The sequence below is a fragment of the Papaver somniferum genome, chromosome 8 (assembly GCF_003573695.1).
Source record: "Papaver somniferum cultivar HN1 chromosome 8, ASM357369v1, whole genome shotgun sequence".
NCBI classification, from domain to species: domain Eukaryota; kingdom Viridiplantae; phylum Streptophyta; class Magnoliopsida; order Ranunculales; family Papaveraceae; genus Papaver; species Papaver somniferum.
In genome coordinates, this window is record NC_039365.1 from 81,770,400 (window position 1) to 81,914,578 (window position 144,179).

The window sequence follows — 144,179 nt, forward strand, 5'->3', positions numbered from 1 at the left end:
ATTGCAAACTGTTGGGCGATGAAGAAGATTCCTAATGGCATTAACTCTAGTTTTATTGTTCTCATCCCAAAAGCTAATAAGTCTGATGCTATTAAAGACTATAGGCCAATTGGTTTAAGCAACTTCTTCTTCAAAATCATTACAAAAATTATGGCTACCAGACTTGGCACGGTGTTGAACAAATTGATTTCTGAAGAGCAAGTGGCGTTTATGAAAGGAAGAAACATTCATGAGAACATAGCTTTGGCATCTGAACTGATCAATGAGATTATTGTTGAACGAAAGCATGGTAATGTTGGCCTTAAATTGGATATAGCCCAAGCCTTTGACACGGTTAGTTGGGAGTTTGTTGTTGAAGTTTTTCGTCAATATGGCTTTTCTGATGCATGGTGTTCGTGGCTTCTTAGTATTCTTAACTCTTCCCGTATATCTATTATGATTAATGGTAGCCCTGAAGGTTTTTTCAGTATCACAAGAGGCCTTCGTCAAGGTGATCCTCTTTCACCTCTGATCTTTGTTCTTATTGAGGATGTTTTGAGCCGCAATCTCTCTAAGCTGTTTGCTGCTAGAAGTATGCACCACATGGTGAATAAGAAAGGTGTGGCTCCAACCCATTTACTCTTTACGGATGATATTCTTATTTTCTGTAAAGGCAACCTTCATAGTCTGCGGAATTTGAAGGAGATGCTTGGCATGTATCAACGTGCTTCCGGGCAGTATGTTAGTTACGCCAAAAGCAAATTCTATTTTGGTGGAGATAGACAGTCTCGTGCTGTTGCTATTGCAAACTTTATGGGCATGGAGAGGGCGCATTTCCCGGATAAATATTTGGGAATCCAATTGAAACCTGGTATTGTGCGTCATATTCATGTTCGTCAGGTAATGGAGAAGATTATGGACAAGCTGGCAGGTTGGAAGGGTAAACTCTTGTCTTTTCAGGCCAGGTTAGTTTTGATTAAATCAATAATTTCTAGCTATTTGCTTCATTCAATGGCTGTATATAAATGGCCGTGCACAGCCATCAAGACGGTCGAGAGGGCCATTCGCAATTTTTTGTGGTCTGGAGATGCTGAGAAGCGCAAACATTTCACGGTTCTTTATGATGACTTATGTCGTCCTCTGTGGCTACTGTTAGTCAAGTTCAAACTCGAGGTGGAAAATCTTCTAGACAGGGTTCGGCAAGCCCTTCAAAAAGTAGAGTTAATTAATGCGTGTCTTCTATTGGAATGCTCAAGGCTTGGCCAAAGATGGTGCAAGGGCCAAGTTGAATGAGCTTTACTACTTGCACAAACCTGATGTTATTTGTATTGCGGAGCCTCAGGTTCGTTGCACTACACATTTTGTTAGGAAGCTTAATTTGCTTGATTTTTGTGATGATGTTATTACTAATGAGGTGCATGGCCAGAAAGGTAATATTTGGGTCTTTTGGAGGAATACTCTAGCAAGGCCGATTGTTTTATCTTCGTCTAAGCAGGCTATCACTTTGGATTTTGCTGGGAATTTTATCACGGCTGTGCATGCTTCTTTTGATGCGGTCGAAATGAGATCTCTTTGGCGGCAATTAGGTCTGGGATATATTTCCATTCCTTGGTTGGTGTTGGGTGATTTCAATTGTGTTTTGCGTCTTGATGAGAAGAAGGGTGGCAGGCCGCTCAAAGAAATTTATATAAATGAGTTTCGAAGTTGGATCTCTGACAATGGTTTGGTTGAGGCCGATGCTATTGGGAAGAAGTATACTTGGTCTAATTGTCGGAGTGGTATGCATAGAATTGTTTCTAAACATGATAGGGATGTTATTAATGGTGCGTGGCATGATAAGTTTGATAACTGGAGGTGCAAAGCTTTGCCGAGAATCTGCTCGGACCATTCTCCTCTTTTTGGTTTTGCTTTTGATAGTCCTATGCCGAAGAGAGCTCCTTTTAGATTCCAGAAGATGTGGCTTTCTCATCCATCTTTTTTGGATTTCGTCAAGGATAATTGGAGTGTTAGGTTGGATGGTGCTCCTCCTTTTGTTTTTACTTCAAAGTTGAAGCGATTGAGGGATGCTTTGAAGATTTGGAATAGAATGGTGTTCAGAGATGTTCAGTTTCGCTTAAAGCAAGCGGAATTGAATCTTGATAAGGAGAATGATATTCTGGACCATAATGTTAGCTGTGAAGTCCAATTTTTGAAGGTTGCAGACGCTAGGAAGGTTGTTGATGATGTGCGGTCTGAGTTGGCCACTATGCTTAAGCAAAAATCGAGAACGAATTGGTTGGAGGATGGTGATCAGAACACTCGTTTTTTTCACAATTCAATTAGAATGAGGAGGAGCCAAAACACAATTTCCGAACTGAAGATTTCTACTAACTCTACTTTGTTTTTGCAGGATGAAATAAAAGATTACATTGTTGATCATTATCGTGCAAAGTTCAACGGTGGAGCTGTGCATATTGATCCGAGATTATTTGATTATGAGCATTAGAGCATATCAGCTGCTGAAAGTGCCTGTATGGATGCTATCCCGACCTTGGATGAAGTTAAAGAGGCTGTTTTTGATCTGGGAGCGGATTCTGCACCTGGCCCTGATGGATTTACATGTTCTTTCTTTCGAACCTGTTGGAACATTATTTCTAGAGATCTTTTTAATGCTATTGCAAACTGTTGGGCGATGAAGAAGATTCCTAATGGCATTAACTCTAGTTTTATTGTTCTCATCCCAAAAGCTAATAAGTCTGATGCTATTAAAGACTATAGGCCAATTGGTTTAAACAACTTCTTCTTCAAAATCATTACAAAAATCATGGCTACCAGACTTGGCACGGTGTTGAACAAATTGATTTCTGAAGAACAAGTGGCGTTTATGAAAGGAAGAAACATTCATGAGAACATAGCTTTGGCCTCTGAATTGATCAATGAGATTAGTGTTGAACGAAAGCATGGTAATGTTGGCCTTAAATTGGATATAGCCCAAGCCTTTGACACGGTTAGTTGGGAGTTTGTTGTTGAAGTTTTTCGTCAATATGACTTTTCTGATGCATGGTGTTCGTGGCTTCTTAGTATTCTTAACTCTGCCCGTATATCTATTATGATTAATGGTAGCCCTGAAGGTTTTTTCAGTATCACAAGTGGCCTTCGTCAAGGTGATCCTCTTTCACCTCTGATCTTTGTTCTTATTGAGGATGTTTTGAGCCGCAATCTCTCTAAGCTGTTTGCTGCTAGAAGTATGCACCACATGGTGAATAAGAAAGGTGTGGCTCCATCCCATTTACTCTTTGCGGATGATATTCTTATTTTCTGTAAAGGCAACCTTCATAGTCTGCAGAATTTGAAGGAGATGCTTGGCATGTATCAACGTGCTTCCGGGCAGTATGTTAGTTACGCCAAAAGCAAATTCTATTTTGGTGCAGATAGACAGTCTCGTGCTGTTGCTATTGCAAACTTTATGGGCATGGAGAGGGCGCATTTCCCGGATAAATATTTGGGAATCCAATTGAAACCTGGTATTGTGCGTCATATTCATGTTCGTCAGGTAATGGAGAAGATTATGGACAAGCTGGCAGGTTGGAAGGGTAAACTCTTGTCTTTTCAGGCCAGGTTAGTTTTGATTAAATCAGTAATTTCTAGCTATTTGCTTCATTCAATGGCTGTATATAAATGGCCGTGCACAGCCATCAAGACGGTCGAGAGGGCCATTCGCAATTTTTTGTGGTCTGGAGATGCTGAGAAGCGCAAACATTTCACGGTTCTTTATGATGACTTATGTCGTCCTAGGCGTGAAGGTGGGCTTGGGCTCAAAAAGTTGAATGATGTTAATAGGGCCATGCTTATGAAGTTGTGGGTCTCGATTCGTGACTCTAATAAGACTTGGGCAAGATTTTTGAAGGAAAAATATTTCAAGGTTAGTGGCAACTTGATTGATTACAAGTTGGGTTCCTCGTTTTTTCCTGGCATTAGATTGGTGCATAACTTTGTTCAACAGCACACGCGCTCAATTATAGGTAACGGTGCTAATACTTCCTTATTTTTTGATAATTGGTGTGCTGATTTTTCAATTGCACAACGTCTTGGCATCAAAACAAAGGGCCCTAATGATTTTAAGGCCAAGGTGAGTGATATTATTGTTGATGGATCTTGGGCTATTCCTCCAAAGACTAAACAATTGATGTTACGATGCAATATTGATGTTGATAATTTGCCTCTTATTGGTGGTGGAGATGATTATAAAATTTGGGACTTGGACAATAAGGGTGTTTTCTCTGTCAAGTCGGCCAAGGCTGCTATCCGTGGACCAGCTGAAATTTTGCCAGCTGCGGCTCTTTTTTCTAGAAGTGTTGTACATCCTACTTTGGGTGTGCAGTACTGGAAGCTTTTTTATAAACAATGTTGTGCTACTGATGATAATGTTATGAGGAAGACAGGTAGGGAGATGCCTTCTATGTGTCGTTTATGCAGAGAAGATTGTGAAGATGTTATCCATATTACTTGGCATTGCAAAATTGCCAAGAGGATTTGGAATTGGGCAGCTGAAATTTTAAATCTGAAGCCGAATGAGGACCTCGTGGCCTCCTACAAGGTGGAAAAGGGGCAGAGTCGAATGATTAAGGATCTGTGGCTTGTTGCAAATCTTGCAATAGTTACGGAATTATGGAAGTTGCGTAACAAAGCTTATTTTGAGAACATGCGGGTTCGTTGGCTGGAGTTTAAAGGCAGAGTTCATATGGTAATTCGTGATAACTCTATTAGAATGAAGGGACATATGCATAATACTTTGGATGATTTGCGTATTGTTAAATTCTTTAGAGTGAAGCATAGATCTTGCGATCACTCTGATCCAATTGAAGTTACTTGGACTCCACCAAATCCTGGTGAAATTATGATCTGTTGTGATGGTGCATCACTTGGTAACCCGGGACAGGCTGGTTCTGGTGTTGTCTTCCGTGATTCTAACTCGGTAGTCTTGGGAGTTTTGTGCGTTGGTCTGGGCTGGCAGACTAACTTTTATGCTGAAGTTTGTGCGGTTATATATGGTGCTGTTGTTGCTCAAAGATGGAATGTGAAGAACCTAAGTGTCAGATCTGATTCGATGAGTTGTTTATTTGCTCTTCAAAAAGGCGACTTGCCATGGCAGCTAATGCAGGCGTGAAGGTGGGCTTGGTCTCAAACAGTTGAATGATGTTAATAGGGCCATGCTTATGAAGTTGTGGGTCTCGATTCGTGAATCTAATAAGACTTGGGCAAGATTTTTGAAGGCAAAATATTTCAAGGTTAGTGGCAACTTGATTGATTACAAGTTGGGTTCCTCGGTTTTTCCTGGCATTAGATTGGTGCATAACTTTGTTCAACAGCACACGCGCTCAATTATAGGTAACGGTGCTAATACTTCCTTATTTTTTGATAATTGGTGTGCTGATTTTTCAATTGCACAACGTCTTGGCATCAAAACAAAGGGCCCTAATGATTTTAAGGCCAAGGTGAGTGATATTATTGTTGATGGCTCTTGGGCTATTCCTCCAAAGACTAAACAATTGATGTTACGATGCAATATTGATGTTGATAATTTGCCTCTTATTGGTGGTGGAGATGATTATAAAATTTGGGACTTGGACAATAAGGGTGTTTTCTCTGTCAAGTCGGCCAAGGCTGCTATCCGTGGACCAGCTGAAATTTTGCCAGCTGCGGCTCTTTTTTCTAGGAGTGTTGTACATCCTACTTTGGGTGTGCAGTACTGGAAGCTATTTTATAAACAATGTTGTGCTACTGATGATAATGTTATGAGGAAGACAGGTAGGGAGATGCCTTCTATGTGTCGTTTATGCAGAGAAGAATGTGAAGATGTTAGCCATATTACTTGGCATTGCAAAATTGCCAAGAGGATTTGGAATTGGGCAGCTGAAATTTTCAATCTGAAGCCGAATGAGGACCTCGTGGCCTCCTACAAGGTGGCAAAGGGGCAGAGTCGAATGATTAAGGATCTGTGGCTTGTTGCAAATCTTGCAATAGTTACGGAATTATGGAAGTTGCGTAACAAAGCTTATTTTGAGAACATGCGGGTTCGTTGGCTGGAGTTTAAAGGCAGAGTTCATCAGGTAATTCGTGATAACTCTATTAGAATGAAGGGTCATATGCATAATACTTTGGATGATTTGCGAATTGTTAATTTCTTTAGAGTGAAGCATAGATCTTGCGATCACTCTGATCCAATTGAAGTTACTTGGACTCCACCAAATCCTGGTGAACTTATGATCTGTTGTGATGGTGCATCACTTGGTAACCCGGGACAGGCTGGTTCTGGTGTTGTCTTCCGTGATTCTAACTCGGTAGTCTTGGGAGTTTTGTGCGCTGGTCTGGGCTGACAGACTAACTTCTATGCTGAAGTTTTGTGCGGTTATATATGGTGCTGTCGTTGCTCAAAGATGGAATGTGACGAACCTAAGTGTCAGATCTGATTCGATGAGTTGTTTATTTGCTCTTCAAAAAGGCGACTTGCCATGGAAGCTAATGCAGAAGTGGAGAATAGCGAAGGCTTTTTATAACAATATTAGCTATATTCATAGCTACAGAGAAGCTAATTTTTCAGCTGATGTCTCGGCCAAACAAGCATGTTTGTTGGCTGAGGAACATTATGAGTTTTATGAGGGTAGGCCAGGTTTTATTCAATCTGTTGAATGGCCTGGAGAGGTTTACTATCGTTTTTAGGTTTTTTTGGCGAGCAGCCTTTTGGCTTAGCGCTAACTTAGCCTGATCCCTGTACATTTTCGCTTTTTTATTCTATTTTATTGACCGAGTAAAAAAAAAAATAGCATAAAATATGAACAAAAAAAATTAGGATAATTAAAAAAAAAAGCTATAAAAAAATACTCCGTAAAAAAATATACGCTCATATACATTTGAAAAATGATAGTTACCTTAACTGCACATAATTCTCCATCCATAATGCTTCCGTAAGAAGAACCTGTTGTATATAAAGGGAGTAGAAAGTACGTAAATTTAGAAAACGGAAGAACAATACCGTCTACACCAAGAAAGGGAAAGAAAGGAAAAGAAATCGGAAGACAAAATACAGTTCATGTGACTCAATCCTTGCCTCTTTTCTATAGCTTCCAGGGACTATCTAACACACTCAAACATACACATTCATTTATCCCCATTTACATCCACAATGCTTTCAAATTAAATTATACTCGAACAATACGTCGGGAACCTGTCATGTGGTTTTCTTTAATTTCAGAAAACGTTTCCGATTTTTGACATTGCAATGAAAAAGAGAAATTATTACAGGACCGTGTACATATAAATAATTTCGGTTTTCAATCAAGAATTTTAACAGATACAAAAAAGTCAATGATTCAAATTGTTACGAACAAAAGAGAACATAGAAAAATCATTAATAAAAGCCACTCTAGATAATTCGTAAAGATAGTAAATGTTTGAAAGAACTAATTATATAAGTATGTTAACTGAAGCTGAAATTTGTATACCGTTTCGTTCTTGATCGAACGGAGTAGTCAACAATCTTTGGTAGGGATATAAGAAAAATCGATCTCTGATTGTGAGTTATCCATCATTTGTTGACGATGCAATAATACGGTAATGATATGTAAAATTCCGACCAAATGGTTTAATCGCAGATGAGGGTGACATCTATATGTGATTTTTACATTGCTGAACAACGGATTTGGTCGTCAATACTAAGTTGTGATACCATTTTCATTGAGGAGATAAAGTATTTCGCTAAGAGTCGTATCTGCTGATGAAATCCATTAGACGAAAGATCTTGTAATTATTTTGAGTAATCACATGGTTCCTAGTCGCATCTGCTTTCAAAAGACGTAAAATAAACCAAAAATGTGTCTAGTCGTATAACCTAGACCAAACGATAAAATGAGTCACCGACAGTAGTAGGTAGACACATTTTTCTACCAATTTCGATATGTTTGGAACGTTGTATGACTTTCAAGTGATTCATCATAAAGTGAGAATAAACACAAACTCGTTGAAAAACCAATGTCATTCACAAAATTCAAACATTTTGCAAGCAACATAAAACATTTCATACCTGTGAGAGATGGTACTTCAGTGTATCGTTTGACATTTCAAATCTAGGTTAAACACTAATGACCTAGATTTGACGAAGTTACCTAAACCAAAAAAACTCTTAAGTGATGCTTCCATGGATGATATAGATCCTCTGAAAACAACTTTTATATGATCACTCTCTTTTTCAAATAAAATCAGACCTGATTTATCCACTTTCGAAATTTTTACCCACGCATACATTAAAAGTTTAATCTTCATCCTTAAAAGAAAACCTCAACATAAACTATTCGATAGAAAATAACATTAACATTAGATTTTCTTGGAGCAGCATAAATAGGCAATTTTTTTGGGCAGAAAAGTTGCAAACGTTAGTGAAGAGACGCATCTTTTCAGTCTCAAGTTAAATGCACCACGTGGGATGTATCTTTGATGAAGGGATTTATTTGGAAACTGAAGTTACCACCAATTGATATGTATGTTGTCAAAAGTTCTGTGAGATGACATGGCATGGATTTGGTGGTGACGTGCAAAACATATTATGACGTGGATCCACCACAAATCAGACTAAATCTGGTTACGACACATCAGTCTAAGGATTCTTTTTTATATAAAGAAGTATTGATATAAAAAGGCTTTTCTTAGACAGGAAAACGATTAACTAACAAATCCGTTACCTCATATTTTGCAGCCTCTTCTCCCCAGAAAGATATATCATTAAGCGCAAGTTCAAGTAAGAACTCTTCCTCAGTATGTTGTCATCCTCTCGAAAGAACAAAAGAACAACAACAAAAGCAACCTTTACCAGAGAAAGGTTGAATCGGTTTTAACTAATGCGTGCCAATAGCAAAAGTTGAAAACCCGAAACACATATGTTATGTTAAACACAACTCATGTAAACATAAATTGATTCAACATATTGTGAATTTCACATACGAGTTTCAATCGGAACACCTTATTATCCTTTGATTAAGCCTACCAACATGGGCTAGAACTTAATCCTGCTAAATCAAAAGCCACACAAACCATAATGGTTACATCATAGGAAATTGAATATTAAGGTTAATGAAAACCAAAATCAGACATCCCATAAACCAAATACACATAACAAAAATATAGACATTCATTCACAGACTATGTAATCGGTAACTATCACAAGAAAAATTATAAATAAATAATTTATTCATAAATATGATAGTTTTATTCAAAAATAGACCTTATACAATAATTGAAGCAGATCAAACATTAATGTATATTTTTCTGATTAGGTATTACAGCATATAACTTAATCCCTAAAAGTGCTCTGATTATTCACTGAGGTTTCTTCAGTGTTCAAGTTCTTGAGTCTTCTCTTTTCTTTTAGAAGATTGAGTCTCCTTTTTAAAAAATTTGACTCGAGCCACTTCTCATTATTTTCAGACGCTTCCAATTGTTCACGAGCAATTTCAAAATCTCACATTAGGAAAAGCATTAGCTCCAAAGATATTTGATTTTCTTTATGTTCCTTTGAGAAGTAGCACTTAATCTTTGCAAGAAGACAAGTTTCAAGCATCTGTAATTGAGAACCAATATGAATAGTATTTTCACCCATCTTGAACCGCAGACAAATCGTGGAGGAAGGAATCGATTCACAAGATGTTTTTTATATATATATATCAAATAAAACTTGGTTTCCAAGTTTTAAAACACCTAGCAAGGTATTTTTATTTGATTAAAATAGTCGTGAAAATACACACATCCAGAAATAAAATCAAGAACGATTTTCCGAAATATTATTGTCAAGAGAGTCTGAATATATCTTGCACAATTTTATCATGAACTTTCCTCAGATCGAAAGTAATTTTCTAAAACATAAAAGAATTATAAATTTAGAAAGATACTTTAGATGCTCATGATACAGGTAGGTCAAGTATAGTTTTTATACTTTTCTCATCCCACATTCCTAGTGCTCTTTTAAGAACTTCCCATTTATTTAAATCGAGCACAAAAATTGGGAAATTCCGTTCAACACATTTAATTGTTGAGGTGAGCACTTGGTGGATCAGCATCAGTGGAACAAGACCTATCTTGATGTTTTCAGACATCTTCCTTTTTGGAAGAATTCCAGGGATAAGTTTCACACATCTATATGTCACAATCTGAATCCTGATTCAACAGATAAGTCTATCCGAGTAAGAATAGGATTATAAGTGTGACTAGAGACCTTTTGAGTCATGAGTTGATCAGACTTCTTATACAGACCCGGATATTCCTTGGAATATGACAACATCTTTTTTGATGAGATTGTCTTTTAGATTTTGATTTGGACATAGATCATCAACAAAATAGCATGATCTGAAACTATTTGTTAGAGTGCATTTAAGCTGACCTTTGTCCTTTTCAGAAAGATAATCCTTGTCACAATAAATGACAGTTTTTCTTAACTGGATATTAGTCACATGACTATCCTTTTAAACCCATCTTTTCCGATTCTTGCAAGTGGTTAAACTATTAGAATCCAGATGTTGTTTATTAGTTAAGATATTATGATAGATAGAATCACATATCCTTGTCTTAACTAATAAATCTTTTCCGATTTTAGGATCATTGTCAGAATTTTCAGATTCAGTTTCAAGAGAAAAAGTTACTGTATTTTCATCTTGACATAGTTTAGATGTGATTATCATCATGTCAGGAGGTTCATGAATTTTAAGATTTTCTTGAGACACAACTTATTCATGAGACCCGATTTTTATCAAAGAGTCTTTGATAATCCTCTTGACAGATGGATAATATATATTATCTTTTAGATTATACTTTTCAGCAAGCTTTATGAAAAATTTAATCTCATCACTATCATCTGAATCTGACTTGTGTGTCACAAGTGTTTGTTTTCTTATTAACACATTATGGTTAATATTTCCTGAGTTGTGTTCAACCAGTGAACTAGCAGTATTGAGATGTTTATCAGGATCTGAAAAGTTGGCTTTCTGAAGTATATCATCTTCTTGCTCTACGTTAACTGAATCAGACATATATTCAATTCTTATAGGTTGGATCACACCAAACACAGATTGTTGGATCTTTTCCTGTTTGCCTGCTCTGATACCAATTGAAAATACGAGGGTACCCAAATACACCACAATCTTTTATTTATCCACCTATAATAGGTTCTGAGCAGTCGAGACAATTTTTTATTTACCGAAAGTGATCGTCTATGGACAAAGTCGAGACAATGCAACAAATATGTATTCACACTTTGTGTGATTGTCTATGGATACGAGATCGAGACAATACGACTAGCAAAGTGTGATACTTGATAATAGGTTCTGAATTAACCAAACTCTATCGGATCACTATCAACTATATCGGAGTTAACGTTTGTGTATTTTACTTTTAATTATAATAAACAATTATAATTGCGGACATAAAAAAGTAAAAGACGCATCAAGATTTTGTTAACGAGTAAACTGCAAATGCATAAAAACCCCGGGACCTAGTCCAAAATTGAATATTCTCAGAATTAAGCCGCTATACAAAATCTAAGCCAACTTCGTATAGTTGAGACCAAGCAACTACCCTTAGTTCACTTTGTTTCCTCGGTATCCTTGCGCTTCCGAATTCGACGAGTGCACGCACTGGAAAAATTCCTTTGGATCGTATTCCAAACAGTAAAGGAACAACACATCTGTTTGGTAACAACTCTTTCGATTCTTTCAAGATAAAGATATCCCAAGTCATATGCAATGGCTCTTCCGTATAATCTAATGAACTCCTTTGTCTGGTTAGATCAATCTATCCAATAACTACAAAAGTAGTCAAGTTTAGATTCGCACTCAATCCAAATAAATCTCAAAGAGATATATTGAGAATGCCGATCTCGCGCAACTAATCAATCGAATAAATTTAATTCTAGTTGGTCCCCGCCGATCAAGGTTTGCACACCAAATATACGAGAACTAAATCTTTTTCATCTTCAAATCTTCTTTGATCTTCAATAAACACATGCACAACACCACTTGAATATCTTCTAATAAATCACACACGAAATAGAGTCTATTAACAATGGATTATCACAAGATGTCTGTAGATCTACAAACAGTTTTAAAGATCCTTTCGATATTTCGATCTAGTTTGAGTGAATCTTATATCAGAAGAGAAAATTCTCAAGAATAAACAAACTAGGTGCAATCAAAGTTTCAACAACCGTTAGTCAATCAAATCAATCGAAAACTAATAACACTGCAATTATCTAGTTTCCTACCAAGGGTACTCGTAGAGCTTCTTGATCTCACGGAAGTCTTTAAACGAGCGGTCGTAAGAGATTTCACCTAATTAGGATACTTTCATCTCCGATTAGATGGCTCCACCAAAACAACAAGAATGAAGTTTTCCCTAGATCTTAGGATAGTTTGCTAGAAATGCAAACTTAGGCATTTATAGACCAAGGATGTTTGGACACTAAGGAATTTCCAAAACTGAAAATATTCTCACGATATGCAATGAATAGCAAGATTCGGTTTTCCTAATTCCAATAAATGCTTGTCCAAAATTTCCGAAATCGATCAATATAAAATCTCCAATTAGTAAATGCACTTCAGAGATATGCATTTAACTGTTGGTAATTAAAGCATATAAAACCAAAACCCTTAATTAAAAGATTTTCAATTTATTTCGGTACAAAATCTCCTTGAGTACTAAGGAATATCTTTGAACAATAAATGATAAGAGTTAATGTACGTGTTCAAAGTATGTTGACATCTCTTCGTTGTAAATCCTTATTCATAATTACATGTATTCACATTATTGGAATCGGTTAACCACATTTCCAAACAAGTTTGTGCAAATTAAGTGTTTGGCCCTCCCTTCACTCTTTCTTACTCTTATGGCTTTGGGCTTAAAGCCCATTTAAAAATTGTTTAACCTATTTTATTGGAATGACCCTTAATAAAGAAGGAGGGTCATATGAATAAAGATGTTAAATGATGTTAAAATTTGATATAAACTCTATTCTTTGAGGGTATAATTTTCAAACCAACTTCAATATAACATATCTCACAAAACCATTCGTAGGAATTTAACAAATTTTATATATCTAGAAAGGTTTTTGAAAGACCAATCTAAGAGCGTAAATACAAATATCAAATTATTCGTATTTTTAGAAATTTTTATTCCTTAAATGATTTTTACTTATTTGTCTTATTTGTGTGTAGATATTATCCACTGATTTTTTTTAAAGTACAACTATTGTTCAAAGTATTTTTTTTAGTGTGCAGATATTATCCACGGTTTTTTTGTGTGTGTTGTTATTATCCACAATATTTTTTTGGTGTGCAACTATTATTCACAATGTTAATTAACTTTTCATAATGGTTTATACTATAATATGTACATTAAATAAGTTTATAAAACCATTTTTTAAAGATGAACAAACACATTGATATGAAGTTGTGTAGAAAATATCCACGACTAGAAGCCGTGCAGGAAATATGCACATGTAGAATGTGTGCAGGAAATATTCACAATTGTTTCAGGGCCGAGAGAATAATTTGAATAATTATTTCTATGACCCCAGGGCCAAAAGAGTAAGACCCGTGTTTTCTAGGGTCATAAGAATAATTAACCTAATAAGTTTAGAGTTGGTTAACCTGTATTCCAAGATTACTATGTGATTGATCAAATATCAAAGCACGTAAATGGGTTCAATCGGTTCTACCAATCACTGGGATCGGTTATACCCTAATATGGAAACACTTGTGATCAGTCACACAAGTTACCAGGACCGGTTTCATCATTTACCAGGATCAGTTACATTTATTACCAGGAACTGTTCTTGTAATCGGTCTCACCAGTTACCAGGATCGGTTACACCAATTACAAGAATCGATTACACAACACTCTGTGATCGGTCACACCAATTACTAGGATCGGTCACACCAATTACAAATATCAATCGTACCATCTCATGGTGATTACCTAGGATCGGTTACGCTAATTAATAAAATCTACTCATACCAAATCATAAGTCAGGCACTTGTGATTAGTTGTACCAAGATACATAACAAAGTTATGATAGGTTCTACCATTGGTAATCCAAAGATTTGGAATGAACAACCGTACCAATAAGCTTCATGATTTCCCTTTTGATTCATAAAACAAGTTTATGAATGTACTTCCTTTAAGCAAATGCAAAAAATTGTTTCCTCAGATGAAATCTTTACCATAACCCATTCACATAATCATAACAGTGTATACAAGATTATGTCGATGTCATATTTACGAAGTTCAAAAGATAAGCGTTATACTTCGTAGTCTAATTTCCTATTACTATGATCATACAAATATGACCATGTCACATCACTATAGTATTATACAATATGTACAATATATACAGCTTCGCAGTTATGTCTTCAATATAACACGACCTGAAAGATACGTTAAGAATGAAACAGTTCAAGTCAATATTACTAACCTCAAGAGGAAGGATGATGTTGTCGTTGTAGTCTGCTTCTTCTTCACATTCTTCAGGTCTTCAGAGTAATACTTGTATGTCTCAACATTCCTAGACTTTCTAGTCTAACCTAAATGAAGTTGACTCTAGTTTACAATCAAGCGACTTTAGATGAGTTTTGACACACTAAAATATGACAACCAAACTTGACATACCAACGCTTGGTGAGTTCAACCGAGCTATGCTCTAACACTATTAGATTTCATCAACTATAAAAATTTTGATGTATCTGGTTCTACATTGTCGACAACATCATTCAAGTCATTAGTATCTTTCTGATTGATTAATTGTTCCTTTTAGAGATGTAATGATAATCTTTGTACGCTTGGGTGACGATTTTAAATTTCCAAATTAAGTGTTCTTCACATTGATTCCGCGTCTAATAGATATCAACCTTCAAGATATATATATTTATATCGTCATTCTTTGGTTTTATGTGCTAGATCAACGGTATCACAGTTGCTCGATTTATTTTTATTCACCGGAGTTATTTCAAGAATAACAATTATTTTGTCTTTCCCGTTGTGTGTGTACTTGAAAAGATATTTAAGAGCCATACTCCTACAGTTACAGATCTCTATATTGATATGCGCATCATATCTGATCATCAATTCTAGGTTGTACGGTACAACCCGTCTATTATCTAATACGATTTTATCCTTTGTAATTTCGCAATCGATTTGACGCCCTCTATAAACTGGATATCCACTTTCATCAACACATGTATTATTACAATATTTCAGGGAATTTCTTTGAACACTTTTTTGCACACATGCATGAAGAGTTAGGATTTACATTGTTGTATGGACCATGAAGCACATATTGACAGACTGCATCATATGCAACTTTGTTTTTCTCTTGGTATGAGACCTATGCTAATCTAATTGAATCAATATGTATTGTGGTTCTCGGCCTGTCATCAGATTGAAGCCACAATAATATGTATGCGTGAGGCAAACCTTGTCTAAGGAATTCAACAATATATAATGTTGCATTGCGTTGGAAAATTAAGTATGTCAGGATATACTCTCTTCCAATTTCCAAATGAAATTATTTTAAGATTACTTATAAACACACTGATGTGAAATATACCTCCTTTTACTTCTTCGAAATGCCTGCTTCCCACCAAATCATACATTAATTGTTTCATCGATCTTGATGTAAAATACATCAAGATATGATATCACACGTGGACAGCCAAGAGACACGCCTTATCAAAATAGCGTCGCCACCCACCAGATCCAACGGTAGAGGATCGAGGAAGACAGAAGCACTAGAACAATGCGAAGCACTGAAGGATAACCCAAGATTCACTTTATCCTATCCCCAGAAAGATCTAAGATCTACGGCTGAGGATAGTCAGACTGACGCAGACAAGACAGGGGCAGAGGATAGCTGTCTACCGCGGACAGACATCTCAACTACCCGGATTAAATACCCTCAAACAGCATACGTGTCAGTCAGCCTGTGGAGGAAGCGCAGATAGCACTGAATATTCAAACGGAACACGCAGAGAAGACCAAGAACACGAAGACCTCTGCGTAAGCGGCACAAGACACAAGAGGATAAGGTTATAACGGGCCTCAGAAGTGGACCCCATGTAACCACCCTATATATACCCCTCTCTCCCAAGTGAATAGGGGAGAAAGAGACATTGAGAAGAGAATAGGAGAGAGATAGAGAAATAGAGAAAGTGTAAGTGAGGTTCCTCCTGCTACGCAGGCTTATATTGGTCTCAAAGTCATTCGACTATTTCTGTAACCCTCACACATATAATGAAAAACCCAATCCCGGAGACAGAGATCTGAGTGAGAATCATATAAGTTAATCGTTTCGTCTATGTTCATACATCTATACTTTATATATTCAATTCGTTACTTATGGCATATCATGTTCGTACATTTTCCACTATTTATCTTATTGTATGAGCCAAGGACAATGATTGTAGTTGATGAGACGAGGAAGAGTATTAGAACTCCGAGTCAAGGATTCGACATAACCAATCCATTCCCTTCAGGCGCAGCCTATTTACCGTATTATCATGAGTCTGCGTGCATTGTTTGTGAATACTCAGATGATATTAATCTGCGTGTTCACAATCTGGCGCTAGAAACAGGGACTTTCATCCCGGTAAAAGATTTATCTTCTCCTGTGACTTGTTTCAGGCTTCGTTTTCTGAAAATAGCGATGTATGGAACACTACGGTTTTTTCCGTTCATGATTTCAAAAACCAAAATTATGAACAGATCCGCGTTTATCTAAGTAAGATCTGATTTTTCATGCATTTTCTAAGTTTTCACACCTTTGAAAACTAAAATTATGAACAGATCTGCGTTTATCTAAGTGGATCTGATTTTTCATGCATTTTGTAAGTTTTCACACCTTTGAAAACTAAAATTATGAAAAGATCCGCGATTATCTAAGTGGATCTGATTTTTCATGCATTTTCTAAGTTTTCACACCTTTGAAAACTAAAATTATGAACAGATCCGCGTTTATCTAAGAAGATTTGATTTTTCATGCATTTTCTAAGTTTTCACACCTTTGAAAACTAAAATTATGAACAGATCCGCGTTTATCTAAGTGGATCTGATTTTTCATGCATTTTCTAAGTTTTCACACCTTTGAAAACTAAAATTATGAACAGATCCGCGTTTATCTAAGTGGATCTGATTTTTCATGCATTTTCTAAGTTTTCACACCTTTGAAAACTAAAATTATGAAAAGATCCGCGATTATCTAAGTGGATCTGATTTTTCATGCATTTTCTAAGTTTTCACACCTTTGAAAACTAAAATTATGAACAGATCCGCGTTTATCTAAGAAGATTTGATTTTTCAAGCATTTTCTAAGTTTTCACGTCCTTGAAAATCAAAACTTCGAACAGATCTGCGGTGATCTACATAGATGGGTGCCTTTCGTATCTTCAAGATCTTACACCTTTGAGAACTCAAAACGCTAATAGACATCACGTGGGACCCATTGTCTTCGTGATTTTTTCTCTCTTTTTCAGGGAAATATTAAAAGATGGAGAAAAGCAAAGATATCGGGAAGGCAAAAGCTTCGTCAAAAGAGATGCCAAGGACAACCCCAGTGATAACTAGGAGTAAGCAGAGAGGTGAAAAGCTGAAGGAAGCGGATAGGGCGCATGATAATGCGGAAAGCACGACCCCCATCAATGCCAACATCATCGCAGCAAACGCAGTAAATGCCGCGGCAGCCAAAGCAGGAGCTTCAAGAGCTGGCGGATCCAAGGTTGGAGCTCCCAGAATAACCAATGCTCAACTACAGGAACATCAGGAAGTCGTAGCAGAGTCAGGAATACAACAACCCCTCTATGGGATGCCATTAACCAACGAACTGAACATACCTTTCCCGACCAAGCAACCTCTTCTAATAGCAGGTCAACCCTCACAACAACCGTCGGGGTCCCAGGGTGCACGGTTAGATCCACCAGAGCCAGTAATACAGATCGTGGATGAGGAACATACCATAGCCGCCGATGAGCGATTACGGGCGGGAACACCAAATCAAGGGTCAAATCATTCAGCTCAGATGATGGCCGAGCTGGCAGAATTAAGGAAGAACCAGAAGGCATACGCAGATGCTGTGGCAATATTAGCACAAGAGAACCAAACACTCAAGGAAAGAATCATTCATAGCGCAGAGGTAGAAAACCAACGCGACGAAGCTAACTCCAAGGCTGTAGCACCTAATCAAGATAAAAGAATGGTGATAGCAAACAACCCGATACCATTGAACCGAAGAGGAGCAAGGAGCATCCAAAGATCAGACCCTGAGTACAATCCCGATAACTCGGACTACTACGACGGTACCACCCTCCTAAGAGAAAAATCTACCATTCGTGAAGAGCACCGGATCGCAATGGAAAATCTGCGTGCTGAGATGCTGGCAGAAATCAAGGAGCTAAAAACTAGGCAGGGAGGCGGAAGACTAGAGAAAGTGATGAAGGAAGCAAACACTACCCCGCTGACGCCACACTTGGCCAGGGCTTCCATACCGCAGAAATGTTCGGTTCCTGCTTTCGATTGCGATGACGGGTCAGCTGATCCTGCAGCTCATCTTCGATATTATTATAGAATGATGGCCCGTTGGGATAATGAAGACTCCATACTGTGCAGATACTTCCCATCAAGTCTAAAAGGGTCCGCGTTATCATGGTTTGATAACCTGCCGTCAAACTCCATCGATTCCTACGACCAACTCACAGAAAAATTTCTGGCAACATACATGTACAACAAGGTTGTCAATACCGGCATGGACAAGCTATTCTCGCTGGAGATGAAATACAAAGATACCATCAGAGAATACACTGATAGATGGCACAAGATTTTCCAAGCTATTGGCAACGTAGATCCTGTGGTTAGTATCAACTGCTACAAATGGTGGATGGACAGGATGAGTCCTTTGTTTGTGGAGATCCACGGGACCATCCCTACCACCGAAGGAGATCTCCGGATAATCATAGAAAAGCATGCAAGGTTAGAGGAAATTCAGCGTGAAAATCCCAGAGCTCATACTCAACGTCCCACACGCACAAATTCCGTGGATCAATCCAGCGGGTCCAAAAGAGGAATCACAGAAGAGCATCCCAACACTGAAAGGAAAGAACGAAGGGATGATAGACGAAGAGATGATCGAAAATTTGAAGATCAAGTCTATACCAAGCTGAATACCAGTTATTCGCGCATCCTGAGAGAGATCAAAGGGAGGGAGAACTTCGATTGGCCATAGTCCAAGGGAAAGCAGCCTCCTAGATCAGAAAAATCCAAGGAATACTGTGAATACCACTGTTTCAACGGTCATCAAACAGAAAAGTGCAAAAATCTCAAGATAATGATTCAAAAACTAATCGACACAGGAGACCTGAAGCAATATATACGGAAGATTTATAACGAAGATAAAACCAAGAGAGGCAAGCAGGTTCAATTACCGGAAGGCAACCGCACCCTCAACACGATTTCATGTTCAGAGATTCAAGGACCATCCCTAACCGTCCAGATTGGGAAGAGATTGAGAAAACAATTCGAATATTATTGTGAGCTTTATAAGATCGATGGGAAAGAGGTAAACGAGCACGAACAACGGATGGACGCGCCCATGACCTTCGACGCAGACGATGTGGAAGAAGACATGGAAGACCATAATGATCCTCTAGTCCTCACACTCCCAATAACATGGTGCAATGTCAAGAAAATTCTCATCGATGGAGGAAGCTCAGTCAACATCCTGTTCTATGACACGTTCAAACGTATGGAACTCAATAACGAGAAACTGCTGTCATTTTACTACACCATCTACGGATTCAACGGCGCAGCTACAAAGCCCCTAGGGGACATTGTCTTACAAATAGACGCAGGGCCCATGAAAGTGGACACTCGATTCAGCGTCGTAGATGCACGTTCACCTTACAACGCCATCATCAGAAGAAGATGGGTTCACAAGCTCAAAGGAGTAGCGGCAACTTACCATCAATATCTCAGATTCCCAACACCCCAGGGAGTCATGGAAATTAAAGGAGACCAAGTAACTGCGCGGGAATGTCAGACCTTACAGAATCAGATCAATAACGAGCGGGAAGAAAATCACCAGTCCCGAAGAGCCAAAAATAAGGAAATAACCATAGATACATATCTGGAAAAAATCTTCGGAAAAAGCCTCCTGAACGTGAGCACCACTGGCAGCGCAGAAGCCAGCACCTCCGCGACAAAAGAAGACGGAGAGCACACCAAATAGCAATCAAAGAATGTTCCTCTCTTAGGGGAACCAAAACCCACGTTTACGCCTGTCGAAGCAGCTAAAGAAATCAACATAGGTACTGAGGGAAATCCGAAGATTATCAGAATAGGCACCTTGATGGATGAAGAAAGAGAAGCCGCGCTAATCAAACTTCTAAAGGAATACACGGACATATTTGCTTGGAAATTAGGGGACATGCCGGGAATTGACCCAAAGTTAGTTCATCACGAACTTCGAATAAAACCAGGTACCCCCCCTTTTAGGCAGAAGGTGCGCAAAGTATCTCCAGAATACCATCGAGCAGTTGAAGTGGAACTCCGCAAACTACTGGACGCAGGATTCATCAAAGAAGTTAAGTACCCAACATGGATCTCTAACATGGTCATCGTACCGAAGAAAAATGGCGGAGTAAGGATATGCATCGACTTCACCAACCTCAATAAGGCTTTCCTAAAGATAGCTACCCACTGCCAAGCATTGACCAACTTGTTGAGGCAGTTGAAGAATACGAAAAAATGTCATTCATGGATGAATACTCTGGATACAATCAATTATTCCTAGCAGAAGAAGATCAACAACATACAACATTCTATACACCACACGGCCTCTATTGCTACGTAAGAATGCCTTTTGGATTGCGAAACGCAGGGGCAACCTACCAAAGAATGGTGGGTGCAATTTTCAAACCATGGATTGGAAGTACGCTGGAAGTATATGTGGATGATATGCTCGTTAAAAGCAAGCTGCGCAAAAATCATCACCAAGACCTAAAAGATATTTTACAAGCAATGACAGTGCACAACATGAAGGTAAACCCAGAGAAGTGCACTTTTGGTATCACTTCCGGAAAGTTCCTCGGATATTTGGTGACGAAGAGGGGCATTGGAGTCGATCCCGCTAAAATTGAAGCCATCGTAAGAATGTCATCCCCAAAGAGTTTAAAAGAGGTTCAGAAACTCAACGGTTCGCTGGCTGCACTGGGGAGGTTCATATCCAGGTCCTCGGACAGATGTAAGCACTTTTCTAACATTCTCAAAAAAGGAAGCAAATTCGAATGGACGACAGAGTGCGAGGAAGATTTTCGAAATATCAAAGAATACCTGGCTGAGATCCCTATATTACAAAGACCAGACCCTGATGAAGTGTTGGCACTATACATAGCAGCAACAGAACATGCAGTCAGCGCAGTATTGGTTAAAAACAACACGAAGATAGAGCAGCCCATCTATTACATCAGCAAGACTCTGAACGCAGCAGAAAGAAACTACACGAAGATCGAGCAGCTCATCTTGGCGTTAGTATGGGCAACCCTGAAACTCAGAACTTACTTTTTGACTCACTACGTCCGCGTCCCATGCAAAGCTCCGCTAGAAGCAGTCCTTAAAAACGCAGGAAAAGTAGGCAGAATTGCAAAATGGAATACTCACCTAGATCAATTCAATATCATCCATGAACTACAACACTCTCAGAAGTCACAAGTATTAGCAGATTTCCTAGCAGACTTACCATTGGATAACTGCGAAGAAGTCATCATCGAAGGATGAAAGGCAGCAGGACTACCAGAAATGGACGAAGGTAAAGACCCTATAGACATCTTGGAACCAAAAAATCCTAGGCAATGGGAAGTCTTCGTAGATGGGTCGAAAAATAAAGAAGGGGCGGGATAGGCATCGTATTCACCACTCCAACAGGAGACAACATCATACATGCTTTCAGATTAGAATTCAAGGGGCATACCAACAACATAGTTGAATATGAAGCAGTGGTGCATGCCCTTCAGTTGATAATAGAAATGTGCATAACTGACGTGCGTCTGACAAGCGATTCACAGCTGGTCATCCGACAAATAGGGTTGCAATATAATGTTTATGACAGAACATTGTCAGCATACATGGAATTGGTGCAAACACTGGCATCATAAATCCCAAACATCAAATTCCGACACCTGGCAAGGAAGGAACTCAGGCACGCGGATGTCCTGGCCTACATATCATCGATGCTCAGAAACGAGGACGTCAAAGCAATCAAAGTAACCAGGATTTACGAGCCTTCAATTGATATTCAAGAACTCTGCGCTGCACAGCAGATGAACCACGCAGAAGAAGATATTGCAGATGATGACGTGGGAGAATTCATCGCGGATGATTTCCAAGAAGACGACATCATGGCTAAGGCAGTTCAAGATGAAGACTTCAGCAAAGAAGAAGATTGGAGATCTGAGATTCATCTTTTCCTAAAAGAAAGAATTCTACCCTCAGATCTAAAGCAAGCCAGAAAAATACAGTCAAAGGCAGGAAGATATGATCTGAGAAAAGAAATTTTGTACAAAAAATCTTTTCTCGGACAATTATTACGTTGCCTATCCAGATCCGAAGGACATTTGATTTTGAAAGACATACACCGCGGCGACGCAGGCAATCACAGCGGAATGAGATCCCTAGCAGATAAGGCGAAAACTCAAAGATATTACTGGCCAACAATGATACGAGACGCTGCAAGAATGTCACGAAGATGCGAAGAATGCCAGCGTTTCGCCAAAACAATCCACGCACCAGCAACAATGTTAAATCCAGTAGACAGCCCTTGGTCATTCTCAAAATGGGGCATAAACATCGTGGGTCCCCTAATCGAAGGATCAAGGAAGAGAAGATTCTTGATAGTGGCCACGGATTATTTCAGCAAATGGGTAGAGGCTAAAGCCCTGGTAAGGATTCGAGACGCATATGTCTTCACATTCATTTTTTCAAAACATCATTTGCAGGTTTGGCATACCAGCTGAGATTGTATCTGACAATGGCAAGCAATTCCAGGGAAAAAACATCGAATTACTCTTCGATACTTTCAAAATTCGAAAGAACAAGTCAACACCAATTTACCCTCAAAGCAATGGTCAGGCAGAATCCACAAACAAAACCCTCACACTCATCCTCAAAAAGCAGTTGGACGAATACAAGAAGCGTTGGTGTGAGCAACTACACAACGTTTTGTGGGCTTATAGGACAACTCGAAGATCAGGCACGGGAGAATCCCCATTCTTACTCACCTATGGAGCCGAAGCTATTATCCCAACAGAAATAATCATGCCAACTACGAAGACTGAAGTATGGGAAAAGAACCTCACAGCGGACATGATGTTGGAAAGGTTGGATGATCTAGAAGAGAGGAGGGACGCAGCACTACAAAAAATGGAAAACTATCAAAGAAAACTAGCAAGGGAGTATAATAAGAGGGTTAAGCTTAGAAATTTCGTAGAAGGTCAGTATGTGCTGAGGACCATTCCCCAATACCAACGAGAAAAGAAGTGGGGCAAATTAGCATCAACATGGGGGGGACCCTTCGTCATACATGATGTTGCAGGAAATGGGTCTTATTATCTGTGCAACCTAAAAGGGGAGATCCTCAAACACCCATGGAATGCAAAATATCTCAAGCCATACTACCCGTAGAGGGCAACGCAGACCCGCATCTACGTGAAGAGCGTCAGAAGAAGAAAACGACGCTTGCGATCGACATGTTTCTATCTCTGAGAGAGGAATAGCAAACCTCAACCTATCAATCAATCAAACTTTTGGCAAAAAATAGTCAATACATGGAGCAACATAGTAACAAGACGACTGCGTGTAAATATAACACCTCACGAGAACCCTACACCTGTAAATACAGCCTCCGCGTCAATACTTCATCCTCCTGTTTTTTACTATTTACTACCTCAGAGATTCCATCAATGGAATTCTTTTAAATGTAACTCAACAAACTGAATAGACACTTTAACCCTCTTTGACCCGTGGACGTAGACACTCTGTTGTCGAACCACGTAAACACCGGTGTTAATTGTTGTTCTATTTTACTTGGGTAAAGTAGTCACCTACAATCTCTCATGACTCCCTTATCAGCGTCTATAAGTGTAGGACCATGGGGAAGGCATCCAGCAGAAAGAGATACCCAACCAATCTTATGGCAGCGGGTTGACGGAATAAACGTACATACCAAACAACTCATATCCTAGAACGCTGCCCCGACCCCCACCGTTTGGGAATCCTCTGGCCCAGGATTAGCCAGCGGGGTGACAGGTCTCAAGACGTTCACGAAGATACACATATCTTTGGGTTCACACTCAAACACTTCAGTTACACTTATGGCAGCGGGTCGACGGAATGAACCTACATTCCAAACAACTTATATCCTAGAACGCTGCCCCGACCCCCACCGTCTGGGAATCCTCTGCCCAGGATTAGCCAGCAGTGTGACAGGTCCCAAGACGTTCACGAAGATACACATATCTTCGGGTTCGCACCCAAACACTTCACTATCCCTGATTACAGTCAGTTATATTCCAAATTAACCATAAAAATTATCAATTCATTAAAAGTTGATTACAGGCTTGGCAATGGTACGCGGAAACAAGAAAATACAAAAGGAATCTCACGAAGTCTCATAATCAACAAAGATCAACTCTCTACAAAAATTTACTCGGATGGTTCAACCCCACCAGCAGGTTTAGCAATCTTCCCCTTCTGCGTTGAAGGTACGCTCCCACCCGAGGAAGGGCCTGAAGAACCAGATGCAGGGGGCAGGGGTTTCTCACGGCGCGGATAGTTCCTGATAAGGCCATGCTCGGTCTTCAGATCATACTCAATGCTGTCCAGAATTTTATTGGTCTCTTCCACTAGCTGACACCGAGCCTTGTACGCAATAACAGTATTCATCATCTCAGCCTTTGACAACAACGAGGAAAGGCGACTCACTTCCTTCGAAGCGGCTTGGGAAGCCTCGTCCCTTGCTGTAGTTAAACCTTTATGATAATTAATCTGACTTTCCTGATGCACTAATTGAGATTGAGCCTCCGCAAGCTCTTCATTTGCAGTACGAAGTTGTCCCTGGAGCTCTGCAAGGAAAAGAAAAACGCAGATGGTTAGGTCCAGGAAATTGCAGAATCACACTCGATAATACAAGCATATACCTTCGACTCTCGCCGAAGCTATTTCATATTCGTTAACAGCAGCATCACGGGCTTCACCAAGAAAATCATACTCATCTGACAATTTCTTATAATCCGCTTGAAGGGTTGAAAGGGCGTACTGACTCTAATTCTACCTGTTTCATTGAATCCAAGTGTCGAAGATGATTGACCTCATTGTTTAAACCCTCTAGACCCTTGTTGAGCCGATACATATTCACTTCAAGATTCCTCTCAGCCTCAGCTTGGCGTACCACATCAGCCCTAGACGCAGCTAAAGCTTTGCTAAGAGCACCAACCTCATCCCTAGCGTCATCTCTCTCCCTAGAAAGACACTGAAGGTAATCTTTAACATCAGAAGACTGAGAAGAACGAGCTTGACGCAATTCTTCTTCCAAGAGATTGATTTTAGCTTCCAATGATGAGACTTGTTCTCGAGATTCACGAAGATTATCACGCGTCCACAACAACGTTCCATCAAACAAACGACGATCATTGTTATATTGGTTCTGCAAATCAATCATTTGGACTCGTCTGACCCGCCACTTCTCTGCCAGAGCATTATGTTCATCGGCACGAGCATTCCACTTATCAGCTTCGCTCTTTATCTTCTCTACCAACTTTGCGATGCGAGATTTCTGACGCTGCCGCTCTTTCCGAAGCCATACTAACTCAGGAACTCCACCCACTGAAGATAGGGTGGGGGAGGGAGACTCAAACAGAACACTAATTACGGTAAAGGACAACAGCAAGGAAGAGAACAGATAATCAAACCTGTAACAACCGAAGAATTCTTCTTGGCCTCCTTCAACTCACTACGAACCATAGCAAGATCATTACGAAGCTTCTCCTCCTCCTTGCCTTGTTGCTCCTTAGCCTTGAGGAGACTCTTCAACTCACATATCTCTCTATCCCTATCAGCGATGACAGTCTCAGCCGCAGCAAGCTTCTCTTCCCGAAGACGAAGCTTAGCCTCCAACTTAAGGGATTTGGCCTTAAAAAACTGGCACAACATGTGATTGCAGTGATCACTCCTCATCATCTGCGAATCAGAAGATTAGAACACCCTGACTCTAAAAATTGCTAAAAACTGATACCAGGCAAATTGATAAGAGAACTCACCTCTAACATCCGCTGTTGGGGAAATCCATACTGATACCCATCAGCCAACGCCATCATATCGACAACAGTCGAGGGAGCGTCGACTACTAGAGCAGCCTCCGAGGCCCGAAGATTCTTATCCCACGCTACTGCAACCTGGTCCTCGGGAGACAATTGCATCATCTTACGGGTATAGGTGTCAGATTTCTTCTCACCCTCCACCACAAGAGCTGGATTGGGTACGAACATCAAGTTCTTATTCTTAAACCAAGCTAAGATGGCATCATCACCCTCCAGGATCAGTGACTGAGGAAAATCATCTCCAGAAGACCCAATCGAGGCCTTACCCACGTCCGTGAATTTAGCACCCGAAGAGTTCGAGGCTACTCATGCGTCCAAATCTGGAAGGTCTCTAGCACCGCTCCCCTCTGTAACATCACTAGCATCCACGACTCCCTTACCCTTCCCGTCCACCTAGTTAGAATTACCAAGCACATCCCAATCATCATTGGGGGAAAGCAGATTGAACTCAGAAGCCAGACCCAGGGCAGCGTTTATGTCAAAACCATCCTCCGCAAAATAAATCCGACCAAAGGAAAACTCCTGAGACATAGCAGGAATTTCACCACCAGCACCCTCATCACCAAGGCCAGTGATATCATCACCAGCATCACTGAAACCCGCAGGATTAGCTTCGGCACCAGCATCATGACACCCTGCGGGATTAATCTCACCACCAATACCGCTGCCACCAGCGGTAGTATTCCCTTCAACAAATTCATCATCATCATGACCGAGAGGGGATGTATCAGTACGCTCTTCTATGTCAGACACATCTTCATCCTCGCCAAGCTCAGTCACAAGACTGTTAACTTCTTCAGAAACCTCCGCCTCCTCGATTGTTGCGGTGGTGGACTGCTTGGGATTTATCATCCTCTTCTTCGTCGCCTAAAAAGACAAGGCACAAGAATAAAAATCCCTGACTTTGAAAAGAATTAAAACTGCCTCAACTAAAGGACAAGGCATATATAAATCTTACCTTGACAACCGAAGCATTCTTCGCCTGAAGAACAACATCGGAACTCTCTTCGTCATCTCCATCAACAACATCGAGGGCATATTGGAAATTCATGCCCTCAAAATTCAAAAGCCAAGGACGGAAATTCCCATAACGAGCAGGAGGAGCCATACGTATATGGCTATCTGCGGTAGGACGCCATCCTTGCGGACCTGGAACCCACCCCCAAGCCCAGGGGCCAACAAACTCAATAACAGTTGCGTGCCATTCATAGTCATGATCACGCTTGATCCGCTCAGGAGTAGGAAACACCAGTTTTTTAATAGAATTCTCCGTACGCGGGACATACTTCGCCTTAGCACCACTTACTTCACTCAGAAGGCGGATCTCACCACGAGGAGCGGAAATATTCCGAAGACACACTCCACGGTTTACGATTCCTACTGTTAACATAGTCACCGAAAGACTTGTTAAAATTTTCAGGCGTATACCACTCCCTTTCCTCAGGGTTGGGAACATAAAGAGTCATCATTGTCTCTCCTTTGCTCCGAAGATAACACTCCCTCAGTGCACGAAGATAATTCCCATGAAGTTGGGAAATAGAGCGACAATGTGTGTTCTTCGAAGAACCCTCTCGACCAGCCAGCACATCATAATAAAAAGAATCCCCAGACTTGTACAAAGGCAACATAAGACCCGCTTCAAAGGCCCCCACCGTGGTCAGCAGATGAAATTCATCAAACTTATACGTCGATATCATCTCATAAGTAATATCATCATCAACAGCGTAAAAACGAACATCGAATAGTTGAAGACCATGTTTTTCCTTGAAAACCTCCAGATCAATATGTTTGAAGGTCACTTTCTTCTCCCCAACAACGACGCCGCGTATCTCCTGAGAAATATCCTCCTCCTCCACGGGATCAGGCGCAGAATCCTTCGAAGGGTTTCTATCGGAAGCTTTTCTCTTAGGATGAACCTTAGATGCATCAGTCTTCGAAATCAATTCTTTCGAAGACCTCCCCTTGGGTTGAGACATTGGAGGGGGAGGTAGAGGATGTTGGTGAGACGCGGAAGGAGGCGCCACTGACCGAAGAGGTAGGACATCCCGCGTTCTATTAGGATCATCACGCGGATTAGCTGAGGGACGAGAAACAACATACCGGGAGCCAGGAGTCTCTTTTGGTCGGTCCCCCTTCTGCGTATTCCCCCTATGCGACTCACTCCTCTTAGAAGTTAAGCGCATATGACCAGAAGAAGACGAAACCCTATGACCGCGGGCATCACCTTGGGAAGATTTAGACGAACCTCCACCAGGCGGAGAAACATCAGGATCCCTACGCGGACTAGGCGGTGGAGTTTGATAAGAAACCCGCGGATGATCAACCATGTTTGCGTAGTACACAAACAAGTTTCAGATTTCCGCGGATACAAAACGAAAATAAAAAAACCCAATTTTATCCAGTTATTCATAATTATGAACCAGATGAAAAATAAGAACAAAACCTAAATAAAAAGAGGAAATAACAAATAGGGGCAACCATGCACGAAGGACGATATTATTACTGTTTATAATGACGAACATGGGCAATCATACACACATTTATATATATGTTCTTCATCACAAACACATATAGCAGCAACAGAAAACGAACATATTTTTCAAAAGATAATCAAACACAGTAGAACCACTTACCTATAAAGGAAAAATCAGGGTCGTAAAGAAAGCTTCGAGGAACAACAACAACAACAGCAGAAAAGCTCCGAGGAATGACAACAGCAGCAGCAACAAAGACAAAAACAACAGCAGCAGCAACAATTAATAACAAGGAAACAAAATCAGAAAACAAAAGTTCTGAGGAAAGAGAAGGAATGAAATTTATGACTAGAGAATTTCCATATTCCTTCTCATATATATACAAAGAGAAATAAAACCGCCCCACTACCCAAGAAGAAGTTATTGCAAATAGTGGGGAACGTACCCTAAAATGTAGGAAAATAATAAAGATGAAGAGAGTAACAAAGAAAAATAAAACCTCCCCACTACCCAAGAAGAAGTTATTGCAAATAGTGGGGAACGTGCCCTAAAATCTAGGAAAATAACAAAGAGAAGATGAAGAGAGTAACACGTTTTTTCTTCCCACTTCGACTAACCGCCCAGTAGGATGAAAAGGGGCAAATTGTAGGTACACATTTCATCTTCCGCCACGTGTCCACAAAGACACACGTGGAGGACATGTGGCTGAGAACATCAAGATATGATATCACACGCGGACAGCCAAGAGACGCGCCTTATCAAGATAGCGTCGCCACCCACCAGATCCAACGGTAGAGGATCGAGGAAGACGGAAGCATTAGAACACTGCGAAGTACTGAAGGATAACCCAAGATTCACTTTATCCTATCCCCATAAAGATCTAAGATCTACGGCTGAGGATAGTCAGACTGACGCAGACAAGACAGGGGCAGAGGATAGCTGTCTACCGCGGACAGACATCTCAACTACCCGCATTAAATACCCTCAAACAACATACGTGTCAGTCAGCCTGTGGAGGAAGCGCAGATAGCACTGAATATTCAAACGGAACACGCAGAGAAGACCAAGAACACGAAGACCTCTGCGTAAGCGGCACAAGACACAAGAGGATAAGGTTATAACGGGCCTCAGAAGTGGACCCCATGTAACCACCCTATATATACCCCTCTCTCCCAAGTGAAGAGGGGAGAAAGAGACATTGAGAAGAGAATAGGAGAGAGACAGAGAAATAGAGAAAGTGTAAGTGAGGTTCCTCCTGCTACGCAGGCTTATATTGGTCTCAAAGTCATTCGACTATTTCTGTAACCCTCACACATATAATGAAAAACCCAATCCCGAAGACAGAGATCTGAGTGAGAATCATATAAGTTAATTGTTTCGTCTATGTTCATACATCTATACTTTATATATTCAATTCGTTACTTATGGCATATCATGTTCGTACATTTTCCACTATTTATCTTATTGTATGAGCCAAGGACAATGATTGTAATTGATGAGACGAGGAAGAGTATTAGAACTCTGAGTCAAGGATTCGACATAACCAATCCATTCCCTTCAGGCGCAGCCTATTTACCATATTATCATGAGTCTGCGCGCATTGTTTGTGAAAACTCAGATGACATTATTCTGCGTGTTCACATCGCAACCGGCAATACATTGAGGTTGGGTGGGATACTAGGTAACACTAGATCTGTTACCCATCAAAGTAGATGCCCACGTAGAGTCGTCGACACTGCTAAGAAAATCAATTTAATATTAAAATATCATCCCTAAAGCACATCAAACAGAAGAAACGTGGCGTCTCTCTCTTGAGAATATCATCGCAGCTTCGATTTGAGTGGCTTTTCACTATTCCTCTGGGCTATTGATCTCTCAGTCGATGTGGGGTTTTAGTGGTTGGAAACATTAATTACACTTATGACGGAAAGTGTTGGTGAAATATTAGTATCTGAAGTGTCAAAAAGAGCAAAATCTGGATCCCTTTGTAACTAGTATTAGTATATTAGTTAAAGGGATTTCGAGTCGCACCAGCTGAATTCAGTGAAGTTCTTGTATCAGTTCATACTAAATTGATTTGATGGGTTCAGCTAATTTGAAAGTAGGAAGTAGACCACCATGGGTAGGTCTTGGAGCAGCAGTTTGGGTACAGATAGCAGCTGGGAATGGTTACAACTTCCCTCTCTATTCTCATTCACTCAAATCTGTATTAGGATACAGTCAACAACAGCTAACGATGCTTGGAGTTGGTAATGATATTGGTGAGAATGTGGGTATTCTACCAGGTCTCATCTGCAATAAGTTCCCACCTTGGGCTATACTCTTGATCGGAACTTTTGCATGTTTCTTCGGTTATGGGGTTCTCTGGCTTTCTATCAGCCGTACTGTTCAAAATTTACCCTACTGGTTGGTGAGTTAATTTATCTATTCCCACTGAAATTGATTATAATTGAATTCTCGATGTTTATTCTTCCGAGTTCTTGATTTTTTTCATGAACTTTAAGACGGAGGAGGAGGTGATAATGGAAACAACAATTAGTATATCATTTTTAATTTAGATAGATTTGATTTCAAAATGATTGTTTTTGTGTCTCTGGATTGATATTACGAAATTCTTTTCCAATTGCTGAATTAAGTATTGAATTTCTTGCTGGATTTTGAGTTTCTATCACCCTAGGGACGTTGCAGTAAAAATTTCACATATGTATTAGTCAGTTGTTGTGCAGTTACAAATCTTCGTCATGTTCTTAATGAGTCTGTGCACACAAGTCTGACAAAATTGTTGATTCAGTTCACCTTTGATTGACTGGGGAGTTCGCGTACTTAATATATCAAATTGATTTCGTTCCAAAAATTCTGAGATGCATTAGGCCTGACTTCCTGAGTATGTTATAGTTCAGTCTCATTCTAGTAAGTGCATCTATAATGGGAAATACTACTGAGAGCAACAGTTTCCCATCTAGGCTTGATTTATGGTTGCAGGGTTTTCTGTTTCATCACTCTCTTTCTTGCATAAGCCAAAGAAATGACATCTTTAAACCAGAAAACAATTGGATTATCAATTACTAGAGAGGTTTTTGGATATAAACTGAGTAAATCAAAACTCTGTTTAGTTGGCCTAAAATTGAATAACTATATCTAACTTTTAATATCTGGATGGAGGTTTTTGGAAGAAATTAGAGTGGCTTATAATATCTGGATGAGCTGAATTTAATTGGTGGTTGTGTAGATCTTTTCGACCATTTAAAGGGCGAATCTTGAACCACAATTTTAGGATGTACATTATCATTTCAGTATGAGCTGATTGTTAGGTGTCGGGGCACACTAATCTTAAGGACCACAGCCCCCCTTTGTTGATATAGTATCTTCTGTTTTATTCTTTAATGTGGAAACACAACAGAGTAAGTTATCTTGAATTTACATGGTTGCAATAGATGCTAGATAAATATGGCAAATTTAAGATTGAACTTTGAAGCCCAGATCCTTGTCCAATAGCTAGAATAATACAAAGTTTGCTTCAGTTAGGTTAGTCAAGTTTTGGAGTTCTATGCAGTCTGACTCACATTTTCACAGGGCTGATTTAGGGTATTTGTAAATACAAGTGTCTTTTAATAGTAGAGTGAGAAATAAAATAACAGTTAGCTTCCTCATTGTATGACTTGGTACCCCAAAGGGGCCAGATAGTTGTTTTTCAGTTGCTAAGCATATTAAAACTATCAACAGGTATCCAACACAGCTGATAGTGTTAATGTATAACTGAAATGATTTAAGTAACAGAAGCCAGGAAGCTTTAGAAATATTTAAGTGTTTGTAAGCAATCACGATGCATTTTTGTGGATAGAGTCCCTCGCTTTGCATACCCAATTATTTACAAGTACCATCTCCTGATCTTGATATTAACTTATTTTGTCGTGGCAGCTCTGGATTGCACTATGTATCGCTACTAATAGCAGTGCGTGGCTGGGGACTGCTGTGCTTGTTACTAACATGAGGAACTTTCCTCTTAGTAGGGGAACCGTTGCTGGCATCTTAAAAGGCTACGTCGGACTTAGTGCGGCAGTTTATACGGAGATCTATTCTGCGATTCTTCACAAATCCTCTTCAAAGCTCTTGCTGTTCCTCACACTAGTTGTTCCAGCTATGTGCCTGGCTATGATATATTTCGTCAGACCTTGCACCCCAGGCTCCGTAGAAGATTTTGTAGAACATCGCCATTTTGTGTTCACTCAAGCTGCTAGTGTTTGTCTTGGTATCTATCTTCTCACGACTACAGTATTGGATGATGTGTTGTCATTAAGTACCTATATATCCTATGCCTTCATTGCTGTAATGGTTCTCCTTCTGATGGCACCACTTGCAATCCCTCTGAAAATGACCTTGTTCCCAAGTAGAAAATCAGGCATGCAAGGTCGACCAGATGGTTCTTCAGACCAACTGTTGTCTCTGGATGACAGCTCAGACAAAACAGAGGCTTTGCTGACTCCATCTTCATCAACGACTTATCTTCAAGAAGGAGATGATATCTCAGATGTGGATTTACTTATAGCTGAAGGGGAGGGTGCTATAAAGAAGAAAAGGAGACCTAGGAGAGGAGAAGACTTCAAATTACGTGAAGCTTTTGTGAAGGCTGATTTCTGGCTTCTGTTCATGGTGTACTTTTTCGGCGTTGGTTCAGGTGTGACTGTTCTCAATAATTTGGCACAGATTGGGATTGCGCAAGGAACAAGTGACACTGCAATCCTCTTATCTATTTTCAGCTTTGGCAATTTTCTGGGACGTCTTGGTGGTGGTGTTGTTTCTGAACACTTTGTTAGGTTAGTATTTTCTATTTAATACACCACTAGTAGTTAATAGTTAGCAAGGCATGTTGATGGAAGTTTGATCTCCATCATCAATTACACCCCTATTCTGTGCAACCCACGTTTGATTCAAGGGCTTCCTACTGAGGATTCCCTACTGTTTAGACTTGCCATATCCAATAATTGTCTCTTGGATTATCACTGCTTGGGCCTAACAATTTCTGTCTAATGTCATGTGGGTCAGTAACTATTTGATAAGAATGTGCGAGGAATCTAATTTCTCTAGGCTAAATGAAAGAGAAACTGCTTTAGGGACAACAGGTTAAACTTCTATTATTTTTAAGGCATCTACATCCACTGTACAAATAGGGCTTCCACAGAGTGCAAAGTAAAATTATGAGTGAGATAATCTTAACCGTGTAAATTACATGTGATTTCCTGTACCGGTGGAGGATTTAACCTTGAATTAGAGACTCTCAATCACCAATGTATAAACAATTAGTGTCCATACCAATAACCATAGATCTTTTTCCGCATGATCTTGCATAATTATGTAACCGTACTTCGCCTGACCACCTAGATAGGTTATCCTTCTGATTTATATTTGAGTTGTAATGACTTGCAGGTCAAAAACAATCCCACGCACAGTTTGGATGACAGTGTCTCAACTTGTCATGGCTATAGCGTACCTTCTATTTGCATCAGCTCTGAACGGGACCCTTTTCGCAGCAACAGCATTACTTGGGGTATGCTATGGGGTTCAATTTTCTGTCATGGTCCCTACCGCCTCTGAACTTTTTGGGTTGAAGCATTTTGGTGTCATATACAATTTCATGTTGCTCGGAAATCCTCTAGGTGCAGTTATCTTCTCAGGGGGTTTAGCTGGTTATTTATATGATAAGGAAGTAGAAAAGCAGCAACAGCAAGGAGTTGATGGTATGATTTTTGCTTCGAGTGTATCTTGCTTGGGTCCTAACTGTTTTAGGCTTACATTCCTGGTTCTAGCCGGTGTATGTGGTTTGGGTTCCATTTTGAGTGCAATTCTTTCAATCAGAATAAGACCTGTCTACCAAATGTTGTATGCTGGGGGCTCTTTCCGCCTGCCTCCTCCCACCCAGGGTTCTTCACAACATTGATTAAACCTCTCAGATATTGATGTTCTGGAGTTTTAGGATTGTAATTATGGTAATAATACAATAATTTAATGGAAACATTTGATGTATCGTATTAGTTCTTTGAGTCTTGGGGAATAGGAACACAACTAAGCGATACCAATGCTTAAAGTTTGCTAGTTTTTTTTTTTCCCCTTAATGAGATGGTCCGGCATGCTTTCGGCTGTTCATACATGTAGTTAGAGTAGCACTATGGTATGGGAATTAATTTCCTCAAAACCCTAAAACATAGAGAATTGTTTTAGGCGTGAAAACTTCTTTTCCCTCTATTTCAAAATAATAGCCTGGTTTCATTTAGAACGGAGGGAGCACTATTCTCTCCAATTTCCGATAATAGGGAGAGGATGTGGAGAGGAATGGCCGAATGGTTATCTTAGACATAATGCTTGGTATTACGAAGGTGATAACTACGTTTCCCTGGTGTTTGATTTTTGCAAAAAATGAGACGACGTGACCTACTTACGGACCAATAAAAAAGATCCCAGAATGATTATGCGTACTAGATGGATCCCAAGAATCACTTGTTACTAGCCCTGCCTTCGTCCACTGCGACTTGTTACTGAATTCCGAGAAAAAGAACCTCGTTTAATTGGAGGCCCTAAAAACTAATTGGAGGCCTCCCATTAGAGGACATAAAAGGACACTCAAACCTAATATGAGTCATCCCTTATCCAATTTTTTTCTAAATGGCTAAACTGTCCCTGAATGATTAGTATTAAGAATTGATTAACTTAATTAGTGTGGTAAGTGTGGTTAGGTTAAAATCAGATTTTGGGATAAAAATTTGGGGACATTTTATTTTTGAATTTTTGTGTGTTGAGAAGAAGAAGGGGAGTTTTGTGAGGAAAAACTAGGGTTTTTAGAAATGAGCGATTCAAGTGGAGGGAATGATGTTGGTGAAGGTTCAAATAACAAACATGATTGTGCTGGTGGTAAGATTGTTTCAAATTCTCATATGGATTGGATGTATGATCAAGAGATGTTAATAGAGGAAGTCATGAACAATGGTGCAACTGAAGATCACATTGCTTAAAGTGAAGGAACCAATCCTCAAAATGAAGAACCCGGAGCTCAAAACAATCAGGTAAACTTCTTATACTCTTCAAATTGCCCGAATGGTGCTCCAAGTGGTCGATTCATGGTCACTATGGACCGACTCAGAGTGAGAGTCGTTATAGTCGGGGGTTGTATGCACTAACGACTCTATAGAGTCGTCAGTTTGTTGACACTAACAACCACGACTCTAACCTGCAACTTTTCCAAGTGATGAAAAATCGTCAAGGTAATGTGCTAAACACGGACGACACTTGTTGCTAGTTCACCTAGAGTCGTTACTGTATTTTGTTTATACCCAGACGACTCTCAAATCCAAACTCTCTATAAAAAACTTACTCTCTGGGTCATCATATAGTTATTCATATACATTGACGACCCTAACCAACCATTAAGAATTTTAGTTAGAGTCGTCATTTTCTATATTTCTATACCTTAACGACTCGTAGTGTTGATTTTTATGATTTTTGATTTCATAGAATTATTTCATTGAATCATAAAAGGCATACATCTTTCATAGGGTTACATTGAAGGAAATGAAATACAATAGATAATAACGGTGCACTTATACACTTAACCAAAAATGTTGTAATTATAGGTAGTTATACGGTGGCATTCGTGGAACTCAAACTCTTTCCCACGAAGCACCTCATATCGGGCATACGCCTTCCCCAACTGAAAAAGCAAAACAAAAATAATATACTCAGTTAGTATCATTCAAAACTTGGGATTAGTTTTACCTCTTGTTTAAATACTTACTCTTATAGCACCCAACATATTGGGTAAGGCTTCCCTTACGGCTTTCAATTCTTTTTTTAAAGTTTCACATTCTACGAATATCTCCTCGAACCCTTCCTTAACGAGTTTCAAAGACCTTGAGTTACAATTTCCGTCTAACGCTACAAAAACGATGAATACACGGTTCCACCAAGCATGAAATGTTTGATCAATGTCTTTTCCTAGATCTTCAAAGTGGTATTTGAGTGTCAACCAAGCTCTCACAATGGCGCCATTCTCTTCGGAAGTGTAGGGAGTAGTCATGGTGTTTCCTCTTCTTTTTCCTCTTAGATGATAAATAAATGAGAAGGGGAAGAGAAGGTTGAGAATTATGGTTTGGGTGAGGAAGAGGTGAGATATGAGTCTCTATTTATAGAATTGAACAACCCAACTGCCAAGTTTTTGAATTTTTTTCCGTTGGTCGACTCAACCACATTGGGTGAATTCAAAATTCACATTAACTGCTAAGTGGGTCGTTACCGCACATATTAAAAAAGTGAAGACTCTTGCCGATCAAAAGAGTCGTCATTTATTATGTTCACAAGCCTCTAGCCCGGTATGTACACACCGGATATAACACTAAAAAATGTGTTGTCTTATTGATAGTGTTTTATGTATATGATTTTGTTTAGTTACCTGTGATTGTTTTCCACAAATGTAGAAATTTGGGTACACAAGAAATTTCCTGTTGTGCCAGCGAAGTTTAAAAGTTCAACATTTTTTCATAAACCAAATAAATGCAGTAAGCGAACCAAAAATTTCCTTAATCTTTGGATTAAAATTAAATTGGTTAGACAAAAAGCATACAATTTACTTAACCTTTGTTTCGATTATGTTTTGGCTCATAATCATTTGTTGCCTTCTTAACCTTTTTTGACGTCTTTCTTCCTCCTTTGTACTTAACCTTTTTATTCCAATTATGTATTGGTTGCATTTTATTTCGGCAGAGACTTAAATCACCGCTAGTCTATTACTTGAACTTGAATATATAGGATAATGGTTACAGAGAATGATTTAAGAATCCTTCAATTTTGTGACGCAAACAGATTCTCCTCGAGGACTGAAGCAAACAGATCATCCTTCAATATATAGGATAATGGTTACAGTTTACTTAACCTTTGTTTCGATTATGTTTTGGCTCATAATCATTGGTTGCCTTCTTAACCTTTTTTTGACGTCTTTCTTCCTCCTTTGTACTTAACCTTTTTGTTCCAATTATGCCTTGGTTGCATTTTATTTCGGCAGAGACTTAAATCACCGCTAGTCTATTACTTGAACTTGAATATATAGGATAATGGTCACAGAGAATGATTTAGGAATCCTTCAATTTTGTGAAGCAAACAGATTCTCCTCGAGGATTGAAGCAAACAGATCATCCACCATGTCTTTGTGGTTTTTCTCCATCAAAACTAATGTTTCATTGTTTAACCTCTAATCAATGCCACTAACATCCTCTCATAACTGGTCATAAGATGAATCAAAATCTCAGTCTGTATATTATTTCCATCCTCTAAGGTATTTCTCATTTAGTATGACAATCTAATTACACTTTTATGCTAATTTTTTTTATACGTCTGTATTGATCAAACTTTGATTTCCTTATCTCCTATGATGGTTTTCTTTGACCATTTCCACCTCTACCTCTGAAATTTTGTGTATTGATCCTCAAAACCACTCCAACCTTATAATCACTGATTCACTGTTGTCTCGAGTTTTGACAATCTGCTTACAATTTCATCAAGTTGTCTTGCTTATTGACTTAAAAAACACTACCACTTATATGTATAGATGCATGTATGATGTGTCATTACAATTAAAATTCCATGGATGCTTCAATTTCAATTGTTATGGAATGAATATACGTGATTATTTTGAAGATGGTGTCTCAGGATGTATGTTGTTGCTCATCACAATGGGTCTTAAGATTATGCAAGTTGGTGAAGTGTCGTGAGGCTAGATACATTTGGTTTGCCACCTATCTATAGTCTGTAGATTGTAAAACGTTAAATGTGTTTTACTTCCCTCCATTTTCTCCCTGGCCTTTTTTTTATTGAAGCATGTTCAAGTCTGTCTCTAACTGTTTTTCTTAATATTTCCGCTCATTTTTTTGCCTCTTATACGGGTTAACCACCACCAATTTTATCAATATATATATATATATATATATATATATATATAGATATAAGTGAGGTGTCTTTTGCATCAAGGGAAAGGACGCTTGGAAAAGGACGCTTGCCTCTTCCTTTCTTAAAATAAGGGAAATGACGCTTGGGAAGTGAGGTGTCTTTTCCATTAGTTGTGGTCATAGAAGTTTTCTATGAAGAGTTGTGTCTGAAGTAAAGAACACAAAATATTACCATGAGACACGATGATGGTAGTACAATGACATGTAAAATGGTGATAATGTAGGCGATGATGTGGGCGTACTACAATCAAGAATAATTGGGGTGGCGCCATGTGGCGATTTGGGGTTTCCTATTATATAGAAAGATTGGATGACGACTCTACTATCAAAAAGTCTCTGTGTTAAGGTGTATATTTGTAAACGTAGATCGTCATTAGTTGAAAAAGAGTCGTTATTTTGCTAAAACAAATCCTGACAACTTTAACCCTGGGAAGAAGATCAGGTTTCAGTCAAATAAGTCGTCAACCTGCTAAATAAGGTGACGACTCTATCTGCAATAATTTATCTAATGACTCTTTCTCTGGAAAATCAAAGTAAACAATACTGTCGTCATGGGTACATCTTATAAATTGACGACCCTTTAATGAAAAGATTGTATTTTTTGTAGTTGGTTGTACAAATGAGCTCTCAACTTGAACCAGTGTCTACGATCGGTCCTGATACTTCCCAACACTATATGGCCGATTTGGTACGGTTTTCTTGTTTCAATCGATATATATGTTTTTGAAAATTGTTTAATTAGTGTTCTCATGAGTGTGTAATTTGCTCAATGTAGACGTGGACAACTAAGGCTGAGGTCAAGGAATGGATTATCTCCAAGGCAAAAGAGAAGATGTGCGTGGTTGTTCAAAGCAAACACGTCGATTTTAAGAAGTTTGAGATTATATGTGAGAGAGCGGGGACAAGGAAGTAAGACACAAAGGGAAGAATTATAAGTATGAGAAGAAGACGACGAGGGTCTACAAAACTTCGTTGAAGAAGATACAATTCCCGTTCAGGATTGTTTTCAAAAGGCATCATGAAACTGATCTATGGAGTTTGTATAGTATTCCGGATGGTCGTCACAACCATCCTCCACCTACAAGTCTTTTTGGACACCCAACATATGTCCGATTGAAACCACGTCAAATGGAAAAGGTCCGGAAGATGAAGGGATGTAGGCCCCTTAAGATCCTAAATGCAATAAGGGCGGAAGATAAGACAAACTTGTCTACTATTTCCATAATCTATGCTGCCAAAGCAACGATCAAGAGAAACGAATGGGATGGTAGATTAATTATGCAATAATCAGAGTGGTTTGGCAGAAAAACTTAACTACGCCATGCAAACAAGGGTGGGTCCGGGCGACAAAGTGACTAATATTTTTCTTGCCCATCCTAAGATGGTGGATTTGGCTCAGTGTTTTTACCAGGTCTTGTTCATAGATTGCACCTATAAGACCACCAGGTATAACATGACGATGTTGAACGTGGTTATTCATACTTCGGATAAATAATCATTCACCGTGGCATGGTGCTTTATGGAAAAAGAGGAAATAGATTATTATGTTTGGGCGTTGGAACAAGTGAGGTTGATTTACCGTGGCGAAGAGACACCACAGATTATATTTACGGATAGGGATTCTGCAATTACGAGTGACGTTCGTCGTGTTTTTCCACCAGCTCAACATATTCTTTGTACGTGGCATATCTAAACCAATCTTTTATCTGATTTCAAGAATCAAATACAAAAGATCCAACCTAAGAAGGGTAATCAACGTTCGAAGGAGGAAGACGAGCGTCTAAGTCAACTTTCAAAAAAAGAGCGAGCGGAAGAGAAAAGGAAATATACGATGAAAAGGGGGATCTATGGAAGGATTTCTTCAAAGATTGGGACCATTTCGCTCATTCGAAGATCGAGGTAAAGTACTATGCTAATTTGCAAAAGTTTATTGATGATTGGAGCACTGATCATAAGAAGGTAGTCGACTATTTCCTAAATACATGGTTGAATCCTTGGAAGGAGAAGTTTCTTTATGCATGGACCAATAAGTACAAGCACTTCAAAAATGAGTCCACAAGTATTGTAGAGCAGTCTTACGGACGTTTGAAAAAAATTCTCGAAGAGAACACGGGTGGGGTAGTTACGGTACAGGAAGCTATTCGCGAGCACGCCGAGAATGATCTAAGAAAGATAGTGGCTCAGATTGAGTATAATAAAGACCTTTTTTTGATGACATACATAGAAGACAAAGATTTGCTACGTGAGTTCGCACACCAAGTATCATGGTGGACAATAAAGCATATGATGGTTGAACTTAACAAATTTCGAGCCAAAGCTTCCAAGGGAAAAGTGATTAAATGTAATTGTATAACCGAGACATGGCTTGGCCTCCCGTGTAAACATAAGCTTGGTTGGTACAAGGTGATCATTCCTCTTGAAGATATCGATCCATTCTGGAAGCAACTTTCATTCACCCTAAATCCCATAGGAGCCGCTGAGGAACAATTTGGAGACTTGGATATTGGCAAGTACATCAATGAAATCTACCGAAAAATGAATTGTGTAGGAAGACAAATATTGGTTTCTAATTTTTGGTCGGTAGCCCGTAAAAGCTTGGGAGTAGAAGATGATCCAATTAAACAAAAACCACCAGGTAGACCAACAACTAAAAGTTCGTTTAGAGAAACTGTGAATGCATACAAGAGCTGCACAAGTGACCCATCATGTCATGAGTATGTCCAGGCGGAATATACGGAGTATGATAACTCTTTCCTTCCCAAGAAAAGGGGTCGGACAAAAAAGCAAGCAATCACCCAAAGTGATAAAGAAGTGAAAAAAAGACAGGTATGGATGTTGTAGAGCATGTGGTCGATACCCAACAAAGTCAATCGAGTGGAATGGTGATGATAATAGGAAGAAAGGGTAATCCGAATACACGTAGGGATTCGCAAGGAAGACCACCACATCGTGTTGCTTACACTTTGTACGAAGAGTATACCGAACAACTTCCTTACGTCATCTTAGATCACCTTATATCCACCGGCGACGTTGACGGGGATGGAAATTGTGGTTAGCATGTTGCAACGGAACAACTAGGGAATTTCGATGAAGCCGACGAACTTAAACTCACCCAAATCGAATATGTAAGAAAAAAAAATGGCCACTAAACTCGTTGAGGAAAAGCAACTCTATTTGACAATGATAATGCTAGGAGATCCGAAAGAGAAAAAAAGGAAGTTTAAGGAGTTGGTTTCTAACGTGAAAAGGCCAAAGGCGTCGAAGACGGTCGGTTATAAGTTTTGGATGCAAATGCCTTTTGGTGGCCAACTTTTAGCGGACACATTCACTTATGTTGTTCATGTATTCAGCAAAGGGTTCCCCAGGCTCTTGTACGTACGTACCCTCAAGAACTAGGTGTGAGCCGGGGCTGAAGAAAAGAAGAATTGTAATGGCACATGTCAACAATAACCATTACATAGGTTTGAAGATTTCAGAAGAATGTCCTTTACCACGGGTGGCCTATGGTGACTTGGGAGGGTTCACTAAGGAATGGGCAAACCAGTATGAGTATGGAATGAACATTTGGAATGCTATGGACCCAACCCCTAGTTACGCTTACATGAGCGATGAATCGTGAGAGAATATGTTTATTTTGAGCTTTGCGTTGCATTTTTAAGCATACTTTTTAAAAAGGGTACATTATTTATATGTCCCTACTTTTGACACCCAATAAATATATCATTATACAACAATAAATATGTCCCTACTTTTTAATAACCTTATCCATTTAAAATTAGATTACATTAATACCCTCACCGCCAACATTCAACTACCATTCCATCACCAACCTTCAACGACCACAACCTACCAACCGCCACCACCACTCCACCACCACCACCAGTCCGCCGCCACCACTGACGCCATGACCGCCGGTCCACCTCCGCCACCACCACTATTGCACCACCACCAGCCTTCCACCACCACTGACGCTACCACCGCCGGTACCACCATCACTACTACACCGCCGCCGCCACCACCACCATTGACACTACCATCAGTCTGCTACCGCCACCACCTCTACATCCACCACCACCACTGGTTTTAGATATTTTGTATCAACAACAATAATTGATCCAAATAAAAATAGAATCAGCAACAGAAGTTAATCTAAAATTAGAGGATCAACAACAGTAGTTGATCCAAAAAGAAAAAAGGATCAACAGTAGAAGTTGATCCAAATTAGTAGATCAACAGCAGTAGTTGATCCAAAAAAAAGGATCAACAGTAGAAGTTGATCCATGTAAATTTAGGGGATTAGCAGCAGTAGTTGATCCAAAAAGAAAAAAGGATCAACAATAGAATTTGATCCAAATTAGGGGATCAACAACAGTAGTTGATAAAAAAAAAAAGGATCAACAGTAGAAGTTGATCCATTCTGACATACATTAGCAGCAATTCATTATACTAAACACAGACTCATTCTTCCACCAGCTGCAGTTTCATATCCACCAACAGAACCATCAACCCCCATTTATAATCCATAGCAGCAACCACCATTGTCTGCTCTGAAGCTTCAACACCAATTCGAACCATATGAACTACCACGAGCTCAAACCCTAGCTTTATTTTCTTCAAACTCACATAATCAAATCCTAATTTCATGAAATCCCCATTTCTACTTCATTCTCAACTTCAGCACAAGGTCATGTAATCAAGTTGAATCAACACACAACAACGACATCTCCTTCATGACTCATCTTAGATCCACCATTATTTTTGTTCTTCCCAACAACACAGTCAAAACCCATATCCACCACCACCATATTCAATCACTTGTTAAATCTAAATCGACTGTTATCATCGACCAAATCCAGTCGATTTTGAAAGTGAATCTGATGCTGCTAATGCTTTAGATTTGACTGGAGAAGTTAGTTTGTCATTGATTCACTAATATTTATTTGCAGCGACGGAAGTGGTGGAGGAGGAGGTGGTAGTGGTGGTGGTAGAGATGATGAAGACGGTGGTGCTGTTGTCTGGAAAGACAGAGAACATAAAAAAAAAGTTTTAGATCTGAAATGAAGAAGAAATATAAAAACAGATTATTATCCGGGGAGGATAAATATGGAAATGAAAAACATGTTATTGGGCCCCTGATGGGCTTATAGCAAAGAGGGGCATAATTATTATGTGATAAAGATATTTGTATAGACCATCAAAAGGAGGGACAATAATTCAATTACCACTTTTGAAAATGGTTGTATCTTGAACCGGGATATTTGTATTTTAAAGAATGCTTAATGAATACAATGCGTTTTATCTTGCGGCATAAATGTTTTTCACTCTTGTTTCTTTTGCTCGTTTTTTTAACTTAGAGTCGTTACCATATATGGATTAAACCACCAATGAACCTAACCTACCATTTGATTTATCTTATAGAGTCGTTAACAACGATAACCCTATATAATAACGACCCCGAGGGTACAAATTTTTGGTTCTCTTGTATGTTTTTTCCACTTAGAGTTGTCATTGGATCCATGTATACAAGGACGACACATAGCTGCCATTAAATGACAATTTAGGGTCGTTAACAACGATAACCCTATACCATAACGACCCTAGTGGTACACATTTGGTGTTCTCCTGTATGTTTTTTCCACTCAGAGTCGTCATTGGATCCTTGTATACATGGACGACCCATAGATTCCATTTAGTGAATATTTAGGGTCGTTAACAACGATAACCATATACCATCACGACCTAGTGGTATAAATTTTTTGCTCTCCTGTATGTTTTTGTCACTTTGAGTCGTCATCGGAACCGTGTATACATGGATGACCCATAGCTACCGTTTTATGATACCATCATGGTCGTTGCTGTATAATTTTACATGCTGACGACTCCAAAGAAAAGTGTGGCTCAACGGCTCTTTCCGTATAGTTTTTTTCCTAGAAAAATAGTCGTTTGGATATTTTCTATATAAGGATTCCATCCCCATAAAATCAAAGTAAATATTTTTTTTCAATGTCTAGTCCATCATTAACTACCACCACTTCAATTCAAGACATACTTAGAAGATGCAAGCGAACAACAAAATCAATTGATGTCATGGAAGAAGAGATACGCAAAAGACATAATCAACCTACTAAAAAACCATCTACATCGCCATCAACTACCAAATATATTAATGCTATGGACCAATCGCTAAGGAACCAAGTAACTAAACAATCATCCACATCATCGTCATTGACTGCGATGGAAGAAGAAGAGAGAATCAAGGCCAAGAAATGAGGTGAGGACCAGTTCCAACTAAGGGAAAGATTGAAGGATGTTGAGGAATAGACCCAATGGATTAAAAATTAGTACATAGTCAAGGATCTTCCAAAAGAACATCAACATGAGAGTATATTTTGGGTTCAAGTTGGTTGGGGTCCTTTAGTTCCAAAGTTGGGCGATAAGCGCAAAACACCACGCTATCCATATGATGCAGCCTACATTTGTGATAAGACGCTTCATCTTAAGAAATTGTGCACCAAGTACAATGAGTTTCTCGCCAGGTACAGAGTTGACAGGTTTGCAGCACAAAATGCTTATACCGAGTGGAGGAAAGAGCCGTTTCTTCATTTAGAAGCCGCATTGATAGTTGAAGCTCACACCGGGAAGAAGAATAAAATATAATGTGTTCAAAAGATTATTTAGATCAACTTTAATGTTTTTCCACCCTTATAATGTAATGCTACTATTTCCAAGTTTCAACTTAATGTAGTTTCAAATTTTTCAGAAACAGGGTCGTTATTTTCTTATAGGTAAATAATGACGACTCTTGGGATTTTCAAAATCTGACCACTTGGGATTTTGCATAATCTGAACCTTGGATCGTCATTTTGTATGTCAAAGTGCTAACGACCCTGTTGTGGATTTCAAAAAATATGACCATTGGGATTATCATCTGTATAATACAATCTTATTCTCTTGAGAAAATTGACCCAGACCATCCATTATCCATCTTAAATTAAAAAAATTTCATTTCAAACTGAGATATTAATGGCAGTGGCGGAATGGGAACCATATGAAGATTTGTGTCTCGTTAAATCGTTTGCTAATACGTTCCGTGAACGTCCGAATAAATCTGTTCGATGTTCTAGAAGAGAGTTAAAGATTTCTTTTACGGGTGTACCGCGAATCCTAATAACCACAAATAAATCTGTTTAATGTTTGGTAGAATCATCTCTAGTGTTAGATAGCCTAGAGTGTTTAGTATTCCAATGCTTGGTATCAGGTTCAGGTTCGTAAACCACATTCATGTCTGACACGTCAGCCTCGCATTTGTCTAACCTGTGCTTGAATGGAGGTACATAGCCATCATAGGATGAATCTTGAATAAACCCAAGTTGACGCATGATTCTCATTGGATTATACATTGAAAATCCATAAGGGTAAAACAGAGGGTCATGGTAATACACGACATCTTCCATTGCGCCAACTCTACCATTCTTGTACGGATCAAAGATTGCCTCTTTTGTTGTGATGTTGTCCAATTTTTGGCACATTTCTAACAACACGTCATTTTGTTCCTTATCCTGAGACCCAATGAAAAAGTATCGGGTTCCTCTTGGATTAGCATTGCTCCATTCTGGGTTGAGTTGCACATCTTCATTATCTTTGAACAATGAGGGGAAATGATCGCAAATCCACACCTATAACAAGCAAAGTTGAAAAAATTAAAACAATCCAATAAACATAAAAAGATTCAAGGAAAAAACGTACACAAAGAAGACAACTTCCATCAATCCAAATACCTGGAGTAGAGCCAAATTCCCATTAATTTGAGAAGTTCGTACCTGTAATGCCTGGGAACTCTGACCATTCAAATGTGCTACTATGGCAGTCCCCCAATAATACGTTTTCACTTCTTCCAAGGGATCCAAAATCTGAAGTAGGTTTACGCTAACCCTGTTACCTTTGTTGTCTGTAAATAAAACCGACGCAAGGACGTACAACAAATATGCAGCTGCCATAGCACGAACTTCTATCTAAGAGAGGAGGCCATCATTTTATCCATCTTTGATCAACGACCCAACATACATTTTCCTTATTTATACAAGTTTGAACTCCTTCTTCGGGTATTTGTTTCCCGACACGAAAAGTCCATCGGTCGTCTCTTTATCCCAGCCAAACAAGTTCCTGGTCAATTCATAAATTCTTTCCCAACTAAGCCTTTTCTTAAACTTGTCATTGGTGGATTTACCTTAGACATGCAACCCTAATATCTGTTCAGCATCATCAGGAGTCACTGTCATCTCTCCAAGGGGGAATTGGAATGTGTCGTCTTCACCGTAATACCTTTCACAGAAACTAGATATTGCGACCTTGTCATACGCAATCATATAGTTCAGAACAACATTATACAAACCGGAGTATTCAACATACTCTTGCACATTCACCTTCTAGCGGCCACAGTTCCTGAAAATGCCGGGGTACAACAACCTCACCCAATATTTCGATTAGCAATCTGTATGGACTAACTCCAATATACTTTCTAGAGAATCAACTAGACAGTCAGACTCAATCTAGAGAAAAGTATATCGAGGAGTTAATATCTCTCTCACTTGATTTGATCTTTACTCAAGCAAATAGAAATCTATGAGTCTTTATCAAATACAAGGATAATAACTTGGATGGTACCAAATACAGATATCCAAGTATCAATCAATTTAAATCAACAACCAAAGGTTGGATATTCTAATTGATTGATCTTAACGCACAACTTGTGATATTTCAATTATATAACAAAATATAATGCGAAATATAAATAACACAGACACCAGAATTTTGTTAACGAGGAAACCGCAAATGCAGAAAAACCATGGGACCTAGTCCAGATTGAACACCACACTGTATTAAGACGCTACAGACACTATCCTACTACACACAAACTTCGGTCTGGACTGTAGTTGAACCCTAATCAATATCACACTGATTCAAGGTACAGTTGTGCTCCTTACGTCTCTGATCCCAGCAGGATACAACTCACTTGATTCCCTTAGTTGATTTCACCCACAACCAAGAGTTTCTACGACCCAAAGTCTAAGACTTTAATAAAAAAATATGTATCATACAAAAAAGTCTATGATAGGTAAATTTGTTTCCCACAGATAGACCCAAGAGTTTTTGTTCCGTGTTTTGATAAGTCAAGGTGAACATGAACCAATTGATAATCCGGACTTATATTCCCGAAGAAAAGCCTAGAAATATCAATCACCTCACAACAATCTTAATCGTATGGTAGCGAAACAAGATGTTACGGAATCACAAACGATGAGACGAAGATGTTTGTGATTTCTTTTTATCTTGCCCTATCGGAGATAAATCTCAAGCCAATTATTCAATTGAACTCGTACGATAGAAAGTGTCAAGATCAGATCGCTCAACTGTAAGAGAAGTAGTTTCGTATGGCAATCCCAATGAATTCTTTCAGTCGTTAACCTACAGGTCCTCGGGAAGAAACCTAAGGTTAAAGGAGAATCGACTCTAGCAAAACCAACTGGTATCACACAGGAGGTGTGGGATTAGTTTTTCCAGTTGCTAGATGTCTCCTTTATATAGTTTTCAAATCAGGGTTTGTAATCTAAGTTACCTTGGTAACAACGCATTCAATATTCACTATTAGATGAAAAACCCGATTTCTCAAAGCTAATATGTTTCAACCTGTTAGATCGAAACTTAGCTTGTCATACACAAATGAAATGTGTTTCATTTAGGTTTGAGTAACCGTACCTAAACGTGTACACTTGGTTGGTTCACAAAATAGTTAACCGAGGTTAGCCATATGAGTACTTTCATATCAACCATATTCATCTTCTTCACAACTAGTTCAAATGACTTCAAAAGAACTAGTTGAAGAGTTGTTCAATTGCTTGGGTCTTTATACATAGACACAATTGAAACAAAATCGGTTTGATTCACTTGAATCAATTCATGAACAATATAGCCACGGTTTGCAAAGATTGCATTCCTTATTGATTTATTGTTTTAAGTTCATGAACTTCCGATTTGAGAAATAACCAGCATGGGTACGCGTACGGGTACGTGTACCTTAGCTACCGGATTTGAGTTTGGATACTCAGCAGAAATTTTCGGTTCGAAAACTTCTGCGAGTTTGCGTACCTAAGGTGACTGGTTTTCCGGTTTGTAAACTACAAACTCCAGCGAAAATAATCGGTTAGAAAACATTCGTCAGTACGCGTACCCAACCTTTATCCTTTACCAATGTCGCATGCACAAGTGCACACAATTGGTTTCCAGCATATGTATTTATACACTAATGTGCGAACACACTATATATGCTTATATTCATAGTTGGTTACATAATCTCAACTCTACATTTCAATCATTGAAACGTTCTTCTATAATATTATAACAGTCGTTATTCAAAACTATCGTCATCAATGCTATTTTCAAGATTGAAACGTCATCATGAATTTCGTCACGGATAAAGATGAAAAGTGGTTAAAGAGAAAGCTTACCAACACGTATTTCGAGAAAAATATAGGCGAGTAAACTCATCTCGAAATAGCAAATGAGTATGTATGAAAACTATCATACTTATACGACTTTGCCTCAAGAGTAGGAGATAGAGAGATAGACTTTTGAGTGATAGATAAGTTCAAGTCTCCACATACCTTTTAGTCGGATGAAGTTCCACTGGTTCCTTGAGTAGTTCTTCATATTCGTAAGATGATCGTCATGGAGTCTGGAGCTCGACTACATTAATCTGTCCTAAACCGAGACTTAGCTATAAGTAGTCTAGAAATCAAGACATATAGTTTTGACAACTAAATTTGACAAACATGCTTGAGATAGAAACGCATGCAAGTTCGACCGAGCAGTGCTCTAACAATCTCCCCCTTTCTCAATTTTAGTGGCAAAACTATCAATATATATGGATTACAAAATAAATATAACTTTGTAGCTTCTCGTCCACATGCTTGATCTCCTTGGTGCTTCAACATTGCTTGAAAACTTCTTCTTTTCCAAGTACTCCCATGATTCCATAGATGTTCAATTCAGCATCATAGTTTTTGAAGTTCCGTAGCCATAACAATGAGAAAACAAAAGATCTTGATCATTGTTATAAAGTGTCATAATATTACTATACAATATCAAAGTTCTTATATCACAACTTTGACAACAATACTATGGTGATATGTATCACCCACCCTTAGTCAATACTTTCATCTCAACATGAAAACCACTCCCCCTTACATAATGATCCGAAACACATATGTATTTGTAGTGCGAACTATACATTAATTCTCCCCCTTTTTGTCAATAAAATTGGCAAAGGTACGAAAACTAGTGGGATCCTAATGAAATTTCCACGGAGATGCTTCAAGACCAAAGAAAAGTAAATATCAACTTGTTTAGATGCAATCATATAACCGAGGCTAAATGCATTCGTCAAGGAGTTTATAAAGATACAAGATAACCCCTAAAAATTCCACAGCCTCACTCCCCACAAAGATATGGAAATTAAGCGCAAGTTCAAAAGAACTCTCCCCCATTTGATGTCATTCCCGAAAGAACAACAAGAGCGACCTTACTTTTACAATAAAAGAAGGATTTCTTTGGACACCAAAAACCACAAAAAGATTTAGTATCCAAAAATTCTCAATTAAATTAACCACAAGAGAACCCATGATTAATCGGAATACACGACCAAATAAATCACAAACGAATCTATGATTAGTTTAGTTGTAAATGCTCACACAAGAAGACTTATGGAACCGCACAGTATACACATAAAATATGGATCAGGGAAAGATCAATACTGCGGAATAAATAAAGATTCATTCTATCTTCATCACTATTTGCATAACGACTTATAATAGACATAATCTTTGTAAAGAAAAGATTTTAACCTATCTTCCATCAAAGAATTGACAATATAGGATTAACTTTTGTTATATCAAGAGTTCATCGATCTTGTATCAATATTTGCATATCGACATATGAAAGAGTTAACTTTTGACATCGTATGAGACAATAATAGTTCACGGATGCAAACACACATATCCCATAACAAATTGCAATATATAAAACCATAAAGATTAATACCGCAAAAATCATCTTCCAAACCAACTTTAGAATTTAAACAAATAAATCTAAAAACATGAAGATGAAAACGTTGGACCTAGCTATGTGTACTCACAACAATGGATATTCCAAACCCTGGTTGTCCTTCTTAAACAAAAACAAGAATAAAAATTCTCTTAAGAATTTTTACCACACAAAAATAACATTTCACTTACTTTCATAATTCTTCTCGTATTCCTTATATTCATCAAGCTCATCTTCAATTAGATCAATCCTTGATTCAAGATTTTCAATCTTTTCTTCCAGTTTCTTGGATGATAAAACCAATTCGTTTTTCAGTGCACTTACTTGTTCCAAAATGAGATTCATGGTCAAGGAGAGTTTCTCAAACTGGGATACAGGTGGACTTCCATCAAAATATACATCACGCTTGTCTGAGCATAACTCATTATCTGATGAGTCGAAATGAATCTTCTTAGATGGAAACAAGACAGTCCACACATCACTAACTTTGCTTGAGAGACTGGAAGATGGCATGGTGGAAGAGGGAAATGAAATGCTCAGCCTTCAAGGGAAGAGACTTCTTCTTAAAAGGAAGAAAATATTATAAGAAAATCTTTTGACTAAAACCCTAAGTCAAGGGTAGATTCAAGGTAACGATTTTAGGAGAAATCGTTTATGAACGCTTTTAACCAAACCAAACAGAGATACTAAGTACAAAAATAAAACCCTCTTAGTAGGATATGGTTCTTGTAAAAAACAGAGGGTACAAGAACCATCTTATGTTCTTACTATAGAAAAAGCTTCTCCCGATCCAAAACAGGATTAGGAGGTCTCCATCTTAAGGGTGTACTTATATATTGATCCCGTTCTCTCTTTGTGTGAACGGAATTGAGAGTTTTGCTCATTTTTCTTAGAGCAATGTTGAGAACTCTATTTGTTGGTCCTTGAAGGCTATGAGTGGCCTTAGAAATCTCTTTCGTACTTTTAAAAGTACATATGAAAGATTTCTTTTTCCTCTTTTGCAAGCATGTTTTGACTGAGTAGATAATCTCTTGATTTTTTGTGCTTATATTATCTTGATGATCCTAACCAACACACAAGATATCAGAAGTTGAATTAATTGAGACAATCTTGTGATTTTCTATATCATCCTTTTCGTTAGATATAGAGTCAAGAATGATTTGCTGAGAAGAAATAATCGAGGAATGGTATTTCTTATGGGAACCACTATTGCGAATGCTTGCAATTTCATGTCTCAGAACATCAAGTTGATCTTCCAAATATTCAATCATTTTCATTAGACTTTCTTCTTTTGAAGGGACATGATCGAGTAATTCGGAGTGGACTGGGCTGTTTGCAGGACACGTGTGATTGTCAGCAAAGAAGTTAAAGGAACTTACACAGATTTCTTCCTCCGGACAGTAGTCAAGAGTAGCCATCCAAGCCTTTGTTAACTCATTAACCTCCTCATCAGAGTTTTTTGAAGTATGAACACTTCTGTAGCACTTTAAACAAGACTTATTTTCATGATTCTTTTGATCTTTATTATTCCCCTTTTTGATTGAGATATTTTTCTTTTGAGACTTTCTTTTACTCTTTTTGGGTGTCTTTTTCAACTGTTGTATGAACAATGAAAGAGATGAATTAAAGTTATTCTCATTTTTTTCAATCACTTTTGGGCAGCGAGATTTCTTATCAGATGTGGTAACAGAGTTTACTACCAAATGATGTTTCTCTCGATGTTGCATTTCAAGATCAAAAATATTTAAATTTCTAACCAGAGTATTTCTGGAAAGAGTATCGAGGTTATTTCCCTCAACGACGGCATGCTTCTTAGAATCGTATCTAGATGGCAGCGATCTGAGAATTTTCATCACAATGTCCTTTTCAGTATTAGTCTTACCCAATGCAAAAGATGCATTAAAAATTTCAGACACTTTGTGATTAAACTTATCAAACGAATCTTCATCTGCCATACGAAGGTTTTTCGAATCGGAATTTAGGTTTTGAAGCCTGGCTTCCTTTTCACTGGTATTTCCTTCGAACACGGTTTCTAAGATATCCCACGCATCCTTAGACCTAGTGCAGTTTGACACATGGTGCTAGAGATTTGGGGTAATGGCATGTATGATGCATTCAAACCGTCGGAGTTTTGCTTTGCAGCAAGTATCTCAGCAGCATCGTATTCGCCAATATTTTTTGGAACATTAACGTTACCTACTACAACAACGGGAGCATCATAGACATTAACAACATTTACCCATGATTAAAAATCACACGATTGAAGAAAAGCTCGCATAGCAATTTTCCACCATAAGTAATTTGAGCCATCGAAGACTGGTGGTACGTTAATAGAGATAACATCTCTGTACATAGAGTCAGATCGCTACAAACACAGACTTTTGAGGTCTTAAACGTGTTTGCCTTCTCTGACACCAATTCAAAATACGGGGGTACAACAACCTCACCCAATATTTCGATTAGCAATCTGTATGGACTAAATCCAATATAATTTCTAGAGAATCAACTAGACAGTCAGACTCAATCTAGAGAAAAGTATATCGAGGAGTTAATATCTCTCTCACTTGATTTGATCTTTACTCAAGCAAATAGAAATCTGAGAGTCTTTATCAAATACAAGGATAATAACTTGGATGGTACCAAAGATCAATATCCAAGTGTCAATCAATTTAAATCAACAACCAAAGGTTGGATATTCTAATTGATTGATCTTTACGCACAACCTGTGATATTTCAATTATATAACAAACTATAATGCGGAATAGAAATAACACAGACACCATAATTTTGTTAACGAGGAAACCGCAAATGCAGAAAAACCCCGGGACCTAGTCCAGATTGAACACCACACTGTATTAAGCCGCTACAGACACTATCCTACTACAAACTAACTTCGGTCTGGACTGTAGTTGAATCCTAATCAATATCACACTGATTCAAGGTACAATTGCGCTCCTTACATTTATGATCCCAGCAGGATAATACGCACTTGATTCCCTTAGCTGATCTTACCCACAACCAAGAGTTGCTACTACCCAAAGTCAAAGACTTTAATAATCAAATCAGTATCACATAGAAAAGTATATGATAGGTAAATCTGTCTCCCACAGATAGACCTAAGAGTTTTTGTTCCGTATTTTGATAAATCAAGGTGAACATGAACCAATTGATAATCCGGACTTATATTCCCGAAGAACAGCCTAGAAATATCAATCACCTCATAACAATCTTAATCGTATGGTAGCGAAACAATATGTTGCGGAATCACAAACGATGAGACGAAGATATTTGTGATTTCTTTTTATCTTTCCTTATCGGAGATAAATCTCAATCCAATTATTCAATTGAACTCGTACGATAGAGGTAAGATCAGATTGCTCAACTACAGGAGAAGTAGTTTCGTCTGGCTTCACAATCCCAATGAAGTCTTTCAGTCGTTAACCTACAGGGTCTCGGGATGAAACCTAAGGTTAAAGGAGAATCGACTCTAGAAAAACCAACTAGTATCACACAGGAGGTGTGGGGATTAGTTTTTCCAGTTGCTAGATGTCTCCTTTATATAGTTTTCAAATCAGAGTTTGCAATCTAAGTTACCTTGGGAACAAAGCATTCAATATTCACCATTAGATGAAAACCTGATTTCTCCAAGCTAATGTCTTTCAATTGTTAGATCGAAACTTAGCTTGTCATACACAAATGAAATGTGTTTCATTCAGTTTTGAGTTACTGTACCTAAACGTGTACACTTGGTTGGTTCACAAATATTTAACCGAGGTTAGCCATATGAGTACTTTCATATCAACCATATTCATCTTCTTCACAACTAGTTCAAATGACTTCAAAAGAACTAGTTGAAGAGTTGTTCAATTCCTTAGGTCTTTATACATAGACACAATTGAAACAAAATCGATTTGATTAAATTGAATCAATTCATGAACAATATAGCCATGGTTTGCAAAGATTGCATTCCTTATTGATTTATTTTTTTAAGTTCATGAACTTCCGATTTGAGAAATAACCAGCTTGGGTACGCGTACGGGTACGTATACCTTAGCTACCGGATTTGAACTTGGAAACTCAGCAGAAATTTTCGGTTCGAAAACTTCTGTGAGTACGCTTACGGGTACGCGTACCTAAGGTGACTGGTTTTCCGGTTTGTAAACTACAAACTCCGGCAGAAATTTTCGGTTAGAAAACTTCCGCCAGTACGCGTACCCAACCTGTCTCCTTTACCAATGTCGCATGCACAAGTGCATACAATTAGTTTCAGGCACATGTATTTATACACTAATGTGCGAACACACTATATATGCTTATATCCATAGTTGGTTACATAATCTCAAATCTACATTTCAATCATTGAAACATTCTTCTATAATGTTATAACAGTCGTTATTCACAGCTATCGTCATCAAAGCTATTTTCAAGATTGAAACATTATCATGACTTCGTCACGGATAAAGATGAAAAGTGGTTAAAGCTAAAGATTACCAACATGTATTTCGATAAAAAGATAGGCGAGTAAACTCGGCTCGAAATAACAAATGTGTATGTATGAAAACTATCATGCTTATACGACTTCGTCTCAGGAGTAGGAGATATAGAGATATACTTTTGAGTGATAGATAAGTTCAAGTCTGCACACACCTTTCAGTCGGATGAAGTTCCACTGGTTCCTTGAGTAGTTCTTCGTCTTCGTAAGATGATCGCCATGGAGTCTGGAGCTCAACTACACTAATCTGTCCTAAACCGAGACTTATCTATAAGTGGTATAGAAATCAAGACATATAGTTTTGACAACTAAATTTGACAAACATGCTTGAGATAGCGACGCATGCGAGTTCGACCGAGCAGTGCTCTAACAGTTTCATTCTCTTAAATTGGTTCCTGAAAAGACGTGTGGCATTATTATGATCCTATATAAAAGACACAAGTAAATATAAAAAAAATAGATAGAAAGTTAACATCAATTAATCAAATAACACGCAAAGTTGGGATTGTTACGATTGTCTCATATATGGTACAATCCGGGATATCCAAATAGAACTTCGCAGCCATCTCTAGGTTCTCTTATGGATTTACCACTACGAAGACGTTCCAGCTGCAAATGAATGGGGGGAATGTGTCTCGCGCTGGGTGCAATTTCCTTTCCATCCTTCCATACCTGTGCCGGCTTTGATTGTTCATCCTCTTACTCCTCATCATCATCACCACTGTTATTACCTTCATCCTCTTCCTTCTCCTTATCACCAGCATCATTACCTTCATCCTGTTTCTCCTCCTCATCACCACCATCACCATCAACCTCACCATCATTAGAATCATCACCACTACCATTATCTTCATCATCATTATCACTCTCTCTCTTCTTCTTCTTCACCTCGTACCAGAATTTCTTCTTCTATATCATCTTCTTCTCCATCGCTACCGTTAGCGGAAATAATAGGAGATGATGAATCCGACAACTCATTACCTTTGTTTCTTGGTTCGCTGATAGAAAATGCTACCTCACCCGGCTTTTTTCTGTGTAATGGACCAGCAATTAAGTATGTTTCGTGGCAGGGATATCTTGAAGGAGGAATTATCATGGGAAACTTCTCTTTGGTCTTGCTACAATTTTCCAAGGAGAAAAAGAAACCAATAAGATATCATTTCTATGGTACCAGTTAAAGGGTCGTCAACGGGATAATCTTTAAAGAAAATGACCCTTCAAGACAAGATGACGACTCTAAGTTATCTTATGACGATTCTATATCAGATAATGACGACTCTACTAATTCTAGATGACGACCCTTCCAATTATTTGGACAGAGAGGTTGTAATTTATCTTATAGAGTCGTTATTGTTTAACAATGGGTCATCAAAAAGACAATGACGATCCTACACAATTGGGATGACGACTCTAGAGCATATAGCTAAATGATGAATCTATGGGACCTAAGATGACGACACTATCATTTTTTGAAACAAAAGGTTGTTCGAGTTCCATCTATAGTCGTTAACTAGTAAAAAAGGGTCGTCACATAAGGATCATCAGAAGTTTCTATTATAAAGTAACGACTCTATTATAGGGCAAAAAATGTTGAAGTAGCAGAATTAGGGTCGTCATCTTCAACAGAATACACTAACAATTTTTAATAGAATCCACATGCAAATAAAAAATCGTTAGGGTTTATCAATTCGACAATAACGACCCATTCACTGTAACTACAAATTTTCAGTTGCCAAACTCAATTTCACAATCAAAACACAAGAAAAAAACGAATAGAAGGTGGGTTTAAGTTTATGTACCTTATAATTAAAGCCATATCTTCCTCCGGTTTCGATTGATTTGATTTTTTTGGTTTTCCTCACAGAAACCTTTCTTTCGTTTCTTTTTATCACTTCAACAACATTAGGGTTATTAGGGTGCGTAGTTGATAATCTAGAGGTCTGCTTGGTACGATCCATGTTCGTAGAAGAAGTTAATCGTCGATTAAAGTTTTCGCATCGAAGATTACGCGATGAATCGGGTGAAGAATATTTTTTCTTCACAGGGTCGTCAATGGCGGTGGAGAAGAGAAAGGGGAGGAGAAGAAAATGAAAGGAAGAGGAGAACTGATTTTTGGTTTTAGGATTAGAATAAAAATGAATTGGGGGCCTAATTACAGTTTTTAGTTAAGGGTTAACTGATTTTTAAGGTTTATGTTTAGTTAAGAGTAAAACAGTATTTTCACAGTCAGTTTAATACGCCCCTGAAAAATTTGGGGTGCAAATAAAATGGCAAGGCCCCTAATTAGTTTTTAGGGTCCCCAATTAAACGAGGAAAAAGAACTCTGGTTTTTTAATTATTTTTGTTTTGAGATTGACTTCCCACCCCTGAGTTTTTTATTGGTGTGATGAGATAATTACTAATTTATTATGGATGCCTTGAAATTAAAAAGAAAAAATTTTCTGGACATTTTTGAATCCTCAAATATACAAACTGGTTTGTGGTCAGTACGTAAATCGATTACTTATAAGAATTTCTTGGACGCTTTTTGTAGCTTAAATAAAGAACTAGTTTGGACAGTCTATAAACTTTTAAATATGAAAAGTCTATGAACACTATGATGACAATTTGTTCACAAACTGTTTTGGGCAGTCCATGAACTTATTTAGTCTTTGAGAATTACTGAACTCCATGATTCCTTGATGGTTTACGGACAACTTAACCATTGTATTTGAGCTAACCATTTGATACACATAGCTTATATCGATATTCAAGAGCATCTCTTCTTTCTCTGCAAAGTCGTGTTCAAAGTTTGGTCTTTACTGCTAGCCATCTCTTGTTGTGATTGGGTCATTCCTCGTTCTGTAATGCAGTTAGCTCTTTGCTGGCACAATACTACTTTTTCACACAATGGAAATTATAATCTGGAGATTAATTTTTGCTGCAATTTTTTGGTCCTTGTGGAAGGAACGCAACAGCCGTACCTTTGATGTAAATCACGTCTTTAAAACAGACGATGATCTGGGTAATGAAGTTAAAACCTCAATTCTTGTTTGTGCGATTTCATGTGAAGTTTTCTAGTTCTGTTATAAATGATTGGGGTACTCTGTTCCTGTAATGCTACTTTTTTCCGCTCACTGACTACCTTTGGTAGTCTTTTGTAAATCCTGTTTTTTTAATATATATATACAGTAGAAACTTTTTTAATTAATACTCTATTATTTAATATATTATTTTATATAATATTTCTGGCCGGTCCCTAGTCGGGGACAACGTGCCAAATCAATAATTCGTTAAAATTGTAAGATAATACTTTTTTGATTACCTATGTAGCACCCATATGAAATATAAATTAATAATGCATTATATATATAGTCAATACATTAATGATTTACAAAGACTTTTTGAAAAATGATTTAATTTTCTTCTGTTGTTTTGCTAAAATCAATATCGCATTGAATTTCATTTCTAATTTTTCATATCATTGTAAGAATTTTCGGTATTGTTGGATTATCCTTGTTGTGCTTGTATAATTCTCTTGGAATTTCATCGGTCATTATTGATTTTTTGGCACCTTTAAGATGAGAAGCCATATTGTGTTTATGATTTGTTTTTGTCAGTAGTATGATTTCATATAGTATTTATTTAAAATATTTTTTATTCGTCAGTAAAGTGATTTCATATTGTATTTTTATATGAAATATATATTTTTGGATTATCCTTGTTTGTTTAGAAACTAATTAGTTGATATGAAATTTATCTATAAATTAATAATTCGGTTAATTAATAAATTTTGATGGTCCCGACAACATTATTTTATAGAGTTTCTACTGTATCCTCTTTTTTGATCAAAAATATCGATAATTATGCGGGTGCATAATCTTCTTTCTTGTGACAGCCCGAATTTTCAGACTTCCAGAGGACAAGGATGCGAACTTGTGGGTCGGGTCCGATCCAGCTAGCAAGTCCAAATTTCTGGAAAGCCACTCGTGTAGGACCAAATTTTTCGTTCCAAAAGATTTTAATGAAATGCAAAACTCAACTCAAATATATTTATAAAATAAAATATAATATTATTTTTAAAATTACAAAATTGTAAAATAACAATTACTCAAATTATATTAAAACAAACCAACACTCTTGTTTAGTTCAAAATGGCAAAGACCAAATCCTCATGAATCCATGGTAAAGAATAATTTCTTTTTCAGCTAGTGTTTATTTATTCTCTGGGAAAAAGGGAGGAAAAGGGGTGAGCAAACCAAAATCCAGTAGGAAGTTTCCAAAAATAATAGAATGCATCGAAAATCAAACGCGTGCAACCGATACCATAATTTAAACCATGCATAAAAATTGGCAATAATACTTACGCCATTTTAACCATAACACATTCTTACTCAAATCTTCAACCTTAAAATCAAGATCATCAATCTATTTGTCATAGTTATTTCGGTAAACAACCCACTACTATTTCCCGGCCAGTCTTCTTTTTTTTATTCAAATAATTTTTAATCTAAATGTCAGAGTTATTCCGGTAATAAACCATTACTGTTCCCCGAACAATCTTCCCAGGGTAGCCACCAGTGGTGGGATGCCATAAAAGCCTGAGATTTCAGCAGCAGACATATATATTTTTCTATAACTCATTTCAAATAAGTGCATTTAATCCCACACACACTAAACCATGTTTAGAATCCCAAAGACTTAATCGAAGTAAGATCCATTCACTAATGCATTAAAATCACTTTCGCAAATCTAAACTCAGTTCCATTCACTAATATATATAATGCACCATAATAACTTTCACAAACCACAACTCAATAATTATGCATTAATATACCTTTATACTAATAATTAAAAAAAAGGTATTACCTAGATATAATGTTTAAAATCAAAATCTTGAAAAATTAACCGTAATGATTAGTAATTAATCAACACATATAATTTTGTAAGTGATTAGTTTATACAAAATAACATAATAAATTCTAAAATGAACATCATGATTATTAACAAGAAAATCAAAAGAAATCGATATAATTATAATGCTAAAATAGGTTTTGATTTTTGTATTAGGTAGAAACCTCTACCTCAAATAGCAATCCATAAATTTTGTTGCAAGTACAAACATCTATTCCAAGAATAATAAATCTGATGCTTTTATTTTTGTTTTCTTGTATAAATAAACTATGAGAAGAAGGTAATAAAAGTAATAGGAAAAAGAGTTTTGTTTTCTTATTGTTGTTTCAAAAGAAAAATAGAGAGAGGAAGAGGAAAAGAGAGATGTGAAAATTATAGATAACTTTTTGTTTTCATTTTGTTAAAATAACGTTTACTAAAAATGGATAGACAAATAAAACCCGTTCATTTATATTTTATTTCCTGATTTAAATTTTATTAACTATAATTAAGTGACAACCTATGCATGTTATTATTAATTCAAACTTACTAAAGGAAAATAAAGATTTTATTTAATATGTAAACTTAGGTAAAACATGGGTCTGTCTCCTATCCCTGTGTGCCCTCATGTCCATCCAACTAGGTGTTGACATGTGGCGTCATTGTCTTCCCTTATATTTACTTCCGAATATCTAGTTAATTTGAGAAAGAAAATCTGAAATATATACGGGGTAATATATACGCGCTTCCTTTTTGCGGCATGAAACCATTTGGAAACCTATACATCCTTTTCAATCAAAGTTTATCTATAGAGTAAGTATTATATTCCAATAATTTGGTGCACTCATTAAACCAAAGATGTAATTACAATGTTTTTGAGCCATGATCAAACTAAAACAACTAAAAAGATTTTAAAACCTATAAAATTTGTGATTTTATAGAATTTACAAATGGATGTTAATCATTTAGAAAATGATCACCAAAATTTAAATCATGTAGAAGATGATCACCGAAATTTTAATCATTTAGAAGATGATCACCAAACTTAACCTTGTTATGTTTTTATTTAATGTACCTCACTGTTTCATAGCAGTTAGGGGAAAGATGAACAACGGTAAAAGAAAAAATGAAGAACAAGAAGATGTAGGTTAGGAATAAGTTCCGAAGATTTTGGCAGAACTGGTAAGTATTGAATTATATTAATTCATTTTCCTATATTTACTCAATTACATAGCTGGTTTAATAATACTGAATTTAAGGTAATCAAATAATGACACATGGAAAATTTATATTGGTGGGACATGGGGAGACACGAAACAAGGAGACAGGAGATACGGAGCCAACATAATTTCACATTTATATACTAAAGAAAATTCTTTTAAGTTTGCTAACATTCAATAGACTCGTAAATAAGAAAAACTCATCTCATTTTTCATTATCATGTGCATGCAATTAGTACTAATTAATCAATTTTCTAATTTATCTTTGTAAACTTAAATATATATATTTTTCACTTACCTATTAATTAATGTAAGAGATATGCACAAATATTTGTCATAAGATCCAAATCATTAAATTGCCAAAATAAATCAAATCTTTCATTTTCAATTTTCTTATGTATTTCAAATTCATGCTACAATTAGCGAGATAAAAATAATAAATCCCTTTACTAACATTAATAAAAATGTCTAAAATTAATTACATGTAACTACCAATCAATGCAATAATTGTTGCTATAGCAATAATTCTATTCAGCCCACTAAGTCAATCCCACCGTAAACCCACCGCTGAGGTGGCAATGACTTAGCTTGACTTTTCCCTCTTCCATGTTTTCTTCTCTCTTCTTACGTGGGTTTTCAATTTTTAGTTTCCGATTTTCTTAAAAACAAAAAGTTAAGAACACCAGCCAAGAAGTGATTCAACCTCGTCGACATCTGTAAAGTTTGCAATTTAGTAATAATCTCCTCATTTAGTTCCTCTCTTTGCATATCTGATATGCACAACTTTTCCTTCAGTGCATCTGTGCTATTTGCTTATTGGAATATATACAACAATAGGTCTGTTTTGGTACCTCGTTTTCAAATCTAAGCCTCTTTTTTTTTTACAAATCTAAGACAATCTAATAGATTCCATCCAAATTCGTTATCTCAGTCAATATGTCGCTAAAATCTCGTACAGAGAGATCTCATGAACGTGTGAAGATTACTACGATTCCTTTTCCGTACGTGTGTCAGTAACATAGTGAATCTCGCCCACTGATGAGCACACAAGTGTGACGCATTTTCGCCCATAAATACATTAGCTAACACTCGTTTTATCGCTAATAAACTTGTTTGTAGGTGTTTTGGGGCAATAAACATTTTTGGAAAAATCAGCTCGAATAGTTGTTAAAGGCACCGCGGAGGACAACTGCTATACGGACCCTGGTTCTGGATAAGAGGCACCTTGACTGATAAGGGGCATCCACCGGGTATTCGCACTCAATCACTTTGGATAAGGGTCACCTTCATCCCCTTCGTTTGAATTTCCAGTTTTGGCGGGAAATTGTGTTCATCAACAGCAGGGATTACGGTTGGTATTTTGGCGGTGTTTTAGAAGGACTCAATGGATAAAACTTCATGGGACGTCTTGATTAAGCTTAACAGGCATGGTATAATATTTTGGATTGTAATTGGCTGGAACTTCAGCTTGGATCACTTAGGGAGTTGCGTATTTTGAAAAGAAAAAAAAACCCCGATATTACTGTCTTGATTTTGGACGACTTCCAGGGAGATTAAAACACTACAATATATTGGATTGGGCCTTTTGCATCTGAACAGGACTGGTAAGTCCACCAGAACTGGTAAATTTGGGCTACATCGTTGGAGAGAAGAAATCAGGGGAGTACGTGCTGAGAAGATATTCTCCATTAAACCCGAGCAGAGTTGGTGAGATTTTCTTTCCGTATTTGTTTGAGAACGAGCTGTCACAGTCAACATAGGATGGTAAGTTGTGTAGAATCGATAAATAAGGAATGTTACGTGGAGTTTTCATTCAACATAGGGCTGGAGTTATTTTCTGTTATTTTTAGAAGACTGGCGTATGCTGTGAAGGAGTTGACTGGTTCTGAAACTTGTAAGCAACGTACTGGAGTGTGCTAGATAAAATGAAGTTGCGTGGAAAGAAATAAAATCCCGAAATTTACAGCTGCAGACACGGAAAATATTACCGAGATAACTATCATTACTGTGAGAAGATTTGGAGTTATTGTCATGAGATTTTGGCACTGCTGCAATATAAATAGGGTTGGGAAGTCAGTAAGAGGATATCGAGAGTTGGGGAGAAGACCAGAGGGTTGCAGAGAAGATTTCTCTACTGCTGCAGAGAAGAAGAAGAAGAAGAAGAATAAGAATATTTGACGCCTACTGACTGTCGCGGAGAACTGTCGTTTATAAACAGTACTCGTAACAGTCAGTTTGGCACGCTTGTTTTGAATTTGCAACATCTCTTGTAACGACGACTTCTGTAACGCCAATACAGCGTTGCAATTTCATTGTAATATTAGTTTTCTTCAATAAAAACACCATTTGAGCTACAAATTATATTTTTGAGTGTGTTTTCATTATGAGAAGCTAAACCCCAACATTGGGTCGACGGAGGAAGCCGAACTTCATACACGAGTGAATTTATTTTATTTTCTATATGACTTTTGCACTAATTAAAATAAAATTATGATTTGAATTAATTAGTTATCATCTTATTTGATGGGTCATGCTTGCATAGATGTTTGATGTCCCACGCTTACGATTTATAACTAATATTTTGAGAATCTACCTTGGCAAAAATAAGAGTCTTTGTTACTTTATTTATTGAGCGATAATTGTTGAGAATAAATAATTTGAACCTCATGTTATGAATTTGGTGGAATCCTAGGCCCAGTAAATCTCTCTTTTCTTTATTATTTTCATTAAACCTTTAAATTTAATCTTCACAAGTCTTAGAGTTCGAATCTTTATTACTACAACAACGAAAAATACAAAAATCTAATCACTCACGTGTGTCAATCTGGAAGTTCTTATCTAAAGATCTTTGAAATCTCGAGGATACTTAAACGAATATGATTGACGAACATATGAATTATTGACCACGTGACGATCTCAGAATCAATAATCTGAGATATCCAGATCTCAGAGAAACTGGAAGGTCAAGATGATTAGATGATTAACTGGTGCGTGGGAAAGGACATCTAATTGAAAAGACGAGGGTACCCATATATACCTTAATCTAAAACTTTTCCACCTATAAGTTCTTTTCCGAAAGTGATTGTCTATGGACTTAGTCGAGACAATACAACTAATCGGTTCACACTTCGTGTGATCGTCTATGGATACAAGATCGAGACAATACAACAACGAAGTATGTTTACTTGATAATAGGTTCGGACTTAACCAAACTCTAGGGATAGTTTATCAAGTAAAATAGGAATTAACGTTTGTGCGATTTACTTTAAATTATAATAAACACAATTATAATTGCGGAAAATAAAAGTAAATAACACAACAAGATTTTGTTAACGAGGAAACCGCAAATGCAGAAAAACCCAGGGACCTAGTCCAGAATTGAATACTCTTAGAATTAAGCCGCTATACAAAATCAAACCAACTTTGTATAGTTGAGACCAAGCAACTAAACCTATAGTTCACCTAGTTCCCTCAGTAAAGGAACAACAAATCTGTTCGGTAACAACTCTTTTCAAACAACGTGATATGATTCTGACAAAGGCTCTTCCGTTGAACCAATAAACTCCTTTGTCGGGTCCTTAGATCATTCTCTCAACAACTACCGAAGTAATTATTAGACTATACAATCAATACTATTAATTACAAAGAAGTATATTGATGCCGATCTACGGAACTAATCAATCCAATCTATCACAAAGATAAACCGATTATAGTTGGATCCCTTTCCAACTGAAAAAATTATTTTGCACACCAAAGATTATGAACCCAAAAAGTCTTTTTATCTTCAAATCTTCTTTAATCTTCAATCAGCACCTGCAGACAATCAACTTGAATCTCTTGTGATCAATCACACACAGAACAGAGTCTATTAACATTGGATTATCACAAGACGTATTTAGATATACAAACAGTCTAAAGATTCTCGTCGAAACTTCGATCTGGTTTTAGTGAATCTTATATCGGAAGAGAAGATTTTCAAGCATAAACAAACTAGGTGCAATCAAAGTTCAACAACCGTGATTCAATCAAATCAATCGAAAACTAATAATAAACCGTCATTATCTAGTTTCCACCAACGATACTAATATAGCTTCTCAATCCCAAAGAAGACTTTAAACTGAGCGTCCGTAAGAGATTTCGTCTAATTAGGTTACTTTCCTCTCCGAATAGGCGGCTCCACCAGTAACAACACAACTAGGTAGTTTTGTTGGCTCTGAGGATTAGTTTGCTAGAAATGCAAACTTCAATAATTATAGACAAGGAAGTTTGGACACCAAGGAATTTCCAAAACCGAATATTCTCAAAGATATGCAATAAACACAAAATCAGTTTTTATAACTCCTGGAAATACACTGTCCAAATATTGACCGAAATCCCAATAGAAAAATATATAATCAGTTTATGCACATTACAAATTATTATTTTCTAAAGATATGCTTTTAATTGCTGGAAATTAAATAGCATATAAAAACTAAGAAACCTTAATTAAAAGATTCTCAATTTATTTCGATCATGGGATTCTCCTTTAGCTATTAAGGAATATCTTTGAACAATTAATGATAAGAGTTACTGCACATGTTCAAAGTATGTCAATATCTTTACTTTGCAAGTCCTTTTTCATAATTACAATCTTGGAAACGATTTTCCACATTTCCAAACAAGTTTAGAATTGGTTCGTCTGTATTCCAAGAACTATGTGATTGATTATCCTATCAAATCACCAATTATGGGTTTCACGGTTCTATCAAAACAAGTTCGGCTCTACCTCCATGTTAGTACTGTGCATAGTCACGCTAGTTACCAAAATTCGGTTGACTAAGTACTAGGATCGGATCTACACAACTTATAGTAACTACCTGTATTCGGTTGCACGTGTCCATGGGATCGGTTCCCCCAAAACTACAAACTTGTTGCACATTTTCATAAGATCGGTTCCCCCATCTACTAAAAACGTGTTGTACCTCTTACAAGGATCGATTTCCCTCTTGTAAATTTGTTGCACCTCTTACAAGGATCGGTTCCCCATTGACTAGATAAAAGTTGTTATTTACAAGGCATCGATCATACCATCTTGGGTGATTACTTAAGATCGGTTTCACTAATAAAAGTCATACCAATACATAAGTCAGGCCTTGTTAATAGTTTTACCAAGATACATAAACAAGTTTATGAGCGGTTATACTAAACACACATATTGGTAATTCAAAATAGATTTGCAAAAATAACAATACCAATAAGCCTAGCGATTTCCTTTTCGATTCACAAAACGAGTTTATGAACTTACTTCCTTTAAACGAATGTAAAACATTGTTTCCTAGGATGAAATCTTCACTCATACCCATACATAATCACAATAGCATTCATATGTGAAAATGCGGGGGTACAACAACCTCACCCAATATCTCGATTAGCAATCTGTATGGACTAACTCCAATATACTTTCTAGAAAATCAACTAGACGGTCAGACTCAATCTATAGAAAAGTATATCGAGGAGTTAATATCTCAATCTCTTGATTTGATCTTTACTCAAGCAAATAGAAATCTACGAGTCTTTATCAAATACAAGGATAAAAACTTGGATGGTACCAAAGACCAATATCTAAGGATCAATCAATTTTCAATCAACAACCAAAGGTTGGATTTCACAATTGATCGATACAACGCACAATCTATGATATTTCAATTATATAGCAAAATATAATGCGGAATAGAAATAACACAGACACCAGAAGTTTTGTTAACAAGGAAACCGCAAATGCAGAAAAACCCCGGGACCTAGTCCAGATTGAACACCACACTGTATTAATCCGCTACAGACACTAGCCTACTACAAACTAACTTCGGTATGGACTGTAGTTGAACCCTAATTAATCTCACACTGATTCAAGGTACAGTTGCGCTCCTTACGTCTCTGATCCCAGCAGGATACTACGCACTTGATTCCCTTAGTTGATCTCATCCAAAACTAAGAGTTGCTACGACCCATAGTCGAAGACTTGATAAACAAATCTGTCTCACACAGAAAATTCTATAAAATTGAATAAATCTGTCTCCCACAGAAATACCCAAGAGTTTTTGTTCCGTCTTTTGATAAACCAAGGTGAACAAGAACTAATTGATAAACCGGACTTATATTCCCGAAGAACAACCTAGTACTATCAATCACCTCACAATAATCTAAATTGTATGGTAGCGAAACTAGATATTGTGGAATCACAAACGATGAGACGAAGATGTTTGTGATTTCTTTTTATCTTGCCCTATCGGAGATATAATCTCAAGCCAATTATTCAATTGAACTCATACGATAAAAAATGGCAAAATAAGATCGCTCAACTACAAGAAAAGTAGTTTCGTCTGGCTTCACAATCCCAATAAATTCTTTTAGTCGTTAACCTACAGGGTCTCGAGAAGAAACCTAAGGTTAAAGGAGAATCGACTCTAGCAAACCAACTAGTATCACACAGGAGGTGTGGGGATTAGTTTTTACATATGCTAGATGTCTCCTTTATATAGTTTTCAAATCAGGGTTTGCAATCTAAGTTACCTTGGTAACAAAGCATTCAATATTCACCGTTATATGAAAAACCTGATTCAACCAAGCTAATATCTTTCAACCGTTAGACCGAAACTTAGCTTGTCACACACACAAATGAAATGTATTCATTTAGGTTTTAGTAACTGTACCTAAACGTGTACACTTAGTTGGTTCACAAATAATTAACCAATGGTTAGCCATATGAGCACTTTCATATTAACTGTGTTCATCTTTATCATAACTAGTTCAAATGACTCATAAGAACTAGTTGAAGAGTTCTTCAATTGCTTAGGTTTTTATTCATAAACACAATTGAAATAAAATCGGTTTGATCCACTTGAATCAATTCATGAACAATATATCCATGGTTTGCAAAGATTGCATTCCTTATAATTTATTGTTTTAAGTTCATGAACTACCGATTTGAGATATCACTAGCTTGAGTACGCGTACGGGTATCCGTACCTTAGCTACCGGATTTGAGTTTACAAACTCACCAGTAATTTTCGGTTCGAAAACTTCGGCCCGTACGCGTACCTAAGGTGACTGGTTTACTAGTTTGCAAACTTACAAACTCCAGTAGAAATTTTCGGTATGAAAACTTCCGTGGGTACGCGTACTCAACCTGTCTCCTTCACCAGTACCACATGCACACATATGCACGCACTTGGCTTCCGACACATGGATTTATACACTAATGTGCTAACACACTATATATGCTTATATCCATAGATGGTAAACTCGGCTCTACATCTCAATCATTGAAACATTCTTCTATAATGTTATAACAATCGTTATTCACGACTATCGTCATCAAAGCTATTTTCAAGATTGAAACGTCAGCATGACTTTCGTCACTGGTAAAGATGAAAATGGTTAAAGCGAAAGCTTACCAACACATATTTCGAGAAAAAGATAGGCGAGTAAACTCGGCTCGAAATAGCAAATGTGTATGTATGGAAACTATCATACTTATACGACTTTGTCTCAAGAGTAGGAGATAGAATAGACTTTTGAGTGATAGGTAAGTTCAAGTCTCCACATACCTTTTAGTCGGATGAAGTTCCACCGGTTCCTCGAGTAGTTCTTCGTCTTCGTAAGATGATCGCCATGGAGTCTGGAGCTTCAACTACACTTGACTATCCTAGACCAAGACTTAGGCATAAGTAAACTAGAAATCAAGACATATATTTTTGATCACTAATATTGAAAAACATGCTTGAGATAGCAACGCATGCGAGTTCGACCGAGCAATGCTCTAACAATCTCCCCCTTTGTCAATTTTAGTGGCAAAACTATCAATACATGTGGATTACAAAAAAAAAAAAAAAGATAAAACTTTGTAGATTCTTGTCCACTGCTTGATCTCCTTGGTGCTTCAACATTACTCGAAATCTTAGTCACTTCCAAGTACTCCAATGATTCCAAAGGTTGTAAGTTTAGCATCATCGTTGTTGAAGTTTCGTAGCCATAACAATGAGAAAACAAAAGCTCTCGATCATTGTTATACAGTGTCATAATATTATTACACATCATCAAAGTTCTCATATCACAACTTCGAAAACAATATTATGGTGATATGTATCACTCCCCTTAGTCAATACTTCGTCTCAACACGAAAACCAATCCACCTTACATAATGATCCGAAAACCATATATATTTGTAGTGTGAACTACATATTAATTCTCCCCCTTTTTGTCAATAAAATTGGCAAAGGTACGAAAACGGGATCCTAGTGAAATTCTCATGGAGACACTTCAAGACCAAAGAAAAGTACATATCAACTTTGTTTTTATGCAATCATAAAGCCGAAGCTAAATGCATTCATCACGGAGTTTATAAAAATACAAGATAACTCCTCACATATTCCACAACCGCATTCCCCATAAAGATATGGAAATTAAGCGCAAGTTCAGAAGAACTCTCCCCCATTTGATGTCATTCCCAAAAGAACAACAAGAGATACCTTACTTTTACAAGAAAATAAGGATTTCTTTGGACACCAACAACCAAAGAATAATTTTGTTATCCAAAAATTCTCAATCAAATTAACCACAAGAGAACCCATGATTAATCTAATCGGAATACACAACCAAAATAATCACAAACGAATCTATGATTAGTTTAGTTGGAAATGCTCACACAAGAAGACTTATGGAGCCACACAGTATATACATAAAATATGGATCGAGGAAGATCAATACTGCAGAATATACAAGGATTCATTCTATTTTCCATCACTATTCGCATAACGACATACAATAGTCATAATCCTTGTAAACAAAAGATTTCAACCTATCTTCCATCAAAGAGGTGACATAATAGGCTTAGCTTTTGTTTGTCAAAATTTCATTTATTTTTTTATCAATACATGCATATCGACATATAAACGAGATAACTTTTGACATCGTATGGGACAATAATAGTTCACGGATGCAAATACACATATCCCATAACATATTGCAATATATCAAACCATAAAGATTAATACTGCAATCATCATCTTCCAAAACAATTTTTTTTTTAGAATTTAAACAAATAAACCTAAAAACATGAAGATGAAAACGTTGGACATAGCTATGTGTACTCACAATAATGGCTATTCAAAACTCTAGTTATTCTACTAAACAAAAACAAGAATAAAATTCTCATAAGAAGATTTACTAGATAATAAATAAAAGAAAAAACATCTATTAGAACCCGATCACAAGCTAAAATCAAAGTTCACGTTCGCCAGTTTCACGGGGTTCGGGGCGTTCGAGCTTGTGATTCAAAATATCAACTGCGTCTTCGGAGAAGATATCCTTATTGAGAAGTTATTTAGCATGTGAATTTATGAGACCAAGGTCAGAAGTAACCTTTTTCAACTCAATTCTAACCACATCAATATCCTTCATTGTACCAACAAGTTGCAGTTTTGCTTCCTCAAAATACTTAAGAAAGTCATGAACCACTTCAGCAGAGACCATATCCTCATTCTCAACATCTTGGTGTAAGTAGGCATAAAAGCATGAGGCATTAGGTGCACCATCTTCTACAAGAGTTCTTTTCTTTCTCCCTTTTGATTCGAAACCAAAACCTTTCTCAAGAAATCCCTCTGCAAAATCACCATAGTGAGATGAAGAAGATGACATTCTTGATAATCCAGAGAATAACCTGGAGTATACGTACGTGACTTACGTAACTCAATAGGTCGGCTACTTAAAAGGTTTCTTAGGGTAGGAAATTTAGGGTTTCCTTAATTGACTCGTGCCAGTTACACGTGTAAACATGTACGAGATCAATCTCGACCCATAAAAAGTACAAAAGTCATACGCACACAACCTTGTGAAGATTCTTGCAAATTGAAGAAATCTTAATGACTCTAAAAATCTATGTCTCATAGAGAAGCATCTTTAGAGTACATGAGTAACACCTTGTTTAACCAAAAAGAAAAACAATGACACATCAAATACAAATACTTGTACAAGTATTTATTTTTTTTCCAAAAGATACTCATGCTAATAACGATAAGAAAATAGCTTGAGAATCTAAGAATACTATGACGCAAGTATACCTGAGCATATCTCTCAACCAGGATTTTTGTGTGAGAGATTTCAACCTTGTGATCAATTTGCACAAGTATGAGCTTTTATCTCATCAAATGAATATCTCTTTTGGTTAAACCCCTTTCTTCTGTACTTTGGAAGAAGACTCTTATGATGTGAAAAATTATCATAAAACTTACTATCATCATAATATAACATATAGTAAGGTTTTTACCTGAAGAGTGTTGTCTAGATGGAGTACACAGTTTGTTGAAGATTTCTTTATACCCCTCAATAATCAATCTTAGGTTGTCATTCATCCGCTCATATCTGCATTCTTCACTTGATAAATGATTCACATTAGAATTTATATTATCTCTAATTCTGATAGGAGAGGGAACAATAGTTCTTCTTGGACGATATTTGTTAACGGGTCTATAATGCTTTTGTGTATTTGAGGAACTCATCGAATTGACCTTCCTGGTAGGGAACACAGGATGTGAACAAAAACCAATTGGTTTAGACATACGAATGTCAGTTACACCTTTAAGAATTAAATCTAAGGTGTGTTGAAGTTACACCAATTGGTTTAGACGATATTTTTTTTCCAACTTGGATTTCCTTTTTTTGCACAATGTGCCCTTTTGAATCACAAAACAGACACACTTTCTGATCACATGAGTGATTAGAGATCTCAGACCTAACATTTTCGTTTGGAGATGTCTTTCTTCCAACAGATGTGTGAATCCCCTCCATAATAGTTTGAGTGGGAAGAGAATCTGAAATTACTTCTGAAACTGGAGCTCTTTCAGTTTGAATAGAAGTAAATGGTATAGTAGACTTTTCTGAACATCCTTGAATGGAGAGTCTTCTCAAAAGGTGTTCAACATCTAAGGCATCCTTTTTAAACTTTGCCTCAAGTAAGATACGAGTTGATCGAACTTCAAGTTTTTCTTTATAAGGAGCCTTTTCACTGGAGCCACAGTCTTTTACGACACCAAGAAGAACATTGACATGTTTTTTTAACTGTTTGAATCTATCATCTTGAATTCTAACAAGGTTTAGAATTAGTTTACTATCTCTAGTTGTTTCCTTTTGAATAACAGAGTCAGATTCATTAGAAACAAACATGTCAGTGTTAGTCTGTTTCGTTTGAACACTAGGTTCGTCTATAACAGAGATTGAGGGATCTTTCTCTTTGATAGACCTATTAGAAACAAAGTCTTTATTTCTGGTGACGCGTTTATCAGAGATAGTAATCTTGTCCATAGAGTCAGATCGCTACAAACACAGACTTTTGAGGTCTTGAACGTGTTTGCCTGCTCTGATACCAATTGAAAATGCGGGGGTACAACAACCTCACCCAATATTTCGATTAGCAATATGTATGGACTAACTCCAATATACTTTCTAGAGAATCAACTAGACAGTCAGACTCAATCTAGAGAAAAGTATATCGAGGAGTTAATATCTCAATCTCTTGATTTGATCTTTACTCAAGCAAATAGAAATCTGCGAGTCTTTATCAAATACAAGGATAAAAACTTGGATGATACCAAAGACCAGTATCCAAGGATCAATCAATTTCCAATCAACAACCAAAGGTTGGATTTCACAATTGATCGATACAACGCACAACCTGTGATATTTCAATTATATAACAAAATATAACGCGGAATATAAATAACACAGACACCAGAAGTTTTGCTAACGAGGAAACCTCAAATGCAGAAAATCCCCGGGGCCTAGTACAGATTGAACACCACACTGTATTCAGCCGCTACAGACACTAGCCCACCACAAACTAACTTCGGTCTGGACTGTAATTGAACCCTAATCAATCTCACACTGATTCAAGGTACAGTTGCGCTCTTTACGTCTCTGATCCCAGCAGGACACTATGCACTTGATTCCCTTAGCGGATCTCACCCACAACTAAGAGTTGCTACGACCCAAAGTCGGAGACTTGATAAACAAATATGTCTCACACAAAAAAGTCTACAGGATTGAATAAATCTGTCTACTACATAAATACCCAGGAGTTTTTGTTCCGTGTATTGATAAATCAAGGTGAACAGGAACTAATAGATAAACCAGACTTATATTCCCGAAGAACAGCCTAGTATTATCAATTACCTCACAATAATCTAAATCGTATGGTAGCGAAACTAGATATTGTGGAATCACAAACGATGGGACGAAGATGTTTGTGATTTCTTTTTATCTTGACCTATCGGAGATGTAATATCAAGCCAATTATTCAATTGAAATCGTACGATAGTAAATGGCAAGACCAGATCGCTCAACTATAAGAAAAGTAGTTTCATCTGGCTTCACAATCCCAATGAAGTCTTTCAGTCGTTAACCTACAGGGTCTCGAGAAGAAACCTAAGGTTAAAGGAGAATCGACTCTAGCAAACCAACTAGTATCACACAGGAGGTGTCAGGATTAGTTTTTCCAGATGCTAGATGTCTCCTTTATATAGTTTTCAAATCAGGGTTTGCAATCTAAGTTACCTTGGTAACAAAGCATTCAATATTCACCGTCAAATGAAAAACCTGATTCAACCAAGCTAATATCTTTCAACCGTTCGATCGAAACTTAGCTTGTCACACACACAAATGAAATGTATTCATTTAGGTTTGAGTAACCGTACCTAAACGTGTACACTTAGTTGGTTCATAAATAGTTAACCAATGGTTAGCCAAATGAGCACTTTCATATTTACCGTATTCGTATTTCTCATAACTAGTTCAAATGACTCATACGAACTAGTTGAAGAGTTGTTCAATTGCTTAGGTATTTATTCATAGACACAATTGAAACAAAATCGGTTTTATCCACTTGAATCAATTCATGAACAATATAGCCACGGTTTGCAAAGATTGCATTCCTTATAATTTATTGTTTTAAGTTTATGAACTACCGATTTGAGATATCACCAGCTTGAGTACGCGTACGGGTATCCGTACCTTAGCTACCGGATTTGAGTTTACAAACTCAGCAGAAATTTTCGGTTCGAAAACTTCGGTACTAGTTTGCAAACTTACAAACTCCAGTAGAAATTTTCGGTATGAAAACTTCCGTGGGTACGCGTACTCAACCTGTCTCCTTCACCAATACCGCATGCACACATATGCACACACTTGGCTTCCGGCACATGGATTTATACACTAACATGCGAACACACTATATATGCTTATATCCATATATGGTAATATCAATTCTACATTTCAATCATTGAAACATTCTTCTATAATGTTATAACAATCGTTATTCAAGACTATCGTCATCAAAGCTATTTTCAAGATTGAAACGTCATCATGACTTTCGTCACGGGTAAAGATGAAAATGGTTAAAGCGAAATCTTACCAACACATATTTCGAGAAAAAGATAGGTGAGTAAACTCGGCTCGAAAATGTGTATGTATGAAAACTATCATACTTATACGACTTTGTCTCAAGAGTAGAAGATATAATAAACTTTTGAGTGATAGATAAGTTCAAGTCTCCACATACCTTTTAGTCGTATGAAGTTCCACCGGTTCCTCGAGTAGTTATTCGTCTTCGTAAGATGATCGCCATGGAGTCTGGATCTTCAACTACACTTGACTATCCTAGACCGAGACCTAGTCATAAGTAAACTAGAAATCAAGACATATAATTTTGCAAATAATATTGACAAACATGCTTGAGATAACAACGCATGCGAGTTCGACCGAGCAATGCTCTAACAATATGATCATGTCGATGTCTTATATACAAAGTTTAATGGTTAAGCAATAAACCTCGTACTGTATTCCTTAATACTATGTCTAACTAGAGTATCATACACAGCTTCGCGGTTATGTTTTCAATATGCACGACTTGAAAGATACGTTAGGGAATGAAACAGTTCAAGTCAAATATTACTAACCTCAAGGATGATGTTGTCGTTGTAGATCCATACTTCTTCACATTCTTCAAGTCTTGATGTAATACTTTTAAGTCTCATATCCTAACACTTTCAAGCTAACCTATACGAAGTTGACTCTAGTATATAATCAAGTGACTCTTTAAATGAGTTTTGATTCACTAAAATATGACAAGAAAACTTGACATACCAACGCTTTGTGGGTTCAACCGAGCTATGCTCTAACACTAATGACAGAAGAGAAAGATTGATTCCCATTCTATTTTGTTTTCCTTATCCTCTCTGGTTCTTTTAAATTATTTTTTCTGTTAAAATCAAGAGATAACTTAGAGTTTTCATCAGATCAGATTTAATCAAACGAAATCGTGGTTGTTTAAGAGAGATTTAATCATTTTATTGAAGATTTTCTGGTGGTGAATATGATGAGACGAAATAAATGTTCTACAAAGAGGTTAGTGAGAAATCCACTTCTGATTTTGATGATTTTACTTTGATTATAATCATGTTATACGTATTGGATTTTTTTTAATTTCTTTTTTGATAATATTTTAACGATTCTTCTGATTTGAACTTAGGGTTTCTATGTTTTTATAATTTCTTCATGTTTCTCTGATAATCATTTTTCTAGGGTTTGTCTGATATATGTTGTTCTTAATTGTAGAAAGTATGAGATTCAAGGGGTTATAAATGATGTTCAACATGATATGTTTCCAACCAGGGATATTAAGGTTAAGCATGCAATCAATACTGCAGTTTTGAATTTAAGGGTTTGTTTAGAGTAGATATGGGCGTGAATCAGTTAAAGTCTAGGATTAGTCATATGTTTAGATTGACCAGTAGGGAGATTTTAAACCTTATGTGGTTTGTGGATCTTTGTTTACCAAAATCCATCATTAGAGATGAAGAGTTTTGGTTTTTCTTGGATTATGCACAACAAGATGAGAATGGTTGGATTACATTGCATTTGCAAGTGTTTCCAATAGATGAGAATGGTGAGATATATTTATCTCAAATTACTGCATAGTCGCAGCCTCCTCTACCTCAGTAGACACCCAAAAAGAATGTGACACCTAAGAAACCAATATCTAAGACTCCAAAGAAACTAGATGGTTGCAATAGTTCAACACCCAAGAGATCATATAGAAACATTGTAATAAAGAGATTTTGAGATGGAAACACTGTAAAAAGAAGTATGAGAATAGCAAGGATCAAGAAGAAGAATCCTACAAGATTGTTCATTGCTTTAGATGATGAAGATGCCTATGTTCCAGAATTTACTCAACACACACAAACTAGTGTAGCTGAGAACAATCCTGAGATACCTGAAGAATTGACTCAACATGCAGAAGCTAGTGTAGCTGTGGTGGTGAAGATGTTCATTTATGGAGAAGAAGATAAGAGTACCACGTATCTAGGAAAAGATGACATGTGCAGAGTCAAACCATCGAGTGGGTTATCAATTATCGATTCAAAGGAATATTCAGTCATTTTAAAACCACTTAACGGGGCTAACTTTCCATCCATCGTTTTTGGTCAAATAAGACCTAGTTTTGTAAGAAATAAAAAAACTGGCTTAGTTTTGTAAACCATTAAAAAAAAGGCTATTTTTGTATAAATCCCTTGCTTATTTCATCTTCCGATACTCATCCAAAAGAAATCGCTCTTCATCACTGTAAGGTTACTCATAGAGTTGTTCAATTGTTTACTTCATGTTGCTGAAATAGCATGCAAGTGTACAGATCTTTACACAACCACAACAAACATGTGAAAAGAAACTTCAAAACACACACAACATGTCATATGTTGCTGAAATATCATGAAGGTGCATAGATATGTATACAACCACAACAAACATGAGAAAAGAAACTTCAAAACACAAACAACATGTCATATGTTGTTGAAATAACATGAAGGTGGACAGATATGTACACAACCACAGCAAACATGGGAAAATAAACTTCAAAACACACACAACAACTCATATGTTGCTAAAATAGCATGAAGGTGCACAAATATGTGCACAACCACAACAAACATGGGAAAAGAAACTTCAAAACACAAACAACAGGTTATATGTTGTTGAAATAACACGAAGGTGGACAGATATGTACACAACCACAACAAACATGGGAAAAGAAACTTCAAAACACACACAACAACTCATATGTTGCTAAAATAGCATGAAGGTGCACAAATATGTGCACAACCACAACAAACATGGGAAAAGAAACTTCAAAACACACATAACATGTCGTATGTTGCTGAAATAGCATGCAGGTTTACAGATCTGTACACTAATACCACAAATCTGATAAAAACAACTTCAAACACACAAAAAGAAGGCCAATATATGAAAGTAGCAGATGATTTGTTACCTTTTGCTCCTCGAACATATGTTGAACCTATTGTTCTCTTCTTAGGTAGTGATTTATTTGAAGGTTTTGATCTCTTGTTAGGTGGTGATGATTTTGAAGTTTCTTCTGCTACAATTGATGTTGAAACTACTATACTCTTTGAAGATTTTGATCTCGTCTTAGGTGCTGATGATTTAGGAATTTCTTCTACTTTAGTTGATGTTGAATCTTCTGGTAGTTCTTCTGCTTTTCTCTTTGAAACTACTTTTTTTTTCGCATTCACCATGATGTTACTTCCATTACGTTCATCAATGGTTTTTGATTATGAAGATTTTGAGTTTTAATTTTCTCTCGGTTAGGTTAGGGTTTACGAGTGTTTTTTATTTTGGTTTGATTTTTTTCTTCTCTCCGTTAAATGATTATTTTTTCCAGATGAACGTGGCGCCTCCACAATCAATGCGTCAATTATAGAACGTTGTGATTCGCTGCATGTATGCTTAACGAAACGCTTGCGAAGGATAAGAAAGTCTATAAACCTTTTCAAATTAATTTTGGACTAAAGTGTACCTAGTTAACTAAGGCTAGACTAATCCATACTTTTGGAGGCGTTCTTGGACCAAACCGTTTCTTCCCCTTAATACAAACTCTGACGTGGCCATCATGGGATGGAATTGGCAACAGGCCAACGAACCAAACTCAAAGGAACAAAAAGGAACCTGGTTCGGATCCGGGAACCAAAATTGAAAACACTTGGTGGGTCCAACTACCACCACCACAATGTAAGTTCCTTTCATGGAAAATTCTCAAAACCAAGTCCTCCAAAGCAAAAAAGAAAAAAAAACTCTTCTCTCTCTTCTGTCGTCTATCTGTGTGATTCTTCCGTCATTAGAAGAAAACATCAACCTAACAGAGAAAAAAAAAACCTCTGAAATTTCTTAATTCTTAGAAGAAGGAACTTCAATAAATCTTCAGTTGTTTTATTTTAGAGAGAGGAAGTTAGGAAGAAGAATAGGGCCATGGGACAGGCCTTCAGGAAACTCTTTGATACCTTTTTCGGTAATAGCGAGATGAGGGTACGTTTTTTTCTTTAGGAAATTTATTGACTATCATATCTGAAGGGAAATTTTATGAATTTATTTAACTTCGGCTGCTTGAATTTAATTGTTTTGTTTTGTTCGTTTGTTTAATTCTTGAATTTTATCAGATTCATTAATGATGTCTTTGATTGTATGAGTGATTTTGCTTTGGGAGATTTTAGGGTTCAATTTGATCTTCCCTATTTTTTATTAAAGAGTTAAACTCGCAACTTTTGATGGTGAAGAAAATTAGGTTACTGCGGTGCTGTTTGAGAAAATTGGAGATTAAAAAAAGAGAGGAAGGAACACAGAAATCACTAAGTTTAACCCAAAATTGTTAAAACTCAAAAAGAATTGACTCTGCTTTTAGTATAGGCTATACCTCATAACAGTTGTGGTTAAGAAAATTTTGAAAATTTGATTGTATGTGAGAATTTGTCTATGTGGTGATAATCTATTTATTATTGGAGATTTCTGAATCTATGCTTGCTTAGGTTGTGATGCTTGGACTGGATGCAGCGGGTAAAACAACTATTCTGTATAAACTACACATTGGAGAAGTATTATCGACTGTACCCACAATTGGTGAGTTTCTTTTTTTGGCAATAAAATTATATATGTTTGTGTTTAATGTTTGTCTATAGCTACTGGCCCAGTTCAGTTTTGCAAGTGTAAGTATGTTCTGATGTCAATTGAAAACTTTACACACCTCATATGACTATTATTGTTGAGACGGTAATTATTTTCTTCTTGAGTTGGAGTTGCACTGTGTTTATTTATTCCTTTATTGATTTTGTGTAGGTTTCAATGTCGAAAAGGTTCAGTATAAGAATGTAATTTTCACTGTGTGGGACGTAGGAGGCCAGGAGAAACTAAGGCCACTATGGAGGCATTACTTCAATAATACTGATGGACTGGTAACAATTTGAAATTGTTCTTATATATCTTTCCTCCCTGGTCTATTAATATCTAATCTGATGCCTTTTTAGTGTTTTGGATGTGTTATTATACTAGTCTTTTTATACAATTAAGACAACTGGATACTAACATAGCTAAACTGCCGCCTGCTTGGTCAGGTATTCTCCCCGTTCTTTAGAACAGAAGACTGTTGAACTTATAGTTCGCGATTAGTATAGTGTTAGTAAGATAGCGACGATAAACATCTATACCAGGTCTCCACCGCCGGCAGGGAACCTAGCCTTATTAAAGTTTTATGTTTACAACATAAATTTTTAATGTTCGCGACATAAATTCAAGATTGGGGCCAGTTTGACACATTGGAAATTTTGTGAATATTAATTATCATGCATCTAATATTTCTGTTAAATTGGTTTTGTCTCATTTTAGTTTTTGTCGCTGCTAGTTGTTTTTTGGTTGACAAATGATGAAATGTCGGGTGTTAGTTTGTATTAACCAAAGTTGACATATCTAATATATTGTATTTGCAGATCTACGTTGTTGATTCTCTGGATAGAGAGAGAATTGGAAAAGCCAAAGCAGAGTTTCAGGTTAAGTATATTTTGGATTCCATTCATCAAGATTTTCTCTATTTGTAGATTCTAATGAGTGTTCACTTCTTCAGGCTATCATTAAAGATCCTTTTATGCTGAACAGTGTCATACTGGTGTTTGCCAACAAACAGGACATGGTCTGTTGAATGTACTTTAAGCTGCATAGTTTGTGTTTTTGTCATTTTTTTGTACTAGAATGGCTCATGACACTTTCTAAATTTCTCTTTGCTATCAATCAAACCCATAAATTTTCTTTTTTATTTTGCGATTTGTTCATCCTTTATACTTTTCCAATTTATGCTATCCAGAAAGGTGCAATGACCCCAATGGAGGTGTGTGAGGGACTTGGCCTCCGTGATTTGAAGAACAGAAAATGGCATATTCAAGGTACTTGTGCTCTTAAAGGAGATGGCCTTTATGAGGGGTTGGACTGGTTAGCAGGAACACTGAAAGAGTTAAAAGCGGCTGGATATTCTGTTACATTGGGCACTTCATCCTTTTAAACAGTCCAGGTCATCTCTCTACCCTTGGTCTGCACTTCTAAAACTTGTGGAAGTATCTTTTCTGTATATTTCTTTACAGGATCCAACTGTATGCATGGTTTGTTTCAGGTTCAATTTTCCAACGGTCAGTAAGGTGAATTATCATATGACCCACTGAAAAAGTACAACAGTTCTACTTCATTTTGTAATTCTAAAGCAAGTATAGTATTGGTTAACCATTAGTCCTCTTTGTTGCTCTTAGAACTTTGATCTATTTAATGGAATGGACATATTGAGATGTCGACTCCTAGCATTCTGATTAAACGAGGGTGACGTTATCCTGGTCGGTTCCTCTTACTAGCCACTGCAGTATACCTTTTTGTACCCCGATGAAAAAAAGGTTCATGTTTTAGTCTCTGATGTTCTTGGTAAGAATAATAGACCCGTGAGATTTATCATGTTGATTATGATATTGATTGTTCATATTTCACACTAGCTTCCGGAACTCCATAATGGGCGATGTTATCCTGGTTGGTTCCTCTTACTAGCCACTACAGTATACCTTTTTGTATCGCGATGAAAAAAAGGTTCATGTTTTAGTCTCTGATATTCTTGGTATGAATAGTAGACCCGTGAGATTTATCATGTTGATTATGATATTGATTGTTCATATTTCACACTAGCTTCCGGAACTCCATAATGGGCGACTGCTTCTCTTGCTCACCTGATCGATTTTCTACCAGTTACGTTTCAGATGATATCCACTAGTCCTATCGGCTCAAAAGTCGAATATCAATTGTGACTACATGTACAAACTCAAAACTCAATAATTATGATATCCACTTGCGTAAGAAAAATTGTAGCCCTCCTCTCTCCCTTACCAATGATCAAACCCAAAAGTCCTTGTATCCATAATTATTTTCATCTTACTCTCGTTCTATCTGCCAAAACCGTGTTGCCGAAGGAAAACTATTCCCATTTTGTCTTCGACTTCTTCAACGGTTCAACCTAAATCTAGAATTTGGGATTTCATACCTTCTGAGCAAATTTCATATCTTACATTTTAGTATTATTATTCACTAGATCTTGTTTTATATAAATAAAATAATTTCTTTTTATTTTTTTGCTTTATGTTTCTAGTGAAATTGGGGGCTGGCTTTATGTTTTCCTTTATGTTTCTAATGGAATATATCTATGGCAAATTTTTGTCATATGATATTTCAACTCCGCTATTACATCGATTTGTTATCTCCTCGCCAACAAGCCCAACTAGGTTGCTACCGAACTTTTCGTCTGCGCACGTATTATTGGTACGTCGCACGTATTATTCACCGACCACGTTTTTTATAGCTTTCCGTGGATTATTCCCATCCCTAATTAAGGCCGTCAGATCCAACTACGCCATACAAAGAAAACATTACTTCTAATGAAGGAGATTACAAATTGAATCGATTGTATTAATGGAGAAGATCGAAAACTTCTCTTAGTTGAACGATTCAATTTCTGATCTTCTCCTCAAGAATCTTCAAATAAGTTTCCAATGATTAATGGAGGAGACTAAAAATTAAATCAACTGTTTCTCTTTTCTTCAATTAGGTATGTACATGTCCTCATATCTTAATCTTTTTTCTACTGTAAGCTATAATTTTAGGGTTCTATTCATATTCTTCATTAGAATTTCAAACTCTTAATCATTTGACTTTTATACAAAATTGGGTTTCCCCTGAATTAAGTTAGGGCATCAAACATTTAAAACCTAATTATTTGATTATTACTTCAGCTATTTGAAATTAGGGATGTTTCTCAATTAGGGTAAAAGAATTAATTTATAATAACTGTGAACGTGTTCCTTGATTTGGATTTTATTTAAAATTTCGTTCTGGTGAATTCAATTTATTTAAAAAAAATTGTTGATGGGTATCCATATTTCTCTATGGAAACTGAATTCCCTGGAATTGTGTTGCTCCACTTGGGAATTTCAAAAGTAGCTCTCATATTCGTTTATCACATATGTTGAAGTTGATTCAAAGTGGAACAGGTAAATGTTGTATATGACAGCTTAGTTTTAGGAAATTTAGTGCAAGTGATGGCGTTTTTGCCAAAGTTTGATTGACATTGGCACTTAGTCAACTATATTAGTACATGGATTCTCACCACAGTTGTTTGATGCCGTTTCTTATATGTATATGTACGCCTTCTTCTGTATTTTTCTTTGATCACAAATTTTTTCGAAGTTTTTGATGATATATTTTCTCATTTTAACCATGACCGTCGTAGACTTGGAGCCATACATGGTGACAGTTGCACCAAGCAGATGGGTAAGCAACGCAGGGGGTTCACCCATGCCTATATGTGACCCTGTAAGAAACTTGATGAGACAACAGGATTTGAGATGCAACTTGGGCATCAAAGAGAAGGTTGAATACGTTAAGTCTATCTTTCAGGTATTTTAATTCTCCTTTTTGCATAGTTCTGATCATACTGCATAACTCCATCGAGCTAATCGTAAGAAGGATTAGACTGTGTGTTATTATATTGATGCTAGGGGTTAACTCCACGACCCGTCTAACCAAAGTAACGTTGCAACTTTTACTGAAGTTACTTCTATTATCCCATGTTATATTAGCTATAGAAAATTCACGGTCTGTGCATACTGGAGACGCACACTTTAAGAAAAGTGAATCCAACTTATGAGATATTAGCCAGTATCTAACCACCCTTTGCATAATTTTTTTGATACCTTCAGGTGGATCAAAGTTGACAGCAAAGAGGTGTCAGGCGTGGATGCCAAGCTTTTCATTGCATTGTCAGTCCCCTATCTGCGTATGCATGTCGTAAGAACCTTTTATTTATCCGCCGGATATGATTTGGATCGAGGTCATTATTGAGGTTGCTAAGAGAGTCTTGCATGGATAAACTAAATAATCCTTACGGAGTAACATCTACTATTACCACAGAATAATAATAGCAGGAGTAGTCAACAACATCACCTGCAAAGGAAATGTAAAACAGTAAAACACCCATTGATCATTTTTCGACGTGCAACGCACGTGCAATCTACTTGTTTGCCTTTTAGGTTTTGTAACGGAGTCGATGGTATGTTCAAGTATATTTTTTGAAGGCAACCAATTTTGACGTGAGGACGAGGATTCATATAAAGTCAATCAATGGTTAGCTGAATGGGTTAATTATGATGACATATAGGACAAATCATTCTTGCTACGAAGGATTTTATATTAATGAGAAGAAGTTTTAAAATGGCTAAAATCTAATGAGAAGCCCATTTTTTTGAATTACATCGTTCATCTCTTTGATCCACTATTCTGTAGAATTATTGTATTTAAATTCGTACGGGATATGTTATATTTTGTATTGTTTATGTTGTACGTACCATTATAAAGTACTTTTTTTTTTTGAAGCATGAAATTTATTAAATTAGTAAAGGGCTATTACATGAAGGTACGTGATATCCAAGGATTCAAAAATTACAATCAGATTGGTATTGCGTGAATCAACAGCGAAAAGATAGTGGAGCGAAATGTGAACAACGGTCAGGAAGATGTTGGAATTGGGGACCTTCGTTCAATGAGCTGTATTTTGTAGTTGATGGTAGTGAGGTTCATGCGCTTGATTGAAGGTGCTAGTCAGGCATTTGCTACCATCTGCTGAGTTGTACCCGAACATATATTGTGTCGTTCCTTTTTTTTCGTCTTGATCCATGACTTCAAAAAAGTACTTGGCTTTTAGTTGATGCAGAAGATGAATCGAAGACGATTTAGCCACAATACAGGAAGTATAAAAATGCAAACTCCTTGTGCTAAACCAGAATCTAGGGTGATAAAACTTTCTAAAAAACCAAGTACCTAAAGTAATTACAATAGTGTTTGTAAAGTTAATAACTTAAAAATGTACTACACTTGATATTATTATTACAAGTAGACCTAGAGCTTGTTACAAGAAACTACTGAACGCTAAAGCTATCTAAGAAAATAAGTGGATGGAGGTGGATGCTCCACCGGCCCAGATAGTAAACATTTAGAACTTGTTGCATTATGTTGAGATACTGAGAACTTGAGAAAAACTTATATAGCTCTTTGATTCCTTCGGTTCTTGTGATAAATAGGAAGCTAAAATACTTGCTACCGGCTGTGAATTCCCCAAGGTCATGATTTTGAGCTTGTTAAATGGATCCAAAAGGCTCAAATAAGACCAAAGATATGAAGGAAATAAAATTGCTGCTTCATAAGGAGCGTCGCTGAATTACTCGAAATGTCAGCAAACTATCCTGGATTTGAAGTTGATAAACCTTCTAATCTTCGTTGATATCCTAGGGGAAGATTTTACCCAATGTAAAAAGTCATGCGAAATGACAAAAGTCTTAGCTTGGTGGAGGTTGCCCCGGTATCATCATTCTATTGGAACCCTCACTGTTACTCAGCTGTGTTTGAAATTGAAAAAACCCTGAATTTTCATCTAAAGATCTAGTTATACAAATCCTCATAGTGGCCTCACAGTGGCTTAAATGTTTGAGAAAACAACACTCCAACGACAATCAAACCTTGTCCTTGAAACACAAACCAAAACATTGTAGAAATCCATCATTGACAATCCAACAAGACTGACAGAAAACCATCCCTAGCTATAATCTAATTACCAAAGAAACATGTAACATGATTCCTGAACAATAAGAATCATCACCAACAAAACAATCATAGACAAAAACAAACGCCAAATTAAGGAAGATCTGATGCAAAAATAACATCATACCAGACAGTGGTCAAGGTGAAAGCAAACTAGGCAGACCGGAAAAATCACCCATAGCCCACTAACAAACGAAAAGGGAACGTAAAACCCCAGATTTGAAAAACAAATAAGGATTCACTAGGTATAAGGCTATTATAGAGAAAATCTAATGAGGCTTGAACATATAAGATAGATGGGGTTAAAATTCTAATTCGATGCAGAATCAAACCTTAGGATAGATTAGGTGAATATATGCTAAGACAAAATCAGAATTCAAACAACAACAATACAAGAAGGATGGGAAAGAAATCAATTTAGGGAAAGGAATAATTACTGAACATCTTGAAGAAATCATCGGAGGATTCAGCAAAAAACAGGGGCCAGAAGTATTCATGGTGAAGCACATCGCCGAAACTACCTCCATTGAAGACCAAAACACAAAATCGCAGCAATCATCGTTAATTAGAGCAGAAATCCCATGAATAAAGGTTGGGTATCTCAACAATCTAGCAAACAAATCTTAAATGCATCTGAAGGGCCGGTGGAACGGAGATCTAGCTGAGAACCATGATTATTTGAGATAGGGTTTTGAAATAGCTTGAAAGAGAACCAGTTAGTAAAGGGAAAGCGACTCTCATCGGTTAAGGTTTTTTTTTCTTCCGCATAATGTACTTGAATTATCATGTTATCATGATTCCAATTGGTGAAATGTTTATTCTCCACCACTATGTAACTTTTCAAATCTCTAAGAGCATCTCCAAGAGAAGGTGGATCTATTTATTTTTAGTGAGTCAGTGACACATATGATTTTTGACCCCCTTTGACATAAATCCATCTCCAATAGGGTCCTACAAGTTAGGAGGGACCAATTACTAATTATGAAGATGTTCAAGAAAGTGTTATCTACACCTCCGGTTGCACCTCCACGTCATGTTTTTAACCAATTTTCTTTCTAAAGATTAAAATTCTCATTGTTGGAGATGGTTTTTTAGATATGAGGTCCTATATTTACTCTATGTGTAAACCCCATAAATAAAAGGACTAAATAAAAAATCTACGTAGGATTTATACACCTTCACTTGGAGATGCTCTAAGGTGATTTAATAAAATATATATAGGTTTTTAAAGGAACCCACGTTTCGAGATATCTCCACGAATTGGGGAATATTTATGGTTGAATGGGGCTGAACCTAGGTCAAGGCGTAGTTTTTAGTGATGAAATATTCTTTTCCAAAAAAAAAAAAAAATCTGAAGAATCTAAATAAGAATTGAGGGATACTCACAGTTAAGTAAAGCTGGATTTTATACTTCTTTAAAAATCAAATCGAATCTGAGAAACAAGTTACATCAAATCTTATCACCATGGTCGATATTGTATGCATGATGAAGACAATGGCGACTGTAAAATCTCCAATTCCCTGGTGTGCAGATACACCTTGTCGGCATAATCGATTAAAATTTTATCCATATTGACTGCTTATTACCATAGTCGGGATTGTCGACCTTTATTTATACAATTATGACCTTTTTTTTTCTTTTTTTTGAAATAGGCTACGAATTGAGGGACGCCTAATATTTGCATCGCCAAATAATGAAAGCCATGCCGATACTTGAGAGTTGGCATAATATTCATCATTTTGCTATGCCGACTGTGGAACAATTCTCTAGTGTACAAATATATCTAGTCAGCATAGTTGACTAAAAATTTATCAATCCCAACTGTGAATAATTTCTTGTTTGTTTGAAATAGACTATGTATTGGGGGAATATCCACTGTCGGTATTGTTAAATGATGAATGCCATACCGATTACTAAAAGTCGGCATTGCATTCATCACTTTACTATGTCGACTCTTGGTCTGTTTTTCATTTACCATGCGAATCAAATCAAAAATTAACATTCAACATCATTTCGACTTATAACTGACCCAAAAAATAAACATCATGTGGGTTCTTGTAAAATCTTATCCTTTAGAGAGAAAAAAAAACATTTTTATCATGATTCAAATCTTACATTATAGCAGTCATAATGGTATATCTATGAATGTTAAATTAGAGGCTTCTATACAAAACCTAATTTAATTAAAGACCAAAAATTTACGATAGTTTTTCTTTTTTTTTGAAAATAGGAGGTTTTTATTAATAAATGAAAATGCCACGAGAGGAATTTTAGTGTAGCACTTTGGCTCACTCTACTTACAAAGGCACTTTGGTTGTTACTAACTAGCTCTCAGTCTTACTCACTCACTCGGGTTTTTTCAACCCACAATTCGTAAGGTGTTAATCTTTCATTCTAGATGCCGTGGTTGAATTCAATACCTTACCAATTTTTTATAAATTTTTTTATTCGTAAAGAATACTATCATAATCAGCAGGTTTCTGATCAGACCTTGCCGATTACGATTATGTTCTTTATTGTCAGTATGGTTAACATGCAGAATCTTGATGACTGTGACATCGTTTTTCATAGTCGGTATGGTCGAAATTTTGACCTCCTGCCGAGTGTGATGGTATTTTTCATCTATGAAGTAGAGTATACCTTTGTAATGGTGTTAATCTCATTAATCCAATTCAATAAATAACACTATACTAACTCTACAAATTGAATTGGTTAAGCATTGGCAGTTGTTGTTTTTGTGTATAGGAAGAATTAAATCTAGACGAGATAGATATTGATTAGCTTATTCATTTCCCTATTGTTTTCAACATATACCTTTCTTAAGATCCGATGGCTGCCCCATATTTCTTGATCTTTCACCTAATAATTAAAAAATAATGTTAGAAAGTTTTTGAATACTGGATGAGAAAATATTCTTGTATGAAACAAATCTGCAACTTTTGGTCTAGGCATATTAATGGTTCTGCAGTTTATAAGTTGGATCAGAAATTGTGTAAGACTAAGAGAGATCTTTCTGATAAAGCGGGGGTCTAACAACCTCATCCAGTATTTCGCTTAGCAATTTGTATGGACTAACTCCAATATACTTTTAAGAGAAATCAAGTAGACAGTCAAACTCAATCTTAATAAAAGTATATCAAAGAGTTATATCTCTCTTTCTCGATTCAATACTTACTCAAGTAAATGGAAATTTGCGAGTCTAATTTAAAACAAGAGAAATCACTTGAACGGTACCAAAGACCAATGTTCAAGGATCAATCAATTTCAATCGACAACCAAAGGTTGGATTTCATAATTGATCGATTCAAACGCACAACCTGTGATATTTTAATTATATAAAAAAATATAATGCGGAAAAGAAATAACACAGACACCAGAAGTTTTGTTAACGAGGAAACCGCGAATGCAGAAAAACCCCGGGACCTAGTCAAGATTGAAAACACACTGTATTAAGCCGCTACGGAACTAGCCTACTACAAACTAACTTCGGTCTGGACTGTAGTTGAACCCCAATCAATCTCACACTGATCCAAAGTACAGTTGCGCTCCTTACGTCTCTGATCCCAGCAGGATACTACGCACTTGATTCTCTTAGCTGATAAGAGTTGCTATGACCCAAAGTCGAAGACTTTAGTAAACAAATCTGTATCACATAGAAAAGTCTACGGTAATAGATAAATCTGTCTCCCACAGAAATACCTACGAGTTTTTGTTCCGTCATTTGATAAATCAAGGTGAACAGGAACCAATCGATAACCCGGACTTATATTCCTGAAGAACATCCTAGAATTATCAATCACCTCACAATAATCTTAATCGACTAGCGAAAAAATATATTGCGGAATCACAAACGATGAGAAGAAGATGTTTGTGACTTCTCTTATATCTTGCCTATCAGAGAAATCAATCTCAAGCCAATCTTACGATTGTACTTAGTACGATAGAAACAGCAAGATCAGATCACACAACTACAAGAAAGTAGTATCGGTCTGGCTTCACAATCCCAATGAAGTCTTCAAGTCGTTAACCTACAGGGTCTCGGTAGAAACCTAAGGTTAAAGGATAACTGACTCTAGCTAATACAACTAGTATCACACAGGAGGTGTGAGGATTAGGTTTCCCAGTTGCTAGAGTTCTCCTTTATATAGTTTTTCAAATCAGGGTTTGCAATCTAAGTTACCTTGGTAGCAAAGCATTCAATATTCACCGTTATATGAGAACCTGATTAGATTCAAGCTAATATCTTTCAACCGTTAGATCAAAACTTAGCTTGTTACACACAAATGAAATGCACGTTTTAGGTTTGTGCAACCGTACCAAAACATGTACATTTAGTTGGTTCAACAATATTTAACCAAATGGTTATCCATATGAGCACTTTCATATCAACCATATTCTTCTTTACCATAACTAGTTCAAATGACTCAGATGAACTAGTTAGAGAGTTGTTCAATTGCTTAGATATTATAGAAGTATACAAGACACAATCGAAGCAAAAACGATTTGATTCACTTGAATCGATTCATGAACTTTATAGCCACGGTTTGCAAACTTGCATTCCTTAGTTTATATAAGTTTAAGTTCACGATTAATCATTTTTAGAAAATAACCAACTTAAGTACACATACTGATACGCGGACTTAAGTACCCGGAATAAGTTTGTTTTCAGTTCACAAACTCCAGCAGAAATTCACGCGATGCGAACTTCCGACAGTACGCAGACTCTAGTTCCGGTTTTCCCGAGCAGCAAAGTACGCATACTTTGGTTCAAGGAATAAGGACTTACACACGTATGTGTTACCACAATGTTTATATCCTTCCAAGGTTATATATTTTAAACTCTCATTTCAATCATTGAAACATTCTTAGAGGACATTATATAGTTGTTACTCACAAACCATTTTTCATCAAAGCCATTTTCAAGTAATTGAAACTAATATGACTTTCGTCACTAGTAAAGATGAATTTGGCCAAAGCGAAAGCTTACCAACACATATTTCGAGAAATAGATAAGCGAGATAAACTCGGATCGAATTAGCAAATGTGTATAATCAAAGTCTATATAGCAAAATGACTTTTTTCTCAAGATAGGAGATAGAGTATAGAATTTTGAGTGATAGATAAGTTCAAGTCTCCACATACCTTTTAGTCGATGAAGTTCCATCAGTTCCTTGGGTAGTTCTTCGTCTTTGTATGGTGATCGCCATGGAGTCTTGAGCTCAACTACACTTTCTATCCTAGTCCGAGAATTAGCTATAAGTAGACTAGAAATCAAAACTTATAGTTTTGATCACTAACATTGGCAAACATGCTTGAGATAACAACACATGCGAGTTCGACCGAGCAGTGCTCTAACACTTTCTATATAGAACGACCAACTTTTGTGAACATAAAATAGAGGCTTAAATTTCTATAAAAAGAACCCACAAGTCTACAACATTCAAGTACTTCAAAAAACAACACTAAGCTTGTTCAAATGGTGGAACAAAAGATTGATTAATGCATAAAATGGAGGAAGTATTCTACAGACAACGGTCAAGAGATATATACTTCAATTATTTGGTCTACAACATATAGCATTCTTCATATGTCAGCAAATAAAAGAAGAAGCAAAAACAGAATTGAGTCTTTGTAAAAGAATGATGGCAGCTAGTACAATGGCAGAAGAAATCTAGAAGAACTTCTGAATATTTTAACAACACTGCACCTCCAAAAACAAATGAGGAGTTATTCAACCTATCTCCCCAATGTATCAATTATGAGGATATCATGGTTCTTACAAGATATCCATATAAAGATAAAATCTTAGCTATACTAAAACGCATGCAGCCCTGGAAAGCACAGGGACCAAATGATTTTTCTCTTGGGTTTTTCCAATCACTATGGATAATTGTTAGAGATGATGTAATAAATATGGTGCATAGCTTCTTTAAGTCTGGCATATTGCTGGGAAAGGTGAAAAAGACCAATTTATGTCATATTCCAAAAGTCAAGCTTCCACTTACTCCAAGTGACTGTCGGTCTATTGCCATACGAAATTCAACATACAAATTAATTTCAAAATAAATCAGCTACAAGATTGGAATCTTTTCTCACCAATGCAGGCGGCTTATGTACATGGTAGAAAAATCTCAGACAACGTAATTTTAGCTCATGAATTCATTCACTGCATGAAGAAGACAACATCATTTTGATCATGTTGAGTAAACCTCCCTGTCAATTAAAAAGCTTGGTTTCAACAACAAGTGGCACTCTCTTATCCATGAATATATTATTATATCTTAACTGCAAATTCTACTTAATGGTTCACCATGCACTTAATTCAAGCCAACAAGTGTCAAAAGGCAAGCTCACCGCATATCACCTTCCATGTTACCGAAGTAGATATGTATAATGCAGATAGTCCGATACAAGTAATCAGCAAATCAATTTTCAAAAATCTTTTATTTTCTTCTGTAAACATCTCCATCCCAGACATTGTAGAATGATTACTATAAGACTCAAAATAAGAAAGTTAGTCTAAATTGAAAATATCTTGGTATGCTCATTTAAAATATCTTGGTATTCCCCTATTCTTAAATAGGAAGAAGCCAACATCCTTCTTTAGTATTATCGACAATATGAAATCAAGGTTAACAAAATGGAAAGGAAAAATGACACATTCTAGAAGTTCTATTATGTTAAAGCGTGTTCTAAATGCAATGCCACTACATATATGGGCACTTTCAAAATTCCTGAAAGTATTATAAAAGAGTTAGATAGAGTGCAAAGAAGTTTTTGATGGGATAATCCTAATGATATATGAGTTTTTCTTACATCTTGGACTAAAATGTGCAAAGTAAAGATCTGGGTAGTATGAGATTTAGTGATCTAGATTGTTTTAATCGAGTACTACTTTCAAAAGGTGCTTGGAGGTTATGTCAGGGCAATCACCAGTTATGTGGTTAAATCTCTAAAGAAGAAGCATTATCCAAGTTCTTCTTTATTACATTCTCAGAAAAAGAAAGATAGTACTCGGACTTGGAAGAGTGTACAAGAGAAAATGTTATATGACCCGCTAGATAACAGCTAAAATAGCAGAAAATTGGATGTGGCGGATAAAAGTTTTTATTTGAAAAACAGAAAAAGAAAAAAAAAACTTAAGAGCTTCCTTGTTGCGTTTTTTTACCATCAATGAAGATGGTGAAGTTGAGAAAACGACCATCAAGATCATCATCATCCTAAAATTTCTTCAATTTGGCGGGGTCATATTTTGTATCGATATTTAAATCAAAATTGATTAAGTCTATGATTGACAGCTTCAAATCCGCTTCTCAATCTCACTACAACTTATCACAGATGATTTATTGAACTAGATTAATATAGCTATATCGGTCAACAATGATAACCAGATAATGAATTAACACCCATACTACTACCACTTTGAAAAGACGAGGGTACCCAAATACACCACAATCTTTAAAATATACACATATAAGTCCTCTTACCGAAAGTGATTGTCTATGGACAAAGTCGAGACAATACGACAAATCGGTATTCACACTTTGTGTGATCGTCTATGGATATAAGATAGAGATAATACAACAATCAAAGTATGATTACTTGAAAATAAACCAAACTCTATTGGATCACTATCAAGTAATACGGAGTTAACATTTGTGTATTTTACTTCTAATTATAATAAACAATTATAATTCCGGAAATAGAAAAGTAAAAGACATAACAAGATTTTGTTAACGAGGAAACCGCAAATGCAGAAAAACCCAGTGACCAAGTCCAGAATTGAATACTCTCATAATTTAGCCGTTATAAAAAATATAAACCAATCTTCGTATAGTTGAGACCAAGCAACTAAACCTAGTTCACTTAGTTTCTTCAGTATCCCTGCGCTTCCGACATTCAATAAGTGCATGCACTGGAACAACTCCTTTGGATCGTATTCCAAACAGTAAAGGAACAATAAATCTATTTGGTAATAACTCTATTGATTCTTTCCAGATAAAAATATCTCAAGTCATATGCAAAGGCTTTTTCGATTAAACTAATAAACTCCTTTGTCTGGTTAGATCAATCCAATCTCTATTTTTCCCCAAAGTAATAAGATTCGGATTTGTAACAATCAAAACAGAAGTAAAGATAACTATTAGGTGTTATCGATCTCACGCAACTAATCAATCGAATAAATATGATTCTAGTTGGATCCAAGCCGATCAAGGTTTGTGCTACACAAAGATATGAGAAACCAATAAGAAATCTTCTTCGTCTTCAAATCTTCTTTAATCTTTAATTAAACCTGCACAACACCACTTGAATCTCTTGTGATCAATCACGCATAAAACGAAGTCTGTTAACAATGGATTATCACAAGATGTCTTTAGATATACAAACAGTTCTTCAGATCCCGTCGACACTTCGATCTAGTTTGAGTGAATTTTACATCTGAAGAGAAGATTCCCAATAATAAACAAACTAGGTGCAATAAAAGTTCAACAACCGTTATTCAATCAAATCAATCGAAAACTAATAAACTGCAATTATCTAGTTTCCAACCAACGGTAGTCGTAGAGCTTCTTGATCCCGCAGAAGTCTTTAAACAAGCGGTCGTAAGAGATTTCGCCTAATTAAGGTACTTTCCTCTCCGGATAGACGTCTCCACCAGAAACAACTAAAAGATGAAGTTTGCCTGACTCTTAAGATAGTTTGTTAGAAATGCAAACTTAGGTATTTATAGACCAAGGATGTTTGGACACCAAGGAATTTCCAAAACCGAAGTATTCCCAAGATATGCAATAAATGCCCAAATCGGTTTTCATAATTCATGGAAATGCTTTGTCCAATATTTTCCGAAATATCCTAATAGAAAATCTCTAATTAGTAAATGCACGTTACTAATTTTTATTCTCTAGATATATGCATTTAATTGCTGGTAATTAAAGCAAATAAAACTAACAACTTTAATTAAAAGATTCTTAATTTATTTCGGACTGGGATCTCCTTGAGTAATTAAGGAATAACTTTGAACAATAAAAGATAAGAGTTACTGTTCGTGTTCAAAGTATGTTGACATCTTTTCTTTATAAATCATCTTTCATATTTACAATCTTGGAATCAATTACACCACACTTCCAAACAAGTTTAGAATTGGTTCATCTGTATTCCAAGAAAACTATGTAATTGATCAAATATCAAATCACAATCATGGGTTCAATCGGTTCTACCAATCACTAGGATCGGCTATACCTTAATATGGATTACTTGTGATCAGACACACAAGTTACCAGGACCCGTTACATCAGCTACCAGGATCGGTTACGTCAATTACCATGACCGGTTACCATATACTCATGGTATTGCTTGTGATCGGTCACACCAGTCACTAGGATCGGTTACATCAATTACTAGGACCGGTTACACCAATTACAAGGATCAATTACACAATTTTTTTGTGATCGGTCACACCAATTACTAGGATCGGTCACACCAATTACAAATATCGATCATACCGATTACTGTTAGAGCACTGCTCGGTCGAACTCACATGCGGTGCTATCTCAAGCATGTTTGTCAATGTTAGTGATAAAAACTATAAGTCTTGATTTCTGGTCTACTATAGCTAAGTCTCCTACTAGGATAGAAAGTGTAGTTAAGCTCAAGAACTCCATGGCGATCATCATACAAGACGAAGAACTACTCAAGGAACTGGTGGAACTTCATCGACTAAAAGATATGTGGAGACTTGAACTTATCTATAGCTCAAAAGTCTATCTACTTTATCTCTTATCTTGAGACAAAAGTCCTTTTGATATATAAACTTTTATTACACACATTTTCTATTTCGAGCCGAATTTATCTCGCTTATCTATTTCTCGAAATATCTGTTGGGAATCTTTCGCTTTGTCCAAGTTCATCTTTACCTAGTGAATAAATTCATGTTATGTTTCAATCACTTTGAAAATGGCTTTGACGAAAAATGGTTTGTGAATAACAACTATATAACGTCCTCTAAGAATGTTTCAATGATTGAAATAAGAGTTTAGATTATATAACCATTGTTGGATAAAAGCATTGTGTGGCAACACATATATGTATAAGTTCTTATTTGTTGAACCAAAGTATGCGTACTTTGTTGATCAGGAAAACCGGAATAAGAGCTGTGAACTCAGTCCGGGAACTCAGTCTGCGAACTGGCGAAGGTTCTCATCCCAAGAATATCTGCTGCAGTTTGTGAACTCCTTACGGGAACTTAAGCTCGTGAACTAAGTCCGCGAACTTGAGTTGGTTATTTCTAAAGACGATTACTTGTGAACTGATATTTATATAAACTAAGGAATGCAAATTGCAAACCGTGGCTATAAAGTTCGTGAATCGATTCGAGTGAATCAAATCGTTTTTGCTTCAATTGTGTCTTGTATAGTTATACAAGATTTATACAATTGAACAACTCTCTAACTAGTTCATTTGAGTCATTTGAACTAGTTATGGTGAAGAAGAATATGGTTGATATGAAAGTGCTCATATGGCTAACCATTTGGTTAACTACTGTTGAACCAACAAATATACATGTTTGGGTACGGTTACACAAACCTAAAATCGTGCATTTCATTTGTGTGTAACAAGATAAGTTTTCGATCCAACGGTTGAAAGATATTAGCTTGAATCTAATCAGGTTTTCATCTAACGGTGAATATTGAATGCTTTGACTATATAAGGGAGAACTGTAGCAACTGGGAAACCTAATCCCCACACCTCCTGTGTGATACTAGTTGTATAAGATAGAGTCTATTCTCCTTTAACCTTAGGTTTTTTCTCGAGATCCTGTAGGTTAATGAGTTGAAGACTTTATTGGGATTGTGAAACCAGACCGATACTACTTTCTTGTAGTTGTGTGATCTGATCTTGCTGATTCTATCGTGTTGGGTACAATCGTAACGATTGGATTGAGATTAATATCTCTGATACACAAGATATAAAAGTAGTCACAAACATCTTCGTCTCATCGTTTGTTATTCCAAAATATCTTCTTTCGACGCGTCGATTAAGATTATTGTGAGGTGATTGATAATACTAGGTTGTTCTTCGGGAATATAAGTTCGGGTTATCAATTGGTTCCTGTTCACCTTGATTTATCAAAAGACGGAACAAAAACTTGTAGGTATTTCTGTGGGAGACAGATTTATCTATTATCATAGACTTTTCTGTGCGATACAGATTTGTTTATTTAAGTCTTCGACTTTGGGTCGTACCAACTCTTAGTTGTGGGTGAGATCAGCTAAGGGAATCAAGTGCATAGTATCCTGCTGGTATCAGATACCCAAGAAGCGCAACTGTACCTTGGATTAGTGTGAGATTGATTTGGGTTCAATTACAGTCCAGACTGAGGTTAGTTTGTAGTAGGCTAGTGTCTGTAGCGGCTTAATACAGTGTGTGTTCAATCTGGACTAGGTCCCGAGGTTTTTCTGTATTTGCGGTTTCCCCGTTAACAAAATTTTGGTGGATGTGTTATTTCTTTTCCGCATTATATTTGTTATATAATTGAAATATCACAGGTTGTGCGTTTGAATCCATCAATTGGAAATACGACCTTTGGTTGTTGATTGAAATTGATTGATACTTCAACATTGGTCCTTGGTACCGTTCAAGTGATTTCTCTTTTATTCAATTAGACTCGATGATTTCTATTTGCTTGAGTAAGAATTGAATCGAGAAAGTGAGATATAACTCTTTGATATACTTTATTAAGATTGAGTCTAGTTGATTCTCTTGAAAGTATATTGGAGTTAGTCCATACAGATTGCTAAGAGAAATATTGGGTGTGGTTGTTGTACCCCCTTTTTTTCAATTGGTATCAGAGCAGGCAAGCACATTTAAATACCTTACAAGTCTGTGTTTGTGACAATCTGAGTCTGAGGACAAAATCTATTCTTTGGCATATACGCATGCCAAGATGTCTCCTAAAGCTTTTAACTATGCCAAATGTCTTGGGAACACCTCAAAGGATTACTCCTTAGTTGATTCTTCCGAATCCCGAGGTAGGAAGGTTGTTTCATCAAATATTGGTGTTTCTCCCTCCAATGAAACATTTGACATTATGGCAAAAGATGAAATGGAGCTCACCAAAATCTCAAAAAATTCTATTGAGGCTATTGATTTTCAGGATCATGCTCAGCTTATTGATGAATTTGGAAAGTCTCTTGATCGAGAACGTGAACTCTATAACATCATTGAGTCCTTCTCTAACAATATTGAAAAACTTATCCAAGAAACTACTCTACAACGAGAAAAGATTAGTTTCTTGAGGATATTGTCAAGGAAGACTCAATCAGAGAAAAACGTTTGATCGAGACGCATTCATCAGATCTTAACAGACTTCGTGTCGAAAAAGAGAAACTAGATGCATCTCTTATTCTGCTCATGAACAGTGCAAATCCTTGGAAAAGGAAAACTCTGTATTAAGGATAAATTCTTCCGTACTAACTAATTCTCATGAATTACAGCACATGAAGAAATGTCCTCCAGAAGAAGGTTGTATCAAGAAGGATTTACGTGACTTACAATCTTCTCATGTGTCTATGAAGTTAAAACAGGTGCCAGTTATTGCTTCTCCTTCACGAACCTGTACTTTCTGTGGGAAAAAGAATCACTATGTTATTCATTGTTTTGTCAGAAGGAAACAAATCTCGAAACTTCATAATTTGTTTTTTTCTACTATCAATGGAGTAAATAGTCTGTCGACTTCTTTTGTGAATCTCGCGCCCATAGAAAACTATAAATCTTATAAAAATGATCTTTACTCTAGAAATCATCACAGGGGACAAGCTCATCTCAATGGTATAAATTCTTGTACCACTAATGAACACATTCCCTGTGCCTATAAGAATGAATCTGGTAAATCTAAGCCTAGAAAATGGATCCCCCTCTATTCTGATCCTCTTGAACCAATTTCAAGAGGTCCTAGACTTAGTCCTTAGAGTAAGCCTTCTGACGGATATGTTAAACAAGTTGTGCCTTACTCTTCTGGGTTGAGTGACAATCGAAGAAAGGCGAAAAACAAAAAGATCAAGCTGTCAGATGATACGTACAACTCCTTTCTCAATAATCATAGTGGGATTATTTCTCACTCTACCACATGATTTCAGGTACTCTTTTCTTTGTTTCTAGCTTGAGAGGTGCAAGGATAATAGTTGGGAAATGCTTAAGTATGTTGTACACTGTTTGTTTTCTTTGTGTTTCTGTGCTACCGGTCCACAAACGTTCGCGTCTTCCTCTTGTGATTTCATAGGGTTTCTAAAAAAAAAGAGTTTCCTTCTCCTGTTCACATACACATATATATTACTCTATATTGTGTTTTTCCATCCCTAACAAAAAATTATATGGAGAACTCTGCAAAATCTCAAGAGATTGTGCATCTTGATATGGAGGAAGATACTCAAGGACGTGAATCAATTCAAGAGCTGGTTCTAAAGAAGATGCTTGAAAGAAAGGAACACAACTCTTATATTGATGATTACATCAAGGATTTAACTCGTTTTCAGAACGATTCAAATGTCGAGTTTGCAAATCTCCAACTGCAAATAAACCAACTCTTAGATGGTCAGGCCAGAATCCTTGCTAATCAGAATATTATGATACGGAATCAAAAGAAGCTCATCATGGACTGCGTCAAGGCTAGACAGCTTGCTAGGGTTGTTGATCGCAAAGTTAGTATTCTAACTCACGAACATGGTGTGTCTACGGTCAAGAGAATAAAGGAAATCAGTGACACCTTCTTTTATGGATTCATTGAAAGATATGAGGTTCTCAGTGATCTCTGATTTTCTTTTATATGCCTAGTAAATCTTCTTTTCTCTTGTTTTTGTTTAGAAGAATAACTAGAGTTTGGAATAGCCATTATTGTGATTACACATAGCTATGTCCAACGTTTTCATCTTCATAGTTTTAGGTTTATTTATTTAAATTCTAAAAAATTGTTTGGAAGATGATTTTTTGCAGTATTAATCTTTATGGTTTTATATATTGCAATATGTTATGGGATATGTGTGTTTGCGCCCGTGAACTACAATTGTCCCATACCTTGTCAAAAGTTAAGTCTTTCGTAAGTCGATATGCATGTATTGATAAAATAATGAATGGACTTTTGACATCACAAAAGTTTGAAGCCTATTATGTCATTATTGATGGAAGATAGGATGAACTTTTGTTTATGAGGATTATGTATGTCATTGTGCAAATAGTGATGGAAAATAGAATGAATCCTTGTATATTCCGCAGTATTGATCTTCCCTGATCCATATTTTATGTTATACTGTGAGGCTCCGTAAGTTCTCTTATGTTGAGCATGATCAATTAAATTCATCATTTGTGGTTAATTTGGTTGTATATTTCCGATTAGATTAATCATGGGTTCTCTTGTGATTAATCTAATTGAGTATTTTTTGGATTCAAGTTCATATTCGTATGCTATTTGTTATGTCCAAAGAAATCCTTATTTTCTTTTGAAATTAAGGTCGCTCTTGTTGCTCTTTCCGGAATGACATTTTATGGGGGAGAGTTCTTAATTGAACTTGTGCTTAATTGCCAAATATTTGTGGGGAGTGCGGCTGTGGAATATTATAGGAGTTATCTTGTATCTTTATAAACTCCTTGATGAAAGCATTTAGCTTCGGCTTTATGATTGCATCTAAACAAGTTGATACGTGCTTTCTTTTGGTCATGGAATGTCTCTTTTGGAAATTTCATTAGGATCCCGTTTTCGTACCTTTATCAATTTTATTAACAAAAAGAAGGAGAATTAATATGTAGTTCACACTACAAATGCATATGGTTTTCGGATCATTATGTAAGGGGGAATGGTTTCCATGTGAGATGGAGTATTGACTAAGGGGGAGTGATACATATCACCATAGTATTGTTGTCGAAGTTGTGATATAATTGAACTTTGATGCTGCATAATAATACCATGACACTGTATAACAATGATTGAGAATACTTGTTTTCTCATTGTTATTGCTACGTATTTTCAATAACGATGATGCTGAACTTACAACCTTTGGGATCATTAGAGTACTTGGAAGTGACGAAGATTTCGAGTAATGTTGAAGATTAGGCATGTGGAATAGGTGCTACAAAAGTTTATTTATTTATTTTTGTATTCCATATGTATTGATAGTTTTATCACTAAAATTGACAAAGGGGGAGATTGTTAGAGCACTGCTCGGTCGAACTCGCATGCGTTGCTATATCAAGCATGTTTGTCAATGTTGGTGATCAAAAATATAAGTCTTGATTTATAGTCTACTATAGCTAAGTCTCAGACTAGGATAGAAAGTGTAGTTGAGCTCAAGAACTCCATGGCGATCATCATACAAGATGAAGAACTACTAAAGGAACTGGTGGAACTCCATCGGCTAAAAGGTATGGGGAGACTTGAACTTATCTATCACTCAAAAGTCTATCTACTTTATCTCCTATCTTGAGACAAAAGTCGTTTTTCTATATAGACTTTGATTATACACATTTGCTATTTCGAGCCGAGTTTATCTCGCTTATCCATTTCTCCAAATATGTGTTGGTAAGCTTTCGCTTTGGCCTAGTTCATCTTTACCTAGTGACGAGAGTCATGTTATGTTTCAATCACTTTGAAAATGGCTTTGACGAAAAATGGTTTGTGAATAACAACTATATAACGTCCTCTAAGAATGTTTCAATGATTGCAATGAGAGTTTAGATTATATAACCATTGTTGGATATAAGCATTGTGTGGCAACACATATATGTATAAGTCCTTATTTCTTGAACCAAAGTATGCGTACTTTGTTGATCAGGAAAACCGGAACAAGAGTTGTGAACTCATTCCGCGAACTGGCGGAGGTTCTCATCCCGAGAATATCTGTTGGAGTTTGTGAACTCCTTCCGAGAACTTAAGTCCACGAACTTGAGTTGGTTATTTCTAAAGACGATTACTCGTGAACTTAGATTTATATAAACTAAGGAATGCAAATTGCAAACCGTGGCTATAAAGTTCATGAATCGATTCGAGTGAATTAAACCGTTTTTGCTTCGATTGTGTCTTGTATATTTATATAAATATTTATACAATTGAACAACTCTATAACTAGTTCATTTGAGTCATTTGAACTAGTTATGGTGAAGAAGAATATGGTTGATATGAAAGTGCTCACATGGCTAACCATTTGGTTACCTACTGTTGAACCAACAAATGTACATGTTTAGGTACGGTTACACAAACCTAAAATCGTGCATTTCATTTGTGTGTAACAAGCTAAGTTTTCGATACAACAGTTGAAAGATATTAGATTGAATATAATTAGGTTTTCATCTAACAGTGAATATTGAATGCTTTGTTACTAAGCTAACATTGATTGCAAACCCTGAATTGAAAGACTATATAAGGGAGAACTCTAGCAACTGGGAAACCTAATCCCCACACTTCCTGTGTGATACTAGTTGTATAAGCTATATCCGATTCTCCTTTAACCTTAGGTTTCTTCTCGAGACCCTGTAGGTTAACGAATTGAAGACTTCATTGGGATTGTGAAGCCAGACCGATACTACTTTGTTGTAGTTGTGTGATCTGATCTTGCTGATTCTATTGTATTGAGTACAATTGTAACGATTGGCCTGAGATTAATATCTCCGATAGGCAAGATATAAAAGTAGTCACAAACATCTCCATCTCATCGTTTTTGATTCCACAATATCTTCTTTCGCCGCGTCGATTAAGATTATTATGAGGTGATTGATAATACTAGGTTATTCTTCGAGAATATAAGTCCGGGTTATCAATTGGTTCATGTTCACGTTGATTTATCAAAAGACGGAACAAAAACTTGTAAGTATTTCTGTGAGAGACATATTTATCTATTATCGTATACTTTTCTGTGTGATACAAATTTGTTTATGAAAGTCTTCAACTTTGGGTCGTAGCAACTCTTAGATGTGGGTGAGATCAGCTAAGGGAATAAAGTGCGTAGTATCATGTTGGGATCAGAGACGTAAGGAGCGCAACTGTACCTTGGATCAGTGTGAGATTGATTGGGGTTCAACTACAGTCCAGACCGAAGTTAGTTTGTAGTAGGCTAGTGTCTGTAGAGGTTTAATACAATGTGTGTTCAATCTGGACTAGATCCCGCGGTTTTTCTGCATTTGCGGTTTCCTCGTTAACAAAATTCTGGTATCTGTGTTATTTCTTTTCCGTAATATATTTTGTTATATAATTAAAATATCACAGGTTGTGCGTTTGAATCAATCAATTGGAAATCCGACCTTTGGTTGTTGATTGAAATTGATTGATACTTGAACATTGGTCTTTGGTACCGTTCAAGTGATTTCTCTTGTATTCAATTAGACTCGCAGATTTCTATTTGCTTGAGTAAGAATTGAATCGAGAAAGTGAGATATAACTATTTGATATACTTTATTAAGATTGATCCTAGTTGATTCTCTTGAAAGTATATTAGAGTTAGTCCATACAGAATGCTAAGTGAAATATTGGGTGTGGTTGTTGTACCTTCTCTTTTTCAATTACTTAGGATCGGTTACACTAATTAATAAAAACTATTCATACCAAATCATAAGTCAGGCATTGTGATTAGTTATACCAAGATACATAACAAGTTATGATCGGTTCTACTAACTCACACATATTGGTAATCCATAGATATGTAATGAATAACAATACCAATAAGCCTAGCGATTTCCCTTTAGATTCATAAAACAATTTCATGAATGTAATTCCTTTCTTCGAGTAATACTTGTATGTCTCATATTCCTAGACTTTCTATTCTAACCTATACGAAGTTGTCTCTAGTACATAATCAAGCGACTCTTAGATGAATTTTGATTCACTAAAATATGACAACCAAACTTGACATACCAACGTTTGGTGGGTTCAAACGAGCTATGCTCTAACAAACTTGATTGAGGAATAAATATTTGATGGGGGCATGGGGGACAAATGATATGTTGTCACGTATTTTTCTTATTAATTGACTCCAACAAACACGTGTCAATTAATAACTTATCTTTGCCCATTCTTATTTGATTTCCTCCTCCATTTTCACTTTGTAGTTACCTTTTATTTCTCCTAACAAGAATTCATAAATTAATCCCCCACCTAGATTAATACTCCATGAACGATTTGTTGTTCTTTGGGTGGAAATGGAGTAACCAGTAATTTGTTCTTCTTCCTGGTTAATATTGGATTTTTTCAGTTGTGATTTTCTTTAATATTGATATAAATTTGATCATGCCTTAAATTTCTAAAGCAACATATTTTGAAGTGATTCAACGACATTGTTAGTTGTCTTCTCAACTTCACAGATAAAAAAAAAAGATCAAAGCAATGACTTTGGTTTTAATCTTATCCCGTCAAAACAAAAAAAAATATTTTAGGTTTCTTTTATTTTTATTTTTTTCTATTGATGACTTGGTAATTTTTTTCACAATATCTCCCCACCATGTCAGCGCCATATCATCTTTGTTTTTATTCAGCTGTTATTGAGCGGTTCATGTACCAGGATTGATATACAAGGTAGTGTGCAATTCATAATAAAACACGTTTTCTGGATAATTTGTAATGGTCAAATATAATAATATGGAAAGAGAATTGGGTCTTTGGTCTCCATGAACCACAAAAACCCATACCATCTCATGTTGCAACTGACTAATACATCATAGTAGTTGATCTAATTAATTCAGACACCATGTCATGGAAGATTCAGGTGCTTCAACAGATTTTTCCTACTTAAATTGTGAACATGATTATGAAGATGAGAATACCAAAATAGTTGCAGAGGATAAAATTACTTGGACCCTAAGTATAAACTAGTAGTTTATGGTAAAGTTTTCCTATAAAAAGTTGATGGATGTCAAACATAATGACAGTCTGACTTATAATGCAGAAGTAGCTAAGTTTTGGATGACTCTATGATTCTTAAATACTCTCTCCAAAGTCGTCCCTTTCAAATGGAAGACTTCCAAGGTTGTAGGTTGTGGGTGGGGGTGGTGTGGGGAGGTAATGATATGTAAAATGTGTAATAAAGAACCAAAAACCACAAATAATTTTTTTTGGGATTATCACTTCTTTATAGCAGTTTGGATATTTGGCGCAGATGGAGCATGAAATCAGCTGATACAACATTGCAAAAGTGGATTATAAGTTTTTTCAAAAATGACTATAAGAAGATCGATAAAGACTGTACTGTGAAAATGGCAAATACTTGTTGGGAGATTTAGAAGGATGGATGCATATTGATGTGTTTTCGTAAACACAACAAGTTAATTAAGATATTTCCCATTAATTAACTAGTAACATAGCGCTAGTAAGGATTGTTCCCGCATAAAGCTATGAGATTGATAGTTTATTTGGATTAGCAAACTAAAATAAAGTAAATAGAAAAAGGGGGATTGAATTGATTGATTAAATCAATAAGAAGAAAGAGATGATTAGGGAATCCTTCGATGTTACTAAACATTAACATACCTGTTTACATTTCGTTAGAATCATATACCACCAGTCGTTAAATAGCATGTACGCTTAGTTATCCCCAAAATTCTTTGTATCACCGGATAACATGTACATTTAGTTACCGGATTCTATTCAACTAAACCACCTTGAGGTACGCTTACAAGATGTAACTAAATTGTACGCATTAGGGTTTATGAATTTAGGTTGATCGCAGTAGTTAAACTTAGTACGCTCGGTTCACTTGCTACAGTTATCTTCACACGTGATTGCTCCACAGAATCCCTCTGCAAGGTCTCACGTTTTCTACTTGTGTAGGAGATGCTTGACAATTTCGGATCACTCAACTCTCTACTATCATTAGATTTATCAATATATTAACTTGCTTACGCACCATATATATATATATATATAACAATCATAAATATTAGATATAGCGAAGACAAACGATAATATTATTAAGACTCCAAATAAACTTGTACGACTAACAAATCTTATTGTTTAGAGCCTTGAATTCATCCATAATCAACAAAAGGTTAGATACTCATGGTACAAAGAAACAAGAAGATATCTCATGGTTTCCCCCTTAAAGGGGTAACCAAGCCTCTTTTTTAACTTTTGGTGATAAACCCTCTTCCAAAAACTTTTTCAGAATCTCTTGAGAAGTCTCTGTTAGAACATAGCTCAGTTGAACCCACCAAGCGTTGGTATGTCAAGTTTGGTTGACATATTTTAGTGAATCAAAACTCATTTAAAGAGTCGCTTGATTATGTATTAGATTCAACTTTGTATAGGTTAGCTTGAAAGTATCAGGATACGAGACATTACAAGTATTGCGAAGACTTGAAGAAGTGAAGAAGTAAGAAGACACAACGACAACATAATCCTTCCACTTGAGGTTAGTGATATTTGAGTTGAACTGTTTCATTCCCTAACGTATCTTTCATGTCGTGCATACTGGAAAAAAAAACTGTGAAGCATGATTGAACTCTAGATAGACATAGTATTAAGGAATACAGTACGAGGTTTATTGCTTAACCATTAAACTTTGTAGATAAGACATCGACATAATCATTTAAATGCTATTGTGATTATGTATGGGTATGAGGTGAGGATTTCATCCTAGGAAACAATGTTTTTACATGTGTTTTAAGGAAGTAAATTCATGAACTTGTTTTGTGAATCGAAAAGGAAATCACCATGCATTATTGGTATTGTTATTCATTGAATATCTTTTGAACAACCAATATGTGTGATTAGTATAACCGCTCATGACTTGTTTGTGTTCTTGGTAAAACTATTCACAAAGGCCTGACTTATGTATTGGTATGACTTTTATTAGTGAAACCGATCTTAAGTAATCACCTGAGATGGTATGATCGAGTTTGTGATTTGTGTATGACCAACTATGGGTAAATGGGAACCGATCCTTGTAAGAGGTGCAACACATCACAAAGGGGAATCGATCCTTGTAAGGTGCATCAACTTTATAGCAGAAAGGGGAACCGATTATATGGACATGTGCAACACGTTTTTAGGCAAAGGGGAACCGATTATATGGACATGTGCAACACATTCAAGTTAGATACCATATCTATGTGGGGAACCGATCCTAATACCTAGTCAACCGAATTTTGGAAAGCTAGTGTGGCTATGTACAGTACTCACATGGAGGTAGAACCGAAACTTGTTTTGGTAGAATCGTTAAACCCATGAATTGTGTTTGAGTGTTCTTGATCAACCACAGAGTTCTTGAAAGTCAGATGAATCAATTCTAAACTTTTTTGGAAGTGTGGCAAATTGATTTCAAGATTGTAAGTATGAAAGAGGACTTACAAAGTAAGGATGTCGATATACTTTGAACATGTGCAGTAACGCTTATCTTTAATTGTTCAAAGTTATTCCTTAATAACTAAAGGAAAAAAATCACCGGATAAAAACATATAAAAGTTAAGAATCTTTTAATTAAGGATGTTAATTTTATTTTAGGAAAATGAGAATTAGTAATGTGCATTTACTAGTTAGAGATTTTCCAAAGAGATTTTCGGTCAATATTTTGGACAGAGCATTTCCAGGAATTATGGAATCTGAGCTTTAATGAATATCTTGAGAATATTTTCGGTTTTGGAAATTAGCAAACTAATCCTTCATGACATCAAACTTCCTCGGTTGTGTTGTTACTGGTGAAGCCGCCTATTCGTAGAGGAGAGTAACCTAATTAGGCGAAATCTCTTACGGCCGCTCAGTTTAAAGTCTTCTTTTGGATTGAGAATCTCTATTAGTACCGTTGGTGGGAAACTAGATAATTGCGTGTTTTTTTTGTTTTCGATTGATTTGATTGACTAACGGTGGTTGAACTTTGATTGCACCTCGTTTGTTTATGCTTGAGAATCTTATCTTCTGATATAAGATTCACTCAAACTAGATCGAAGTTTCGACAGGGATCTTTAGACTGTTTGTAGATCCAAAGACGTCTTGTGATAATCCATTGTTAACAGACTCCGTTCGGTGCGTGATTGATCACAAGAGATTCAAGTTGTCGCGTGCAGGCGTTTATTGACGATCTAAGAAGATTTGAAGACAATGGAAGATTTCTGATTTGGGGTTCATAATCTTTGGTGTGCACAATACTTGTTTCGGTATAGAGGATCCAACTATAATCGGTTTATCCTTGTGGTAGATTAGATTGATTAGTTGTGTAGATCGGCATCAATACAATTCTTGGTGATTAAAAGTATTGATTGCAAAATCTTAACAATTACTTTGGTAGTTGAGAATAAGATAGATCTAAGAACCCGACGAAGGAGTTTATTGAGATAAACAGAAGAGCCTTTGTCGAACTCACATCACTTGGTTGAAGAGGGTTGCTACCAAACAGATTTGTTGTTATTTTACTGTTTGGAACATGAACCAAAGGAATTGTTCCAAGTATGTGACTTATTCATAAGTTGGAGGTGTGGGAATACAGACAGAACTAGGTGAACTATAGGTTTAGTTGCTTGGTATGAATATATGAAGTTGGTTTATTTTGTATAGCGGCTTAATCCTGAGAGTATTCAATTCTGGACAAGGTCCCGGGATTTTTCTGCATTTGCGGTTTCCTAGTTAACAAAATCTTGACGTGTCATTTACTTTTATTTTCCGCAATTATAATTGTTGTTATTATAATTTAAAGTAAATTACACAAACGTTAATTCATATTTACTTGATACGTAATCCTATTATGTTTGATTAAGTCCGAACCTTTTATCAAGTAAACATACTTCGTTGTTGTATTGTCTCGATCTCGTATCCATAGACGATCACACGAAGTGTGAACCGATTAGTTGCATTGTCTCGACTCAGTCCATAGACAGTCACTTTCGGAGAACGGACTTATAGGTATGAAAAGTTTTAGCTTGAGGTATATTTTGTTACCCTCGCATTTTCAATTGGTATCAGAGAAGGCAAACACGAAAATATCTAACAATCTGTGTTTGGTGCGATCCAACCTATAAGAATGAATTTAATGAGTGATTTAGTTAACGTACCGCCAAGATTTAATGGGACAAACTACCCATTATGGAAATCGGCTATGAAAGCTTTTCTTCAATCCCGAGATTTTAATACGTGGTTATTAATCGAAGACGGATACAAACGTCTGATGGATTGTTCGGAGTCAGAGTTTAAACGCTTAGCGTCCTATACTCTTGAAGAAAGTGTTCTTGCAAAGTAGAATTCCGATGGTTTGGATGCCATCATTCACGCAGTTAGTCATGATATTCTACATCATGTACTGACTTGTAGAACTTCTAAAGAAGCCTAGGATATTCTTGAGACTGTATTCGAGGGAGATGAATCTGAAAAAGAAGCTAGACTTCTTTCCCTTTCATCTAAAACGGAACATCTCAATATGGATGACAACGATACTTTCGAGGAGTTTAACTCTAAAGTTTCTGAGATTGTTAACACATCTTTGTTCCTTGGAAAGTCCATACCTGAAAAGGAAATAGTATGCAAAATTCTCAGATCGTTACCATCTAGATACGAGTCTAAGAAACATGCCATAATAGAAGGAAATGATCTTTTTATACTTTCTCGAAGCTCTCTTGTAGGAAAGTTAAAGATCTTTGATAGAGAAATTTTGTTGAAGAATCAAACTGAGAAACGTTTCTAAGAAGTTAAGGCACCCGTTGAAAAAGAGCTTGACTCAACTATTGTGCTTCTAGCGTAACGAATTAAGGACATTTTAACTATTGATAAACGTGTTCCTGATACAATATCGGATTGCCATAAAAAGGGTAATGATGAAGTACATTGCTTCAAGTGCCCTAGATTCGGACATATGGCAAAGAATTTTCCCAGCAGACGAACTCAGAAGTGCAACAAGGCGTATGTCTCCACTCTTGATGGTATTCCGGAGGAAGAATCCAATGAAGAAATATCTGATTGTAATGCACTTCTTGCCAACTCTAACAATGATGAATTATGTGAGTCTAATCAACTCCTAGAAAAACTTGAGTTAGAAATCAAGGAAAACAAAAGGTTAAGCCTGGTACTTGAAAACCTTCTGAAATTCCTTTCAGATAAAACCCGTATGGTAAAATCTGAACAAGAAAAATTGGGTGAAAAATCGAGAGAATCAGAAAATAGTTTTTCTGATAACTTGATAAGTTCTTCATGTGAAAGGATTAATCACACTGCAATCTTCCGTGGAAATACACTTAATCAAAACACTTCGCAAGGGGTAAAGAAGACTGGTAAGTTAATGAGATCTAAAAGGGAAACTGCAAACTCTTGCAATTACAAGAGAAAGGAATAAAAAAAAGGAAATACAGTCTATTGTGTTTATAAGTCATCCTAAGGATGTCTTCGTTAACTATAGTGAGAACAATTGTCACCTCAACACACACTGATTGTATTGAAATATGTATCCTCACTTGTTGCCCAAAATTATGATTGTGAGGAAGCATAAATCTGGGCAGGTTGTTCATGATTGTTTCTTAAGTGAAAAATATTAGATATCTTTTATTTTTGGGAAAAATAGTTTCGGTTTTCTTAAACCAAATTATTCCGTGATTTTCTCCCATCTTATATATCTTCTTCCTGTCCGAAAGAAGACTATTTTATTTCAATGGAGAAATCGGTAAAAGAAGGGTCATCTCTTGATGATTTAGCACTATGTGCATCAGTTATGACTGAAACCCATGATGGTTCTCTTCATGATATTTCTCAAGATTCTCTAAGAAAACAGATTCTCACTATTAAAGGTTGCATTAGATATCATGAGATGATGGTAAAGGATTCAAAAGAAGTACTAGCTAACCTTCATTCTCAACTGTTTGAGATGAACAAATCATCTATTGAAAAGGGAAGTGCTCAGAAGAATTTGAATCCAGTGTTTTGAAGCAATCTTCACAAGAACTGAGAAACAAAAAATAGACATCAATTTTTTGATTTCTTTCAATGATTGTATTAGGTCTATTATGAATAAAATTATTTGATTTATAATTTTTTTTCATGATAGTTTTTGATTTACATTACATGTGCTTGAATGCTTTGTATTATTGCTATGTATGTTTATGGGATGTTTGATTTCGGTTTTATTACCTTGATATTCGATCTCATAATATTGTGAACCCATATAGTTTGGGTGACTTTTTGATTTAGCAGGATTAAGTTCTAGCCCATGTTGGTAGGCTTTATGAAAGGATCATGAGGGGTTCTGATAGAAACAATATGTGAAAAGTCACAATATGTTGAATCGGTTTTGGTTTAGCATAAAAGCATATGTGTTTCGGCGGTTTTCAACTTTTGCTTGCAATTGTTAAAACCGATTTTTAACCTTTCTCTAGTAAAGGTTGGTTGTTGTTATTCTTTTGTTTTGCATAAGGATGACAACATAATGATATTTCGATATCAATTCTCCCTGGAAGAAGATGCAAACATATTGGAGAAGAGGATGCGAAATTTGAGGTAACAATCTTATTAGTTAATTGTTTTCCTGTTTAAGAAAAGCATGATTATATTTCATATATTTATTGCTTCTGCTTAACAAAATTTCGGTACAATTTGATGTTTCCATTATTTGTGTATGGATGTGTGTGTGATTCAATTGTTTCCGGTTAAGAAAAACTATTGTTATCTTGCTTTATTGTGTGGTGTCAATTGTTTAGGCTTACAAAATTTTGGTGCAATTGCGGTGCTTTAGGGTCTACGTTGTTTCAATTGCTTCCGGTTGAGGTGAATAATTATGCAAGTTGATTTATCTGGTTTGTATGAATTTTTTATGGCTTAACGAAAGAAAAAGTTTACGGGATGAGTTGTTTAGTCCAATTCGATTCCGGATAAGAGAAACTAAGTTAATTCTGATCTTAGTTAGACTTATCAAAGTGGAGGTTTCGGTTATTCAAGTCTAATTGAATGCCTTAACAAGAAATACTAGTTAACTAACCTAGTACTTGTCTTGTTTAAAAGTTAAAGGTCTGAATTATATCGATAATTAGAACCTGATGAGAAAAAATATAGTTATATTTATTTTGGTCTTATCGAACAAAGCGGTTGTATTTGTAAAATCGGTTTAGCAAAGGGACTAAGGTGCTTAGTTGATTTTTGGTTTGCTAAACTATTAGGGAAAATTACGTCGGGCAATTGTTTCCTTGATAACATATCAAAACAAATTACTTTGTAGTTTCGATTTTGATATTGGTCATCGGAAATGGTGTGTGGAACCCTCATGCTTAACTCTATAGGTTGCAAGTCTTTTGAGATTTGTAAGATTCTTTTCAGTTTGTCCTCTATTTTTTCGTTTCTTTGTCATTTTGTGACAAAAAGGGGGAGAAATATATGGAGTAAACAAGTGATACTGGTATTGATTTTATATTGATTGGTATCACTAAGAAAAAGGACAATGGTGCTTAAACGTTTATCTAACGAAAGAGGGAAAGCCTAGACTAAGGGGGAGTAACATATCATTACCAAGTGAATAACAAAGACGTGCGGATTTAAAATCTACCTATCTTACCTTTAGGGGGAGTATTAGCTTTTCTATTATAATGTCAACAGCGGCATTTAAAGGAATGAATGTATACAGGTTATCGTGCTGTTGAATTCAGGAATCAAGCGTATGTGTAATGAATTCTTGTAATTTGTTTATCCATATGATGTAAGAGTTTTGTCACTAAAATTGACAAAGGGGGGGATTGTTAGAGCATACTTCGGTTGAACCCAACAAGTGTTGGTATGTCAAGTTTGGTTGTCATATTTTAGTGAATCAAAACTCATTTAAAGAGTCGCTTGATTACGTACTAGAGTCAACTTCGTATAGGTTAGCTTGAAAGTATTAGGATATGAGACATTACAAGTATTGCGAAGACTTGAAGAAGTTAAGAAGTAAGAAGCTACAACGACAACATCATCCTTCCACTTGAGGTTAGTGATATTTGACTTGAACTGTTTCATTCCTAACGTATCTTTCAAGTCGCGCATATTAAAAACAAAACTGCGAAGCATGATTGAACTCTAGATAGACATAGTATTAAGGAATACAATACGAGGTTTATTTCTTAACCATTAAACTTTGTAGTGAAGACATCGACATAATCGTTTACATGTTATTGTGATTATGTATGGGTATGAGGTGAGGATTTCATCCTAGGAAACAATGTATTTTACATGTGTTTTAAGGAAGTAAATTCATGAACTTGTTTTGTGAATCGAAAAGGAAATCACCAGGAATTATTGGTATTGTTATTCATTACATATGGTTTGAACAACCAATATTTGTGATTAGTACAACCATTCATGACTTGTTTGTGTTCTTGGTAAAACTATTCACAAAGGTCTGACTTATGTATTGGTATGACTTTTATTAGTGAAATCGATCTTAAGTAATCACCTGAGATGGTATGATTGAGTTTGTGCTTTGTGTATGACCAACTCTGGGTAAAGGGGAACCGATCCTTGTAAGAGGTGAAACACATCACAAAGGGGAATCGATCCTTGTATGAGGTGCAGCAAGTTTATAGCAGAAAGGGGAAATGATCCTATGGACATGTGCAACACGTTTTTAGGAAAAGGGGAACCGATCCTATGGACATGTGGAACACATTCAAGTTAGATACCATATATATGTGGGTAACCGATCCTAGTGCCTAGTCAACCGAATTTTGGAAAGCTAGTGTGACCATGCACATTACTCACATGGAGGTAGAACCGAAACTTTTTTTGGTACCGTTAAACCCATGAATTGTGATTGAGTGTTCTTGATAAATCACACAGTTCTTGAAAGTCAGATGAACCAATTCTAAACTTGCTGGAAGTGTGGAAAATCGGTTTCAAGATTGTAAGTATGAAAGAGGACTTACAAAGTAAGGATGTCGACATACTTTGAACATGTGCAGTAACACTTATCTTTAATTTTTCAAAGTTATTCCTTAATATCTAAAGGAAGAAAATCCCAGGATCGGAACATATATAAGTTAAGAATCCTTTAATTAAGGTTGTTAATTTTATTTTAGGAAAATGAGAATTAGTAATGTGCATTTACTAGTTAGAGATTTTTCAAAGATATTTTCGGTCAATATTTTGGACAGAGCATTTCCAGAAATTATGGAAACCGAATATGAGCTTTAATGAATATCTTGAGAAAATATTTTCGGTTTTGGAAATTCCTTGGTGTCCAAACTTCCTTGTCTATAAATACTTGAAGTTTGCATTTCTATCAAACTAATCCTTCGTGACAGCAAACCTCCTCGGTTGTGTTGTTACTGGTGAAGCCGCCTATTTGGAGAGGAGAGTAACCTAATTAGGCGAAGTCTCTTACGTCCGCTCAGTTTAAAGTCTTCTTTGGGATTGAGAAGCTCTATTAGTACCGTTGGTGGAAACTAGATAATTGCGGTTTATATTTTGTTTTCGATTGATTTGATTGACTAACGGTGATTGAACTTTGATTGCACCTAGTTTGTTTATGCTTGAGAATCTTCTCTTCTGATATAAGATTCACTCAAACTAGATCGAAGTTTCGACAGGGATCTTTAGACTTTTTGTAGATCTAAAGATGTCTTATCATAATCCATTGTTAACAGATTGATCACAAGAGATTCAAGTTCTTGTGTGCAGGCGTTTATTGACGATCTAAGAAGATTTGAAGACAATGGAAGATTTATGATTTGGGATTCATAATCTTTGGTGTGCACAATACTTGTTTCGGTATAGAGGATCCAACTATAGTCGGTTTATCCTTGTGGTAGATTAGGTTGATTAGTTGTGTAGATCGGCATCAATACAATTCTTTGTGATTAAAAGTATTTATTGAAAAATCTTAACAATTACTTCGGTAGTTGAGAATAAGATAGATCTAAGAACTTGACGAAGGAGTTTATTAAGATAAACAGAAAAGCCTTTGTCAAACTCACATCACTTGGTTGAAGATAGTTGCTACCAAACAGATTTGTTGTTCCTTTACTGTTTGGAACACGAACCAAAGGAATTGTTCCAAGTACGTGACTTATTCATAAGTTGGAGGCATGGGAATACAGACGGAGCTAGGTGAACTATAGGTTTAGTTTCTTGGTCTCAACTATACGAAGTTGGTATATTTTGTATAGCGGCTTAATACTGAGAGTATTCAATTCTGGACAAGGTCCCGGGGTTTTTCTGCATTTGCGGTTTCCTAGTTAACAAAATCTTGTTGTGTCATTTACTTTTATTTTCCGCAATTATAATTGTTGTTATTATAATTTTTAAAGTAAATTACACAAACGTTAATTCCTATTTACTTGATAAGTAATCCTATTGTGTTTGGTATAAGTCTGAACCTTTTATCAAGTAAACTACTTTGTTGTTGTATTTTTTCGATCTCGTATCCATAGACGATCACAAAAAGTGTGAACCGATTAGTTGTATTGTCTCGACTCGGTCCATAAACAATCACTTTCGGAGAAAGGACTTATAGGTAGGAAAAGTTTTAGCTTGAGGTATATTTGGGTACCTCGCCTTTTCAATCTCCTTAAATATCCCTAAGAATATTAAGGTTTGGGAATGCTTCGGAACTAATTTTTCCAACTTTGGAAAGTATTTTCCTCACTTCTTTGAGGCAGGGATCGGTCTTACCCTATATTCCGATGTAGGTAAGGGATCAGTTCCTACTTGATTCCCAAACTGTTTTGCCCATAATTTTTTCATATGAACTCGGAATGATCTCATTGTTTTTGCATTTTTTTTGTCTCTTAATTCTCTAATAACATAGAGCTAAATACTCCTGAATTTGGTCGAGTTCCTCCTGGACCTTAGTCCACGCTCACTTTTATGTCCGTTTCAGCACTCTCTTCGCTCCTTTTGGATGATTCTACCTAAATAAGTCAAACAAAATAAAACAAGAGTAATACAAGGTAATATGAAATAAACATAGAAAGTACAAGCATGTATAGTAAATTATGCACTTATCACATATGTTCTTTTTAACTCTTTAAGGCAAATTCTACTGAAGCTATTAAATACATGCAGAACCTTAATGTTTTGGCAGGAAAATAAAATTATGCTTGGGTTGGTTATTGTATGAATGATATGGGACCGAACACAACTTAAGTGTCAGTCTTTACGGTGTTTAAATTCTCGATCGGTTCATCAAGAACTAGTATTCTCTATAGGAAAAACTTAACTTTAGTCACACCAATACCATTGACCAAGTTGAAATACGTTGGAAATGGATTTTTACTGAGTCTATTATATCACCCATAGTTATTGAAATGACGAGGGTACCGAGCACAACAAAATCTTTTTGTTTCAACCTACTATAGACACACCTTGTATAATCTTACAGAATCAATATCTGGCAAAAGATTGCTTCAACAAGATGTAACTTGGTATATAGATTAAATTCGTGACTGAACCAATCTATGGGATCGTACCAAGTTTGATTGGCATACATGTGTATTTACTTTATTTATAAAGATAAATAATATAATACAGAAGTGAAGTAAATCACACAACACATAAAATTTGGTTAACGAGGAAAACTGCTTGGCAGAAAAACCTGGGTCCAGTTTTGAATATACTCTTAAAGTTAAGCCGTTATACAAATTGACTACCGCGACGTCGAATAGTTGAGACCAAGTAAACTACTCCTAGTTATTCAGTTCCTTCAGTATCCCAGCGCCTATAACCAATATAGTCTACGAATATGAATCCTATAGACCACTATCTTAAGTCGCTTTACCTGTTGTGGATACTTTTGCTCTCACTCTTTTAAATCGTAACATGTAACGGACTAACCTTTTCCAGTAATCATCTCACTGTGTACCTCCCAAACCCGGCAATGGTCAGAGATAAGTTGGTATAAATGTTCATTCGTTTATTCAATGTAAACTCATTTGGTCAAATATCAACCAAGACAAAGATTATAAAGTAGTGTATCTCGGTGAACAAGCTTTATCCAAGAAACTCCACTAGGATAAGAAACTAGACAATCTGTTCGATCTTTCAATAAGCCTGATATCTGTCAAAATAACCTGCTTGTTTTGATCCCATGGAATCAAGTGTTGTTAGAGCATTACTCGGTCGAACTCGCATGCGTTGCTATCTCAAGAATTTTTGTCAAGTTTAGTTGTCAAAACTATATGTCTTGATTTCTAGACTACTTATAGCTAAGTCTCGGACTAGGACAGTTAAGTGTAGGTGAGCTCCAGACTCCACGGCGATCATCTTACGAAGACAGAGAACTACTCAAGGAACCAGTGGAACTTCATACGACTAAAAGGTATGTGGATACTTGAACTTATCTATCACTCAAAAGTATACCTCTCTATCTCCTATTCTTGAGACAAAGTCGTATAAGTATGATAGTTTTCATACATACATATTTTTTATTTCGAGCTGAGTTTACTCGCCTATCTTTTTCTCGAAAGATATGTTCGTAAGTTTTCGCTTTAACCATTTTTCATCTTAACCCGTGACAAAAGTCATGATGACGTTTCAATCTTAAAAATAGCTTTGATGACAATAGTTGTGAATAACGACTGTTGTAACATTATAGAAGAATGTTTCAATGATTGAAATGTAGAGTTGAGATTACGTAACCAACTATGCATATAAGCATATATAGTGTGTTTGCACATTAGTGTATAAATCCATGTGCCGGAAACCAAGTGTGTGCATATGTGTGCATATGGTTGTTTGAGGGTGAAAACGGTTTCTGCTGGTTTTGGTAAATTCGTGTGTGTGGATGAGAAACGAGTCTAGACCCTAAACAATGTGCTGCATGGGAGTACTTTTGATTCGAGAGATCAATTTGTATAACCCTGGACTAAACCAAGAAATGGTCGTTCCAGGCTTGCTTCGATCACAAAGTGAAGGAGAAGGGTTGGTCTTAGGGAGGGAAGCGAAGAAAGTGTTGAGACCAGAATAGTTGATTCTGAAGGTGTGGTTTTTTACGACTTGTATCAGAAAGTAGAACTGGCTAGCTGAATGAAAAGCTATCAGGTGATTTCTGGATACTGTGTTGCTCTCCTGACCAAAACTTCTTGTTTGGTGGAAATGGGTGAAACCTATTTATACAAGTCGTAGTAAAACGTACCCTGGTCTCGTAGGAAGTAGAAACGATTGAGTGGTGGAAGAGTGGAGTAACGTGTAACGTTAGAATTTATGCTTCCATGATGAAGGAAACGTTTACACCATTACTTCTTGCCATTACTAACCGCCCTTCTTCATGACACTTTCTTGTAACGGGAGTATTGCACGCCGCACGCTGTAAACCGCCAGACCAACACCCTGATGAGTGTTCCCCAGTTTGTGACATGTTTGATGTATCGAGTGTTTTCGTGGAAAACATGTAGCACTTTGCTACGTGTTGCAAGTTAGAATCAAGAGGCTTACCGCAGGTAAATAGCATATGATGCTAGTAGACTTGCAGGCGGCTGGTCGCCTAAAAGTTGCCACAAGTCTTTCAGTTTGGTGGCAAACTTGGATGGTTGAGATTGCATCTCATGGGGAAAGGTAGCCGTTGATTATGGCTACCTTCCGTTGGCGCCTGACAATGGCACAATGGCGTCTTGGTGTATGCCAGTGGCAATGCGACATGGCTCGTGCATGCCAGTGGCACGGTGGAATGGCTAGCATAGATTTTGCATGTGAGTGGCACGATGGTGCAAGTGGCTCCTGGCGTAGCCATGGCCACTGGATTTAAGCGGCTGGTCGCCTAAAAGTTTCCACAAGTCTTCCAGTTTGGTGGCAAACTTGGATGGATGAGATTGCATCTCATGGGGAAGGGTAGTCATTGATTATGGATAACTTCCGTTGGCGCCTTTAGTGCATGCCAGTGGCATTGCGGCATGGCTGGCATAGTTTGTGCATGCCAGTGGCACGATGGTGCAAGTGGCGCCTGGCGTATCCATGGCCATCGAAATTTTGGCACGTTGGTGTTAGACCCAAACGTGGTGTGAAAACATCAGTTTTAACAGCCACATTGTTTGGCTCGGTTGGTGCGACAACTTTGCCTAAATTAGGGTTTGGCGTGTCGAATCCCTAATTAGCATATATGACACTAGCATGTGGTAGGTGGCATGTTTGGCATGTGCGATTGGCGTGTTTGGCATGTAATTTGTCATGTGCGCCTGACATGCGCGTTTGGCATGTTTGGCATGTCCTTTGCATGTTGGCGTGGTTTTGGGAAGCCAGCTTAGTATGGTAACCTCTTGACACAATTTTCACCCTTTTAAAGTTGTGGCAGGTTTAGAGCAACCTGATTGGTCAATGAAAGTAGGGATCCGGCCAAGCATGGGCGTGGCTACCCTTTTGGTGCGCGTGGCAGGTTTAATGCGACCTGATTGGTCAATGGGGAGTGGGGACGGCAAGTATGGGCCCCGCCACAACTTATGTGCATGTGGCGAGTTTAAGGAGACCTGATTGGTCGAGGAAAATAGGGTCGGTTTAGGATGGGGCGCGGCCGATGGAAAATGGCGTCGGTTGGCCTAAGGCATGGCCACTCCTCTCTTTGCTGCTGCTCCTATCCTGCGACTCCTTGTTTTATGATTCTGGGCAGGATTTTACATCTGCTAATCCATGACGGATTAATTACCTAGTTTTCCTAGGCTTATTTTCGACAAGCAAGGTCTGATATATTGCGCAAGGCGCAAAACCCTAACTTTTGCAAATTAGTCAGGATAATTGATTGAATTCTATGTGTTGACACAGAGTTCTTTTAAGTTCATTTCCATAGAGCAGCATGCTTTCTGATTGAATACCTTATGCAAAGACCTTATCCTTGATACTTGGAAATCCGTGCTACTCTAATGCGAGTGAACACAAATTTTCATGCCATATCAACATTAAGAGTTCAGCTTGGGAACATAGCACAGAAGCATTCAAAGAAACTTATATTAATTGAATGTAGGTAAGGTGCCAAAATTTACAGAATGTCTGGGATTGTTGCTACATGCACCATTCTGGGTAAATTTCATAAGAAAATATTGAGTTGCTCAATAAATGTGTCAGTGAAGAGGTTGACACTCAGGGTTCCGTTTCCTTACAGAGTGACGTCACATTAGATGCAAGGTTTTATAATTTTAACCCTAAGCTAAAATCCACCATCAACAACGGTACTGGTGAAGGAGACGGGTTGGATACGCGTACCAGCGGAAGTTTTCGAACCGAAAATTTCTGCTGAGTTTGTAAGTTTGCAAACTATTTAACCAGTAGACTTAGGTACGCGTACCCACGGAAGTTTTCGACCGAAAATTTCTGTTGAGTTTGTAAACTCAAATCCGGTAGCTATAGTACACGTACCCGTATGCATACCCAAGATGGTTATATTTCTCAAATCGGAAGTCCATGAACTTAAATAATAAATCAATAAGGAATGCAATCTTTGCAAACCGTGGCTATATTGTCCATCAAGTGATTCAAGTGAATCAAATCGATTTTATTTCAATTATTTCTATTCATAAAGACCTATAAGCAATTGAACAACTCTTCAACTAGTTCTTTTGAAGTCGTTTGAACTAGTTGTGAAGAAAATGAATACGGTTAATATGAAAGTGCTCATATGGCTAACCATTGGTTAACTATTTTTGAACCAACTAAGTGTACACGTTTAGGTAAGGTTACTCAAACCTAAATGAAATACATTTCATTTGTGTGTGATAAGCTAAGTTTCGATCTAACGGTTGAAAAATATTAGCTTGGTTAAATCAGGTTTTTCATCTAACGGTGAATATTGAATGCTTTGTTACCAAGGTAACTTAGATTGCAAGCCCTGATTTGAAGACTATATAAAGGAGACATCTAACAACTGGAAAAACTAATCCCCACACCTTCTGTGTGATACTAGTTGGTTTTGCTAGAATCGGTTTTCCTTTAACCTTAGGTTTCTTCTCGAGACCTTGTAGGTTAACGATTGGAAGACTTCATTGGGATTATGAAGCTAGATGAAACTACTTCTCTTGTAGTTGAGCGATATGATCTTGCCATTTTTTATCGTATGAGTTCAATTGAATAATTGACTTGAGATTATATCTCCGATAGGGAAAGATAAAAGAAATCACAAACATCTTCGTCTCATCGTTTGTGATTCCACAATATCTAGTTTCGCTAACATACGATTTAGATTATTGTGAGGTGATTGATAATACTAGGTTGTTCTTCGGGAATATAAGTCCGGTTTATCAATTAGTTCATGTTCACCTTGATTTATCAAAACACGGAACAAAAAATCTTGGGTTTATCTGTGGGAGACAGATTTATTTATTATCATAGACTTTTCTGTGTGATACAGATTTGTTTATTAAAGTCTTCTACTTTGGGTCGTAGCAACTCTTGGTTGTGGGTGAGATCATCTAAGGGAATCAAGTGCGTAGTATCCTGATGGGATCAGTGACATAAGGAGCGCAACTGTACCTTGAATCAGTGTGAGAATGATTAGGTTTCAACTACAGTCCAGACCGAAGTTAGTTTGTAGTAGACTAGTGTCTGTAGCGGCTTAATACAGTGTGGTGTTCAATCTGGTTGACACTTGGTTGATTGACACTTGGATCTTGGTCTTTGGTACCATCCAAGTTTATCTCTCTAGCATTTGATAAAGACTCGCAGATTTCCATTTGCTTGAGTAAAGATCAAATCGAGAGATTGAGATATTAACTCTTTGATATACTTTTATCTAGATTGAGTCTGACTGTCTAGTTGATTCTCTAGAAAGTATATTGTAGTTATTCCATACAGATTGCTAATCGAAATATTGGGTGAGGTTGTTAGACCCCCGCTTTTTCAATTGGTATCAGAGCAGGCAAACACGTTTAAGACCTCAAAAGTCTGTGTTTGTAGCGATCTGACTCTATGGACAGAGGTGCTATCTCTATTCACGTACCACCAGTCTTCGATGACTCAAACTACTTATAGTGGAAAATTGCTATGCGAGCTTTCCTTCAAGCACGTGATTTTCAATCATGGATATATGTAGTTAATGGCTATGACGCTCCCGTTGTGGCAATAGGTAACGCTACTGTTCCAAAGAATATTGGCGAATACGATGCTGCTGAGATACTTGCTGCAAAGCAAAACTCCGACGGTTTGAATGCCATCATACTTGTCATTACCCCAAATCTTTAGCACCATGTGTCAAATTGCACTAGGTTCATCGAATCTAGGATATTCTCGTTGATTTTCTGCTGCATTGATGATGATTGATTTGGGCTTTATGACTTAGATTTTCAGATAAAACTCAAAATCGTGCCCTAGATTTTCAGTTTTTAGTAAAATAAAGACAATGGAACCGAAATTGTGAAAAATAAAGAAGATGAAATTTAAAATCGTACCATAAATTTTCATATTTGATTGAAAATAAAGAAGATGAAATTGATTTCTAGAAGATAAAAGTAACGCAGATGATTAAAAATTACATATTGTTTTCATGGGTAGCTTGGTAATTTACTATTTTTAAAAGTTTTTTGAACCATCGATTAAATAATTTCTCCCGCTGGAATATAGGATACGTTGGATCGGGTTTTGTGGTTCAACCATCAAATTTCTCACCTTCTAGGGCGATCTTCAATGAGATAGCAAAAATCACTTGGCCGGATTTTTTATTATGTAAATCAATCTTTCAAAAAAAAATAACATTTTCTTTTACATATATATATATATATATATATATATATATATATATATATAAAATTCAAAAAAAAGAATTTCCCCAAAAACTGGTTAACCATTTTGAAATGATGCCAGCATGCATTTCCTCCCAATAGCATTAGTGAGGGTTTGGTGTCAGCAAAGCAAACCCTAATTAACAACGGGGACAAAGCACAAACAAGAAAGAGAAAATGGGGACAAGAATCAACTTTTGACAAAGATAAAAGTAAAGGTGTGCTTGGACTAAAAGACAAAAATGGCTTTCCTCAACTTAAATATGCTGTTTGACCTTTGTATCCTTATGTCCATCACCATCTCCCCATTGGGGGCCCACATTGATATCCAAAACCTTTGTGCCCACCTAATAAAATATATAATATATTTATATATATATATCTATATATCTCCCCTTCCACTTCCATCCCAAAAGAAACACTTTACATTGAGATTAATATGCAAAATCTGTCTTCAAAGGGGACATAGATGAGACTACAAAAATAAAAGAAAAGAAAAGAAGAAAAACAGGACAGTGCTGCTGGACATTAAAGACCAAACCCCCAAAACCCCAGGGGGTCTTGTTTTTTCTTTCTTACTAAAACCTTCTATTTTTGCGCTCTGCTGATGCTAAATAGCCCCATCATCGTCATCTGGAAGGTGCCTCTGATGGCTGTTGATTACTTAAAGAAGGATTTGTAGAAGGCATTGATCCATTCTCTTGAGGTGGTCCAACACCCCACTTTGGTTCTGCATCAGACGGCTCAACTACATGAACAGCTCCATCGCTCATGCCAAGTGCAATCTGGTTCGGTTCAGATGGGTGTGATGCTATTACTGATGGATAGACAGCGCTGTAACAACAAAAACAACAGTTGCATCAGCTTCAACATCTGTGAGAGGGGTAAACCATGAGAGATCTGTATCACATGACTCCTTTCCATACCTGGCACTGGATGGAGGCAAGTATGCAGAGGATGCTATTCGGCACCCGAGTCTTAAGCTGTCAGCATCGAAGACTCCTACAGCACCATCACAAAATCCAACGTACACAAGCAGGCCATCACATGAATATATAGCACTTGATATGGGTGCAGAGAGAGCTTCTCTTGGAGACCACTGCACAAAAAAAAAAATGATGTGGATCAGAAACTTATCGAGATAACTCGATGAAATGCAAACCCAGTGACTAAAACCTCCAAACTAGAAGCAACAAAATAATTGATAGCTGAACTTGCTACAGATCTCCAATTCAGTTTATGTACTCAACTATCTCGAATTAATTTACTACGTGTTAGTCGTGAGCTTTTACTGTTTTCACTTTGGTTTATGTAACTTTGCAATTACAGACATACAAACAAAAATAAGACACTACTTACCGAGCGCAAACATTCAAGCTTGCTATCATAGACAGAAATTTGGCTCTCATGAACTACTAAAAGGTGAGTTTGATCATTATGGAATTGGACTCTCGTTTCCCCGACCAATGGACCTGATCTCCCTGATGGTGCTTGTATGGATCTTGCTTTCCTCTTCTCCCATCCATCAATACTCCATACACACAGCTGCATTTTTAACCCATCAGGCACACACTTTTCATATTTTAAACATTGAAGATTTACTAATTGTAAGACAGATGTACCTGTGCATCAGCTCCCGAAGACACCAATACATTCAAAGACTGAGAGAACGCAAGGCCTGTGATTCTTTTCTGATGCCCCTTTAGTTTTGTTTTAACCTGTTCAAAATTAAAAGTTTAAGATGTGACCAGGACACAGTAAAATAAAGAAAAACAAAACCAAGCTTAGAGGCAGAAGTGACTTCCGATGAACAAAGCCTAATATGTGACCAAACAGAAGATAACACAATTAAAATAGCCCATTAACAAGATCTACGTATTCGTCCTTTATCACATTTCACAGTTCCTCAGTATTATGCTGCTCCAGAGAAGATAACACAGTTTAAATTGCCCATTAACAAGATCTACGTATTCGTCCTTAATCACATTTCACAGTTCCTCGGTATTATGTTGCTCCAGAGAAAATGTAAAATAGCAAGATCTATGTAGTGTTGTCCCATTTAACAACATCTACATATTCGCCCTAAATCACATTCCACAGTTCCTCACTTTATGCTCTCTAGAGAAAATGTAAAATAGCTAAATCACTCTTAAGAAAATGATGCTAGTTTTACCTCGTCGACACGAACGTTGTATATTTGAATAGTAGAGTCCTCCATCCCTATGGCGATGATGTTATTGTCCTGAGGGTGGAACGCCAAGAATGTTGCAGCCGGAGGTGGGGGCATGAAAGTTGTCATAACCTGATATACAAGTTACCAGATATTACTCAATTTGACATAATCCTTGACTTGATGTCGCACAGTAACATGGCAATAAAATCCGACCAAAATGAATGAATCACTATCCCATAATACTAAATAGGTTAAGCTGGTGAGAGCAGGTGACAAACCTTGAAGGTCATCATGTTGAATAAAGAGACCTTTCCACCAGACGCCGACATGACATATGAATCGTTCTTAGATAAAGCAATGCATGCCGCTGGTTCCTCAGGTGGGCTGGTTTCACTAATGTCATTTGTCATGACAGTACCATTGCCAGGTTGCCACAACACGGGAGCTACAGATGACGTAGACTAGAAAAAGAATGGAAGAGAGAGAGGGAGACGGAACTATCAGAACAGAGTTGGAATGAAAAACTTATGCATAGCAAACCTAAAAATGAACAATATTAAATTAACATGCAATCACCTTTGCAGACGGATTACGTTCTGTGCGCTGCCATTTCCAAAGTTTATGGACTGCATTAGATGAAAGAGCCAACACTGCACCTCCAGAATTTGTGTATATCAAGCGTACAACCTCCATTCACCAGAGAAAAAATCAGCAACCACAAGATAACTTTGATAAGAGTATGAACATACATAATAAACACTTAATTAAATTCTTCTGGGATCCAAATCGTGATAATTCAAGCATTAACAGGTCGATGAGAATGAGCAGTCTCGCCACAAATCAGTAAAGCATGTAAGTGAACAAATCATTAGAAAATACAACACTTCATGATTTGTGCAAACTCAAATGTTTATCTCAGGAACATACCTTGCCAGCCGTTAAAGGGTCAGGTAACCGTGCAGCTCTTAGTTGTGCCGCGTCAACAATATCTGGCAGTTTCCAGGTTTTAACCTTCTCAACGTCTTCTGATATTCTAGGCTTAACATCTGGCGGGGTCCTATTGTTGTCCATAGGAGCCTGCAGTTTGATTTGAAAAAGAAATCAAAAAATACACTTTCTAAAAATCCAACGAAAAAGAAAAACACACGGGGAAACTAACTTACAAGGCCACCAATGGATACCGCAGGGGAAAGTCTATCAGAACGTTCTATTTGTGGTTGAGACGCGGAAACATTTGCTACTGGACCAAGTGCATTGACAATTGAAGGCTGCAAAAGGCCGGAGAAATGATGAATATAACTTATATAACTGAAATAGAGTCAATTAAGTTCATCAACAAAGCACAAATGAGTAAGAAACAATTAGCAAGGTTACCTTCGTGTTCATGGCATCAGATGGGCCTCGAGCCCCCTCAAAGGTCCTGTTCTCGAGCATTCTTATCAGGCGTTGACCATCAGCGTTGGCTAAAATCTTGACTCCATTATCACTTGTAGTTACTGCCAACAGTGACCCTTCCTTGTTGAATCTCAGCTTAGGGCTTGCCTGCAAGTGATATAGTCATATCAGTTTAATGTGTGACATCATAAATACCAAACCTTATTGTTTTTGTAGAAAAACAAATCAATATGTTATACTAACAGGCAATCCACCATCAGCATCAGTAGTGGCAAGTATGTTGTTATTATCCATATCCCAAAACTTGATTTGAAATTCATCACCAGCAGCTAAGAAACGGTTCTTCGTTGTGTCAAACTGAACAACACCTAATGAACGCTTCCTGAAGCCCGAATATGTCCTTTTGATAGCACCTTCACTCTCATTCCACTCAACCAAGTGTGAGTCACCCTCTTTGCTAGTACCACAAGAGAAGAGCCTGAGAGAACCAACAGGTAACAAGTGAAATGATTTTCTTTCGAGAGCCAGGAGCATAGAAAGTTGTTTCAGTCAGTATGGTTAACAAATAAGAATAAGAATTAGCAAAGCACCAGAGGAAGTTCTCCCCCAGTATTTCAACGTGCTATAGAAAATGCAAGTAAATGAAATAATATCAGATTTTGTCATCATCTACTGAACTCAGTTGCTAGGAATGCATGTGAGACATACCTGGTTCCATCAGCACTATATGACATTGTGGTGCACCAAAGTCCAGGGGCATCATAATCCACTCTAGATCCCAAGCAATCGTAGAGCCATGCTTTGATTTTCCCATCAATGGCAGTGGAGAAAATAAACTGCAGCATGAGGTGATATAAGTCCAACATACGTCTAAGAACACCACACCGTACAATTCAGACATGTAGCAGGAGCCAGAAGAGATAAATCTGCCAACCAGCAGAAATTTGAACTGAACCTACCTGAATATTCTCTTTATAATGGGGGCAGACTGAATACACAGGAGCTTCATGCCCTTCAAATATGTACAGCCGACGTCCAGCAACAGCGTCCCAGACCTGTTAGATACATACAAAGATTCATTCCGGAACCAATTTGACATCTTCCCGGTTAACTCATAAGAAGTAGAAAAACAATTGTTACCTTGATAGTCTTGTCATCACCGCAAGTGACAATACAAACTTGCTTATTCGGGTGAGCAAATGCAATATCATTTACACCACCAACATGCGCGTCGATCTACATTACATGATACGTCAACGACTAAGGCAAGGTAAACGGATGAGTCGCTTGTTCATATGAATACGAGGTTAGGTCGGAGGAGCTTACCTCCAAGTGGTGTCTCAGTTCTCCAGATGGATTGTAAGCATATGTCTGCACAATATGTTTTGAGAATGCAACACCTAGAAAACAGAAGGTGTATCAACAGTGAGTCCAGCATAGTTGACATTACAAATATAAAAAAATTCAAAACACCAAGCCTTAGCAGCATTTTTGAGAAAGAGACAGCTTTACCTAGTATGGATCCATCTGGACCCCAAACACACCTATTCACACAAATTGTTGCGTCTTTCATTAACGCTGACTGGAGAAGCATGAGATTGAAAAAAGATGGTTTAATAAGATTTGGCAAATTCACTCTGAAAATAACTTCAGCACGTTAAAGGTATTGCAATAATGAGAGCACAAGGTCAGATTCATTACTCACCTGCAACGGCATGGTACATGCTGAAATATCCCACACTTTGAAAGTCTTATATGCTAGTCTCTCCCGAGATCCAACTTCCCATATGGCAACGTCACCAACATTTGTCCCAACTAGATATATGAATGAAATAAAAACACGGAATTAGCTAAACTTCGATGATTTAACTTTGCAGCCAAAAAAGAAAGTAATAATACAACAATCAACCTAAGAGAATAGTTTGTTGCTGTGGGTGAAAATCCATGCTCATGACATTAGAACCTTGGCTCAAGCTCCTCACAACAACTTTAGGAAGGTCGTCTTGCGAGTACATATTGGAGGGATGTCCCGCACTAGAAAATGACACCTACAAAGTGTGTTCCATTAATCAAATGAAAATGCATAAAAGAGACAAAGAAAGAAACAAATCTTAATAGTTTCCATTTGATTGCTTAATTCAACATACCTCCTCAGACGGCCCAGTACGCATACGCTTCATTAAGTGGTCAGAATCAGCCGACTGATAATCCATACCTGGAGCACTTGTAGGTATCCTAGGATGCGGCTTTAAGAATGGAACTGAAGAAGTTACGAAAATGACATTTAGCTAGACTATACAAGCATTCATATTTTTACTACAAATTTTTTCTTAAGAAAATAAAAAATACAAATTGTACCCAGCATTCTTAAAAGATAAAAGTCACCTTCAGAAAAAACATACCTGCATTAGGAGGCTGTACAAGACCAGGGGGGCCTGTTGGCACTGCCCCGTGTGGTAATGAAGGGCTAGTACTCATCCACCCTGCAATAGCATTTGCAGATGGAGATACAACAGGCTGGAATGGCTGCCAAAATGTGGACTTATGACGTCAGGAAATATAATACAAAACAATGGTTAGGCAGGTATATATAGCTGCAAAATGGGAAACTTCCCCAAGGAAACATAATAGGATACACAATAGGAAGTTAAATTTACTTACACCATGCGCACCAATAGGAGGAAATGCCCCAGCTTTAGGAATGGGTCCCACGAGAGGGCTGTTTGTAGGAGGAGCACGAGCTCCATTATTAGGAGCACAAGTGTGATCGGTGAAGAGTGTTTTGATGTCAGGATTCGGACGAGGGTTTTTGCAGAGTTGATGCTGCCAATTGAGACTGTCAATGCAAAAATAAATAGTGAACACAAGGACGTTAAGAGACCCATCCACACCGACAACAGCTGAGAATAGGAAGCATAAACGTGTGAGTGCGTGCACGCAGAAGAATCAATGAATTATGCAACTAGCCTCCACATGAAGATAATTAAATCCAACGGAAAAAAAAAAAAAAGAAAGAAAGAAAGAAAGAAAGAAAGAAAGAAAGAGCAAAAAACCTTTGGTTTATTAAGGTCCGAAGTCGTGAGTTTTTGAAGGGCGGGAATGTAAGCTTGTCACGGAACAAAGGATTTGCTTCAATAAGTTTTTTAAGTTCCATTAGCATTATGTTCCGAGCTGATTTAGTGTCCCCATACTTGGAAAGCTGCTCATTCTGCCTGGTCATATGAATGCATATCAAACCAAACACGTATAAGAATCTTTTAATGCTTGTAGCAAAAAAACCAAATCACTCACTGCAAACAAAATTTAAATTCAAAAACAACAAAAAAAAAAAACATACCTAAAGTTTTCAAGTGTAAGCAATTGAGTAATCTCTTTAAAGAGCTCTTCGTTAAAAGAAGCAAAAACCTTAAGATCCTTGACAAGAATCTCGACAGCTTTTGCCCTGTCTTGAGCATCAAGTGCCTCCAAGTACTTTTGTTTCCTTATCTCAAAGAAAATCTTCATTGAGTATCTATTATCTTCGACCTTTGTAAATCCACACAAATAACGTTCAACTTCATCCCATTCACCAGCTTGAACTTGATCTTCAAAATGTTTCATGTTAAAGTAAAACCCTGATTCCTGTTCTAACCTATAATAAGAAATTTCCATTTTTATCAACAAAAATTACCTGAAATTCACAGAAACAAAACGGTAACAACAATAAAATAAAAATAAAGATTACTTACTTGTGAACTGTTTCTTTAAACTTCTCCTCATCTAAGAACTGTAAAATTAAAAATACCAGTTCCCTGCTTAAGGAAGACATAGTTCCCGGTATCCCTAACCGATCCAGCGCAAAGATCTTAAAGATAAACAAGAAAACTCTAAAAAGAAAAACAAACAGAGAACTAACCGCACAAAAACAGAAGATCTAAAAACAACAACACAATATCCCTGACTGTTCAACTTCTAATGGCTTCACGCTATTAGTAATACTATTCTTATCTCATACAAAACATGACGAGAAAAGATCTGAACTCAATAAACCCCCTAATTCCTCTTTCTTCAGCACACAAAATCAATGATCTACAGAGGAGGCAGAAAAATTCATGAAAATGGAATGAAAGATGAGAAGAAATAAACTGGTTTCATCGGAGATTTGATTTTGAAGATCTAGTACAGGATTTAACAGAAGAAGAAACCATTTTTAGGGTTAGGGTTTTCTTTTCTTAGTTTCTTTCTTTCTTCTGTGTTCGGCTCTCTCTTTCTTTTTCTTGTCTGAACAACAACTTTACAAAGTTTCTCTCTCTCTTTATCTATTTCTTCTCTTTTCTATCTCTATCTTCAGAGAGAGAAATAGAAAGAAAAAGAGTTTGAAAGCTCTATTTATATGTCTAACTTTCTATTTTCTCTCACTACAATTAAAAGCACTGGATTAGGTCTGTTTTCAGAACTAATTCTTTTCCCATTATTACCCTTCGCCTAATTTTCCAACCGCCCCATCCTTATTTATTTTCCGCTTTTACCCTCTATATATACGTTAGACGGAGGAGCGAGAAACAGTATGTGATAGTATATTTATTTGTTGCTTTAATGGGTGATGATGATGTTGTACTACTCTGGTATCTTTAACTATCTATAGTCATCATGTATATTTTATTATTCACTTATGGTTTGGCAAACGTACGTGTACATGTTCATTTTGTGTTCGAAATTGAGTGTAAATTCTTCGCTCTCTTTTTTTTCTTTTCTTTTCTTTAGAAATAGAAAGAATTGCATCTATGGGCGGAACTAGCTGGTCCACTAAGTCCTTTTTTGTCCCCCACATTGAATATTTGGCCTCTCTATGTTATTATGTTGGTTCATCCACCAACTGCTATTTCGCATCTTTCTTCCATGAGTGCCAGAAGTAAGGCAAAGTTCTGCATCGGAATGCCTCTCACAATATGTTATGGTTAGGAAATATTGATGTGATGGGAGATATTTTATTAGACTACGCTTCTTCTTCTTTTTTTCTTGGTGTGAGTGTGACTGAGGTTTCTGGTTTAAAGACGGGTTTATTATTATAGGGAGGAGGAAGGTATAGAGAATAAAGCTGGAATGGCGCTTTAGGAAAGGAGCTGCTTTTATTTATCTATTTTCCTTTTTCACATGAAACATCTCCCTCGTGCTTCCTACACCCTACATTTATTCCAAAACTTTCCCATTCTAGTTTTCGTGTCTCTTGTGGACGACATCTTCCTCATCAGACTCATTAATGGAGTCCGTGTGATATTGGAACTCGGGAGCACATACTTCCTTCTTGAAATTTTCCTGGCAGGGTAACTAGTTCATTTGCACCTTTCGTGAAGGAAAAAAAAAACTAATCTTTAAGTACTATATTACGTTTTACATGTTCTTTTTTTTTCTTTTAAATCGCTAGAAGGAAAAATAGAAAAATTAAGCACCACTAGTCATTACCTTATACTTGAGCAAGCAAAGAAATGCTAAAGGGTTAAAGAAAGCCGCCAAAAATTGGACTAGTGAGAGCATCTCCAATGTTAGTGGTGGAGTCGTGGAGGTCATAGAAAAGCATGCACCTAAGATTTAAGATTTTTTCCACCAAACTTCCATCTTCAATGTAAGGATTAAGGCCTTCAGAAATGTGACATGGTTATATAAGAGAAAGTTTAAATAAGACCTTCTCCATGACCTTGGGTCTAAGTCCACATCATCAATATGTCTCAATGTTAATTTAAAAGTAGGGGTGTCAATGGATGAATATCTGTCGGATATTTAGAAATTCGTACCCGATAGGTCAAGCACTATCGGATATTCGATATCCGATAATATCCTATAGGATATCAAAAATCAGATATCGATTCCGATAGGCTAAGCTATCGGATATTGGATATTTATCCGATAATATCCGGTTATGACAAAAATATGTTAAAACCCTTTAAAACATGTTCATAATTAAAATTTAAGTTCAATTTCTTAAACATTCCATATCGGATATCGAATATTTTTATCGGGTATCGGATATTAGGGTAAATCATAAATAAATCACAAATATGGTTAGGGTAAATCACAAATAAATCCATGTTCTATCGGATATTAACAATTCGGATGGAGCCTAATCCGATTCCGATATATTAAAGAAGAAATATCTGATAGAATATCCGAACTGATATCCGATAAAACGGATAATATCCTATAGAATCTCGAATACTCGGGAACGGATTCCGGATGTAGGACATATATTGACAGGCCTATTTAAAAGTTATTAGATAAAACCTTAAGGATTGTAGATGGTTTTTGTGTTGAAAGGTCTTAACTTTATTTGTTTTGTTCCTAAAAAATTGGATAATCCTCATTTTGTTGTTTCTCTTCAACATCGGTATCTTTATCCTTCCATCCTAAAAGTGTTCTTTTAGCTTTTTTCTGGTGTTGTTTTTTCCTTCTTTTACTGAAACCTTTTTCTCGGGTAAAGAGTATGGGCAATATGGTGAGGTATGACATATTTTACCAGAGTATGGGCAATATTGTTCCTTTTTTCTTTTTTTAAATTTAATTTTGGCAGTCGGTAATTTTTTTGATTAAACTCTAATTTTGGAGGTTGAATGGTTCAATTTTTAGTGACGTCTTCTCCTCTCTCGACATCTTGATTACCTTCTCGGTATCGCTCTCAATAATTATTTTTTCCATGCCAACTAACACATCAGTAATTACTTTCATTATAGCACCCCAAACATAGTTTTCGTCTTCCAATAATTTCCATCTCGGCTTGGCAATTTGATCCATGTTCAGTTCACTCGAGAATCCGACTCTTAAACCTCCATCACCTTTTTCTCAAAAAATACAATCTTATTTATAAAGTGAGATTTTTTTCATAGTGTAGTCTGGTGGTATCTTTCCAAGAACATGTATAACCTACACAGTTTTCCCAACAAGGTTGAGGAAGACTCTTTTCCAACCGCCAACTTGTTCTCGAAGTTCTCAATCAGAAAGTCAAAGGAATTGATTTTGTGAACAAGCTTTAGCGGTTGAAAATATAGGTATTTTTCAAGTGTAAGGCTCTTTTCTTTGCTTATATTGTGACTATAAAAGAGATAACGATCTCTCAACAGTTGGAGATATAATAATCATATTATACCTTTGTTGGTTATCTATAAATGCAACTTTGTCACCTAGTTTTAGTTAAAATCATAATGAATGTGTTTGGGAAAAAGTAAATGGAGTTCCCTTTTAACTTATGGATTTCGAAGATAATTACCGATATCCGTAATATGTTTGGAGGGACTTTGAAGGTTCATCGGGATACTAAAGATTGGAAGGATCTCCTCTTTGATATTGATGATAGTTTTTTTTCTTCTATATCTCCAGTTTGTAGAACTTCCAATATCGTTGGTTTTTCCTTCTCGATCATGGTGTCTCTGATGGAAGCTAGCTCAAGCGTCTAAAAAGTGATAAATTAGGGTTTAGATACGAAAGAACTGAATATTGCAATGTTGAGAGCTCGCCTTTATTTTGATAATTCAAAATTTTATTCTTAAGAAGGATGCAATGATAAAGGATACAACAACACGTAAAATCAGATTGGGTTGTGATAAAGTTTGACAAGGTTTAAAGAGGAAATGGTCATCAATCCACATGTGACAGCTTCTGTCTCTGATGTTGCTTTTCAAATTCAAATCCATTTGAAATTTAGAAGGAAAAAAAGGGGTGGAAATACCGTACATATATTGGGCTAGTGAAAAATGAACCGGATAATCGTTTGGAACTAGTTCGATATGGTGGACTAGCGGGTTTCTATAATGAAGCTGGTATACGAATTCTAGGGGATAACCTTCTAGGTTGGGCTTGATATTGGGTGCAAGTCCAGTACTACCTAATGTGTCTCTTTCGGTTACTTTAAGTTATGATTATGACATGTAGCATTATTTTAAAAAAATCGTCTCTGTTCCACCTATTTCAGGTTTCGAATTTAGAGGTGAATGCCACTTAGTCTCAATAAGAAGGTAATAATAATCTTGATATGGTCTTATATGAGGGTAACGAATATAATATTTCTTATTCTTCAAGTACAGACTCATTGTTGATTGAAGAACAACATCGATAAGTTTTAAGGGAAAAGGTACAAAGAGATTAAAACGTCAATTGGTTTTGAAGTCAGATCCCAGTTCAATTCAAATTATTGGTTCAACAATTCATAGTTATGGGGGAAATTTTCGGGATCAATTTTCAATAATATATATTGATGAAATGATGATGGAATCAATTTCAAGTCATCTCAATCAGTTTGAGAAAATAGTTTATTCTTCATGGGGTTGTGTTTTTTGGGTTTCTCTTTGAATGAGTTTTCTTCATTTATTTTTACGGATTATACAACCATCAGTTGGAATGTCAAGGGTATCAATTAAAAATGCAGATAAAAAGGATATTATAAGAGAAAGTTAAACAGAACTTACTATCTTTGAAATGCTCCCCTTTAGCGAAGATCTTGTAGTATCATACGCTTTTGGTATGAGGATAAATTAAATGTTGTAGAGATTGTATATGATTCACATTCGATCAAGTTAAACTATAAATTCGTAAACTCTAATTTCAACTCGATATTTACAAGGATTTACGGTCCTAAAAGTTTTTTAGATTGTAAGGAGTCTTATAAAGAATTAAAGAAAATCAGGGGTTTGTAGTAATTACCATAAGTAATAGGAGAAGAATTTGACGAAAGCAAATTTATTCATGAAGAAACCTCTATAAAATTTTCCCCATTTATATCAAACTCAAAATTACTTTCCTTAGTCATCTTTGAAATAAAATCACCCCGCTGATAAAGCACAAGCATAAAAACTAAAATTTCACACATATGCTATGGAGAGTTGAATATTTTTTGTCAGGGACAGACCTGTAGAGGGGATAAACGATAATATAACTCTTCCTTGATTTTTGCCCACTAATTTTAGTTATAGACAAGTTATGATTTTTGTAAATTTTCATAGTTTTATTCCAGAATTAAAACCTAAATTTTGATTAAATATATTTATTTATTTATTGCTCATGAACCACAATTTTTTTTCTCCGACCAAACTTTGGTACCTTTTTTTTCTTCAGTATACTGTTTGTTTGGTTATCTATTTAGTATTATATAGGTAAATCACAAGTTGTCCATAGAATACATGATTCGTTACAAAATATTTACTGATATCTTCAGTTGTTTTGACAATCCCTGACATTCTAACCCCATCTAAAGAAGAGTTCTGGATATGTCCCTGTCTGTTGCACTTTATTTAATTTCAACTAAAGATAATGTTAAAAAGCTTTGCTCTGCTGGAGCAAGGGTTATTGGGTGATAATTCTCATTCAAAATGAAAGAGTTTGATCAAATTATGTGTTATTATGGGTAGTGGAAAGGTCCACTTTCATCCAACTCATTCGTACACTCCTGCAAGTGAAGGAGTGTCCAACAGTGGAGACTAAGAGGTTGATCTTCAACTGCTTGGAGAATCAGTCGCTCGAGTATTTATTTTATTTTTATTTGTTTATTTATTTAAAACTCTTAAAAACTGATTCCATGTTGAATTTATTCTTAAAAAAACGTAAACATATACTTGGGTGGCTGATTCTTTTTCTCAAGCGGCTGATGTTCATGAGCAAGATTAAAGAACAAACACCAGACTAAAAAACTAAAAAGAATTGGCCTTTTCAGACACCAAGCACATCGTTACAGACTATTATATAGTGGGGCAGATGAATAAACAACGCCTGATGTTGAGCGCCGATAGAAAGAACGTCTGACGGTTCAGCGCAGTTATCAAGGACGTTTGGATGGGCGTAAATTTAAAGTCCGCTCGGTGTTGGGTGGACACTAAAATAACGCCTAGTACTGGACGCAATTTCTATAACCGTTCAGGGGAAAGACACACTTTAAAACCATGACGGTTGATATAATGATATATCATGCCCCATCCAAGCGAACTTTTAGACCATGCCCAGATGTAAGACGGACTTATAATATACGCTTGGTTGGTCGAACATTAAAAAAACGCCCAACCCAAGCGGGCTTTATATCGACACCCACATCTCAGACGGAGATTCAATGGCCGCCTACTCCTAGACGCTACTTGTATCAACGCTCAATCTCATACTTTCTTTTAACACATCACTATATTTGACTATCATCTGGCTTGACGACAATATTTGGTCCAAATCCTAGGAAAGCCAGGTTATACTTGGTAAAGTCAATAATTGTGCTACTGTGCTTTATTTTCGGACCAAATATAATTTTAGTATGGCTTTTAGTCCGTGATTGTGATACTCTTAATTAATTTTCTTCAACATCTCATGGCACAAAAGACATTTTTTTGCCCAGTTTCATTGGATTTACTTGATAAGATCAAATCATATGAATATCGTCGTACCGTCAAAATAAGGAGTGAAGTCTTCTAACACTCTTTGGCCCCCAACTTTTACATCCACTATTTCGTGCGAAGAAGTAGTTAGTAGTAGATACTACACGGAAGATTGTCTACCGTGTAAAAAAGAAGACTACATGTCTGACAGTCTGTCTAGTAGTGAAAAGGTTTGCCATATGGTAGACTGTCTATCGTGTAACAAACTTTTTTGGCCGACAGATGGCCTACTATGTAAAACATCTTTTTTTCGTTTTTGAAAATTTTTTCTACACAACAAACATTCTGACATCTAATATTGTTCCCTCTTTCCCATTATCGGATCACTCCTTCGTTTAATCAAGTGTTCCTTCAAGATAATAGAATTCGTCTTATTTGGAGACTACCCATAATCCAAGCTCTAGTCGGAGCAACAATTCCGTGTATTTAATGCAATTATAAAAGAAGAGTATAGAGAGACACGCCGTGACAAGGCCTTCTGATCAAATTAAGGTGGTTTAATTAAATAGCTAAAAGTTTAAAGGGATAACATTGTAACTTAATAAAAACAAGATTAGGATAAAACTGTCTTTTTATTTAAAGTTAGAGGGTACTCTAGTGATATGCGCTGAAACGATTCTTGTTTGGCCACGTAATGTTTCCTCGTACACATTTACTTATTTTTTCAATTTAAAAAGAATAGTATTTAAATTTCTTACTTTCAAAAACTTCAAATCTTTTGTCGACCAATCAACAAGTCCTTGTCTAAGTTAGTGCGGAATAGCTGTCGAGTCAGACTGATAAGCAGGCTTGCTTATCACTTACTTTTATAAGAAAAGCATCTATAAGTGAACTACTTATCTGACAACGACTTTAGTTTTTGTATTTTAAAAATTAAATAAATGAGAATAACAGTGCGTACGGCCCACATCACATAATAGTAAAATCGTAGGTCACAGATTCCCACGCAACATAAATGGACTGACACGTGTCAGTAATCTTGCAAATTAAGTACGCGTCTTTATCGAAGTGATCAGACAATCACGTGTCAAGTGTTTGAAAGAGATTTTTGATTTCTGTTACCATGACCGGTCCTACTTGCAAAAGTAAAATAATCTAAACTGAAGGTGGTGGATCGTGACTCGTGAGGCCCTTTAAATTACTCAGATTTATGTTTCATGGTTGCTAACAGGGGACCACTTCTGTGGGACTGCAAGCTCAAACGTCTTCACCAAAGTTGAGGATGGGGGCTAATAGTAGTAAGTTATTCCTTTGGGAAAATTACCACCAACACGACTATTATTTTCCGGAGAAATATGTACTATATATATTTTGTGAGTTTTATAACAAGGATACCACATTTAGATACATATTAAAGAAAAGGGTTAGCTTAATTAAAGAAAATTTCTCTAATATAAAACGGTTTGGTGATTCAGTAGCAAATTAATTGAAAAGTAGTTAACAAGACAGATTTAGGGTGAAGCAAATTTCTTTTTTTTTTTTCCTTTTTTTTTTTCCTGAGAAAAACAAACTTACCTTTACTTAAAAAGACTATTACAAATATCACTTAAGGAATCTTCTCCCATTACATTGTTCAGGAACTGAGAAGAAGAATTCCATATGTTTCTTAAACTTAAAGTCCTAGCACGACGAGCAAGTCTATCCACAATCTTATTCTTAATACGCTTTACATAAGCTATTTTAAAGTTCAAACAAGCAGAAAATGAAATCCGATAATCTTCTAGGAGATCCAGACACCTCCAATCTATATCACCCTTTCCTCCATTCACAAAGTTTACTAACCGAAGGCAATCACTTAGAAAAATGACCTTAAAAAGACTCATCTTCTCCGTCCAAGAGGAAGCCAAAATTAGTGCTTTTGTCTCTACCGCAAAAGCACTTGAAGTCGGTCCAAAGTCCGCTCTGCACCTTTTTATTCTTCCTGCATTGTCACAAAGCATGATTCCAATACCCATGTCAAATTTTTTGAAAGACCCGTCAATGAACATGATATAATCGAAATCCTGGATTGTAAACTTATTTACAGAAATAACATCCATCTTAAACGAAGAGGGAGCTATTATATAGGTATTTAAAGATCTCTTAATATCCATTATAGTTCTGTCAAGAGACACCTGCTCATTTCTAAAAACAACATCACACCTTAACTTCCAGATTGACCATAGCACTATTGCACCAATGCTTGGCCAATTCACAACACAGGGAGAGTTACCCAAATTATTCTCAAACCAGGATATAAATATATCATCTATCCATTCAAAAACAGAATTTACTAAATGTTGAAAGGAAAGAGCAAACCAAATGTGAGAAGCAATAGGGCATTGAATAAAAATACGCATAACAGTTTTCACTTCTTTTCTACACAAAGGACAACAGTCATCAATAGCTAGATTATAGAACTTGAGAACTGAATTTACAGGCAGCATGTGAGCAAAAATCTTCCACACAAAGAATTTTATTTTAGGTAAACAATGTAAGGACCAAAATTTTTCCAGAAAGATGCATCATCAGTTGAGTAAGATTCATTCATATAAGCTTTATAAGCTGACTTAACCGTAAAATTACCATTCAAAGTATGAGCCCACATAATATCATCTTTTTTAGTGACCTTTATCTTTAAAGTTCTAATCTTTTTAACATCTTCATGCGAAAACAGAGAAGAAAGAAGACCAAGGTTCCATCCATTAACTTGCCTATAAATAAGTTCACTAACATAAATATAATTCCCAAAGTTAAAATTTGTAGAAGTAGGAGGAGAAGAGCTACCAGGCAACCAATTATGCTCCCAAATCCTGGTTATGCTACCATCATTTATCTTGTACACCAAGTTAGCTTTAAGGAAAACCAAACTATTTACTATACCTTTCCAGATCCAAGAAAAAAGTATTAGCCGCCTTATCTATTTCTAATATATTCTGATTAGGAAAATACTTGTTTTTAAGGAAGATAACAACCAACTGATCAGGGTTTTTACAAATTCTCCACCCTAGCTTAGCTATAAGAACTCTGTTTGTAGCATAAATATTTCTGATACCAAGACCACCATTCAGTTTTGATTTCCCAATGTCCCCCCAAGAACGAAAGTGAGCCTCTCTTCTTGAATTCTTTTTAGACCACCAGAAAGTTCGCTGAATAGAGTCAATTTTAGAAGTATTTTTTTTAGGAAATGAGAAACAAGACATGTGGTAAACAGCTAGACTAGAGAGAACATGCTTAGTAACCACAGTTTTACCAGTCCCATTAAGATTTGATCTTTTAGTATTACTGAGCCTATCATAGAACTTTTGAATTAGAAAATGGAAAGATTTAGTTTTATCTCTTTTAACAAACAGAGGAGTACCAAGGTATTTTTCAGAGCTACTCAGGAATTTGATTCCCAAAGTTTTTGAGAGCATCTTAATATGCTTATGATGCATTTTACCACTGGTAAAAAAACCCGATTTTTCTAGATTAATAGCTTGGCCAGAAGCTTTTGCAAATTTGTTAATAATTCTCATTAGATTTCTAGCATAGGTAAGCGAAGCTTTTGAAAAAAAAACATGCAATCATCTGCAAAAAATAAATGAGAGATTGGAGGACTATCCTTTCTCAATTTGAAACCTTGAATAACATTCTCTTTCTCACCTTTCAACAAAAGCTGGGAAAGAGCTTCCATACAAATGATGAAAATATAGGGAGATAAACAATCTCCCTGCCTAATGCCTCCAGTAGGAAAAAACACATCTCCTAGTGAGCCATTCACCAAGATAAAATAGGAGACAATACTTATGCACTGGAAAATCATTTGACACCAATCAATCGAAAAACCAAGTTTTTTAAAAACAGACATTATGAAAGACCATTCAAGACGATCAAAAGCTTTCGACAAATCCAAATTAATGGCCATAAAGCCATCTTTGTTACTTTTTCTTTTCCTAGTTTTAAAAGAATGGAGGATTTCATGACTTATGATGATATTATCATGAATTTGACGATTGGCTATAAAAGCAGACTGATATGGCGAAATTAAGGAACCTATAAGGGGTTTTAAACGATTAGTAAGAATTTTTGAAATAATCTTGTAAACTGTATTAGTTAGACTAATCGACCGAAAATCATTTGGAGTGGAGGGGTTACTAACTTTAGGAATCAAAGCAATGAAGGAGTGATTAAGTTGCTTAAGAAGATACTTACTACGGAAAAAACCCTGAACATGATTAATTACCTCAGCAGAAACCAGATCCCAATTATCCCTAAAGAACCCCCCCGGGAAACCATCTGGCTCCGGGGATTTCCAAGGCGCCATACTATTAACAGTGGAATGAATTTCCTCAACACTAGGAATCTCAACAAGCTTTGCATTGATATCAGCTGTAATAATTGGCTTAATATCTTGAAGAACATCATCAATGTCAGCAGAACACGGCGAAGAAGAAGTATAAATACTTTTAAAATGCGTTGAAAGCAAAGAGACGACTTGTTTTCTATTCTCCAACCAATTTCCTTGACTATCTCTTAAGGTGTGGATGGTATTATACATGTTTATGAGTTTAACTGAATTATGGAAAAAAATTGTATTCTTGTCATACTGAGTGTAGTAGTCTATCCTTGATTTTTGTTTATAAAAAGAGTTTCTATTTCATACCAAAAGTATAACTGTTTTGAGTAATTCAAAATTAAACTACCTATATCGGGTGTATAAACCAAAGTCTGAAGCCTTTCAATTTCAGTATTCAACCTATTGATTGTTGTTTTGATATGCCCAGAAGTGTTTAGATTCCATTTACTAAGATCATGCTTGAGATTTTTAAGTTTACCAACCACTATATAACTTGGAGATCCTCTACTATTCTTTTCCCAAGAATTTGCAATCACATTTTTAAAATCAGGACTTGATTGCCAGCATTTAAAGTATTTAAAAGGAATAGAGAGACTCTTAACATTGTGGAAACATTGCAGAGTTATAGGACAATGATCAGAATAAATTCTACCCCGATTAGTGATCCTAGATTGAGGAAGAATCGAAACCCATTTATCATTCATGAAACCTCTATCAAGTTTTTCAAAAATCAATTCATCTGGCTTCTTAAACCTTCTATTACATCAAGTATAAGGATTTCCAAAAGAAAACACTTAATTCATTCTTAACTGAGAAAGGCAGTTTCTAACCAAATCTGGAGCCAAAGAGTTTTCAGGAATTCCACCTAGTTTTTCCGACGTATTCAAAATAAAATTGAAATCACCAAGTAAAAACCACGACCTACTATCCAAATCATTCATCTGCTGCAAATAATTTCATTGATTCCTAATGCCAAGAGAAGTAAGCGAACCATAGATGAAAGAAATGAGACAATTCTTGATAACATGAGTGATGTCGCATAATATGTGGATCATGTTGCAAGCACTACTTGAAATCTCTATATTTGAGTTCTTGAAATAACCTAGAGCCTTCCTCCCGATTTTCCTACCGCGAGGGTGATATACCAAGAATCATAAGGCAAAAAATGAGTGTACTTGTTAACCATATCAGAGTCTACCATGGTTTCAATAAGGCATATAGCAGTAGGTCTGAATTTTTTAAACAAGTTTAATAAGTGTAACCATTTTTTATCAGAGCAGCAACCGTTCATGTTCCAACAAATAAACTTCATTTTTTGATGTAATCCTAATTCTAAAAAGCAGTAGCAGCAGATATTAACTCAAGTAAAAAAAAAGACAGAACTGAACAAAAAGCGAAATCAGAAATAACTTCTAAAACAGAAAAGTAGAGCAGAGTATAAACTTACTAGGTCATGAGCAGTAGAGGTATCAGCAACCATAGAGTCCGAGTCTAGCATCATGAGATCAATTTCCTTTTCGAAATCTTCATCGGTGACAACAGGTACAGGAGGTAGCATAGAAATCAGAGTTGGTTCAAGAATTACATTATCTTTGTATTCATCATTAAGACCCATATCACTCAAAAGGACACTTTCAGAGTTGAGGGACATAAAAGCTTCTGAAGAGTAAGTAATATCCGATGAGGAACCAAAAACAAAACCCGAAGAGACAACAGTTTGAGAAAAGGAGGAACATGAAGTAGCCCATAAAACATTTCCACCTGACGATCCCATACTAGAGGATTCACCCATATTTCCAACATTAAAAGAAACATCTGAAGGAGGGGTAAAAGGTGGTAAAGAATAGATAGGAGGCCAATGAGGCGTAGGCATGAAAACAAAAGAAAAAGAACCAGAACCAGAAGCAGTAGAGTGTGAGGTTGATTCAAAAACAGTTCTAGGTCTTTTGCCTTTCCTATCAGAAGGTGTACCACCAAGTGCATGAGTTAAGTTATCAAAAGGAGACAAAAAATTTGAGTACATCAAAAGGGCAGGGAGAGGTGATGAGCCTCCAACATTTGAGCTTTCTCTAATGGTCAAAGGAGAGTTTTCTCTAATTGACAAAGTAGGGAGAGCTTGCAACACAGAGGACAAGGTATGAGAAGAGAGAGTCGAATTCCTGTTACCTAGAGCCCCCGAAGGTTGTAGATAAACTGAGAAGGAAGACGGCTTGGATTTCCCTTGGGCATTACTAGCATCAGTACTAGCAATTGCAGATCTTCCCACTCTGGCACTTCTCTTACCAGCAAAGTTCACTCCTCGATTAGGAACAACAACATGAGTAGCTCTCGGAGTAGGAGCTGGAAGTGCTCTGACATAAATTCTCGACTGAATTTCCTTACACTTTTCATCATCATGGAGAAGAACAACGCATATCTTGCAAGCACGGAAAGGCAGTTTTGGATAAAAAGCAGACATATAGTAAGTCTTACTGTTAGTGTTTAAAACTACCTTTCTAGTTAAAGGAGAATTTAGAGGAACCATGAGTCTAGCTTCATAGATATTCCCAGCTGGAGTTTCACCCGCAACAAATGTACCAACCTGATCAAAAACCTCCCGAACTTTACCTTTGTTCACAAGATCAGTGGGTATATCAATTTGCACCGGCATTAATGTAGTGTCTCATACCAGATCAAACACCGATTCCAGCTTGCTCAATGGCTGCACTGCAAACAACTGACCAAACAACAAAGAAGGCCTAGAAGCAAAAGCAATATCTATATCTTGAGACTTATTAAACATGACCACAAACAAGTTTTGAATCTTTGATATAAGGTTTTGCAAGTTTGAAGTCTGAAGAGTTAATGGTCCAGATTCTGTTAAGATGATGTTTTACAGAGGTTTTATAGTAACTACGTGAGTTATCACAAAGTAAAGCAGCAAAAATATGAGGAAATTCTTCAACATCCTCATCTAGATCTAGCACTCTAACCTGATCAGCAGAGTAAGCCATAGTTGAAAAGCAGCTAGAGACACTCATAAAGTTACAGAAAAACTAAGGTTTGCAGTGAGTAGAACTTGAAGAAAATATTGCATTTATAGAGCAGCAAGAAATTAGACAATACATTAACTCAGTTCTTGGAAGTGACATATGGTAAAAACTGCTCATCTCACAATAAACTTCACGCTTGAGTGAATTAACCATTGATAGCATGCAACTGACAGCACAATTATGCTTATTCTCAAAACACAGAAGATCAAAGAGCAGCTGAACAGGGAACTAAAACCTGCCAAGTGTATCAATACTTCTGAAGGAGCCACCCTTAACAGAGAGAATTAGAGAACTAATTAATATTTTTTATCTCTCTTAATATAAAATTAACTGGATAGTGGTAGATAAGAATATCAACACAACTTTTCATGAAGAGTGAACATACTTTTAATTCCAACAAGAAACTCCTATGGGTTAATACCGAATTAAAGCCCATGAGGCTATCTAACAGACTCATTATAAACATCATTAAGAAAATACTTCACTGTGATAAAGCATTTTTAATATCTTTAATATCTAGCCAAATACGAAGGATAATGACCAAGAAGTAGAAACTTTACTTGAAAAGAATGAAGACCCCTTTGTATCATCAAATCCCTACACAAAGTAGGATCTCACAAAAATCCTTAATACACTTACAGTTACACCACTGTCTTCTTAACAAAAAAGTGAAAGAGGACTGACAATAGATTTC

The 144,179-nt window shown here is 36.6% G+C and overlaps 4 protein-coding genes and 1 long non-coding RNA gene across 5 annotated transcripts; 2 read left to right on the forward strand and 3 right to left on the reverse strand.

Moving 5' to 3' along the window:
- Positions 1-30,657: 30,657 nt before the first annotated feature.
- On the forward strand, positions 30,658-34,917 carry LOC113301787 (protein NUCLEAR FUSION DEFECTIVE 4). Its single transcript, XM_026550605.1, has 3 exons — positions 30,658-31,289; positions 32,798-33,693; positions 34,304-34,917. Exons 1-3 carry the CDS (start codon positions 30,960-30,962, stop codon positions 34,812-34,814), a joined length of 1,737 nt encoding a protein of 578 aa, XP_026406390.1. The 5' UTR covers positions 30,658-30,959; the 3' UTR covers positions 34,815-34,917.
- Positions 34,918-46,052: 11,135 nt separating this feature from the next.
- LOC113305709 (protein MAINTENANCE OF MERISTEMS-like) lies at positions 46,053-46,862 on the reverse strand. The gene is made up of 2 exons (XM_026554722.1): positions 46,644-46,862; positions 46,053-46,541 (listed from the first exon to the last, which is right to left on the reverse strand). Exons 1-2 carry the CDS (start codon positions 46,860-46,862, stop codon positions 46,053-46,055), a joined length of 708 nt encoding a protein of 235 aa, XP_026410507.1.
- A 31,830-nt stretch (positions 46,863-78,692) lies between these two features.
- Positions 78,693-81,443, forward strand: LOC113301788 (ADP-ribosylation factor 1-like 2). Its single transcript, XM_026550606.1, has 7 exons — positions 78,693-78,957; positions 79,455-79,545; positions 79,762-79,877; positions 80,409-80,468; positions 80,543-80,608; positions 80,780-80,983; positions 81,083-81,443. Exons 1-6 carry the CDS (start codon positions 78,901-78,903, stop codon positions 80,972-80,974), a joined length of 585 nt encoding a protein of 194 aa, XP_026406391.1. The 5' UTR covers positions 78,693-78,900; the 3' UTR covers positions 80,975-80,983; positions 81,083-81,443.
- Positions 81,444-84,422: 2,979 nt separating this feature from the next.
- On the reverse strand, positions 84,423-86,424 carry LOC113301789. The gene is made up of 2 exons (XR_003336484.1): positions 86,031-86,424; positions 84,423-85,517 (listed from the first exon to the last, which is right to left on the reverse strand). It is a non-coding gene; the product is annotated as an uncharacterized LOC113301789 (long non-coding RNA).
- A 35,997-nt stretch (positions 86,425-122,421) lies between these two features.
- On the reverse strand, positions 122,422-130,081 carry LOC113301790 (protein TPR2-like). Its single transcript, XM_026550607.1, has 24 exons — positions 129,488-130,081; positions 129,097-129,390; positions 128,813-128,971; positions 128,421-128,595; positions 128,162-128,285; positions 127,907-128,019; positions 127,669-127,807; positions 127,465-127,574; positions 127,272-127,341; positions 127,086-127,159; positions 126,900-126,995; positions 126,719-126,814; positions 126,468-126,595; positions 126,003-126,237; positions 125,739-125,906; positions 125,528-125,632; positions 125,292-125,441; positions 124,941-125,051; positions 124,643-124,825; positions 124,365-124,493; positions 123,814-123,909; positions 123,551-123,736; positions 123,118-123,290; positions 122,422-123,025 (listed from the first exon to the last, which is right to left on the reverse strand). The coding sequence occupies exons 1-24, from the start codon at positions 129,565-129,567 to the stop codon at positions 122,821-122,823; spliced, it is 3,399 nt and encodes a 1,132-aa protein (XP_026406392.1). The 5' UTR covers positions 129,568-130,081; the 3' UTR covers positions 122,422-122,820.
- Positions 130,082-144,179: the final 14,098 nt, after the last annotated feature.

Coding starts and splice junctions, on each gene's coding strand:
- LOC113301787 (XM_026550605.1), top strand. CDS start 30,960: ATGGGTTCAGCTAATTTGAAAGTAGGAAGTAGACCACCATGGGTAGGT. Junction 31,290..32,797: donor AAAATTTACCCTACTGGTTG/GTGAGTTAATTT, acceptor TTGTCGTGGCAG/CTCTGGATTGCACTATGTAT. Junction 33,694..34,303: donor GTTTCTGAACACTTTGTTAG/GTTAGTATTTTC, acceptor AATGACTTGCAG/GTCAAAAACAATCCCACGCA.
- LOC113305709 (XM_026554722.1), bottom strand. CDS start 46,862: ATGGCAGCTGCATATTTGTTGTACGTCCTTGCGTCGGTTTTATTTACA. Junction 46,542..46,643: donor GGAATTTGGCTCTACTCCAG/GTATTTGGATTG, acceptor TGCTTGTTATAG/GTGTGGATTTGCGATCATTT.
- LOC113301788 (XM_026550606.1), top strand. CDS start 78,901: ATGGGACAGGCCTTCAGGAAACTCTTTGATACCTTTTTCGGTAATAGC. Junction 78,958..79,454: donor TCGGTAATAGCGAGATGAGG/GTACGTTTTTTT, acceptor ATGCTTGCTTAG/GTTGTGATGCTTGGACTGGA. Junction 79,546..79,761: donor ATCGACTGTACCCACAATTG/GTGAGTTTCTTT, acceptor GATTTTGTGTAG/GTTTCAATGTCGAAAAGGTT.
- LOC113301790 (XM_026550607.1), bottom strand. CDS start 129,567: ATGTCTTCCTTAAGCAGGGAACTGGTATTTTTAATTTTACAGTTCTTA. Junction 123,910..124,364: donor ACAACGTTCGTGTCGACGAG/GTAAAACTAGCA, acceptor AATTTTGAACAG/GTTAAAACAAAACTAAAGGG. Junction 123,737..123,813: donor CTTCGGGAGCTGATGCACAG/GTACATCTGTCT, acceptor TTAAAAATGCAG/CTGTGTGTATGGAGTATTGA.